The 144,179-nt window shown below is 40.2% G+C and overlaps 7 protein-coding genes and 1 non-coding gene across 13 annotated transcripts in view; 5 read left to right on the forward strand and 3 right to left on the reverse strand.

Moving 5' to 3' along the window:
• Positions 1-8,297: 8,297 nt before the first annotated feature.
• On the forward strand, positions 8,298-43,211 carry LOC143287652 (mitofusin-2-like). 3 transcript variants are annotated; one of them, XM_076595802.1, is made up of 19 exons: positions 8,328-8,379; positions 11,255-11,366; positions 11,943-12,154; positions 12,761-12,911; positions 13,515-13,677; positions 14,054-14,175; positions 14,816-14,924; positions 15,585-15,689; positions 16,114-16,267; positions 17,712-17,779; positions 20,541-20,662; positions 21,640-21,766; positions 23,086-23,190; positions 27,987-28,089; positions 30,973-31,193; positions 32,387-32,542; positions 33,451-33,647; positions 36,147-36,281; positions 37,980-43,211. In XM_076595802.1, exons 3-19 carry the CDS (start codon positions 11,959-11,961, stop codon positions 38,044-38,046), a joined length of 2,301 nt encoding a protein of 766 aa, XP_076451917.1. In that variant the 5' UTR covers positions 8,328-8,379; positions 11,255-11,366; positions 11,943-11,958; the 3' UTR covers positions 38,047-43,211. The 3 variants fall into 3 exon arrangements, with proteins under 3 accessions (XP_076451916.1, XP_076451917.1, XP_076451915.1); XM_076595800.1 differs by lacking the exon at positions 27,987-28,089 and adding an exon at positions 25,022-25,124 and having other exon boundaries at positions 8,329-8,379; XM_076595801.1 differs by lacking the exons at positions 11,255-11,366; positions 27,987-28,089 and adding an exon at positions 25,022-25,124 and having other exon boundaries at positions 8,298-8,379.
• Positions 9,474-9,914, reverse strand: LOC143287217 (uncharacterized). Its single transcript, XM_076595163.1, has one exon. It carries the CDS (start codon positions 9,912-9,914, stop codon positions 9,474-9,476), a length of 441 nt encoding a protein of 146 aa, XP_076451278.1.
• Positions 43,212-46,028: 2,817 nt separating the features above from the next.
• LOC143287653 (leucine-rich repeat-containing protein 34-like) lies at positions 46,029-62,532 on the forward strand. Of its 2 annotated transcripts, XM_076595803.1 has the most exons (11): positions 46,029-46,070; positions 46,550-46,679; positions 47,146-47,160; positions 49,702-49,891; positions 50,776-50,859; positions 52,848-52,985; positions 54,150-54,281; positions 55,336-55,454; positions 57,688-57,843; positions 60,667-60,793; positions 62,304-62,532. In XM_076595803.1, exons 2-11 carry the CDS (start codon positions 46,564-46,566, stop codon positions 62,529-62,531), a joined length of 1,305 nt encoding a protein of 434 aa, XP_076451918.1. In that variant the 5' UTR covers positions 46,029-46,070; positions 46,550-46,563; the 3' UTR covers position 62,532. The 2 variants fall into 2 exon arrangements, with proteins under 2 accessions (XP_076451918.1, XP_076451919.1); XM_076595804.1 differs by lacking the exon at positions 47,146-47,160.
• A 1,035-nt stretch (positions 62,533-63,567) lies between these two features.
• Positions 63,568-70,944, reverse strand: LOC143287657 (uncharacterized). Its single transcript, XM_076595808.1, has 4 exons — positions 70,923-70,944; positions 69,829-69,919; positions 68,485-68,619; positions 63,568-66,429 (listed from the first exon to the last, which is right to left on the reverse strand). The coding sequence occupies exons 2-4, from the start codon at positions 69,917-69,919 to the stop codon at positions 66,050-66,052; spliced, it is 606 nt and encodes a 201-aa protein (XP_076451923.1). The 5' UTR covers positions 70,923-70,944; the 3' UTR covers positions 63,568-66,049.
• Positions 70,945-71,352: 408 nt separating this feature from the next.
• LOC143287656 (vacuolar ATPase assembly protein VMA22-like) lies at positions 71,353-78,776 on the forward strand. 2 transcript variants are annotated; one of them, XM_076595806.1, is made up of 3 exons: positions 71,353-71,446; positions 74,324-74,860; positions 75,834-78,776. In XM_076595806.1, the coding sequence occupies exons 2-3, from the start codon at positions 74,806-74,808 to the stop codon at positions 76,514-76,516; spliced, it is 738 nt and encodes a 245-aa protein (XP_076451921.1). In that variant the 5' UTR covers positions 71,353-71,446; positions 74,324-74,805; the 3' UTR covers positions 76,517-78,776. The 2 variants fall into 2 exon arrangements, with proteins under 2 accessions (XP_076451921.1, XP_076451922.1); XM_076595807.1 differs by lacking the exons at positions 71,353-71,446; positions 74,324-74,860 and adding an exon at positions 75,050-75,314.
• A 3,886-nt stretch (positions 78,777-82,662) lies between these two features.
• Positions 82,663-82,734, reverse strand: Trnap-agg (transfer RNA proline (anticodon AGG)). The gene has a single exon. It is a non-coding gene; the product is annotated as a tRNA-Pro (tRNA).
• Positions 82,735-82,871: 137 nt separating this feature from the next.
• On the forward strand, positions 82,872-115,935 carry LOC143287654 (solute carrier family 35 member F6-like). Its single transcript, XM_076595805.1, has 10 exons — positions 82,872-83,072; positions 86,877-86,949; positions 87,404-87,653; positions 92,777-92,953; positions 95,288-95,458; positions 96,782-96,892; positions 101,802-101,957; positions 105,755-105,918; positions 109,575-109,710; positions 110,995-115,935. The coding sequence occupies exons 1-10, from the start codon at positions 82,993-82,995 to the stop codon at positions 111,081-111,083; spliced, it is 1,407 nt and encodes a 468-aa protein (XP_076451920.1). The 5' UTR covers positions 82,872-82,992; the 3' UTR covers positions 111,084-115,935.
• Positions 115,936-138,382: 22,447 nt separating this feature from the next.
• LOC143287364 (uncharacterized) overlaps positions 138,383-144,179 on the forward strand; it is a 23,990-nt gene continuing 18,193 nt past the window's right edge. The window contains exon 1 of one of the 2 annotated variants that reach the window (XM_076595330.1): positions 138,383-138,552. In XM_076595330.1, coding sequence (XP_076451445.1) covers positions 138,449-138,552 — 104 coding nt within the window. In that variant the 5' untranslated portion in view covers positions 138,383-138,448. Of the gene's footprint in view, positions 138,553-138,711; positions 138,760-144,179 lie in introns of those variants that run through there. The other variant, XM_076595331.1, reaches the window with a different exon arrangement.

Here is a 144,179-nt window from a genome sequence, read left to right on the forward strand (position 1 = left end):
AATTTGCTCAGCTTTGTGTTTGTGACCAGGTGTTCAGTGATAGATTTCTAAATGATTCCTGAACCGATTCACGTCGGATAGGTCGCAAAAGAAAGAGCTCAACGCTTACTTTCTAATGAGTATAAAAAGAAGTGATGGTTATTTACAATGAATTTATAATCTTAATTTAAGTCACCTGAAAAGGGTCAGTTTTATCGAGCTCGTCGCTGAAACTTACAAACTGCTTTAAAACAGTTTAACGTAGGCAAACATAAATGAAATAGATTTAAAGATGGAATTGCGACGATTCTGTCAGTATATAATACTTGTTGTTTACTGACCCGACAAAAGAGATATTAATTAAATACCTTGTGTCAGAAACACAGATTAGAGCTCACCCAATCGCGACATTGGTTATGGAGTCCTGTGGCGAGGACAAAATGACGTAAGCTTAGCGTCAATTGAAATCTTTACACTGACGAATGATTAAGCTGAAATCAACCATGCTTCTGACTGATTAAAGTGTGTGTGTAAGCACAACAAATATATTATTACAGTGAACGACACAGAGACTTGATATAATAGATGTTTAGAGAATAGGTTTAGAATGGGCTTTGCATTCAAACCGGGAATGGCGTCACACATTCTGCGCAAGTCGTTGTAGACCAGCAAGTCAGTTTGCGAAAACGGCGTCTGCAATAGATTAGCTTTCAGCTTGTGCTGTGAGTTGAGTAGCCAGTTGTATTGAGCACTTGGCTACACAAAAATAAACAGATCAAAACAAATGCATCCATTAAAACTTTTACAATGAAGCAGAAATAATAAGGCAGTCATATTTCTAATATCTGAATTCAAAACGCTGGATCTTAACCAAGGTTGATTCTAAAGACTTTGGCAGTATGATGTAATAAAACAGAAAACAAACAACAACAAGAAACCAAACACTGCAGACATTAAAACATTGATAATCGTGATAAACCAATAAAATGCTTGGACTTTTAAAAACTCAAAGACAAAGATCAAATCCAGCAAAGGAAGGACTGGAGAGAAATAAAAATGGAAAAAAAGAGTATCAAGGAGCAAAGCAAGGAATTAAGTCACAACTGGGTGCTCACTTTTCGTGAAATGAGACCAGTGTGACACGTGATTGAAGAGCAGTTACTACTTATTGTGGTGTCACTGACTTTGCTGAACAAAAGAAAGGCAAATCCGAAGAGGGAGAAGTCCAGATTAAGAATGGTGACTGACATCCTGAACTGAATACTCAGTCTCATCTCAGTCAGGTGACAGCCCTTTACTGGCGAGCGTACCTGTTAGCAGAAGTCAAGGGGTTAACACTGCTCCCAACAACCCCTCCACCCCCCACCCCCACCCCACCCCTTCTCCCCATGCCTTACAAAATGGGTCAAGTTGACCTACAAAAGAGAAAATCCACATGTAATCACAAAATATCAAAAATATATATCATCCAACAAACAAAATTAGAACATCTGTTTCTGGATTCTGTGGAATGTTTTGGATAATATGACTCACCACCTCGTAGGAAAAAAAATGGTATTTCAATTATACCTAAGGCATGTGAATAGAAGAACACATCAAATTAATAGCAAAATACAAAACAGACCACTGACTCAAACCAGTAACATACCAAGCAGATAAAAGATGATACTATGGAAAAGGAACGCAAGGAAATGGGAATGGTTCTCTTTTCGAGTTCCTATGTAAGATTCAACAGCACTGCAGACATAAAGTATCTCATTCCCAGTCTAATGCTAAAAGTCCACTGATATCTTCGTCCTCGCTGTTGGCACCAAACACAGCACGGAAGGGTGCCACGGTACCAGTGCACTGGGCTTTCAAGCCCAGAATCCGGGGTTCAAATCCCGGCTGCTGTCCGGTGGGTTAATGGGCAGAGAACCCTCCGATCTCCCCGGTCAACACACGAGCAGACCCGTCAGAGACCTGAGTGTACATATAGTTTAAATCATGTATCCGACTCAGTGTTACACTTACTGAATAAACGCAGGTTTAAGAAAGAAAGAAAAAACAACAAAAGCTGCACAAACGCAGGTTTTAAAACAAAGAAAGAAACAAACAACGAAACTTTGAGGCACGTTTTGAACAACTAACTGAAAAATAAAATAAATAAAAATAAAATTATCTGCAGCCTACCTTCTGTTTTCTGCCCTGTCAGAGCGTAGAAACCAGCTACACCCGCCACCAGGGTTGGACACAAACACGCCCAAACAGCCGGTGACACTGTCATCACTAGAACATAATCGTTATCACCAGCCGAAGTGACATCATGTGACTGCGTGCAGTTTTTAACTCGCTCTGGACGGCTAAAAACTGTCGATGGCCTTCCTCTTCTGAATGTCCCTCAGCCTGCAGATTTTGTCGTTAGAATTGAAGTGTTCTTTGTCTTCATCCACCTTTTTTTTTTTTTTTTTTTTTTTTTTTAAATATGAGCACCTTCCGCTTGTATTATTTTCAATGTCAGCAGCGGTGGAACGCTGTCATCATCGCCGCTTTTGTTGCTCGTACGACTGAAGAGAGTTAACTCTGTGTGTGGGTGTGCGGGTGTGTACGTGTGTGACAAACCAGATTGAATTATACAGGAAACGAATGGTGAGCGCCCAATGGCAGCTGTCAGTCTGCTCTACCCAGGCAGGCAGCATGTTATGCAAATGACTCAGCATCTGTAAAGCGCTCAGAGCTTCGTGTCCGACCGAACTGAGATAGGCGCTGTATAAGTAAACAATATCATCATCATCATCATCATCAACAACTGATTTGACACGGCACACGCAAAACAATACACTGTCTGTGTATTCGGGGTGAACTACTGCATATATTATTGAACGACTTTAAGTACACCCCAAAACAAAACGTAACGTATAACCTGGCATATACTTTTCCTAAACGGTTATGCATCTTAATTGTCCTGAACAATTTCACTTTGGGTGATAGGAATTTTTTTTTTTTTTTTATCTTTCTGTTTTCTTTTTCTTTTTTCTTTTTTTTTTCTTTTTAAACTGTCCCTTTACCCAGCATTTTTGTCAGTGTATACTTTTTCTGTCTCTCAGTCTCATTATCTTTCTCCGTCTCCCCTCTCTAAGTCCCTCCTCTCTCCCGCTGTCTACTCTGATCTCTCCCCTGTGTTTAGGTCCGTCTCGCTTTTTCAGGTTCTCCCGTCTCCACAGGCCTCTTGTGTGTTTCCTTTTCTTTCTTCCGTGTCAGTCTCTACAGTCTGTGTCAGCCTCTCGTTCACTTTGTTATAGTTTTCCCCTGATCGAGTTTCACCGTCTCTCTGTCTGTCTGTCTGTCTGTCTGAGAATGCCATTGTCTCAGTGTCCACGTCAGTTTCACCGTCTGTCTGTTTGTCTGTCTGTCTGTCTCAGAATGCCATTGTCTCAGTGTCCACGTCAGTTTCACCGTCTGTCTGTTTGTCTGTCTGTCTGTCTCAGAATGCCATTGTCTCAGTGTCCACGTCAGTTTCACCGTCTGTCTGTCTGTCTGTCTGTCTGTCTCAGAATGCCATTGTCTCAGTGTCCACGTCAGTTTCACCGTCTGTCTGTCTGTCTGTCTGTCTCAGAATGCCATTGTCTCAGTGTCCACGTCAGTTTCACCGTCTGTCTGTCTGTCTGTCTGTCTGTCTGTCTGTCTCAGAATGCCATTGTCTCAGTGTCCACGTCAGTATCGACCCTGTCTGTCTGTCTGTCTGTCTCAGAATCCCATTGTCTCAGTGTCCACGTCAGTTTCACCGTCTGTCTGTCTGTCTGTCTGTCTGTTTGTCTGTCTCAGAATGTCATTGGTCTCAGTGTCCACGTCAGTTTCACCGTCTGTCTGTCTGTCTGTCTGTCTGTCTGTCTCAGAATGCCATTGTCTCAGTGTCCACGTCAGTCTCACCGTCTGTCTGTCTGTCTGTCTGTCTGTCTTTCTGTCTGTCTGTCTGTCTGAGAATGCCATTGTCTCAGTGTCCACGTCAGTTTCACCGTCTGTCTGTCTGTCTGTCTGTCTCAGAATACCATTGTCTCAGTGTCCACGTCAGTTTCACCGTCTGTCTGTCTGTCTGTCTCAGAATGCCATTGTCTCAGTGTCCACGTCAGTCTCACCGTCTGTCTGTCTGCCTGTCTGTCTGTCTGTCTGTCTGTCTGTCTGTCTCAGAATGCCATTGTCTCAGTGTCCACGTCAGTCTCACCGTCTGTCTGTCTGTCTGTCTGCCTGTCTGTCTGTCTGTCTGTCTGTCTGTCTGTCTGTCTCAGAATGCATATTGTCTCAGTGTCCACGTCAGTGTCCACCCTGTCCGTCTCCCCATGCACGTTGTGTTTGGCCGTGTCCTCTGTCCTTGTCCCCCTTTGTCTCTGTCTTTCGCTGTGTCTTTCAGACTGTGGACGGCTTCCCCCTTTGTCTCTGTCTTTCGCTGTGTCTTTCAGACTGTGGACGGCTTCCTTGTCTCTGTTTCACATATCCCTTCTACAGTCCCCGAGGTCTCCGTCTCTGTGCTTTCATATCTGTGAAACTGCATGTTTGGTGCATATCTGTTATGTATGTGTGGGTGTATGTGTGAATGTGTGTCTTCATGTTTTACATTTATTTGCTTATTTATCATCATTGTTGTCTTATTTATTTATTTATTTATTTATTTATTACTACTACTACTACTACTACTACTACTACTACTACTACTACCTTTTTATATTATAATTATTATTTATTTACTTATCTATTTATTTACTTATTTATGTACGCTTATCTATTATTCATTCACCTTTTTTTTCTTTCTTTTTTTCTTTTTTCTCAAGGCCTGACTAAGCGCGTTGGGTTACGCTGCTGGTCAGGCATCTGCTTGGCAGTTGTGGTGCAGCGTATATGGATTTGTCCGAACGCAGTGACGCCTCCTTGAGCTACTGAAACTGAAACTGAAACTCCGTCTCTGTCGCACCTTACCTCCCAGTGATTCCCCAGTTCCCGGCGTCCGTGCCTTCAATGTCTTTGTTTCTTCCCCAGTCTTTGTCTGTCCTTGTCTCGCTCTTCCCTGTCTTTGTCAACCACCTCTTTTTCTCTCTTTATTCGCTTTTTCTTTTTTTCAGGTGTGCATGTGCATACTTTGCAGGAATTTTCCACGGGTTTTTTTTTGTGTTTGTTTGTTTGGTTGGTTGGTTGGTTTTTGTTTTTTTTTGTTTTTGTTTTTTTTTTTTTTGGGGGGGGGGTTTGGTTGTTGTTGTTGTTTTTAGGGGGGGGGGGGGGTTGCTTGTTTGTTTTGGGTTTTTTGTTTGTTGGTTGGTTGGTTGGTTTTTGTTGTTGTTGTTGTTGTTTTTGGGGGGAGGGGGTGTTCACATTCGAAAACTCTTAACGCAGTCCAAGAAAAGGCAGAAGACAATGAAAAGGGTGGCGTAAACGAGAAAGAAGAGAGAGGAGGATACAGACTTCTTCTTCTTCTTCTTCTTCTTCTTTTTTTCGTGGGCTGCAGCTCGCACGTTCACTCGTATGTACACGAGTGGGCTTTGACCGTTTTTAACCTCGCCATGTGGGCATCCATACTCCGTTTCCTGCGGGGATGTGCATGCTGGGTACGTTCTTGTTTCCATAACCCACCGAACGCTGACATGGATTGCGGGATCTTTAACGTGCGCATTTGATCTTCTGCTTGCGTATACACACGAAGGGGGTTCTGACACAAGTAGGTCTGCACATATGTTGACCTGGGAGATCGGAAAAAATCTCCATCCTTTACCCACCAGACGCCGTTACCGAGATTCGAACCAGGGACCCTCAGATTGAAAGCCCAACGCTTTAACCACTCGATCTGCTATTGCGCCCGTCATGGACAGAGACAAATGAGCAGAAGAAGAAGACGAAGAAAACAAGATGAACTTATGACAATGAGGAGCAGAAAGAAAAGAATGACTGATTGATAGACATATCTCGAGAGGGAGAAATAGGGGGTGGGGGATTAGGGGCGCGGGGGGTGGGAGTGTGTGTGGAGGGGGGGGTATGGGGGAGGGGCAGGGGGGGGTGTTAAACAAGTTAAAGAACGCTGAAAGAAAATTAATTGAACTGAGAGAAAGAAAAAGAAAAAAGATATCCGTGGTCATGGTGATTTATTTGAATGTAGCCATTCTCGCCGTCTCCTCCTCCAGACCTTTTTCAACAAAAGGGAGCAAACTAAGTTAGTGTCAACGTAGTTGTTTTTTGGTGTGTTTTGTTGTTGTTGTTGTTGTTGTTTGGGGGGGGGGGGGGGCGGTTGTTGTTGTTTTTTAATTTAATTTTTCTTCAGCCTTTTTATTTCGATAGCCTCCCCTGACGGGTGCAATAGCCGAGTGGTTAAAGCGTTGGACTTTCAATCTGAGGGTCCCGGGTTCGAATCACGGTGACGGCGCCTGGTGGGTAAAGGGTGGTGATTTTTACGATCTCCCAGGTCAACATATGTGCAGACCTGCTAGTGCCTGAACCCCCTTCGTGTGTATATGCAAGTAGAAGATCAAATACGCACGTTAAAGATCCTGTAATCCATGTCAGCGTTCGGTGGGTTATGGAAACAAGAACATTCCCAGCATGCACACCCCCGAAAGCGGAGTATGGCTGCCTATATGGCGGGGTAAAAACGGTCATACACGTAAAAGCCCACTCGTGTGTATACGAGTGTACGTGGGAGTTGCAGCCCACGAACGCAGAAGAAGAAGAAGATAGCCTCCCCTGTGTGCACGTCAGCTGGACCATCCATGCATTGATTCTCCCTCTCGATCTCTCTCCAAAACACACGCACACACACACACACACACACACACACACACACACACACACACACTGACACCAGGCGGTGGCACTCTGCACGCATTGGCACGCATGCTTTTGCACGCACGCACCGCGGCCGGACCGGGCGGGCGGGCACGCACGCACTCACAACACATATTCACACGCTCGCGCGCAGTGCGCCGTTTTCAAGATTCATGTTTCAAGATTTAATACCCCGCTTTCACTCCCATTGGAGCAGGTGGAGAACAATTACAAAATACTGAATTACTCCATGGCCAGAATCGATTTCCAAATGCACATCGCGATAGAAGTTGAGAAAGCACAAACGCCTAGACAGCATCTGCAAATCTACTAGAGACAGCTAAAATGACTTCTTCTTCTTCTTCCTCTTTTTCTTTCCTTTTTTCCTCCTGTTATCTTTTTTCTTCATTTTTTTTTCTTTTTTTTTTCATTTCTTTTCTTCAGTCTCAGTCTCTCTTTTCTTTTCCGCTTTTTTTTTTTTTTTTTTTTTTTTTTTTTTTTTTTTCCTTTGAGCAAAATTAATTACTGACAAAAATCAAAAACCGATTTCGAAAACAATTTTTTTTTTCCTGGCACATTACGTTTTCGCAATTGATCATACTTTATTTGGGGAATTCCATTATAAAAATGGATCATTTATCCCCAATCACAGACAAGTTAGTTTCAGTTTCAGTAGCTCAAGGAGGCGTCACTGCGTTCGGACAAATCCATATACGCTACACCACATCTGCCAAGCAGATGCCTGACCAGCAGTGTAACCCAATGCGTTTTGTCAGGCCTTGAGAAATAAATAGATAAATAAATAAATAAAAAATAAATATAAAAAATAAATAAATAATTTTTTTTAGATAAGATAAGATAAAATAAATAAATTAATATAAAAAATATATATAAAGTTAGTACCAAATCATGTTGGTAAGCGCCCGGTAAACTTGAAGAACCACCAGCAACAACTGAAAGGCTTTCGCCGCTGGCAAAATTCTGCAGAAACATTCACTTTGATAGCAGCTGAAACCAATACACTTGAGAGAGAGAGAGAGAGAGAGAGAGAGAGAGAGAGAGAGAGAGAGAGAGAGAGAGAGAGAGAGAGAGAGAGAGAGAGAAGGTAAATACCGCAGTACAATACGACACAATTCGATACATTTCAACAGTTACACAATATAACACAATGTGTATTTTCTTATCTTTCGCTTCTGTGTAACTGTTGTTGTTGTTGTTGTTGTTACATATATCTTCCACCAAAATATCCCATGCACTGGGCATTATATGGTGAAGTGTGGGATAATGTCTTTTTTGTTGTTTTGTTGTTGTTGTTTGTTTTTGCTGTTGTTTTGTAATGACAACCTGACGACCGATGGTGATGGTGATGTGTGCGAAACGCCAAGAAACTAATGACAGGATATTTGCTGTCTACTGTATTACTGATCTTGCTGATGCTGATGCTGTTGGATCAACCTCACGCAACATGTGACAATTTTCCGGAAAAGTGATTGTTCGCATATGGTTTATTCGCAAACATACCGATATTTCTCAAACAGATCGGTTGTAGACCTTACATCATGGCCGCTGTCATCTGAAAGTCACGACGAACATCAAGAAACGGCTGCAGCAGTGAAGGAGGTGGGCTTATTTTTGTTGCTGTAATGTTTCTGATAACTCGGAACTTTCATTTTGTAGCATTTTTTGTGTTTTTTTAATGTGGTGGTGTTCCGATGTTTCCTGCTTGGTTTGGCGTACTGAGCTCCACACTGCGGCGTGATGTGCAGCGAGTGGTGGTTTTAATTTTATTGCGTCAATCAACTAGTTGTCAAGCCGACATTCCATTGAATGCATCAAATATTTACAGCTCGTTTTCTAAGGAATTTTCTCATATGTATGTTGTTGACTGTTTCATTCCATTTCACGCGTGAGAGCGAATCTGGAAAGGCCATACTAACCATGAAGTGACTGAGCGAGCGACTGATACCAGTTGGTCAGTCAACAAGTCAACAAAATTTCGTCATACACCTGTCACGATAGAAAAATATCTCATTTGCTTCACATATAAGATATAATTAGATTGTGTTGTTATGTTGAAGAAATTTCTCATATTCATTTGCCCTTCCACTGTTCCAGAACCAATTTTCCCTTTATATTTTTTACCCTCTTCTTCTTCTTCCTTTATACGGCCAACATCATTTTACTGATGATTCTGCCCTAGTTTGGGGAGATGCCGAAGATTGCGCTGTTGTGAGGATTAAAGCAAAAATAATTTTTGTTTGGTGGCCTGGCCATCCAGTGCACGTTCAGCGTGCACCAACATGATGCCAAACCTCTGCAGCAGCCGTGGATGGGGGGACAGGAATAGAAAAGTAACTGGGAGGGGTGGCAGGGGGGGGATTGTAGAGAATGGTGGTCAGGAGGAGGGTAAGGGGGTGGGTTGGGGGTGATGGGGGGGGGGGGTATTTCAGGTTCTAGAGATGGGAGGCCAGCCTGGACTTAAGCAGTCCAGTGACTCAGCCGTCACAACCTCCTGAGGCAACTTGTTCCATTTTGGTATGGTCCTCGGGAAGAACATCATCTGCCTGTACCGTGTCGTGCAGGTGTGGATGTTGTAGCTCAGGTCGTTGTTTGTCCTGGAGTTCAGCCAGCTGTCAGATAGTTTGGGCAGGTACGTGGAGTTAATGGAGATGAGACCGTGGTGGAATTTGTAAAACATCTCCAAGCGGGTTTTCTTACGACACTGTTGCAGAGAAGGCCAGTTGAGAGTCAAGGATGGAGTCCATGTATGATGTTTGGCGGTGGTAATTGGAGACTAATTTTGCGGCTCTTCGTTGGATCTTCTCAAGTTCCTCAATCTCATTTGCAGTGTAGGGATCCCAGATGGTGGCTGCGTACTCAAGAAGCAGGCAAACAAGGGCTTTGTACACTGTTTCCTTGGTCTTCTTGTTGCCGATCTTGAGGTTGCGCCGGACGAAGCCTAGGGTCTTTCTGGCTTTCTTTGTGATGGAGTCAATGTGAGATTCCCACTGCACTTTGTCCTGGATGTTGACACCAAGGTACTTTGTGGTGTTGACATTTTCAAGGTTCTGTCCATGTAGTTCATACACAGGGGCAATCTTGTTCCGCTTCCAAGAGACTGTCAGCGTTGAGCACTTCTGCGGATGGAACTCCATGGACCACTTCTCCCAGGTGGCAAGGGAGTGTAGATCTTGCAGCACTCGCTTGTCTTTTTCTTCATGATGGACTTGCTGCACATGATGTCGTTGGCAAATAGGCGGATCTTCGACTTGATGCCATCAAGAAGGTCATTTATGTATAAGAGAAAAAGACTTGGCCATAGGACCGAGCCTTGAGGGACGGCGGATTCCACAGGAAGGAAGTCGGATCTTGTTCCCTCCACCACAACAGCTTGCTGTCTGTCCGCAAGGAAGTCCTTGATCCAGGCATTGGTGCGGCCTCTGATGCCGTAACGACGTAGTTTGTGGACAAGTAGGGTATGGTTAACTTTGTCGAATGCTTTTCCCAATATAGCCATTGTAATTTATAGGGATGATTTCTATTCGTATTACTGTAGTACATGTTTCACACATAACAGTAACACAGTGAGAATGGCAAGATTGATGGAAGGATAAAAGAATGAACAATTTCTGTTTGCAACATCAAGATTAAAGTACTTATAAATACATATTTTTTGGCAAAAGTGATGCAGAACAGAAGGCATGTGATGACAATGGGAGTCAGTGTGGCCCATATTAAAAAAAAAGATGTTATAGACCGCTGGAGAGTTCCGTGCTTACATGACATGTTATAGAGGTGCGTCATATGATCTGTGCTTTCAGAGTTGATTGGCTCTCCAACATTGCAAACAGCAAAGCTGATCAAGAGAGGCAGAACTTGCAAAACAGCAAGCCATTTCTCACTTTTTGCTTCTTTTTTGTTATGGTTCATATGATGCCACATCATCGCAGAGAGTTTGGTTGTAGCTATGGAGGCTATGAACTGAAGAAATGGTGGACAGTAGATATTTGCTGCTTTTGTCACTGTCAATCACCTTTGACATTGCTCACGATTTCAAGTAAAGGTTAGATGACCGTGTGCAAGATCCAAGATGGCTGGGAAACTCTCCAGCAGTCTGTTGTGCACTTTCCATTCCTGCAATGAGTGTGATAGCAATGCTACTGTGAGATAACCCATACACTCCAGGTTCAGATAAACTAAAAGAAGGCAAAGTGACAATAGTATTCATGGTGAAGCGTATAACAGATCACATTCTGCTCCCATCACCACACTGACTACATTGTCACCTGTAATGTTGTATTTCAGACTGTGCCAGAGGTTAAAGCGACACTTTCCAAGTTTGCTGTTTTACGGCTTTCTTATGGTATTGATAGGTGCCTCGCTGCATTACTGACTGGCAAAGTGACAGTAGTATTCATGGTGAAGCGTATAACAGATCACATTCTGCTCCCATCACCACACTGACTACATTGTCACCTGTAATGTTGTATTTCAGACTGTGCCAGAGGTTAAAGCGACACTTTCCAAGTTTGCTGTTTTACGGCTTTCCTATGGTATTGATAGGTGCCTCGCTGCATTACTGACTAGTGTCACTGCATCAGCCTCAGGTAAAAGGAAACAGTTGATGAGTGGTGTTTGTTATTGTGTTATATCTGACACGTTTGTCACACATTATGACACACATTGATACAATAATTGTTCATACAGGCTAAGGCAGTCACTAATTTTCATTTTATATTGTCTAAAGCTCTCTCTCTCTCTCTCTCTCTCTCTCTCTCTCTCTCTCTCTCTCTCTCTCTTTCTCTCTCTCTGGTGTTTCAGCACTAATCATTATCATGAATTCATACCCACAGAGAGAGTGAGTCAGAGACACAGAGAGAGGGAAAGACTTCCCTTAGACTATGATAAGGAGTAAAAGGTAGACTAAAAAAAATCTTGGTAAAGTCAACTTGCATGAGGTAAAAGAAGCAACATATTGAGCTTTCACAGCTTCTTTGATTTGTATTATAAGTGATTATTTAATATGCTGTAGCTTTCTATATTTGGGCTTTGTGTGTGTTTTGAATGCACACTACTTGTCACATTAAGCCCCTTTTTCAACACTGTGTTCACACTTGCCACATTAAGCCTCCTTTTCAACGCTGTGTTCACCAGTTCCATGTAATGCTGTGCCTTGTCTGCAGGGGAAAAGGAGGAGCAATGTCCGGATCAATCAACCAGACAGGCATGGAAAGTGGTGACCCGGGCCACTCTGGCCCATCGAGTATGCGTAATCTTGGCAACGGACATGGGCGAGAGTCGGCTTTGCAGCTGTTTGTGCAGGCGAAGAGGCGTATCAATGACATATTCAAAGACATTGGGGAATATGTTGTGGAAGCAGACAGCTTTGTTACAGGTGTGTGGGTGTCACTGTGTTTGTGTCTGTAAGACTAAGAGTTGGCTGTAATACAAGTGTGATTTTTAGAGTAAATTCTGTAATTTGAATCGATTAGTTAAAAGTCAGTGTGTATGCTTTTTTTGTTTTTGATGTGTCACATTGAAGTGTGCTAAGTCCCATTTTGAATTATGTAATGTATTGATTTGGATGGATGAGTGAGTCTGGAGTTATAGATATATATATATATATATATATATATATATATATATATATATATATATATATATACATACATATATGTGCAAGCACACCCCACACTTGAATAATGTTGTATGTGTTCAAGGGGCTTTTGTTGTTTTTAGGCCATACAGTTTAACTCCATAATTGTCAGGTCAGGGTACCTGGAGTTATTCTTTTGAGGTGATTCTGTTTTCTGGGAACAGAGACACTGTAAAAGTACTAAATCGTTTTTAGTAAAGCTGATAACTGAGCAGTAACAGGAAATCTATACAGTCTGACATTTTCAGACCTGCTGTTTCTTATTATGATTTATAATTGTTTTAAAAACAATTGTTTTATTAAAGGGCTAAGTCTGTTCTGTTCTGTATTTGCTCGGGTGTGCAGGCTTGGTGTCAACCAAAGCAGTGTTGGGGAAGGCAGAGTCGGACATCATCAGTCCAGACAATGCGGAAGTTGTGCAGGGCTTCAAGGAAAAGATTGATGGCATCAGGGAGGTCCTGGCACGAGACCACATGAAGGTGGTTTTTTTCGGAAGGTATGGAAAAGAAATGCAGTGCGTCTTTTGTTGCTTTTGTTGTGCTTTTTATTTTGAGGGTTTCTTCTTCTTCTTCTTTTTTCTTCTCTATCTATGCTGCTTCATTTTTACAGGAACAAACACAGACTTTGTGACTTTCTTTTCTTCTTCTTCTTCTTCTTCTTCTTCTTTCTTCTTCTTCTTCTTCTTCTTCTTCTTTTTTTTTTTTTTTGTGATGGTTGATCATCGTATGAATGATAAATTCAGTGCTGTTCAAGATTCTGTTTGAGCCTGTGGTACACTCAGCCCTGGCTATGACAAGGAGGCAGTAAGGACAGTGAATTGCTGTAGTAATCATTAAGAGGGGAAAAAGGAAAGATTTTTTATGTCTTCAGATTCTGTTGAAGAGAAGAAAAGTATATCTCCTGCAATTTAGTGTGCTGTGTCGATTCCAATGATAGTCACCAGTGCAGGTCTGCAACATCAGTCTTGCACTGGTAACAAATGTCAATCGTCAAGGGAATTACTAGTGTATATTATTATTATTCCAGATTTGGTGCGTGTGTGTGTGTGTACATAGATTCTTACCTCCATTTTACTTCCCCATTGTTTTTTTCTTCTCAGAACATCCAACGGGAAGAGCACAGTAATCAATGCCATGCTGCGAGAGAAGATTCTGCCTAGTGGCATTGGGCATACCACCAACTGTTTCATCCAGGTGGAGGGTTCCGACAATGATGAGGCCAGCGTGCTGACCGAAGACTCCAACCAACCCAAATCAATACAGGTGAGTGGATATATTATCTTTCTGGTGAGTTTGTCATCTACTGTATTGTGTTGTAAATTTGTATTACTTTTTGTCACAGCATATTTTTTCACGTGAATTTTGGGTTTCTTTCCAAGGGGAGAGTGCATCACCACAGTGCAGTGCCATCTTTTCTTCTTCTTTTTTTTGTTTTTGTTTTTTTTGTGTTTGCAAATGTATTTGTATTACTATCAAAGTTGGTTTTTCTACAGAATTTCAGCCTGGGACAGTCTCTGACCTCTCCTTTTTTGGTTGTTGTTTTCTCCGTTTTTTAAGGTGTGTGTAACATTTTCTTTACTTTTTTGCCATATTATGATTTATTGGTGTTATTGCAATTTTTTTTCTCCTTATTTTCCAGTCTATCAAAGAACTTGCCAGCGCGTTGAGTTCAGTGAAGCTGAAGGAGAATTCACTGATTCGTATTCTGTGGCCCAAGAATAAATGTCGTCTTCTGCGTGAAGATATCATCTTTTTGGACAGGTGAGTTGCTTGCTGTGTATAGTTCTGTATGTCTGGCAGTAGTGAAGGATTATGACATTGATTTGTTCACAGTTTTGAAACTTGAAGATTGAATGTGTGTCTGGCAGTAGTGAAGGATTATGGCACTGATTTGTCCACAGTTTTGAAACTTGAAGATTGAATCTTTAGACTGAACAATATGGCAGTGTTGAATGAACCTTGCGTTGTTTGTTTGTTGGTCATGGTGGTTCTCTGAATTATCTAGTTTAAGTGTTTGAGATGTGTCATGTTATTTGCAGGATTCAGTCTTTTGAAATTGTCTTTAATAAAGATGGTTAGGCTGAGGTTTTGATCACGCAGTTACATTTTGTCTGGAGTAACTTTATGGTTAAGATAAAAAGAATCTATAAAGATAATGAATCATTTGTATATTGTAAGCATAATCTTGTGTAATGCAGCTCAGTGCACTTAATGCAATTTATCATTTTCTTCTGTTTGGAATTTATGATTGATTTAATGTGGTTCATATAAAAAAAAAAAAAAATTAAAATTAAAAGAGGACATGCCAATTTATAAACATGGTTTCTTTGAAATTTGTAAATCGATTAACACAATGACTTTGTGTTATTAACTAATCAATAGTTATCTTGTATTCATCCAGCCCTGGCGTGGATGTGTCTCCTGATTTGGACCTTTGGATTGACAAGTTCTGTTTGGATGCCGATGTCTTTGTGCTGGTGGCAAACGCTGAATCAACTCTCATGCAGACAGTATGTAATATGCTCTGCCATTTCCGTACTGTTAAAAAAATGATGTGTGTGTGTAAGTATGTATGTGCTGTGTGTGTGTGTGTGTTATGTGTGTGTGTGTGAGAGAGTGCATGTGTACTCTGTGATTTGTCTCCAGTTTGACTCAGTGCAATGAGAATTTCACTCCACTTAACAATTACAGTCAATGTCTGTTGTGAAACTTCACAACAGTAAATCTTGTTCATAATCTAAATAAAGCAAGATATGCTTTCAATAACACTCAGTGAGCTGAAACCACAGGCAGAAATTATGTGATTGTTTGATTATCAGGTTGGTTCTGTGATCTTCCTGCCCCATAGCCATCCACGACATTCTCTGAGTTGCTTGTCACAAGACTTTCTCAAAACACATTTTTTAACTTTCACTTTTGTTCTGTTCAAGTGAAGAAGAAAAAAAATATGAGCATTTGACTTGCAGATGCCTTAAAGGGCTTTACACGTTAGTAACATCCCATGTTGTTTGAAGTGTGTATTTCTTCAGATTAAAACACTTGATGTTGCACTTTGAAACAGAAAAGATGACAAAAGTTGCACACGTTTGAAAGAAAAACTACGGAAAATGAAGCATTTATAAATGTTGACAGGTGTGCAGTTTATGTTCACTTTTGTACTTGTATTTCAGGAGAAGAAGTTCTTTCACAAGGTCAGCTCTCGTCTTTCCAAGCCAAACGTCTTTGTTCTGCAGAATCGCTGGGATGTGTCTGAAATGGAGGAAGACATTGACAAGGTGAGTGATTCTACAGCAGAATTCATACAGGTTTTAAAAGTTTCTAAATATTAGTTATGATGAAGTGAAATAAGATAAATTTAAAGGAGAAGCAAAAAAAAAAAAAAGGCAAAGCCTTCATGGCTCAATTATGATTTCGGTTGAAAAACAACTAAATGGAAAACACCAGTTGGGTTGGAGATGAGAGATGTTTGAAAGCACTATATAGACACTGACACTGATTTTATTGCCATCGGCAAAAATACCCTTTTGGCAAGGGGGTTACAATAAGCATTGGCTAAAATTGTTTGGCTGAAATAGAAAATGCATCCAAAAGCAAACAATCGACAATAAACCAAAATATGCTCATCAACACTCGCGTGTGCTGAAAGTGCTACATAGATATATTGAAAGTATAATTATAATTGTGTGTGTGTGTGTGCAGGTGAAGCAGCAGCACATTGACTACAACACCCAGTTCCTGGCCGAAGAGCTGCAGGTGGTGGACAAGCGCGAGGCCAAGGACCGTGTGTTCTTCGTCTCAGCCCGTGAGGCCCTGGTGTCACGGCTGCAGAACGACACCGGCATCCCCACCCCTGGTCAGTGTGTTTGTCACAGAGATGTCAACTGTTACAGTTTCGCCATAGTTTGTGTTACACTCGATCGCAATTTGTTCCAACGTTAAGTCAAGGTCAGAATTGTTAGGACGCGTTCATATTTGACTGCATAGCATGGTCACATGCTTTCCTGTTGTAACATTACCCAGGTGCTCAAGACCTATCAATCATGAGACCAGGTAAGTCACTGTTAGCTAATCACGTGCATGTTTACATTGAAACAGCATTGAGTGGACCAGTCAGCTTAACTGGACCCAATATGACAATAACAAACAGCCTACGGTAGTAGTTACACCATGTTGCAGGTTGGCCCAAGTGTATGTATGTATGCCTTATAGGTAAAATGTACATCTGCTGATGTGGCTCGGAGTCTGAGTGTTCTTACCAAATTCAAAATGTTCCAAGCAAATTTCTGATTGTTCTACAAATACTTGACAGGGGCTGGCATCTCTGCTGTCACATCACTGTGATGACCTGGTGGTAACACATCCAACCGCCTAGGAAGCGAGAGAATTTGAGCGCACTCACCACTATTTTCCCCCCTTCTACTTAGACCTTGAGTGGTGGTCTGGATGCTAGTCATTTGGATGAGACAATAAACTGGGGCCCCGTGTGTAGCATGCACTTAGTGCAAGTAAAAGAACCCACAGCATTTAAAGGGTTGCTCTTGCTAAAATTCTGTAGAAAAAATCCACTATGATAGGAAAACAGACACTGGTGGCACTTTGAATGTAACAACATGCTCTCCCTGGGGAAAGCAGCCTGAATGTCTCACAGAGAAATCTTGTGTGACAAATGAGTAATACAATACAATATAAAGCAATTGATATATGTAGCCACTTGTGGTCTGTTAGGGGAACATATTTGATAAAAACAATATAGTCTGTGTGTTGGCCATTGCTGGTGCATGTAAAGCAATTAAACATGTTGTCAGTTGCGTTGAATTGAATTGTATTACTTTACTTTTTTGTCACAACGCGTCTCAAATGAAAGACTAGCATACAGACCACAACTTAAGGTCAAGTGGAGTGGGAATAAATATCTTGGTCTCTATGTGAACAGGTATACCAGTGCATGTTTACTTGAGGTTTCATTCAGGTTCACCATACAGATGGAAGAAAATTTGGTGAGGGTAGCTGTCATGAAGTGTAAGTAAAAGAAATGTTTTTAAAGGCGTTTCCAGGAATGTTCAGGATTTAATGGTACTGCATGCCCTGAGAAAGAATGTGGTTCATTATGTGACTTACATGTGCTGAGAAAGAGGGTTGTGCTCATGAAACAAAATGAGCCACACTCTGACTTGAAAAATTCAATGTGTATTACATGTCAGTATCAACATTTTCTTTGTGTTTTGCATTCCAATAGGCATCCTTCTCTTCACAGCACAGCAGAAGGTGGACAGAACATTTTTAAATGTGTGTTTCAGACCGTGTGCTCATGCCAGGTTTTCAGGCCAGGATTTTCGAATTCGCCAACTTTGAAAATAAATTTGAGGTAAGGAGAGACCATCTTTTCAGACTGTTCTGGCCTGTGTGTGGATGTATGAAATAGACAGTGGAGGTGGAGGCTACAATTTCTACTCACTGAGCTTGCCATTTTTATCTGTATTTTGATGTTATGATTATTATTCATTCATTATCATTTTAACCCTTTCACTGCCAAGCCAATTTTGTGATCAGTGACAACTATTTGTGAAGGGAAGTTTTGGTCACGGAGGGAAATAATTATATGAAAAAAATTTAGCATGCTGACTACTAAAAGAAAATGTATATATGACCTATACCATCTGAAAGGAATATGAACGCACTATCCAATTGTGTTTATGTTTCATGTGAATTTAATGATTTTATGATAGGAAAATTAATACAGTGACACAAATGGAAATTTCAATCTTTGGACACTTTTTTTTGCACAACGGAAGGGGACGGAAATTTCCGTCAAAGGTACTCAAGGGGTTAAGGGTCTGCTTTTTCCTTCTTTTTTTTTTTTTAGATTACTTAAAACATTTTATCTGTCTTCTGTATTGACCACGTCTTGTTGTTCAGCGAAGACAGATGACCATGTTCAATTGATAAGAATTTTTAGGGGTGTAGGGAAGGGAAGAAATGGCTTTCATTGAGGTGTCATGTGATTTTATTGCTGCTAATCATACTGTCGTGTATTCTGTTGTTTTATTTTTTTCTTTCTTTTTTTTTTTCTTTTTTTTTTCGGCATGCAAACCTTAAAACCAACTTTTTCAGAGGATTGTATGTGTTTGTGTAATTTGTGTGCAAGTACAAATGCATTTATGAGTGTATGATTGTGTGATGTGTGCATAAAATTGATAAACAAAATGGTTTTCATTTGGATGATAAATTTGAAGGAAAAAAAATGGTATTCATTTAGATGACACTGTTAGGGTTGTCTTTTTCTTTCTTGGTTTTTTTGTTGTTGTTTTTTCATCAGACAAATGTGAGTTCAAGTACAGCCTTTCTTCAACCTTGGCACAGGCCTTTTTTGGGTTTTTTTATTTGATCATTTATTGTTATTACTTCTTGTTACATTTTTTCTTCTTTTTTTTTTCAGTTGTGCTGGTCAATATTTGATTTATGAAACCGGTTTTTGTTGCATTTTTATTTAATTTTGTTTGAAGAAAGAAAACAAAACATCTTTCTGCAGGGGTCAGAGTATTCCTCTATGACAAGGAATAGTGAACGGAGAGTGATTTTTTTTGTTTTGGTTTGGGTTTTGTTTTGTTTTTTTGCTAAAAGAAGATCCACAATTTGTTTATTTTCCCAAATTTTGCGGTTGTGAAGGCCTCAGTTTTGACCTTGATACCAATAGCAAAGTAACCATAATTATTGTTATTATTGTTACACAGCTTGATTAGAGTTTCATTAGGAACCTAAATGCTGGCTGTAGTTGGCAACTGTCAAAGATACCTGAGGTAAAAGTTGTCGGTGAGGGTGGCTGGGTTCTTTTTTCTTTTATTGTTTTTTTTTTTTATGTGGAAATGGTTTTTTTTCATAAACTTGAGTTTATCCTCCTTGCCTTAGCAGCTCTGACCCCTGTGATTTGCATGAACGCGATGTCAAATTGTCAGGTCTGAATGCCAGGCTGAAAACAGACAGGATTTTCTTGGCTTGAACTCATTGGTAGGCAGTGTTGGACTAGAGTCGTACTGGAAGAGAATGTGACTTAGAAGTGTTCTTCATTAATTTTTTGTTACTCCTTGGATTTACATGTTATTTTTTCGGAAAAATTGTATGTGTTGTTTCAAGTACAAGTTGTGTTTGCCTTGCCTTTTCTGCCTCCCATTTTATTGGCTAATGTTTTTCTTCAACTTTTACCAGTAGTGTGTGCATGTGTGAGTGTGTTTGTTCGCGCTTTTAATGCACATGCTTGTTCGTGTATGGTGTACTTGATGAATGCATGTTCATGTAAGCTCTTTTTTTTTTTTTTCTTTTTTCTTTTTTTTTATCAAGCAGAGGTGTAGGTGTTAGTCAACCTGCTTTTTTTTGCTTTTTTGTTTTAAGAAAAGGAGTAGAAAGGCTATGAAAGTTCACTTGGATTGCTGTGTTACAGATGTGTAAAAATAAAGGCAGTGTTACTTTTTGGTAGAAGGCAGTGCTAGTTTTGCTTTGGTGTCAGATGTGTTAGAACAAAGGCAATGTAATTTTGTTTTGGTGTGAGGTGTATTAGAACAAAGGCAATATTAGTTTTGTTTTGGTGTCTGGTGTGTTTGAACAAAGGCAATGTTAGAACAAAGACAGTGTTAGTTTTGTTTTTGTGTCAGGTGTGTTTTAAGAAAGGCAGTGTCAGTTTTGCTTTGGTGTAAGAGGTTTAATAAGAACAAAGGCAATGTTAGTTTTGTTTTGAAGTCATTGTGTAAGGTGTGTAAGAACAAATGCAGTGTTACTTTTGTTTTGGTGTCCGTGAGTAAGGTGTGTATGTGAGTCAGGTGTTTGTTGTCTGTGAGGCAGTGTTTTGTTTCGGTGGTTTTGTGTCAGGTGTACAAAAGCAGAGACATTTTTGTTCTGGTGGTAGTGTCTTGGGGGCCTGCGGGGGAGTGTAAAAACAAAGGCATTGTCGGTCTTGCTTTGGTGTGTGTGTGTGTCAGGCGTGTGAAAACAAAGGCGTCATCAGTTTTGTTTGGGGTTTTGTGTGTCTTAGGAATGTAAAAACAAAGGCATTGTCAGCTTTGCTATGGTATTTGTGTGTCAGGCATGTAAAAACAAAGGCAGTGTCAGTATTGTTTTGGGTGCCTGTGTGTCAGGTGTGCATCTCCAAGTCCGCGGTGAAGACCAAGTTTGAGCAGCACACAGATCGTGGCAAGAGCATCACCTGTGACCTGCGCTCCGTCATGGGCCAGGTGTTTGCCACCAGCAATCAGCTGCAGTGAGTAATGGTTGGTGGGTGGGGTGGAGGGGGTGGCTAGGTTGGTGGGTGGCTGGGTGGAAGTATGGATGGGTGGGTTGATGGATAGGTGGGTGGATGGGTGGAAGTACGGAGGGGTGTGTTAATGGATATGTGAGTGGCTGGCTGGAAGGATGGGTGGATGGGTGTGTTGGTGGAGAGGTCAGTAGCTGGGTGGAAGTATGGATGGGTGGGTTGATGGATGGAAGGATGGGTGGGTGTGTTGGTGGAGAGGTGAGTGGCTGGGTGGATGTATGGATGGGTGGGTTGATGGATAGGTGGATGGAAGGATGGGTGGGTGTGTTGGTGGAGAGGTGAGTGGCTGGGTGGATGTGTTGATGGATATGTGGGTGGCTGTGTGGTGGTATGGAGGGATGGGTTAATGGATACGTGGGTGGCTGGCTGGAAGGATGGGTGTGTTGGTGGAGAGGTGGCAGGGTGGGTTGATGGATATGTGGGTGGATGGGAAGCTTGGTGGAAGGGTGGGTGGGAGGCCTTGGGGATAGGAAGGTGGGTGCCTAGGTAGAAGGATTGGTGGGTGGATGGCTGGATGGGTTGATTCATTGTGCATGGCCGGACAGGGTTAGGGATGTGTGTTGTGTGTGCGCTTGTGTGTGTGTTTTTGTGTTCATGCATGCGCATTTGTGTGCACCCACATTTGTGTGTGTGCAGGAGTGCTTGCTTTGTGTGTGAGCTTGTTCTGTGCTATAAGGGTAACAAGAATAAGTGTGGGATTGTGAAACTTAAATTCGCACGTACAGACACCACACACACACACACACACACGCACACACACATTTGCATACATGTGCGTGCACACACACACACACACACACACTTAATGTTATTTTATACTCAATTGTGTGGATGGCTAAAGACAGGTATAGCCTGAAATTTTCCATGATAATGTTTGGAGGATTGCTTTGCATTCTTGAAGTGTTCCTGTTATTTTGTGACAGGGGGTCTCAGCAGCAACTTCGTCAGGAACGAGCAGATGAACTTGACTTTCTTATCAAACAGCTTGACCTATTGACCCGAGAGGTCAAGGAGAAAATCAGGGTCATGGTTGAAGATGTTGAAAGAAAGGTAAGGAAAACCCTTCCTTTTTTTTTTCTTTTTTTTTTTTTTTCTCCTACCTCTCAATTATTTCTGTATGTTTGCAGGAATGTTATACACAAACTTGTGACCATGTCTTATCAGACATGTCAAAAACTACATTATGAGCATAGCATGCTCCACTGAGCTTCAGAATTCTATGTTGTCTATGCTTACAATAGAATGCTTCGCTGAAGTAGCAAAAATCTCTAGAAAAAACAGTCAGTGGGTGTGGAGGTGCTGCACTTTCATCCAGTGAGAATTTTCATTTGACTTGTGATTGGCCTGAGCCAATTGTAGCTCAGTTTATGATTTTCCTCTTTTCGTGTTCTGACAAAAATAGACTGCTCTCTCCATCTATCATTCCTGTCCAGTGTTCACTTCATTCCAACTCTCCATCTAGTTAGAAAATGTCTGCAAAAAGAAAAGCCAGGGACGAAGTGACATTGACAACAACGACACACGCATCTGCACAGAGCCAGCACCAAGCTTAAAGCAAAGAATGTCCATGTATTCAACCTTCAAGTGAGAGAGAAACCACTATCTGTACTTCGTGTCACCTCCACTTCAAAGTGTCACCTGGTGGAGTGATCAAGGTTTTACAACACATTAAAACCTCAGGACACGTTAAATGGGACAAACAGCACCACCAGCTGTTTCTTTGGGGGGGGTTTTTGTTGTTGTTTTTTCATAATTCCAGTGGAATTTTGATTGAATGTTGGTGCTGCAGTTATCAGACGCTGGTTTGTTGTGCTCAAATAATGAAAATGCTACTCGCAAATCTTGTTAAGGGTTGACAGGTCTGTCTCATGAGCACACCTTATTTTTTTCTACATTTGTTCTAGCTTTCCATTTACATCTGTTTGTAAATGTTATCTTTTATTCCTCTGAATCAGAGGTGTGCATGTGTGCAAATGACTGGTGTGTAAGCGCTTTGTTTAGTTGTTTTTTTTCTCTGCACAGAATTCAGTGTTATATGAATAATTATTTATTATCATGTGTGGGATGAGCTGTGGTAGAATCAGGTAGGTGCTGGACTTCTGCTCCAGTGTTCACCAGTGATCAGGGTTCAAGGCCCTTTTTTCGGATTGTGTTGTGTCCTTTGGAAAGACACTTTACTCTGATTTTTCTCACTTCATCCACCCAGGTGTGAATGGGTACCTGGTTTCCGTTAGGGGGAGGTTAAAAATGGTGGAAGGAGGGGAATAGGATCTGCCTTCCTTTGCCAAGCCCTAGATACAGTTGATATAAATTCACTGCCCCTGATGGCGTTAAAAGGTTATTGTTTTTTATATTTGTAATCTAACCAGGTGGCGACTGCCCTGAATGACGAGATTCGCCGGCTGTCTCTGCTGGTAGAGGAGTTTGATCGACCCTTCCACCCTGACCAGATGCTGGTCACTGTCTACAAGAAGGTGAGTCCACCACCTTGATATTTTCTCTTTTTTTTCACCATTGAAACTGAACCAGTTTATTGCTTTTTTTTCTTTTCTTTTTTTTTTTTACACAAAAGCATACACATTTGTATCATGCATATAAGTCATATGTATGGCATGTGTTTTTGTTGGGTTTTTTTAAATTGATAGAAAACAAAAAGAAAAGGAGAAATTCACACCTATACACTTTCACATACATAGAAAAAAAAAAGGAGCAAGAAAAAAAAGGGAGGTGGGGGGGGGGTAGAGAGTATAAAAAACATGATTCATGAAAAGAGAGCAATGTTATTATGACTTTCCACTTTAAACATACAGAAAAAGGTTAACCACCTTTGCGTTTTATATATAACTTTTCTTTCAGTGGGTCTTGTATGTGGATGGAAACTTATGGCAGGTCTCCACATACATGCATTGACTTTTACAGCAGTGGTTTTGGTGCTAACAGGGCTTGTACAGGATTTAAAAGTTTTCAAGAATTTATTTTTTAAAATAGAATTAGATATTTTTTAAAGACATGTCATTTCTAATTCCTGTAAAGTTCATGAAAAATTTCAAGTATTTTTCTTTTCTGACTGTGATAAAGCAGAATTATGAAAATGTTCCATCTGAACATGAATCTGAAAAATGAAATAACAGTTTTTTTAGAATGCTGATAATGATAATAATTTTCAACTTTAACAAGAGATTTTTTGCGACTAAAATGCTGGCTCTCAAATTGTCATGCATTTTACCTGGGTTCTTGACCATTTGAATTTTTGCCCTTCGGTGTTGTAAGGGGATATAAAAAAGCTTTTAGATTTTGTGATAAAAAAACCCTCCTATGAACCCTGATTGAGTAATGGCAGAATTGCTGTTGATGTCTTTTTTAGGTGATGGCAGCTGTCCATTTTTAAGCACATGTATATTTCTGTCTGAATAATAACGTTGGGCTTATATCAGAGATTGACATAAGCTTACAGTCGGGCCAGCAGCAAAATAAGAGTTGATCAGTGGTTTCTCCACTGCAGTGGGAATTCATTTACAGCTTATTTGTTTGTGAAGGACTATAACTTTCAAACTAGGAGGCAACATTACAGTAACTCTTAGTGATGCAGCCTTGGCATCCTGTTGGCCTTCGAGGACCATCCCAGTGCTAACTGTTCTAAAGCCCTCTCGGCGGAGAGAGTGGGGAAGAATCTTTAGACAAGATTGTCTCCACTATAATCAAATTCTTGCCCAGATAGGACAGCAGTTTCCTCCTCTGCTGTTCTGATACCATAGTGGGGTATGACTGACAGTCATAAATATTTTCGAACTGACATGGTTCAGAAAAAAACATTCTTTTGCCCAGGAGGTGATATGTGATATTAAACTAGGTGGTGATTTCATGGCTGTTACTATTTATGTATGTGCAGACAACTGGTTTTCAGCTCGTTATTTTTCGTACTTGTGTGAATGGATGTTACTATTTGTGTATATGCAGACAACTGGTTTTCAGGTCATTATTTTTTGTACTTGTATAAAGGGATGTTAATATTTATGTATGTGCAGACAACCCAGTTTTCAGCTCAAGTTCATTGTTGTACCTATGTGAAAGAATGTTACTGTTTGTGTATGTGCAGACCACCCATTTTCAGTTCAAATTAATGATTCCACTTGTGTTAATGGAAGTACTGTTTGTGTATGTGCAGACAGCTCATTTTTATCGCAAGTCATGTTTTTTGTACTTGTGTGATAAATACTAGATGGAGGTTTAATTCATAAGATACTCAGCTGGACATGTTAATGTTGTTCTTCACCCTGTGCCCCCCTGTGTTTCTGACCCTACAAGGAGTTGCACTCCTTCCTGGAGACCATGATATGTCGTAACATGGTGGGTCGGTGCTCGGCCGACATTCAGCGCTGCCTGAACACCATGGAGATGTTTCTGGCAGGTGATGGGCCGGGCCGTCTTGTACTCTGTCTTTCTCCTTTTTTTTTAAAAAGATGTTTATTTCCCTTTGACACGGCTGGCAATTTGTGTGTGTGTGTGTGTGTGCATGATGTGCACTGGGCTTAGGTTTTATCTCTTTCAGCACTTTTTTTTTTTAAATTTTTGGCGCGTTTTTTGTTGTTGTTGTTGCTTGCTGATTGTTGTGCTGTGACCGTGATGTTGTTCCTGTGAAGGTGATTGTAAGATATGGATGGCTTGTACAGTGCGCTGATTAGAATGTGCCGGTGCAAACATCACTGCCTGTGTATTGTAGAAAGCTTAAGAAAACTTTGTAGCGAGTGACTTGATGCTCTTTCTTTTATTGAGCCAGGTTTGGAGGTAATTTGCCAGTATGTAGTTTTGTGAAAATTACCTTTGGTGTCATATACTGTACCATGTCAAACTGATGCAAACTAGGCCTATCGGTTTGCTCTGCTTGGCCAAATTTCACGCGGCTAACAGTGAAAAGACGAGCAGTCTTGGCCCAGTCTGCTCTCAGCCAATCAAACGCCTCTAAAAGCTATAAACGCTGAATCATTCCTTTGGCCAAGGCTCTCCATGCCATCTTGTCAGGTTTACGCTCTGTCTCGTCTTACGCTTTTTTTGGCTATTAAGTGTATTCATTTGGCCTTATTTTGCTGCATGCGGCTTGTCTGTATTGTATTCTTACATTCTGTGTACTCGATTCGACTCGGCACCCTCGATTCGTTCGTTTTTCTCTACCTCTAAGTCGATCCTGTCTTTCCTTTCTCTGTTGGGGGTCGGATTTTCGCTGGGTGCCTAAGCACGGGTTCCATGCCTCGTGTGCAATACCACGAAGGCAGGGATCATGATGCTGGGACTGAGACTCGGCAAGAGACTCTCCCAGGCCCAGAGCTGATGATTCCTCCCGATACAGACCGCGGCGATGCGTCTTCAGACGCTGATCGCGGAGGCGACTTTCGTACCAGTAAAATGGTCATGAAGGGGACCGGGGGGAAAGAGGTACGAGCGTCGCCTCCCAAGGTGTCCCAGCGCGAGGCAGGGAGAAGGGGGAGTGGCAAGTCCTCTCCTGGCGGTGGGGACTCGCAGCTAGGCGCGAACTCCCAAGGGGAGGCCGCGCCCAGCCGTTACCCGGGTCCCCACTCGGAGACGGCCCTCACGGGCCCCATTGTTGTTCCCCCTCCTCCCTTCTCTGTCGACCCCCCTCGGGGGGGGGGGGGGATCTCTACTTTGCCCACCCCGGGCCAAGCCACCCCAGTCTCCCCACGGGAAGGGATTCGGGGCGCGTGGCAACCTGCTCTGCAGGTCTTCCCGCTATCCGGCCGGTCTCCCCTGCTGGGGGAGGCCCACGCGTGTCAGGCGGTTCCAGGCAGTCAGCCCGCTCGTCTTCGGGCGGGACTGACACCCAAGTCGGACCTGACCTCCCTCCAACTTGGCCAGGTTTTTCCCTTCATGGAGGTCAAGGTACCAGTGACCCTTGGGGTTCGATGCTCTTTCTTTTATTGAGCCAGGTTTGGAGGTAATTTGCCAGTATGTAGTTTTGTGAAAATTACCATGTGGTGAGAAGTAATGTGTTTGACGAATGTCGAAGTGTTCTATGTAAATTGTAGGTAATTTGAATACAATAGTAATGACAATAAGTTCAGATTTTGTTTTGATTACTTGCAACAATCCTTGATCATTTCAGCCCATGTGCAGTCTTTCCTTCCCAACAGGTTTTGGCTTGCAGCATCAGTTCTTGGTTGATTTTCAAAGTTACACTTAGATTCCGTTGGTTGCTGACATACAGGTCTTGCTAGTATATTTCTCAGTGTTTAGGATAATTGTTCTTGGAAAGGAATCAGAATCACTGTGGGAATTGTGGAATAGTACATTTGATTGTTGATGAGTTGTGAGACACTACTTACTGGTCATTCATACTGGAAAACCGGGCCAAAAAAGTAATGACTTCGAAATGTACAAACTGTATTCACACTTCATCGATTTCTTACATGACCCTAAGCGCGTTGGGTTACGCTGCTGGTCAGGCATCTGCTTGGCAGATGTGGTGTAGCGTATATGGTTTTGTCCGAACGCAGTGACGCCTCCTTGAGCTACTGAAACTGAAACTGAAACTTACACTGACCTACAATGACCTATCCTAATATGTTTATGCACTGTTGAAAGGTTGAATAACCAAGACTGCTTGGCTCTGTACACTGTGGCATAAAGCACACAGTTTTAAGCAGTTTTGTTTTTGTTTTGTTTTTTTACATGTTCACTGAAACAAACATTCTGCATATTTGCAGAATGTGGCAGATCAGCTGTCTTGCTAAATGAATTAGTATACAGTGTTTTTACTGAACAATAGTCAGGTATCTTGGTAAATGAAAAAGTATACAGTCTTTTCAATTAAACGATAGTTCTCTGTTTGTGTGTTTGTTTTGTATGTCTGTGCATAGGTATCTTCATGCTGCAGTTACTGATTATTGTATTTCCCATTTCAGGCGTTTGCAGTGTGTTAATAATTACTGCACCCAGAAACTCTCCTCCGAATTCCTTCCTTTTTTTATCTGTGATCTGTGTCGGTTTCGTTGATTAATGTCCTCACCGGTTCTGTTTTTTTCTGTGTTGTTGTCTTGAACCTTTTAGTTTTCCAAAACATGTGCATGCTGTAAATCAGCAAATTGTATTAACTTTGGGTTCCATTTGTAACAATGTACAGTATTTCTTCTTTTTTCCCCCTGCATTTTAATGCTTGTCTCGTGCACTGTTGTTGTGTGTGTTTGTTTACCTTTACTCTGGTGCTTTTTGGTTTGATTGGTTGTCTGTAGCACTTTTGTTTCCCTGGGAATGCTTTCAGGAGTTACATGCCCATGTGGAACAAACGTTAGGCCGAAATCTGCAGAGTCGATGTTCCACCGCGTTGCTTCAGGGGGTGGAATCCACAGAAAAACAGATGACAGGTTGGGGCCAGATTCAGCTGCTCGTTTGGGGACAATTGCTGTGTCGCAGGACATGGCAAGAGAGTTTAAAGCGTTGTCAGGTTTTCAGTCTGTGTTGACAGTTGATAATTATGGTGTGTTTGGGTGGGTGGGTTGGTGGGTGTATGAAGTGAGTGTGTTTGTGGATGTGTGTTACTTGTATGCTTATGTTCCACTTCAGTATTGAGGTGATTAAGGTGTGTGAGGGTGAAATCTGCACATGTTGACCTTGATTCAGATATGAAGTGTTGCATTGTCCATGAAACATTTTTATTCTTCTTGACAACAATAATAAGGGAGATTTGATTCAAATACAGATTGTTCCATGGTCAGTTAAACAACAATCTTTAACTTGAGCTATAGTTGTCAGCAAGACTTCAGTATGTCATACAGATTGTAATTTTACATCGCAAAGAGATGAGGATGATCAGAATGGCTATAACCAGGACCTTAGGACTGCCACAAATATTCTAGCAAAAGAAATATTTTGATTCCTAATGAAGGAATATTTTTTAATGAAAACAATTAATTTGGCTCAGTATGAAAGTCACATTGGGGCCAGTCTGCTTCCAAGGTCTCTTCAAAGAATGAGAAATGAATCCTTCCAGTTCCTGTATCATGGGAAATGATATCTTCATTACTTTTGCTTGTAGCCAAAACATAAAACAGGGTTCATGCAATCAGGTAAAGTGGAGAGGTTTTGCTGTCGTGAAGAAATGTTTTCCAGTTCTTCAGACTTGGTCTTTTTTGAGCAGGATTTGGGAAAGTAAGTTTGTTTGTTTTTTCAAATCTGCACACAGAAATATTGTCAGAGCTGTTGAAAGTGTTCAAGTGACACTTGTTTCAAGAAAAATTGAAAGTTGTGGTGATAACAGATAAAACCTGAGGAAAACGTAAGTCTGATTTCATTGTTGAACAGCTGTATTTTCACTTTTGGTACGAAAACTTGCAGAAGTTGTGACAAAGTTCTGCTTTCAGTTTGACTTATTGCATGCATCCAGAGGTGCCAAGTTAAAAATTCAGTGATCATTATTAAAAGGTGATTGATTGTAAGTGGTGATAAGGTTTGTGAAAATGATCAGATTTGTTTGAAAAAAAAAAAAAAATGCTTTGGACACAGAAGTGAATATCCTGTGGTTTTTTTTTTTTTTTATTTTTTTTTTTTTTTTTTAAGTGCTTGCTTGCTGTTTTTTCTTTCTTTTCCTTTTTTTTTTCCATATGAGCTATGGAGTCCTTGACATTCTGCAGTCTTTGCCAGGTTTGATTGCTGAAGTTTTAATTCTTATATACATTATTATTATTATTATTAAGCAAAATCACTGTCCTTCACCCTCCTAGTTGTTCTATTTTGTTGTATATTATTTTTGCTTGGCTTGTGATACCTAACAGTGAGCACACTCATTTGTAATTTGGAAGTGTAGATTGCATCTATATGGTGAATTCTGATGGCGGTGTGGATATGTTTGAAAACGACCAAAGTTGAAATCAGTGTTAGTGTGATTGTGTGTATTTCTGGTCTTGTAATTAATTGTGTGAGTGAGAGAGAGAGTGTGTGTGTGTGTGTGATAGAGAGAGTGGAAGGGTTTGTGTGTATTTTAGAATTGCATACAGTAGATATCTGTGTCGTGTTCTTGTAATGAAAGTGTTTGTGTGTGAGAGAGAAAGATCGAGATAGGTTTTATAAATATTTCAGAATTGCATAAAGATCTCTGTGTATTGGTGCATGTTGTGAATGGGATGAGGCCTATGCATGCGTGTTATAGACAGGGAATGGAATGGCTGTATTTAGTGTGCTTTTGGGGGATAGGTGAGATCTGGTCTTTTGTTTGTTTTTTGTAATTAAAAAAAAATATTATAGTGTTGTTTTAATACTGTACGCAATCATTGGCATTTTACCCCCAGTGTCTGTAAGAAAATGACAGAATGAAGAACATAAAACTTAAGATTCGGCATGGAAGTATTTTACAGTCATTTTGCCACTTAATGTTCTGAATAATTTGAACAAAATTCCTATAAGTTTATGATGTGTGTAAACAAGAAGTAAAGGAAAAAGTTTGTGGTGATAATTTTGCAACAGTGACATTTATCTCCAGTGATATGCTGAAAATAAAATGCCTGCAAAACAAAATAATGTGCTGAACAGTTGTTTTTCTAAGTGGTAGTGTTGAAAAGAAATTGCCTTTTAGAAAAATGGTTTGCTGAAAAGTGCACATTATCACCACCCTTGTTTGGTGTTATTTTGAAAGTTTACATTATTACCACCTTCCTTTTTGTGGTGTAATGAATGTGAACAATATTGCTACCATCCTATCGTGTTATTTTAAAAGTGAACAATATTACATCCATCCTTTAGTGTTACTTGAAAGTGAACAATATTACTTCCATCGTTTGGTATTATTTTGAAAGTGAACAAAATTACTTCCATCCTTTAGTATTATTTTGAAAGTGAACACTGTTAGTTCCATCCTTCGGGATTTTGAAAGTGAACAAAATTACTTCCATCCTTTAGTATTATTTTGAAAGTGAACACTGTTAGTTCCATCCTTCGGGATTTTGAAAGTGAACAAAATTACTTCCATCCTTTGGTGTTATTTTAAAAGTGAACACTGTTAGTTCCATCCTTCGGTGTTATTTTAAAAGTGAACACTGTTAGTTCCATCCTTCAGTGTTATTTTGAAAAATGAACTCTTACTTTCATCCTTTGGCATCACTTTGAAAATGAACATTATTGCCACCATCCTTTAGTAATACTTTGAAAGTGAGCATAATTACCACTATCCTTTAGAGTTATTTTTAAACTAATAACAAGCAAAGAAAATGTATGACAGCACCATGTTCCTTCAGCTCCAGTGACTGATTGTGCAGATCGCCTGTCAGCCATTCTACCAGAGGACACACGTCAGCAGCTGTTTAACCTCCTCCCCAAGCGGGACTTTGAGATCGCATATCGTCTGGACTGCCGCAACCTGTGCGCCGATTTTCGGGAGGACATCGAGTTTCGGTTCTCTTTCGGGCCAACAGCACTGCTGCAGAAGTTATTGGGGTCAAAGGGCAGCGCTGGCTTACTGGCGGGCACAGCAGGCAGTGTGAGTGATGTGATAGGGCGCTGTGGTTTAGTTTGGGCTGACGGATGTGGTGGCAAAATGGTTAGAGCTCTGGATTCTCACCTGAGTTTCCTGAGTTTGATCCCCCCCCAGTTTGGGTGTGCCTGGTGGGTTAAGGGTGAAGATTTTTCTGATCTCAACATATGTGCAGATCTGCTAGTGCCTGAACCCCCTTCATGTGTATACAGATATACCATGCAGAAGATCAAATGTGCACATTAAGGGGATCTTGTAATCCATGTCAGCATTTGGTTGGTTATGGAAACAAGAACATTCCCAGGATGCATACGTCCCACAAAAATGGTGCATGGCTGCCACCGTGGTGGGTAAAAACAGTCTTACATGTAAAATCCTACTTGCACACACAAGTGAACATGGGAGTTGCATCCCTTGAACCAAGATGAAGAAGAAGAATTTGATTCGCTTTTTAGGGAAATTAGTAGAGTCCTAAGTTTTGATGGTGGTGGGGGTTTTCTTCTAAAGCATGCAAGACAAAGTAAATGTGTGTGCGTGTGTGTGTTTTCCAATTTCTGAAAATTATTACATAGAAAAATAAAGAAAATGTATGTTTTCATCCAAAAGCATTGCCAAAATTATTTCTATAGACAGTAGATTATTTCTTTCGTAAGTAGATGGAAGTTGAATTGATACTAAATATGTCAGGAATGTTTCTTGCATACGTGGTGCTCACATAAGTCGGTCATTAGTCCCACATCCCTGACCTGAAATCATTTCCGGTGTCCACCATTTCCAGCAGTCCATTGCTAATGTATGATTTTTACAAGTCTTTGTTGAACAGTCTGGTTGGTTAATTGTTGTACTTGTTAGTTACTCATCATGAGGATATTACATTGTCACTTAATGTTACTGCTTTTTTTCATCTGTTTTTTTGGTTTGTTTTTGTTTTTTTTGCTTTTTTTTTCATAATACAAATGTCTACCCACTTATTTTGGGAGGCTATTTGCTGTGGCTACTTTTGATTTCTCTCCATAGCAGACTAGTATTTTGGACAGGACAAGAATCCAGACCCCTGTTGGAGTCTGCACCATTGGGTTCACAATGAGTATGTTAGTTAAACTTAATTTTAGGAAACAAATTTCCTTTTACAAGCTAATACCAGACGTTATAACTGCATGTATGTGTTGACGTACGTATGCATGTGTGTGGCTGTGCAGATGGGTCAGCGACAGGGAGGGTCCAGCCCCGTGCTGTCCCAGTCAGGCCAGGTGGTGCAGGGTCTCCATGACAACGAGATCCTGACCACAGTGCTGACCACCTTTGCCTCCTTCACCTCCAGAACCACACTGGGCACCGTGGCCATTGCTGGCGTGGTGAGTGGGCTGTGCGGTGTGTGTGTGTGTGTGTGCGTGTGCGTGTGGACTCTTTCACTGCGTCAGTTTGTGTGGAAGGTACACATCACTGTATGGAGGAAGGTGGCAGAATGGTTAAACCTCTTACCCTCAGGTGACCCAGCACTAATCACCCATGAAATCCCATGCCAACAGGAATAACTCTTGTTGCGATTTCCAGTAGTAGGTAATGATAGAAATTTATTAAAAGTATAATTACCTTCTTTTGTTGCGCATTGTTATTTTTCCTGTGTTGTACACATAATAAAGTTGCAAAAGGATTTTTGTTTCCAGGCTCATGTTGCTTTGTACTCCTACATTAAAAAAAAATTTTTTTTTTTTTTACATTGAAAAAAATTTTTTTTTTTTTTTAAGCATCAAATTTGATGGTCAACTTCGAAAAAAATTTTTTTGTTTTTGTTTTAATTACACTATGTTTTTTTTTGGGATGTGTGTGGGGGGGGTTAGAGAAGTTTGTCTAGTGTGGTTGCAATGAACAGGGTCCTGTTCAGGTTGTTGTAAAATAACAGATTACGTTTTGAAATAAATCTTCACTTTTTTGTTTTTCTTCCCCTGCCCCCCCTACCTCCCCCTCTCCTCCCCCCGCACCCTCCCCCACAGCTGGCCAAGGCAGTAGGGTGGCGAGTGATAGTGGAGAGCGGGGCCCTGTATGGGTTGCCGTTAAGTAAGATTATGAACTAAATCTTCACTTTTCTTCTCTTTTTTTTTCCTCACCCCCCCCTCCACCACAGCTGGCCAAGACAGCAGGGTGGTCGGTGATAGCGATGAGCAAGGTTCTGTGTGGGTTACTGTAAAGTAACAGATTACTTTATGAAATAAATCTTCACTTTTTTTTTTCTTTTTTTTCACACACACACACATACACACAGCTGGCCAAGGCAGCAGGGTGGCGGGTGATAGCGGTGAGCGGGGCCCTGTACGGGTTGCTGTACCTTTACGAGCGGCTGACATGGACGACCCGGGCCAAGGAGCGCTGCTTCAAGCAGCAGTACGTGGAGTACGCCAGCAGCAAGCTGAGGCTGATCGTCGACCTGACCTCCAGCAACTGCAGTCACCAAGTGCAGCAGTAAGGCCGCAGTTTGCTTTTGATTGGATGTTTTTCTTCATGTTGTTGTTGTGCTGTGTAGTAACTCTGATCGTCGACCTGACCTCCAGCAACTGCAGTCACCAAGTGTGCAGTTACTAGTAAGGCCGCTGTTTGCTTTTCATTGGATGTTTTTCTTCATGTTGTTGTTGTTGTACTGTGTAGTAACTCTGATCATCGACCTGACCTCCAGCAACTGCAGTAACCAGCTGTGCAGCAGTAAGGCTGCTGTTTGCTTTTGATTGGATGTTTTTCTTCATGTTGTTGTTGTACTGTGTAGTAACTCTGATCGATGACCTGACCTCCAGCAACTGCAGTAACCAACTGTGCAGCAGTGAGGCCACTGTTTGCTTTTGATTGGATGTTTTTCTTCTTGTTGTTGTTGTGCTGTGTAGTAGCTCTGATCATCGACCTGACCTCCAGCAACTGCAGTAACCAACTGTGCAGCAGTAAGGCCGCTGTTTGCTTTTCATTGGATGTTTTTCTTTATGTTGTTGTTGTACTGTGTAGTAGCTCTGATCGTCGACCTGACCTCCAGGAACTGCAGTCACCAAGTGCAGCAGTGAGGCCACTGTTTGCTTTTGATTGGATGTTTTTCATCATGTTGTTGTTGTTGTGCTGTGTAGTAGCTCTGATCGTCTACCTTAACTCTAGCAACTGCACTCACCCAGTGCAGCAGTAAGGCCACTGTTTGCTTTTCATTGGATGTTTTTCTTCATGATGTTGTACTGTGTAGTAGCTCTGATCGTTGACCTGACCTCTAGCAACTGCAGTAACCAAGTGAGGCCACTGTTTGCTTTTGAATGGATGTTTTTCATCATGTTTTTTTGTTGTTGTGTTTGTTCTGTGTAAGTCTGCTGTTTGGTTTTGATTGGATATTTTTCATAATGTTTTTTTGTTGTTGTTGTTCTGTATAAGGCCACTGTTTGGTTTGATTGGATATTTTTCATCATGTTTTTGTTGTTGTACTGTTTAAGGCCATTGTTTTGCTTTGATTAAATATTTTTCGTCATGTAATTTCTGTTGTTGTTTTTTTTTTTGTTTGTTTGTTCTGTATAATGCCACTGTTTTGGTTTTGATTGGATATTTTTCTCCTTTTTTTTATTTATTTTTTTTATTTTTATAAGGCCACTGTTTGGTTTTGATCGGATATTTATCGTCACATATTTTTGTTGTTTTTTTTATGTTGTTGTTGTTCTGTGCAAGACGGCTGTTGGGCTTTGGTTGGATATTTTTCTTCATGTTTTTGTTGTTGTTCAGTGTGGAAGCTGTGGTGATGCACTGTTTGGTTTTGATTGGACATTTTTCTTCATGTTTTTTGTTGTTGTTGCTCTGTGTGGAAGCTGTGGTGACGTTGTATCTTATGTTTGACAGGGACAAGGCTGACAGACAGACAGTGACAGTGACAATGTTTATTGTCTGTTCATCAAACAAATACACGTACCTGCAAGCATATGTGAATGCGTATGCATGCACACACATACACACGCACACGCGTGCACGCACACACACACACAGCTTGCATATCTGTTCTGTCCTGTCGGTTTGTGTGTGTGTATGACTCGAGGAGCTGCAATCACCAACGGCAGCAGTGAGTCAGCCGGCTTGTGTTCTGTTCTGTTGTGTGTGTGTGTGTGTGTCAAGTCCAATATTTTTTTTGTAGATTTTTCATGTTCATTTGAGTTGTTCCTCTCCAGAAGCTGTGGTGACCAGCTGCAGAATCAGGTGTTTGTCTATGTTTTACTTTTTTTTTTTTTCTTTTTCTTTTGTTTTGTCCATCTATTAGAATATGTAAACATTGCTTGCTATTCTTGCTCATCTCACCTCCTCCTCCTCCTCTGCACACTAACCGGCCAGTCAGCAGGTTCGATGGACACTTGTGAGGGTTTTGTTTTTGTTTTTTTAATATAAATACAAAACATGTTTGTATGTCAGTGATATCCTTTTGCCATAGCTTTTTTTTTTTACCGTGGCCTCTGCCTACAAAACTGCTGACCCTCTTGCTCCTCTCATCCTCCATAAATTGTCTGGTGACCAATTTTCATGTTGGACATGTGTCTGTGTTTGTTTTTTGGGTGTTTTTTTTTGTTTTGTTTTGTTGTTTTTTGTTGTTGTTTTGTTTTTGTTTTTTTTGCAAAGTATATTTGTACATGAACGGTAGTCTCTTGCCTTAACATCTGCCCACAAGACTGCACATCCTCCTGCTTATTGTTTGTTCCTTGTCCTGTCTCTCACACCCCCTCTCTGCACGCTGCCTGGTTGTCAATCATCAGGCTTTTGGGGGGTGGTTGTTTTTTGTTGTTTTTACAGAGCATGTTTCTGTGTGAACAGTAATCTCTTGCCATAACCTCTGCCCACAAGACTGCACATCCTCCTGCTTATTGTTTTCCCTCATCCTGGCTCTCATCCCGTCTCTCTGCATGCTGCCTGGTGGCCAGTCAACAGGTTGGTCACTGGTGAGGTTGGTGCCTTTGTGTGCAGGGAGCTGTCGTCGACCTTTGCCCGCTTGTGTCACCATGCCGATGCTAGCAAGCAGCAGCTGCAGGAGGAGCTGCGACAGTTGGATGCCGAGGTGCAGCACCTGCAGGACGTGGCCTCTGCAGCTAAGACCTTGAGGTGGGTGGTCAGGGTTTCGAACATTCAGTTGTTGTTGTTTAGCATTGGATTCAGGGGGATCAAGAGGATATATCTGTGCGTGTGTCAAGTGGTATATGCTGGTATATCATCAGTGTTCGTGTGAAGAGAAGGAAGAAAAAAGAATCGAATCATTTCTCAAGAGGAATCTGTCTGTATTAATCAATATTCATGTGAAGAGAAGGAAGATAAGAATAGAATCTTTTCTTAAGAGGAATCTGTCTGTATTCATCAATATTTGAGTGAAGAATAGAATAAAAAGAAGTAAAGAGTTTGTTAACAATGCAAAATTTGCTTGTGCAAACCAGATGCTTGCATTATCCATCTTTCTGTTGACTTGGTGTCTCTATATTATGGCTAAGACATTTAGGTAAGAGGTTCGGATTTGAACAGCAGTTGTTGTATGGCGTGTATTTTATTGGAACTCTATAGCTTGTATTTTATTGGATCAGTTGGAATCTCTGTGTGTTTATCAGCATTTGTTTGAAGAGGAGAAATAAAAAATTAAAAAATAATAAAGAAAGTGTTCGTCAGCAATGCAGAATTTGCTTGCATGAACCGCATTATTGTGTTATCCATTTTTCTGTTGATGTGTCTGAGTATTGTGGCCAAGATGTTGAGATTAGGGGTATCGATTTGAACAGTTGTTTAGCATGTGTTTCATGGCGTCAAGAGGAATCTGCCTGTGTTTATCAGTATTTGTGTGTAGAGAAGGAAAAAATAAAGAATAACAGTGTTGGTCAGCAATGAGAAATATGTATTCATAAACCAGATTATTGTATTGTATTACTTTTTGTCACAACAGATTTCTTTGTGTGAAATATGCTACAGTGCAGCACCACCCATATTTGTTCTGCTTGCAAGTGTATTTGTTTTACTGTCAAAGTGGATTTTTCTACAGGATTTTTGCCAGGGACAACCGTTGTGTTGCCATGGGTTCTTTAACATGGGCTAAGTGCACACTGCACATGAGACCTCAGTTTATCGTCTCATCCGATTGACTGTTGCATTATCCATGTTTCTGTTAACTTAACTCCATTGGATATTGCTTTGGAGATAGTGCAAGAGATGGCCTTAGTGGCCAAGACATTGAGATGAGCAGTTTGGGTTTACCTGTTGTTTTGGTGGTTGTGGAACAGTCAGGGTGCGGTGGAACAGCTTGGATGGGGCTGGAGTCATTCAGATGAGACAATTAACTGAGTTCCCATTTGCAGCATGCACTTGGAGAATGTAAAAGGTCCACGGTAAAATTCTGTAGAAAAATCCACTGTGATAGGAAAACCCATATGTTTGCAGACAGAAAAAAATAAACATTGGTGGCACTGAGCTGTGATGGCATGCACTCCCCAAAGAGAGCAGCCCAGATTTCACACAGAGAAATCTGTTGTGTTAAAAAGGAATATAATACATGCTGTAGGTTGCAGGGGAGAGGGTCAGTTGTGGGAGAATGGTTTGAGGGAAGGACATGTGGGAAAGGAAAAAGTGTGTGTGTGTGTGTGTACTTTGAGAAAGTTTTGGTTTTGTTGGGATTGGGGTGGGGGGTGTTTTGATGGGAGGGCTTTGTTTCTTTGTTATTCTTTTGTTTGGTTGGTGGTTGTCATTTTGTTTTTTGTTTTTTTTATTTGTTGTTGTTGTTTTTTTTTGCTTGAAAATGATTCTGACTGTGCCTTATTTTTGCAGGAACAAGGCAGACTTCCTTGACAGTGAGCTGAACAGCTTCCGCAGCCAGTATCTTCAGGACTCTTAAAAACATGCACCGCGCACCACGCCCTGCCAACAGCTGTCTGCTACGCTCTCTCTCTCCAGACCTGAGCAGTTCCACCACTCTTTTGCCTTCCGCCACAAAGCAACGGCAAGACGACAGACTCCACTGCAGTGTTGTTGTTCTTCCAGTGTTTTGACAGTACAGATGCTGATTTCTGTTGGTGATCTTCAGGACTTCTTCTGCACAACAGGATGACACTTCTTTTGACTATTTTTGAGTGCAGCAGGATACTTGTTTTTTTCTTCTTCTTTTTTTCTTTTTTTTTTTCTTTTTTCGTTTTTCACATAGAGGTAAACAACGTTGCTTTTTCCAGTGTGTTTTTGTGAGTATGTGTTTTCTGTAGGAGTGCTCTGTAAAGAGATATTTGGGGACTGTTGGATTCACAATCTCATCAACTGCAACCCACCAACCATCTTGCCCTGCCATGCCCTACTGGGGACATTCCGGTGTGTCATGATGAGCTTGCCAGCTTTCTATGTGAGCTGCAGACCCTGAAACGCTGCCCGTTACAGACCTCCCTCTGATCATGTGCCATTGACAAGTATGCCACAGGTGTGTGGCCACAACTTTCTGTCCTTGAAGTAGTGATGTGACACTTGTCAGATGTGAAACAGTGATTGGGTGAGATTCCAACTTGTTGGTGAGAGGTGAGCCTCTGTGGAACAGACCTCATGGTCCACTGGTGGAAATGAGAAGCAGTCTTCAGTGAGAAACGTGTGGTCGTGGGCAGCAAGAGTGATGACTGTTGTGTGAACTGGGTCAGTGGTGAGAGAGCAGTGCTCTTCTTGCAGACAGTGAATGATAAGACATTGAATGGAATGACAGTGAATGGTGAGACAGGAGCATGGAGTGAACAGCGGGGATGTGGGACAAGGTGCTGAGGCACAGTAACAGTACAGGTGATGGGAGAGAATGTGTCCCATGGTAGACTTGTCTTTGGCTTTACCACAGTGCTGAACATAACAGCAGCATGGAAGCATCTACACAAACTGGCATTTTAAACCCTTTGCGTTCACTCCAACCACAACCGTAACATTTTGAAGACTTTCTCTCTGTGAAATAAGTGAATGCCAGAGGGTACAAAATAAATGTTGGGCCTTTTGGTGACAACAGGTTCACCCTGCACTGCTTCTCAATCATTGCCCGTAAAAAGCCAGTTTGTGCTTGCCTTGAGAGTAGATCTCGGGAACTTGGAAAGGCTGTTGCTGTCTGCACAATACAGCTGAATGGCTCAGAAATAGACATGTTGAAGGGTATGATTTGTTACTCAGTGATTCAATAATTGCTGTGTTGAGGAGTTCAGTGTTTGTAGTTTCAGTAGTGGCTGTGTTGAACAGGGAGACTTCACTTGTTGTCCACTTGGTATGTGAAATCATCAGTGGACCATGAGTGTAAGAAATGTTTGGCTGCAGATCCATGGTGTGTGTAATTCAGTACGTTTTGGTTGTAGATGGATTCTCGTTGTATGTGGGTGTGCAGTTCTCATGGTGTTAAACACAGCCCACCACCCCTGTAGTGTTTTTTTTGGGGTGGTGGGGGGGGGGGGGAGGTTTCCTGTAGTTTTCTGATCACATTAACTTACAGGAGTACATGAGTTGCTTTGGTACTGATGAAATGCGTTTATCACTTTTTGTGTATGTTTGGTCATCAAGGCTTGTGAAGCTGAACGGTAGGGTGGAGTGAACAAACGTGCATTATTTATAACATATTCAAAAGCGATTCTGACAACATGACAGGTTTTGTGTCCTCATTTTTCACCCTGTGATGCTACAGTGTTCCATGTTTTGATTTTCACTAGATAAAACCCTACTAAAGTTCTTAATGTCTGGGGTGGTTTTCATTGAGATTTCAAAAGATACAGATTTATAATGTATAATTTGTGGATACAGGTAGGCGCTTTGCTCAGTTATAATGTCATTTGTATTTGTATGCTCATTTAATAGTGTGTATACACATTTATATATGCGTTTTGTCCCGCCATTTGATATGAATTTTGGTTGTGGCTTCTTTGTCTGTTTTTATCTCTTCAGGTAAACGGTGATTTTTGGAAGATGAAATACATAGAGAAGTATAAGTAAATCAATGATGAATAACGATATGAAATTTTTTATATAAAAACTGCATAGAGATTGGGAAAGAATTTTTTTTGAAAGCTCATTTCAGATTAATGTAAAAGGGAATAGCATAATTGAAACACATAATCTGATACTTCAGAAAAAAGGTCATTTATCATTGCAAAGATTTAGAGGAAAGGTCAAATAAACAGTGGCAGAGAACTTTTTGGTTGTGATTGCTCATGGTTTTGTTACTCCTCACAAATCAGTCTTGCAAGTGTACAGAGCTGCAACAGGGGTTTTACCTTTTTTCTTTTCTGTTTTTTTAGTTTATCCTTTCGTCTTTCTCCAGTATAATCTGCATGAGTATCTTTTCTTTCTTTCTTTCCTTTTTTTTTTTTTTTTTTTTTTTATTATTATTATTGATACATGAACAACTCCACAATTGCTGTGATTCTTTGTTCTCTGTACATGCAAGCAGAACACTGAACTTTGGTTTACTGTTTTACTGTCTGTTCCAAAAAGTCTAGGAAAAGGGAAGGCCTACGAGCGACACATCTACCAAAACTGCCAAACTATCTTGGAGACCCCATGGACTCTTTTAGCTTTATCATTATCCTAGGGGGTCCCAGACTATCTTCAGAGGGTCACTCTAATGCTGCACATTATATTTCTAATCAAATCTGCATTGCTATACACATGTATACAAATGCACACAAAGTCTTCAGGTCAAAATTGTCATGGTTTCTTGGCCCAGAAAGTGCGAAGAGAAATAATGCTTCTTCATAGTAGATGATCACAGACTGAGTTGCTGTTCCAAATATAGTCACGTTCAGGTAGTCTTGTAAGTTGAGACATGTTGGTACATCATCCTGTGTGTTGAGACATGTTAAACATAGTCTTGCAGATTCAGACAGGTTTAGATACCATCCTGCAGGTTTAGCTGTCATGATCATGATGCTGAAGAGCAGTTGGAATACAATCACCACATCTGGAAAACAACAGCACAGGATGTTAGATTGTTTGATTCTTCTGTTGAAAACAGACCTTTTCTTCTGATTCTTACTCAGTTCCTGGTTTATGATTACCATGCTTGGAAATGATAGGGTGCATTGCAAGCCTCTGGAAAGAAGCAGCTCTTTTAATCAAAGTTTGCATCATAATAAAATAGGGCAGGCTTGATGGTGAATTTTGGAAGGTAGGAACTAAGGTTGAATAGTGGAATACAGTGTAGCTTGATTTTTTTGTTAACAGATGTTTGATCTCTCGTTATGTGTGTTTGAGATGTTGCTTTTATTGGGTCATTTGTTAGTTGTGGACTTTGTAATTTGTATAGATTTTGCTCCTTTTTTTTTATATATACCTTATAGATTGTACCCTTTGAGCTTGGTCCTGTTAGTACCATTAATAGTCAAATGAAGTGCTTGATTTAAAGAGCAACTTGACATGATTATATTTAAACATACTGCCTAAACGTAATATTTTTCAGTGATTTTTAGATATTGGAATATTTTGGTATTTAGATAGCATTTTTTGATAATCAGTGTTTGTTGCCTCCCACTTCTTTCTGTCTCTTCATAACCGTGTACTGTATGCACTTTCACGTGTATTTGGCAAAATCATGGTCAGATATGGAGGATATTATGTTGTAAACAAGAAATTGTTTGTGCATATCAATGGTTATGGTGTCTATTCTGTATTCATTCATTGATGGATTATAAATGACTTGCATACATCAGAGATATTCCTTTTCTTTCAGTTGATGGTAGGTTGTTCAGTTTCAATGCAAGTGTTCCTTAGTTTAATGACCATTGAAGCAAGTTCGTTAGTGTATGCCACATCCGTCTGGCAGTTATGGCAGTTTGTTCATTAGATCAAAGAACTGATGTAATGTTGAAGTAAGTTTATTGTAGAAAGATAGAAATGAATTTTAAAAGGAAAGAAAAGAAGTCCAATAAATGTTAATAAGTTGATTCAAATTTGTATGAAAAATCGCTGTGGCACTTATTTATCCTTGCAACATTTCTGTCAGTTGGAGTAAACCATTGTGGGTTAATGAGCTTTGGATCCATGCCATCCCTTACATGGATTGGCCCTCTCCTATTATTATCTTAACAGTTGTTTCTTCCCAACATTACTCAGATATAAATTGCTTCAGATGACATAAAAAACAAAAAAAAAATTGGAAATTTGTAAAATGTGGCTGCTAAAAAAAAGGGGGGGGGGGCGTGGTGGGGGGAGCTTCAATCAGGATAGTAGAAGGGTGTGTAGAAGCGTGTATTTTATTCTGAATTTTCTTCAAAATACCTGAGCGTGGCTTGCCATTATATCCTGGGGCGCCTTGCCATTTCTGAATGATTGATTGGTGTGAATGGAAATATCAGGTGAATACATGTGCAAAGGATCTGTGGATGTTTTTGTGCTAGGACAGTTTGTGGTGCCTTAGATTGAGTTCCTCAAAGTCAAAGGACACGACCACTTGGCCACTGAAACCTTTCACCTTGATCAAACTGTATGGAAGAAGTGTGAGGTGTTGGTTTTGTTGTGGCATCCTTTAATATCTGGAAAGACAAAAGAGGGAATTTCATTAGTTCCCTCAAAAATCTGAAGTTATCATTTGTAGTATATATGCAGAACTGTTTAATGCCTGTCTACGGTGTTCCAGTTTCCATTGTTTAATGATACACGCAACAGTTTGGTAGAAGGAGTTTGATAGACATTAAATAAATAATATTATATCATTATATTTATGAAATATCAGAAGAAATTTATTTCATTTATTGTTGCATGTTGAATCATAAAGTTTCAACAGCTGTTTGTGAAAGTTTTTGTGTTCATTTCCTTTTAGAAATAGACAGACAGAAAGGAAGAAAATGTATTGCAAATAATACGAAACTAGAGGGATGGTAGAATGAAATTTACATTGTTGCCAGACATCATTAACCCATTACATTGAATGATAAACTCCTGGCATAATTAGAAGAAAAAAAACAACTGAAATGACTCATTTGAAGGCGTTTTTGTTTGTTTTTTTCTTTGATAATCTGGAAGAAAAAAAAAGGCAAAATAAAATGATCAAGCTAATTCTCCCTGCATGCGTCTGTGTACTGTGTGTGTGTGTGTGTGTGTAGTGAACTAATGTTTGAATTGTTTCATTAGTTTCAATGTCTTTTTGTGAATATTGACTCAAATCATGGCATGTTATTGATGTGGCCTTTTCATCCAGCCCTACTACAATGACTGCACAAACACTGTACATGCTAGGTTGACCACAATTTCATAATAAAAGCACATCCACCACTGTTCAATAAATCAGAATTTTCTCATCAACATGAACTCTAAAAGGTACGGTATACTGTTCAATTTCATGCAAGATATTTTTTTTGTCAATTTCAACAATGATAATCCAAATTAATGTGAATATCAGTTTTACTGAACATCTGCTGGGAGCCTTTGAAAAGATATATAAAATGAGAAGAAATGTTTACTTTCTGCTCCATGGGAAGTCATGATTTAATCCAGAACTCACAAAAAAAAGAGTTATTCTATTTCTTTTCTTTTTTTTTTAAGATGAAGAATACACACTTCACCTCTCCATTTTCATCATGAATGAAAAACAAATCAAAATGATTTGATTTCCTTAGTGACGGGCACAATAGCCAAGTGGTTAAAGTGTTGGACTTTCAATCTGAGGGTCCGGGGTTTGAATCTCAGTAACGGTGCCTGGTTGGTAAAGAGTGGAGATTTTTCTGATCTCCCAGGTCAATATATGTGCAGACCTGCTTGTGTCTGAACCCCCTTTGAGTGTATATGCAAGCAGAAGATCAAATATGCTCGTTAAAGATCCTGTAATCCATGTCAGCATTCGATGGTTTATGGAAACAAGAACATACCCAGCATGCACACCCCCAAAAACAGAGTATGGCTGCCTACATGGCAGGGTAAAAAAAAAAAAAAAGCCAAACACGTAAAAGCCCACTCATGTACATGAGTGAATGTGGGAGTTGCAGCCCACGAACGATGAAGCAGAAGGAGAAGATTTCCTCAGTCACAACTGAATACTTGCACTGTACCAGAAACCAGGTCATATGTTGCCATAGATATTTATCACATTGCTATTACTTTCTATCACAACAGATTTTTCTCTCAGTATCTGTTGTTGTCTTGTTCATCATTTATCAGATGGATTCCCCTATCTCCTCGACAAAGGTGGTAGTACATCGCAGGTCCTCCAGTCCTCTGTAGAGTTTCCGGGCGGCTGGGATTGGGTCAGTCCAGGTTTTCTCTCGGAGCACTTGGTGGAGCAGGCAGGACTGCAGCAGATGTTCTGTTGTCTGGCTGCCAGTTCTGCAGGGGCACTGCTCTGTGTCGCTGATACTGAGTTTCGTGTATAGGTGGTGTTTCAGGCGGTTGTGGCCTGTCCTGAGCCTGAAAATGGCTACCTGCCCTCGACAAGTCAGCAGGTAGTACGGGTCTGCTCTGTTGTGGCATGGATGCTGCTGCTTCCACTTGTGTGAAATTCAAGCTGTTCTTCACAGGGAGAGCGCACTGTCACAGTGCAGGACCACACATAGATTTTTTTTTTTCTGTGAGTGTATTTTGTTTACTATCAAACGGGTTTTTATACAGAATTTTGCGAAGGACAACCCTTTTGTTGCTTTGGGTTCTTTTACTGCTGTCAAATCACTTCAGTGGTGTTCAGTGCTGTCTTCATTCTCCAAACTCAGAATGTGCAAGAAACCACCTGCACAGTACCTTATTTATGACAGTTACTATAAAGTCATAAAGCACCAAAGCTTATACACCAAAGCATGTGCACACACACACACACACACACACACACCTCCAACAACAGCACCCTTTACTGTGCTGTTATTGAAGATCTTTGCAGAGAAATGAAACCAGAAGGCTGCTGAAACTGCAGTCATATGGTCATCATACACTCAACTCCATGTATTGGAGCTGAAATCTTCCAGATGGGTGTGTGTACTTGCATCTATGTATGTGTGCATATAAATGCCAATGTGTGTGTGTGTGTGTGTGTGCACTTGAACATACACTTCTATGATCGAAAGCAATCACATATTGGCACAGAAATCGCAGATGACAAATTAATTTACATACAGGTTCATTTGATCTGTCATTAAACTTGTTCCAGGGAGTAATGATAATAATGGCGATGGTAAGAATAGGGGCATGTGTGCATATACAAATGGGGAATATGTACTGATCGTTTAATTTTTTTTAAGCTTTTAACTCATTGAATTGTGGAATGTAAATAATCACAAAAACAAACAAACCATAAAATGAAATGAAAATAATTTCCTTTTAACTGATCATTTTATTTATTTTCTTTTGAATTAAAAAATGGATTGGGGAGGGAGAATCAGCTTGGCAATCATAACAGTCAGGTTTGAATTGCCTATTTCCAAAAAAAAAGGAACAGAAGTAACACACACACACACACACACACACACACACACACATTGTAAGAGGGGGCCAGCATACATAAAAATAAGTTGATAATAGCAATGATATTAGGAACAAAGAAAGCACATGTAATCTATGTATAAAAAGGAAACGACAGCAACAACGAAGTAAAAACGGTAGCTTTTGTTCATGCTGTTGTCTTTTGGGTTTTTTTAATGTCACGGGGGGCATCATAAAGGCAGGGCATCAGAGTTATCCTTTCATGGATCACCCGACATTTTCCGACAAATGTTCGTCTTACAGGTTTAAGTCAACTTTTTGTAACTGCACACAATACATATGCAGACTCAATTGAATTATCCGTTTAAGTTCCATTCAATCAACGGCTCTAATTTCTTCCGTGGAAAGACGGAACGCGCCAGCGAGTGTGGTTAAGGGTAATCACTCTCTCGTTTTGATTGCCATAGAAACAACCGGAAGTGTATACGGGACTTAGTTTTCATTTGTCGTTTGGTGTGGGGAGTGAGTGAAAAGCTTCATTGAACCTTTATTTTTGCGAAAATATTGTGGATTTCGACTTTTTGTATTCATTCACCAAGGGATGCTAACAGTGTTTCTTCACAGCAGACTTCTTCTTTTCATTGGTTTTCACTTATCTGAAAAGCTAAGTGTAAAAATGTTGGGGGGTCTTGATTGCAGAGCAGAAATCTCCCACAAAATATGCGATCTCTCAAACAAAAACTTTAAAAGACCGATTATGAAATTGTTATGCTGTGGAAAAAATACTCCACATAATAGCAATATGCAAAGATGTTGAAATTACTCTCTTTTTTTATTTCTTAAATTATTAGTTAGAGTTAGTTTTTTCTACCCAGTAAATGGGATGTCATGTCATTTTACAACTGAAGTGTGTGTGTGTGTGTGTGTGTGTGTGTGTGTGTGTGTGTGTGTGTGTGTGTGTGCACTTACATATATGTGTGTGCATATTTACTTGTGAACAGAACACAAGGCCATCATGTCTGACATACTGACGGCCCTGTTTCACTTTGAAACCATCTGCAATGAGATGGGCGTGGAACCTAATCCCTACATTGCAAAGATGCTGGACAGAGAAAAAGAGGCCAGTGCTCTGTGAGTCATATTTCATTGTATTGTATGTAACTGTTTGGGGTTGTCGCATGTGTTGGTGCAATGCATGGCAGAAAGGTGGAGGTAACCACAAAGTGAACATGTCACACACACACACACACACACACACACACATACTTGCATGCATGCATGCATACTTATATGCACATATATATCCACACATACTCACATACAGACACTCATGCATATGCACACACACATACAGATGTTCAGTTTCACCAGACTGTTGGGGTTTGTGTTTTGCATGTGCAAAGATGTTTTTGTGTATTCATACATGTTTGTGCACCAGTTTGTTGAAATCAGTTTTCAGCGTGATGTGACTTAATTACTTCAGTGATATTTTAACTGTTTAACATACCAAGTTTGAGTAATGTTTGAGAGTGTGTGGCAAACATTATTTTTGCACATGTATTGATTGCTTTTGTTTGAAATTTGATCCCAATGACAGTGCTCAAAAGAATGGGTGAGTATGTAAATTGGTTTGATGATGTACATCCTGATGATCTGTAGCTTGTTACTGGATTTTTTCCTTCCCTGCTTTACTTCTCGGGACATTCCCCGACATGTTGTCTCTGGTCACCTTTGTTTTTGAATAAACTGGGCTGTGATTCAGTTATTTCATCCCTGTTTTGTTTTATAATTGTTTTTGTTTTGTTTTGTTTTGTTTTTATTATTCCCTGTGTGCACTATTATCCCTTTGTATGGATTATGTTTATTTTGGAAATTATTCTCTCTTTTTTTTTGTTTTTCTTTTTTGGTAGTTTGGTGTTCTTTCTTCCCTTGTAATTTCCCAGCATATTATTTTGTTTGTTTGTTTGGTTTGGTTTGGATCATTTATATATTTTGGTTTTGTTTGTTTATTCTTTGAAGACAAGCATGAACATTCTGATTTTTTTTTCCACTTTGACCCTACAGTCAGCCTTAACAATTTTTCAACATGGTAATTTGACCCATTTTTCATGTAAACATTTGTGGTGTGTCTTGGTGTGTCTAATTTTTGTAAGCAGGATTTTTTTCCATGGCCACTGCCCATACAGACCACGATTTCAGCTGCTCTCAGTCTCTTAGATGTGATTTTTTTTTTAATGCTAATGCAAACACACTGCAGCAAGTTCAACAGAAATTGGTGATCAGTGGTCTCAAGACTGGCACAGAGAGCTTAAAGTCTGGACTTACAGCAGCCACAGATTGTTGAAGACAGGACTCAAAACTGTCTCAGGCATTTGGAGTCACTGGAAAGCATACCAGTGTCAACATGCATTTTTAGTCCACCCATTTTCAAAATAGATGAAGAGGACCTCAACCAGTTTACTTTAACAAAAAGATCAGACACAGCACCAACATTCTTATGTTTGTTCAGATTCAGGTTGCAATGTTGTGTTTTGTGTAAAAACTCCCATTGCTGAACTTTGTTTTAACATGTGTGCATGATATAAATATGTATGTACTAAGGTATATTAACAAAACCTGTACTAATTTTGATGCATCTGCATGCATTTTAAAGCATTATATCAATGCTGAAGCCTTTTGCACTGCATGCTGTGTGTTTTTAGGCAAAGCACTTGCTTTTATTTCTTTTATTTTGCATGCATGCGTTCAGTTTTAAAGTGGCAGTGCAACTACAGTCTGTGTCCATCCTGTGCATGTGGGTAGAATAAAATCAATCTTATCATCAGTTATTTAACCATGAGATAAAAATTATACACATATATCAGTTTGGGTCAGTGTTTTGTTTACAACAGCTTCTAAGAAAACGATATGAAGTTAAGAGGAACATCTCACACTCACAGCAGAAGTGCAGCAGAGGGGTTAATCAAAATTCAAATTATATGTTTGAGTCTAACAATGACAGCAACAGTCTTTATTTATGCAAGCTAGATGTCAAACCGGGGCAAATCACTTGAAAGGCGTTTGTGTATATTCTGAGCAAATAAAACAAAATAGTCTGGTTAGAAACAAAACAATTATGATTTGATTTTGGAATTAGCAGTGACGTGGGTACCAAAATTAACCACTACTGCTCAAGCTTTATTTGTTTGCTTCAGAAAGTTTTCTGCAATCAGTTATGTAATGTTTAACTTTACTGTGAAAATATTCTCATTTTACAGAGTGTCCATTTTAACATGGAACTGAGTTTACCTTCTAGAAGTGGAAGTGAAACTGAAGGGGCACAGTGGGTTTTAAAAGGAGTAGAGTAGGGAAGTAACTGAAATGAGCTCTTCATATTTTTTGCCATGCTGTAATACATGAAAATATAACTATTTTTAACGCTCTTTGGAGCAAGTGTGTACATAATCTTAATTCTTTATCTCGGCAACTTTACATCAGCAATATTTTGATGAATGTTTATATTAAGGTTGTGGTATGCTACAGTCACAATCATGAATATGATCATTAAAGATTTTAAAGGCACTGTTGATGAAGGCACATTCAACCATACACTACTTGTCATCATTTGCACTAGGCTTGTTATTCTACTTCAGTGTGTCTTTGTGTGTGTGTGTGTTTGTGTGTGTGTGTGTATGTGTGTGTGTGTGTGTGTGTGTTGTCAGTAACAGTCTACGTAAGGCCACTCTGAATATATACAAAGAAAAAGAAAAACACCTGTGTGTACATTGTGTATAGCATGTCCACTGTCAAGTGTATGATTTTGCAGTCTTGACATTCTTCACATGTTGTGCACTTTAAAATGAAAGAAGCAACTAAGTCCCATCAGCCCTCACCACCACCATCACCATAATCCTTGCACTGCAAACACATGCTGCAGATAGGTTTTGTTTTTCCATTCTGAATCTCAGTAAATAAATTATTTGATTGTTCTAATATATATATATATATATATATAGAGAGAGAGAGAGAGAGAGAGAGTTGATACTGGTATTTGGTTGTTATTTGTTTCTTTGTTGTCGTTTTTGTTGTTGCTTTTCCCTGACTGAATTTTTTTTTAAAGATTTTTGCCTTTTTTTATGTTTTTTCTTCTTTTTTTCTTCCCCCATTATGACAGAGAGTTCAAGTCTAGCATGCATCTGTACCTGGCTGGAAACAATCATTTGCTGTGCGAGACACGTATGACAGATGCCGACTGCCCTCTGCTGGCCAGATTCCTGGATAAGAACAGTTTTGTCATCTCTGTTGATCTCCGCTATAACAACATCACCGATCAGGGAGCCACCATCTTGGCAAACATGCTTGCGGTGAACAATTGTTTGACTTTTTTTTCCTGAGTTTTGTATTGTAGTTTGGACAAGGAAAATCAGTAGGGATGGGTGCGTGTGTGTGTGTGTGTGTGTGTGTGAGTGTGTGTGTTTGTTTGATTTTTCTTTTCTTTTGAGAAGTGTGTGTGTGTGTGTGTGTGTGTGTAAGTATGTCCTGGTATATTTGTGCACAAAGAAGACAAGTCTACAGATATGGTGTGTGTGTGTGTGTGTTTGTGTGTGTGTGTGTGTGTGTAAGACGCTTTGACACTTTGATGTTTTACTGTCATTGACTGTACAGTCCTTGTGACAGGGGGGAACAATACATTATCAGGAAACATAAGATCAAACAAAGAAACATAATAAAAAATCAACATTCTCATCACACATACAAATAATGTATATACCGAAAATGGGACAAACATAAATCAGCTGATCACTTCGGTCAGCTCGACCATCCAAAATGAATAAATATTTTTGTATACACATGCAGTGTGTGTGTAAGAGTGAGAGAGAGAATGAGAGAGACAGAGTACATCTGTGTGTGTTTGTGTCCTTGGAGGTTGGGAAAACCAGAAAATAGATGACAAGGATTCAGATAAGGATTTAAATATAAAGATATTGTACTCATATGAAGGCCGTTTCCCCTCATGAAGGGGTGCACGCACAAATGAGCACAGGAACTGCAGAAAATGACCAAGATTAGAAATGCATTGCGTGTACGGTACATTTAACATACAACTTTATCACGCTTTGTTTTTCAGATGCCAGAAGCATGCACTGGCACACATGCTTACGCAGACACTCCCAGACATACACATGCAGGCACACATGCGCACGCACACGCTCTTCATTTCATGTTGGGTAGATGCTGACTGTTGCAGGAGAACAACACACTTCAGGAGCTGAACTTGATGTGCAATGACATCGGCCCTCCTGGCGCGGAGGCCTTGGCGAAAGCTCTCCATGTGAGTGGTTCAGTCTGAGAACATTTGGGGAGAATGTAGGTATAGATACACACACACACACACACACACACACACACACACACACACACACACACAAACACACACACACACACCCATACACATACACACACACACACACACACACACACACACACACACACACACACACACACACACACACACACACACACACACACACTCACACACTCATGCACGCATGCACACATACACGCATGCATGCATGGCAAACACACAAACACACACACACACACACATACACACACACACACACACACACATATGCACACACATGCGCGCACACACACAAATGCATACACACACAAAACACACGTTTGTGTATGCACATTTTCTTAGATAAGGTACTCACTTCATGAATAACCAAGAACAAAACAATTTCTCTGGAATTAAAGATACCATGAAACAGAAAAGATGGGGGGTCCTTTGTCTGTGTTCATGGCCTGCTACACCCTCATTTACTTCCATGCACAAGTTGGCTTTTACATGTATGATAGTTTTTGCCTTACCATGTTGGCAGCCACACTCAGGGTGTGCATTCTGAGTATGTTCTTGTTCCCATAACCCACTGAAAACTTGCATTGATTCCGGGATCTTTAACATGCGCATTTGATCTTCATCATCATCCCGTCCGAATGGCTTGTGTCCAAACCACCACTCAAGGTCTAGTAGAGGGGTAGAAAATTCCAGCAAGCGTGGGATTCAGTCCCGCAAGCTCACACTCTCTCACTTTCTAGGCGGACGCGTTACCACTTCGCCACGACTCCAGCATTTTACAATAAATTTGGCTTCTTTTTTTCCTTCACTGAAAGATTTCTCTGTGCGAAATTCAGGCTGCTCTCCCCAAGGAGAGCGCATCTTTACACTGAGAGCGCCACCCTTTTTTCTTTTTTTCTTTTTCTGCCTGCAGTTTTGTTTGTTTTTCAATCAAAGTGGATTTTTCTACAGAAATTTGCCAGGGACAAACCCTTTTGTTGCTATGGGTTCTTTTACGTGCTAAGTGCATGCTGCACATGGAATCTCGGTTTATTGTCTCATCTGAGTGACTAGCATCTGGACCACCACTCGAGGTCTAGTGGAGGGGGAAAAAAATACTGAAGCCTATGGGATTCGAACCAGTGCACTCAGATTCTATCACTTCCTTGGTGGAATTGTTACCCCTTGGCCACCACTCCAGCATTTTACAAAGAATTTTGCTTCTTCTTTTTACTGTCACTGAATTGAAGACTTAACCAAGACAGTATCACTGTATGTGTTGTGTACACAGCATGCAGCCATGTTATGTGTATCTTACAAATGTGCAGACGAAGGAAAGACTGAGGATGCTGAGACTGAACGACTCACACAGCAAGCAGCCGTGTTATGTGTATCTTACAAATGTGCAGACGAACGAAACGCTGCAGTTGCTGCGACTAAACGGCACACACAGCAAGCAGCCGTGTTATGTGCATCTCACAAATGTGCAGACGAACGAAACGCTGCGGTTGCTGCGGCTGAACGGCACACACAGCAAGCAGCCGTGTTATGTGTATCTCACAAATGTGCAGACGAACGAAACGCTGCGGTTGCTGCGGCTGAACGGCACACACAGCAAGCAGCCGTGTTATGTGCATCTCACAAATGTGCAGACGAACGAAACGCTGCGGTTGCTGCGGCTGAACGGCACACACAGCAAGCAGCCGTGTTATGTGTATCTCACAAATGTGCAGACGAACGAAACGCTGCGGTTGCTGCGGCTGAACGGCACACACAGCAAGCAGCCGTGTTATGTGTATCTCACAAATGTGCAGACGAACGAAACGCTGCGGTTGCTGCGGCTGAACGGCACACACAGCAAGCAGCCGTGTTATGTGTATCTCACAAATGTGCAGACGAACGAAACGCTGCGGTTGCTGCGGCTGAACGGCACACACAGCAAGCAGCCGTGTTATGTGTATCTCACAAATGTGCAGACGAACGAAACGCTGCGGTTGCTGCGGCTGAACGGCAACAAGCTGGAGACCAAGGAGCAGAAAGGGGGGATGTACTTTGCCCAGGCTCTGCAGGTCAACACCACTCTGGAACATCTAGACCTGGGCGACACCGACCTGGTCAGTGACAGTCAGACCGAACGCTCAAAGGCTGAGTGCTTGCTGGTTATGTGTAGCATCAGATTTATAGTTATGTACCTATGATGACCAGTTGTGTCCAACTTTGACCATCAGAACAGCAGAAGAGACAACTGCTGTCCCAGCTATCTGTAGTGTTCTGGTTCTGTCTGTGAAGTTTGGCCACCACAGCGATGGCAGCAGCCCTGAAAATAACTCTGGCACTACAGGCAAGGAATGTAAACCACCCCTTTCCCCAGGCTGATGAGCACCACCCCACTCTCTTTGTCTCTCTGCCCCTTTGCTTGTATTGCATGCAGTGGAACTTCCATCCTGACTCTGTGTGTGTGTGTATAGACCTCTCTGTACTGCAGTATGTAGTTGAATAGAACAATGTGTTTCAAAGTCAAGCCAGTGGTCTCTCTGGATGTGGTGAATGAACCTTGAAACAACATTATTATTATTATTGTTGTTGTTATTATTATTATTATTGTTGTTGTTACGATGATGATGATGATGATCATCATCATCATCATCATCATTTTTGTTGTTGTTTTTATTATTATTAATATCATCATCATCATCGACGGGCGCCATAGCCGAATGGTTAAAGCGTTGGACTTTCGATCTGAGGGTCCCGAGTTCGAATCACGGTGACGGCGCCTGGTGGGTAAAGGGTGGATATTTTTACGATCTCCCAGGTCAACATATGTGCAGACCTGCCAGTGCCTGAACCCCCTTCGTGTGTATACGCAAGCATAAGATCAAATACGCACGTTAAAGATCCTGTAATCCATGTCAGCGTTCGGTGGGTTATGGAAACAAGAACATACCCAGCATGCACACCCCTGAAAGCGGAGTATGGCTGCCTACATGGCGGGGGTAAAAACGGTCATACACGTAAAAAGCCCACTCGCGTATATATGAGTGAACGTGGGAGTTGAAGCCCACGAACGCAGAAGAAGAAGAAGAAGAAGATCATCATCATCATCATCATCACATATCATTATCATCATCATCATCATCATTATTATTATTATCATCATCATCGTTATTATTATTATCATCATCATTATTATTATATTATCATCATCATCATCATCATTATTATTACTATCACAGCAAATGAGTTCAGTTTTGCATGGTGACTCGCGATGTGGCGTGCAGAGAACAGAAAGCCTGATCGCCCTTGGAACAGTTCTACTTCACAACTCCTCCCTGAAGAGCGTTAACGTCAGTCGCCCGATTCTGTTCACACACATGGAGGAGCCGACCGTTCACTTTGCGAACATGCTCAAGGTCAGTTTCCCGGACCAAGGAAAAAATATGGATTATATGATTATAGCTTCCGACCTGTCAGTGTCAGGCGCTACACAAGCTGCAAAAACCTAGTCGGAGGAAAATTTGATGATGATGACAATGATGGTACAGATAGTGGATACTTTTTCTGCAACTTTTTCAGAAAACTGCTCTAGGTGCTTTACAAAAGACATGATGTAATACGAAACGCATTACATCAAAGTTGTATCACAAAATGTATCTAGCAAACAATACTAACACATTAATGAATGCATACATATACAAGCATACTTTCAAGCATGTATACATAACCCCCTCCCCACACATGCACACACACACACACACACACACACACACACACATATTTGTACATACATGCATAAATATGTACACATACCACATGTACACATGAATACTTACTGTTTGGATGGACTTAACTCAATAAAACATATTGCTGAGAGAAGAGATATAAGTTTTGTGGCCAGATTTTAAAGAGGTGAGAGAGTCAACAGATATAAGCCTCCAGTTGTCCAGAAAGTCGCAGAACCACATTTGTGGCCTTGTTGTTGTTGTTTTGTGGTAGTGACATAATCTCCCTCACAATCAACTTTTGCCACATGGGCTGAAAAATACAGTATTATGTATTACGTATGGTTGCCAAAGCTTTGGGGCAGGGGAAGGGAGGAGAGGGGGCATGGTGGTGGGTTAGTTTGTGATCTGATTTAGTTTTGAAAGGAACGGTAAAGTATGTCATTGTGTTTTGCTCTGTGAATATTATCAACGTTACAGCTTATTAGTTTTCACTGATACTCATACCTTGTGTGAAACATGATTCACGAATTTGCAGGAGGATAATTTAATGTTAGATCTTATGGGTTATTATCTGTTTATTATTTATGTCAACAACAACAACAACGAAAGTACAATGCTGAACTTGGAAGAAAATCATAACATTGTTCTTTAAATGACCATAAACCCTATTTCATATAATATTCATAATGCACTTTCTGATCTTTCGGCTTTCCGTACGACTAATGACGCATGTGGATGGCAGGTCAACACATCGCTGCAAGAAATTCACTTCCAAAAGTACGACATGCGTGACTTTGGAGCTTTTCGACTGGCTGAGAACCTCATGCACAACTTTACACTCACCTATCTTGACCTCAGCAGGTGAGGGACCAGGTGAACAAGGAGTTCATTGAACAGGAAAAACGGCAGAGCGTGTTCCATTCATTTTCCTGCAATGAAACGTGTGTGCTATTTTTGACTTTTTTTCTCTGTGTGTGTGTGTGTGTGTGTGTGTGTGTGTGTGTGTGTGTTTTAACTGCTGGTGACACATAGCTCTGGGAGGCAAAGAGTTAACTACTGATGACAAATAGTTCTGGGATTCAAAAGGTTAAATGCTGATGACACTTTTGGGTCTTTTGTGTGTGTGTGTGTGTGTGTGTGTGTGAGGTTGGTGACTATTTTGGTTTAAAAAAAAAAAAAAAAAAAAAAGCAAAAAAGACAAATAGTTCCAGGAGTCAAAGGGTTAACAGCGGATGCTAAATGTGAAGTGTTACAACCCTACAACTAAACCTACATGCAAGTGCCTATGCTCAGCAGGTTCTAGACTTACCCAGCATCCCTCAAACTGACGGGCCTTGTCAGGAAAAGAAGGCTGTAGCAGAAAGAGCACCACATAGGAACAGCCTTCCTCCCTCCTTACATGCATCAGAACGCTAACCAGATTCCCTGTGCATGCGAAGCCTCATCAGTGTATCAGATGACATGAGTTGAGTGTTTGCCAGTTTGAATGTGAACATACAAAAAAAAAAAAAAGTTGACATGGTCTGTAGTAACTTTATCACTTGTGACAGGGTCAGAGGCTTAACTGCTGATGGCACACAGTTCTGGAAGTCAAAAGAGTTAAGCACTGACATATTATGTGGTGTGCAGTAACTGGATTACATGTGACAGAGGGTTAACCGCTGATGGTATATGTGCTGCAACTGGTTCTTGTGTGATGGAATGAAAGGGTTAAGTGCTGATGACACACAGTTCTGGCAGTCGTAGCGTTAAGTGCTGATGACACACAGTTCTGGCAGTCATAGCGTTAAGTGCTGATGACACACAGTTCTGGGAGTCATAGGGTTAAGTGCTGAAGACTCACAGTTCTGGGAGTCAAAAGGTTAACTACTGATGGTGTATTATGTGGGGTGCAGTAACCGGATCACGCATGACGGGGTCAGAGGGTTAACACACAGGTCTGGGAGTGAAAGGGTTAACTGATGATGACACACAGTTCTGGGAGTCAAAGGGTGTATCATATGGTGTGCAGTAGTCGCATCACAGGGTTAGAGGGTTAACTGCTGTTGGTTTAGTATGTGATGTGCAGTAACTGCATCACAGGGTTTGAGAGTTAACTGCTGATGGTGTATGATGTGGTGTGCAGTAACCGCATCACAGGGTTAGAGGGTTAACTGCTGTTGGTGTATCATGTGGTGTGCAGTAACCACATCATGGGGTTTGAGGGTTAACTGCTGTTGGTGTATCATGTGGTGTGCAGTAACCACATCACAGGGTTAGAGGGTTAACTGCTGTTGGTGTATCATGTGGTGTGCAGTAACCACATCATGGGGTTTGAGGGTTAACTGCTGACGGTGTATCATGTGGTGTGCAGTAGCCGCATCACCGGGTTAGAGGGTCAACCGCTGTTGGTGTATTATGTGATGTGCAGTAACCGCATCATGGGGTTTGAGGGTTAACTGCTGATGGTGTATCATGTGGTGTGCAGTAACCACATCACCAGGTTAGAGGGTTAACTGCTGACGGTGTATCATGTGGTGTGCAGTAACCACATCACCGGGTTAGAGGGTTAACTGCTGATGGTGTATCATGTGGTGTGCACTAACCACATCACTGGGTTAGAGGGTTAACTGCTGACGGTGTATCATGTGGTGTGCAGTAACCGTATCTCAGGGTTAGAGGGTTAACTGCTGTTGGTGTATCATGTGGTGTGCAGTAACCACATCATAGGGTTTGAGGGTTAACTGCTGATGGTGTATGATGTGGTGTGCACTAACCACATCACTGGGTTAGAGGGTTAACTGCTGATGGTGTATCATGTGGTGTGCAGTAACCACATCACTGGGTTAGAGGGTTAACTGCTGACGGTGTATCATGTGGTGTGCAGTAACCACATCACAGGGTTAGAGGGTTAACTGCTGCTGGTGTATTATGTGATGTGCAGTAACCACATCATGGGGTTTGAGGGTTAACTGCTGATGGTGTATGATGTGGTGTGCACTAACCACATCACCAGGTTAGAGGGTTAACTGCTGATGGTGTATGATGTGGTGTGCACTAACCACATCACCGGGTTAGAGGGTTAACTGCTGTTGGTGTATCATGTGGTGTGCAGTAACCGCATCACGCGTGACGGGGTGAAGGAGCTGGCCAAGGTGCTGAAGCAGGACACGGCCCTGGAGACGCTGGACCTCAGCAACAACCGGCTGGAGGATGACGGGGCAATGCACATCGCAGACGCTCTGGCCTCCATCAACAAAAACCTCAAGTGGTCAGTCCCTCTCCGTTTTGATAAATGATGAATGATATGGATACTTATATATATATGCCTGACGGGCGCAATAGCCGTGTGGTTAAAGTGTTGGACTTTCAATCTGAGGGTCCCAGGTTCAAATCCCAGTAACGGCGCCTGGTGAGTAAAGGGTGGTGATTTTTCCAATCTCAAAGGTCAACATATGTGCAGACCTGCTCGTGCCTGAGCCTCCTTCGTGTGTTTATGTAAGTTTGTGCCTGCCTATGTGTGTGTATGTGTTAGGGTAGCTGTTAGATACACATGTATTGTTAAAACGTATGTATGCAGTGTGTGTGTGTGTGTGTGTGTAGTCACATTTTGGTGTGTGTATGTAACATAGATGTAATGTTTTATGTTAACAAAGCGTTTTTGTAAAGCACCTAGAGCAGATTTCTGGATAGTGTGCTATATAAGTATCCAATATTAGTAGTATTATTATATGCAAGCAGAAGATCGAATATGCATGCTTTAGATCCTGTAATCCATGTCCATGTTTGGTGGGTTATGGAAACAAAAGTATACCCAGCATGCATGCCCCCGAAAATGGAGTATGGCTGCCTATATGGTGGGGTAAAAACAGTCATGCACATAAAAGGCCACTTGTGTACATAGCGTGAACGTGGGAGTTGCAGCCCATGAACGCAGAAGAAGAATATAAGGCTATCCTCGGTCGGAGACCATGCTCTGAGCGCTTTACAAACATGGGGTCATTTTCTTCACATCAGGCTGCCTGCCTACCTGGGTAGAGCCAACTGATGGCTGTCATCTGGGCACTCACCATTCGTTTTCTGTGTCATTCACTCAGGTTTAAGTCGCGCATGCAAACACACTTAGACATTTAACATTATAGGTGTATGAGCGTTTGCATATCTGCCCCGCCATGTAGGCAGCCATACTCCATTTTCAGGGGTGTGCATGCTGGGTATGTTTTTGTTTCCATAACCCACTGAATGCTGACATGGATTATATTTCTTGAATGTTCGTTCATATACACATGAAGGAGGTTCAGGCACTAGCAGGTCTGCACATGCGTTGACCTGGGAGATCGGAAAAATCTCCACCCTTTACCCACTAGGTGCTGTTACTGAGATTCGAACCCGGAACCCTCAGACTGAAAGTCCAACACTTTCATGATTTGGCTGTTGCACCCCTTTTCAGTGATCAGGGTTCGAGGTCCCATTTCGGCATGCTGTTGTGTCCTCGGGGAAAGGCAGTTTGGTAACTCAGATTTTCATCACTCCATTCCAAGTGTGAATGGGTTCCTGATTTTGGTTGGGGAAGGTTAAAAAACAGCGGGAATGAGAAGGCTGGGTCCTTCCTTCCTATGCCCAGCCCTAGACACAGTGGGTCTAAATTCTCTGCCTTGATGGCTGTAAAAAGCTATGGGAACTGTAACTTCTTTTTTTTATATAATCTTTTTTACTTTCAAGAGACATGTGAACTGATCTACATATACATTGCACCATAGCTGTGCAGCTATGCTGTTCAAACTGACAGAGTTGATGCATCATGGATAAGTTGGTAGAGATTATTCAGGGACCATTTCTAAAATTATTCTTTTTGGCATCTGCTGTGGTGCCCTGAATAATCTCTACCAACTGTTCTGTGACGTATCAACTCTTAGTTCAGAACAGCATTGCTGCTCCATACCCTGTTTAACAAAAATGACACTTAATGCTGTATAAATCAGTATTGTGAAACTGGGCAGCGGTAAAACAAAAATGTTTCTTTAGTGGGTGATTTACTTGCATAAATATATACTGAGCTAGTTACTTTAGTGGGTGATTTTATTTACATAAATATGTACTGAACTAGTTACTTTAATGGGTGATTTATTTACATGAAGATACACACAAAGATAATTACTGCAGTTGTGTGTTGTTTGGCACAATGTGATTTAGTGACATAGATATATGCTGAGCTGGGTACTGCAGTGAGTTGTTCATTCACACAAATAGATGCTAAGATACAGGAGGCACCAGGACAAAACTGGTTAGGCGTTGGATTTCTGATGCAGTGCTCACCAGTGACCAGAGTTCAAGGCCTCAGTCCTGAATGCTGTTGGGTCCTTGGGGAAAGGCACTGCACACCTGTTTGACTCACTACACCCAGGCATGAATCGGTACCTTTGTTCAGGAAAGGATCTTCTTCTTCTTCTTCTTCGTTCGTGGGCTGCAACTCCCACGCTCACTTGCATGTACACGAGTGGGCTTTTACGTGCATGACCGTTTTTACCCCGCCATGTAGGCAGCCATACTCCGCTTTGGGGGATGTGCATGCTGGGTATGTTCTTGTTTCCATAACCCACCGAACGCTGACATGGATTACAGGATCTTGAACGTGCGTATTAAATCTTCTGCATGCGTTTACACACGAAGGGGGTTCAGGCACTAAGCAGGCCTGCACATATGTTGACCTGGGAGATCGTAAAAATATCCACCCTTTACCCACCAGGCGCCGTCACTGTGATTCGAACCCGGGACCCTCAGACTGAAACTCCAACGCTTTAACCACTCGGCTATTGCGCCTGTCCAGGAAAGGATCAAACGGCAGGAGAGCATTAGGCCCCACCTTCTTAAGCCAAGCCCTGGGAACAGCAGATATGAATTCACTGCCCAGATGACTGTAAAAGACTCACAGGACCTTTACCCTTGTTAACTTCACACTATGCTCAAGAGAGAGAGAGGGAGAGAGTTGAAATTGTTTTTCTTTTTTACCTATTAAACGATGAAAAAAAAAAAAAATTTCACACTATTCTAGTTGCTGTGGTGGTGAGTTGTCTGAGGTGTGTTTGTGTCGCAGCCTGGTGGTGACTCACAACAACATCAAGAGTACCGGACTCTGCGCCATCGCCGACGCCATGAAAACCAACACCACCCTGACCAACGTCTACATCTGGGGGAACAAGCTGGAAGAGCCTGCCTGCATTGTAAGCATCTTTTCTTCTCTCTTTCCTTTGTATTTTTTATTGTTGTAGTGTAACTAAAATGTGTGTGAAGTGGCGGCCTAGTTGTAACGCATCTGCCTAGGAAGTGAGAGATTCTGAGCATGCGAGATCCAATTCCCAACACTATGCCAGAATATTCTCCCCTTCTACTAGACCATGAGTGGTGGTCTGCATGCTAGTCTTTCAGGTGAGGCAACAAATGGAGTTTGTCTGTACAGCACGCACTTAAAAGCATGTAAATAACCCACGGCAATAAGAGAGTTGTCCATGCCAAAATTCTGCAGAAAAATCCATTTGATAGTAAAATAAATGTCTGCAGATGGTAGACAGGAAAAAAAAATTATAAAAAGGTGGCACTGCATTGTGGCGACCTTCTCCCCCGGGTAGAGCAACCCGAATGTCACACAGAGAAATGTTTTGACAAAAAAGCAACGGTACAATACAAATACAATAATTGATTAATGTGTCATTTAAGTGATTATGGAAGAGCCCACCTGCACTGTAAGGATCTTTTCTTTCTGATCTATATTCAAGTCTTATGTTTGTGTAATTAACTGATTTAGCTAAATCTAACTGATTGATGAGTCATTTTACTGGTTAAAATCAAGTGATAAGCCATTGTGTGAACGGGTTGTGTGTAAAGGTTTAGTTGTAACCGGTTTCAATTATTCTGACTGGTGAGTCATTGTACTGGTGAAAAGAAAGTGATGAGCCACTGTATGTATGAGAGTCAAAGAATAAGTTTTCCCATTATTTAATTTCCACTCAAGGTGTCGTAATGTTTCATTTTTGTGTGTGAGACGATTCAGTTCCAGTATCAGGAAATGAATCATTGATCAGACGGATCAGAATCATAACACTGGTCAGTCTGTCAGTTCTTTGTTTCACAACATGCATGTGTGTATATTACATTAAGAGAGAATCATTCTGTGTATCAATTAACCCTTTTCTTACAAAATTATCAGCATTGCTGGCTCAGATTTGCAGTACTTCTTCACATTTACTTGTCTGTGTAGTCACTGTAAGGTGGTTCAGATTTGTGCATTCATTTGGTTCAGCACACGCTTTCCTGCATACACAATGGGTGAGGAGGCAGATATGAGATGGTGGGAGTCTGCTTGTCTGCCTGATCATCCGTGTGTGGTGGGGGTGGGGTTTGATTGCAGTGGGACTTCATATTTTAGGCTGTGGTGTTTGCCTGCTCTTCTGTTCTTTCTCTGATGTGGGTTCTTTTGCTTTTTTTATTTTTTTTTAGCAGAAAGGCAGTGGTTGTAGTGATTATGTGTTTTCATTGTGTTTTGATCTGGTTTTCTTCTTTTGTTTTCAGTCTGCTTCTTTTGTTTAGAACCTGTTCAGGGTGAGGGCTGGACGTAAAAAAAAAAATAAAAAAAAGAATAAAAATTTTAAAAAGCATGTTTCTTGCTTATTTAGTTACCCTCACAAATAAAGAATTTGACTTCACTCAGCCTGACCCCATTCTCTTACCTTTCAGGCTTTTGACAACCTGATCAAGTCAGACCGTCTGGACCTGCACAATACAGACGTGCAGCCATACGTTGTGGATGGGGTGACGTACCTGGGCGAGCTCAACAACGGCATCCGCCGACACTACTATTACGCTGGTGTCTACGGTGGCGACGTTCCAAAGTGGCAGCCGAGGGGAGAGAACCCACGCAGCGGCAAGAAGCTGGACAGCGATGTTTTCTCAATGTTTGATTGATTCAACGGGATAACAAAAAAATGTCAGCAGGTTATCTCCTCTCCAGAGAAATTTGATGAGTTCAGCTGCGCAGCTTCAACTCTCCAGGACTGTGATTAAAAAAAATAATGATAAAAACTGTTCAGAAGCACCAAGACTTATTGTGTGGCGGAGAACACTCTTCAAACAGTACAGTGCTGTGTCATACAAGTTACAACACAACTACACCACCATTCTGTAGGTGTCTTTTTTTAACCCCCCTCCCACAGTAGTTTGACTGCCAAGTTCAGAAATTACATGATACTGAATTAAGCATCAGGTGTAACACTGACACTGCAGAAGGAACGATAGGGGTTGTGAGGGTGGTGGGGATAGGTTGGGGGGTGGGTGTGGGGGGTGGGGATATTTTATTATTGCTAGGGAGGACTGTTGTTTTAAGGCATATATATTTCTTCATTTTTAATTATTTACCTTATTCAAAGTCTTGCAAATGAGTACGGCTTGCTGGAAGGGTTTTGTTTACAAAATATCTAACACCTTTCAGGTTTACATTTCAACTGACAGTGTAGTGATTATCTATATGGTTTTAAGCAAACACAATGAGAAAAAGAAGAGGACACATTTGAACACACTGATTGTGACTTATTTTGTGTAATGTGTGGGCAGGGATAAATGATTCTCATTGTACAGTTCACTGTAAATAAATGTATGGAAGTGACAGAATCATTGTGTGTGTGTGTGTGTGAGTGTGTGTATCTTCACACACCTTGTGTGTGTGTGTGTGTGTGTGTGTGTGTGTTGTGTATGTGTGTACACACACCGTTTGTGTGTGTGTGTGGGTGTATGTGTATACACACAATGTGTATATGTGTGCACACGATGTGTGTGTGTGTGTGTGTGTGTGTGTGTGTGAGAGACAGAGAGAGAGAAAGTCAAGTACATGAGGACAGATGACAGAAACTGAATGAGAAATAAACCATACCTCATGTACATAATTAAAACTAGGGGAAAAGCTTAGAAATCAACCAAACGTGGTTTGGGTGTGTGTTGTTTTTTTTAAATACTTTATCCAAAAACGTCTCTTTTCCATCATGAAACATGACACAGTAAAGACACCAACTGTTATTACTACTCTTTTTAATTGCTGGGTAATAACTTGAAAAATTATCAGAAATGAATAAGGGCTCACACATGTGTCCCTATATCATGCATATGCTTAACATTAGCACTGTTGCTACTATATCAGCTGAGTCCAAATCAGTGTTGAAAAATTGAAAACACTGATCCCAAAGAATCTGATGATTTTTTTTTTCTTCCGAACTGGAAAGGAAAATTAGGCATAAGTACAGTCACATTCATGCACACAAACCGAAGACATGCCTCTGACTGACCATTCCATCAATTTTTTTGCCAGAGAATTAACTAGAATATAATTATATGTAATACTAATACACAAAATAACTGGTTAAGAGGTTACTGAGTCCATGTAAGATGTAAGAGAATCTGTAGTTACAGGACTAAGTCTGACACTCACCAGAATTTTCTCCCCCTCTGCAAGATGGTGTCTGGACACTAGTTACTAATCATTCGGACGAGATGATAAACTGAGGTCCTGTCTGCAGCATGTGCTTTGTGCACATAAAAGAACCCACAGCAACAAAAGGGTTGTCCCTGGCAGAATTGTGGAGAAAAACTGATTCTGATAGTAAAACAAATAAACTTGCATGCAGAAAAAAGAGGAGAAGCGCTGTAAAGTGGAAAACATTTTCCCTTTGGACAGCAGCCTGAATTTCACACAGAGAAATCTGTTGTGACAAAAAAGGTAATGTAATCCAATACAATACAAATGATATAAAATAACAGGAACACAAAACCAACAGGCACCTCTTGTCTTAGGCACACAAAAAAAACAACAACCAGGAAAACCTAGTAAGAGCGCCTAATCAGGAAGTCCTGAAAAAAAAATTAATATTCAAGGCTTTCAATAAATATATCTGTAGGTAAATGGACCAGCAGATTTTTGTGATTTTTTTTTTTTTTTTTTTTTTAACTTTAGAAGGTAATGACAGAAAGATAAGGAAAAAGTCAGAGACAAAGAAAGTGTAAGAAAAGAGGAAAATTCTGACGCGTGATTTCCAGGTGGGGATTCGATGTATACTGAAAGAGCCCCCAGAAGGGCATCCCAACAGGGACACTGCATGTGTTTCAAGCAGTACAAGTCACACAAGACATTCCTGAAGAGGGTCCTAGAATCAACTGCATCTAAAACCCTTGGAATGCAGGGTGCAATTTTTCTGTGTTTGGTTCAGAAGAGAACGTCTGTGTTTACTCTGATGTTGAGACCCTCTACAATTATAACATGAGGTCCCACAACCTAAAAAAAAGAATTTAACTCATTCTACTCCAGGTACGAGTTCACTCACACCATAATTACTTCCCCTGTGTACCAGGTTTCAGTATTTTTGTACCAACACACTATTCTAATTTAGTTTATTCTTGCTTGGTACAGTTGATATACTAAGATTAATCATTTACAGATTATAGATACATGAAACGATGCTTTATTCAGTCACTCACATCAACAACTGTCCATCAACTTCCCACGTTTTAGTGAACCACCCTAATTTTTACTGTAATGGTCTCATGAAGTGCTGGTCCAGGGGAGTAGTAGTAGGCATGTAGTTGTGGGGTAAAATGAGCTATGTTAAGGTTCTGAAACTCCGGAGAGAAAATATGCTTGGAATCCTGTAGACAATTTTTTTAAATATTTTTTTTGCATGAAAAAAAAGTTCTTAAACATAAAAATGGATGTTTGTTTGTTCCTGTCAATAGACATTGATCAGTCCACACCTTTGAAACTGAAACTCTTGTTCATGATAATAATAATAATTATAATAATAATTAGTATTCGTATAGTGCTGAATCTTGTGCAGAGACCAATCAAAGCATGTTCACACCAGTCATTCACAAGCATGCACAACTGTTATACTCTTGTTCATGACCAAAAGTGAAGCAGGAAGCCTTGAATAACTGCTGCGCTGAAAAACACAACAAAATATAGCTTGCCTTCCATTAACATTTTACTTGTTTCAGATTCAACATATAGAATGCACAATCATACACAGCCTTCTTCCACCCCTTCTATGCTTCTCCCCCCCCCCCTTCTCCATAACCACACACACATACACACACAAGACACAAAAACCCACTGACAATCACACACAAATGTGACACACACAACCAGGCAAAATGTTACATGACTGAATAAGAAGCTCTTCTTTTCTTGCATTCATAGCGTTTTTTCTTCATTTTTTTCATATCCTTGAGCTCTTTACAACTTTTCAAATGGCTATAACTAAGAATGAGTGAAAACTATTTTTTTTAAAATCTTTAATAAAAAAACAGGCACCATCATTTTTCATCCAAAACAACTCTCTTAAAATACCTGCAGATTCTCCACTCAAAACAGAAAACAACAGCAGAACCAGCCAGTATTTTCCATTCTTACACATCAACAAACCATGGTCCACATTTTACACCTACTCATGTTCGTCCAACGTGAAGTTGAAGCGAAACTCTTCATTGGACGGCTTTATCACAAAATAATTCTGATGAACCCCTGTACCACTGGAAGCCTGGGCTTCAGCATCTGGTCCACATTCACTGCTGTCAAAATCGAACTTAAAGTTGCCCTCTGACGAAGCACTGTCCCCTGCTGGGTTACATTCCGTTGGACACACCGCTTGAGCGTCGGTCCGTGTCTCTGTCTTGTTGACGGACAGCTGGTTCAGGCTGTCAGCGGCGGAAGAGACGGACTTCTCGGACACTTCGTGTGCTGCCTGGGCTCCTGCAGCGCGCCGAAAGAACTTGGAGTCGGTGGGCGGTTCTGCCACGGCCACCAGCTTGGACTTCTTCATGGCTGGGAACACAGGCACAGCGTGGTTGTATTGTGTGGTGTTGTACTGTGCTGTGCTGTGCTGTACTGTATTGTGTTGTACTGTGCTGTATTGTACTATATTGTATTGTATTGTGTATTGTACTGTATCATGTTGTATTTTACTGTATAGTGTTGTACTGTGCTGTATTGTGTTGTATTGTACTACACTGTATTGTACTGTATTGTAGATTGTACTGGGTTATGTTGCATTGTACTGTGTTGGGTTGTACTATACTGTATTGTATTGTACTGTATTGCATATTGTACTGTATTATGTTGTATTGTTCTGTATTGGGTTGCACTGTACTGTGTTGTGTTGTACTGTTCTGTGCTGTATTGTACTATATTCGGCTCACTCGGCTTATATCACAGATTGGCATAAGTTTTACATTTGGGCCAACAGCAAAGTGAGAGCTTTATTATCAATGGTTTCTCCAGTCAATAGGAAATCATTTACAGCTTAGTCTTTTGTGAAGGACTATGACTTTCAAACTAGGAGGCAAAATTGCACTGGCTCTTAGTGCTGCAGCCTTGTGGGCTAGTTGGTCTTTGGGAACCATCCAAACGCCGACTGTCCTAAAACCCTCTTGGCCGAGAGAGTGGCGATGTAACTTGGGCAAGACACTCTCCACTATAATCAAATTCTAGCCCAAGTAGTCGGAACAGCAGTTGCCTCCTCTGCTGTTCTGATGGTCATAGTCAGACACACATATATATATATATATGTTGCACTGTGTTGTGTTGTATTCTTGTATATCAGTGTATTGTATTTCATTGTGTTGTACTGAACTATACTGTATTGTATTGAATTACATATTGTACTGTATTGTGTTGTGTTGTGCTGTGCTGTATTATGTTGTGCTGTACTGTACTGTACTTTACTATATTGTATTACTCTTTGTCACAACAGATTTATCGGTGTGAAATTCAGCCTGCTCTCCCCAGGGAGAGTGTTTTGCTACAGTGCAGTATCACCCCTACCGACCTTTTTCTTGTCTGAAAGAGTATTTGTTTTCCTGTCGTAGTGGACATTTCTGCAGGATATTGCCAGAATATTTTTTTTTCCTAAAATTACGTTTATCTAACATACTCACCATGACCCACTAGTCCAGACTCTGGCAGGGAGTCCGATTCCTGTCCTGTGCAAACTACTATCCGCCTATGTGGAGAAAACTAAAGTAGCTACGGCCGATAACCTCCCGGAAGTAGGTTACCTCCCCTCTGTATCCCTGACTAGCTTACCATGTTGTCGTGGGTTCATTTATATGCACTATGTGCTTGTTTACAACCCATGGGACCTCGATCTGAATAAACAGTTTCCAGACCACCACTCAAGGTCTAATGGAGGGAGAGAAGATACTAGTGAGTGTGGGATCTGATCCTGCACCCTCAGATTCTCTCCCTTCACAGACCAATGCATTATCACTATGTCATCATTCTTTCATATGTTGACACATCTGACCAGGAAATGTGCAACAACAACAACAAAAAAGAAAAAAAGGAAAAAAAAGGATGCACGCTCCTGTACTTTCCTCTATTTTTGTTTCCTGAACAAGAATACAAACACCAGAACTTTTATCCACTTTACTTTTGTCCAGTCCAGAATATAAATGCACCAATTATTTTATCAACTTACTGCAGTATAATCTGAAAGAAATGCAAGCTATGTCTGGTTTTCTTCAACTGTGTAATACATGAGAAACCCACCTTTTATTACTTTTAAAAAATGAATAAAAAGTGAAATGCCCAATGCATGTCCAAAACAACAGTCATACTAGGAAGCAGTGGAAGAACAGGGAGTTGTGCACACGTCTTTAGTTTACTATCGCTATAATTTAAATCCTGAGCTTCCCTCACACTTAACTGTAAACACACATGCACATGCTTAATTGGCGAAAACATCATACACATAAACATTTATGTGTGCACGCACACACACACACACAGAGGCATACATACACACACATATACATTTGTTTAATATCACCCTCAGTGAAAGGATATACAATCAATTAACAGCACATACGCTAAACTCACCTGCTAAACTCTTCTTTTCCATGGCCTTCATTTTTGCCCTGTAGTCTCCAAACATGTTGCGCATCGCCTGGCGCTTCTTTATCACTGGCGCTTTGCTGCTCTTCAAAATCCTATGAACCTTGGCTGCTTCTTGTGCTGCAAGCGTAAATGTGAAAAGTATGTGATTAATAAACACAGGACAATAATTCTTATTTCATGGTTGTGAACTATCCACCAAGATGATTATGACCGGAACTTCGAAGGTATGCCTGCCATTGTGTGAGTGTAGCATTAGCAATGCACAATTGATTAGACTGTGCATCAATAGAGTGACTCTCTGAAGGTACTCTGGAAACACCTAGAAATATCATAAAAGACACTCGTCTACCAGTATAGTGTGAAGTGAAGGTCTGGGTTCGATTTCCGCTCTAGCCCTTTCTCCCAAGTCTGAGTGAAATATCAAACTGTGCGTCTGGTCATTCGGATGAGATGATGAACCTAGGTCCTGTGTGCAGCATGTACTTAGCGCCCTGATAAAGAACCCATGGCAACGTAAGTGCTGTCCTCTGGCAAAATTCTGTTGAACTAGAAGAAATCGATTCTGATAGGTGCACAATATTCATTCACTCAAGGCCTGACTAAGCGCGTTGGGTTATGCTAATGGTCTGGCATCTGGTCAGATGTGGTGTAACATAATGGATGTGTCTGAACGCAGTGACACCTCCTTGAAAAACAGAAACTGAAAACTAGAAAAGTCCCTGGGACCTGCAAGATTTCTAACAAATCAGAAAACCAGATGACACAGTTACAAATGCTCATTGTAACCTTTCTCTTTACACACACTCACAGTGTCTATATCATAATAAAATTATATACATATATATATATATATATATATGAAGGATATTGATACAGATATATATATATATTATGCACACACATACACACACACACAGTGACATGTGCATGCCTGAACATCAGTTTCAGTTTCACTTTCAAGGTGTTAAAGCATATGCATTGATCTATATATATATATGTGTGTGTGGAGTGATGGCCTAGAGGTAACGCGTCCACCTAGGAAGCGAGAGAATCTGAGTGCGCTGGTTCGAATCACAGCTCAGCCACCGATATTTTCTCCCCCTCCACTAGACCTTGAGTGGTGGAAATTTTTTTTTTTTAAATGGGTGGCGCTGTAGTGTAGTGACGGGCTCTCCCTGGTAAGAGCAGCCCGAATTTCAGAGAAATCTGTTGTGATAAAAAGCAATACAAATACAAATATATATATATATATATAATCTACACATCTGCTGTTTCAAAAACAAAACAAAAAACAAAACAAAAACTACAACAGAAAATAGTTGTGACCTGGTCGACTGTAAGGATCCATGCCAGCCAGTTTCTCCTCCACTCTGGCCAGACACCAGTCTACTTCCATCTGCATTTGTTCGTCTTCCATCTGTGACAAAACACCAAACAGGAGATTATTCAAACTTTTCACAAGAAATATTATGTTCCCATGAATCCAAAGTCTGAAATGACACTGTCATGCATAATTTTTTTTTCTCCTTTTTTCATATTAATTTCAATATCATTTTAGTTTATATCAAATTTATGGTGATTGCATTCCTCTAGCACATCTACTTTCTTGAGTTTCTTCTGCCTAAGACAGTTTGACCCCACCCAAACTGAATTACACCTGTACTTTGATTATTGATAGTAAATGATACCGAGTTCATGATTCTGTGTGTATGTCTTCAAATCTTCAAATTGGAAGGTCAGCCATCATTACTATTAATGACCTGTGGCCTATGGCAAAACAGAAAGGTGAGGAGGCAGAATGGACAGGCCTGAGGCTGAGTGCCACCCCGAGAGAGACTAGGAACAGAGAGAAGTGGAGAGAACTGATTCAAAATTCTGTCCACAGTCCATAGATCAGCTGAATTTGACAAGCACCAAGGCACATGCATGTCGCACAGGTCTGTCTACCCAGTGTTTTTTTTCCTGAAAACAACTCGAAATGTCTTTGTCTCTATGGCGCAGCGGTCAGCAATAGTACTGAACAGCAGCTTGGGCTGTTTTAATTCCAGTCAGATAGTTTGGGGACCTTGAGGTATGCTTGTAGTTTCAATTACATGTGTGTATATTCCTACAGGTCCCTGAATTTTGGGCGCTTCTTTTTCTTCTTCGTTCATGTGCTGCAACTCCCACGTTCACTCGTACGTACGTAGACGAGTGGGCTTTGACGTGTATGACCGTTTTTACTCCACCATGTAGGGAGCCATACTCCGCATTCAAGGTTTTTAGGGCACTAAAATAGGACTTTACCTTACTTCATTGGCCACGGTTTGATTTATTATTTTTCTATCAGTTTCAGTTTCAGTAGTGACTATCACTAGTATCAGTCAGTGTAACTGGAGATTGTCAGTCCATGTGTACCAAGGGAGAGAAAAAAAAAATACCGGGAAAGTCAATCTATTGTGATAGAGTGCCTTTCGTAATTCAGCACCAAGAGCCAGCAGAATGTGTACTGATAATTTAAATTAACATCACAGTCGAAACCTTAGCATTAAGCGAAACTGAAGAGATCAACACTAATGGAAGTCATTTTACTTAAAACAGCACTTGCCACTTTCCCACCTTCTGTCAGCGTGCAACAGCTTCCGGGGTCATGTGAACCGAAATGGCCAACCTGGGTTTAAAAAGAAAATACTTTGCTTTCAGATATATTTCAGTGCAGAAAAATACCACTTTTGCTTGTTTTTTGTTGAGAAAAAGAAATTTACGTGAAATAGAAGGTATGGGAATAAAGACACCTTGATATGCTTTGGACTATTTTTGTTTCTGCGTACTGATTTTGGTACCAGTGTTTAAAAAGGTTAAAAGGCCTAGCAGACGACACGGATTTGTATTTATCATTGTTTACATTTTTTATTTTGTCTGTAAACAACGACTGCAACATCATGTTACACGTGAATCAACGCTGGTATGTTGTTGTCTCGTTCGTCATTTATTAGATGGATTCCCCCGTCTCCTCGACAAAGGCGGCAGTACGTTGCAGGTCCTCCAGTCCTCCGTAGAGCTTCCGGGTCGCTGGGATCGGGTCGGGCCAGGTTTTCTCTCGGAGCGCTTGGTTCAGCGTGCAGGACTGCAGCAGATGTTCTGTTTTCTGGCTGCCTGTTCTGCAGGGGCACTGCTCTGTGTCGCCGATACGGAGTGGTGTTTCAGGCGGCTGTGGCCTGTCCTGAGCCTGAAAATGGCTACCCGCTCTCGACGAGTCAGCAGGTAGTACGGGTCTGCTCTGTTGTGGCATGGATGCTGCTGCTTCCACTTGTTCTGCAGATTGGCCTTGATGATGGTCCTGGATTCAGAGTAGTTGGTAGACCTGTCCATCTGCTCTTTCGTAGTGCCTTCCTTTGCCAGGGAGTCAGCAGTCTCGTTGCCAAGCACGTTGCAGTGGGAGGGAATCCACTGCAGGGTGACCGTGTGTGACTTGTGCAGAGGCCGAGGCGAGAGAGGAGGACAGATCGTTGAGTTCTGGATCTCTGTTGGACCAAAGGGCCTGCAAAATGGACAGGGCGTCGGTCAGGAAGACAACTTGACGTTGTGGCTGGCGTAGGGGCTGACCTCGATGTGGGCTGCTGCTGTTTTCAAGGCTTCTGCTTCGGCTCTGTAATTGGTGGAGTACAGGCCAGTAGCGAGGCAGATCTTTTCTTCTCTGCCTCCTGGATATTGAACATAGACTCCTGCCCTCCATTCCGAATGGCATCTGTCGCAGAGCCGTCAGTGTAGATATGAGTCCAGAACTCTTTGACCGGGAACTGGGTGTGGAGGTGTTCAAAGGTGAGGGACTTTCAGGGCCGCTTTGGGAATCTTTGGGACCAACACCAGGGATGCTGCACTGGATGAGGGGAGGGGTTCCCTCGCTCCAGGCAGGGACGGCAAGACCGACACCGGGGTATCACTTTGGGGGCATGGTCAGGGATATCCTGGTGTTGCCGTTCTAGGATCCTGCTCTGGTACATGAAACTCCCTCTCTTCAGCCGTCCTTTTGTTGGCTGGGACAGTCTGTCCTTCATGGGGTGGCCTTGCAACCTCTTGAACTTGGCAGCCTGGGTCAGGAGTTTGGCGTCTCTGCGTTCCTCAAGGGGGTGGAGCTCTGTGATGGTTTCAAGCTCCTGAATTGGCGTACACCTCATGGCCCCTGTGATGATACAGGTAGCTTGATTCTGAACCTTGCTGATCCGTTCAAAGTTGGACTTGGCCGTAGTGCCCCATGCAGTCACTAGTGCCATCGTCCAGCACTGGCCTGACTCTACCAGTGTACAGCCTCCTGAGGGTCGTGTTGTCTGCACCCCATGTTGTTCCTGCCAGCTTCTTCATGAGGGCAAGTCATACTTTTGATCTTGATTCTGCTTTCTCTGCTTGGTTCTTCCACGTCAAGCGTTTGTCAAAAGTAACTCCCAGATACGTGGGGTCGTTCTCAGCAAGCAGAGTTTGTCCATTGATGCGCAGGTTGGCCTTCTGTTCTTTGGGTGAGAGGCTGAAAACAGTGTAATTAATCTTTTTGGCATTAATTGTCACCAGCCACTGTTTTGTCCAGCTTTTGAGAACATTCAGCACCCGGCTGCTGTAGTCTGTAGTTGGCAGTTGTGTGGTGTTCTTCCGAGTACCATAGGACAAGATCGTCTGCATAGATGGCTCCCTGGACTTTGCGTGGCATATCTTTGACGATGTCGTTGATAAAGACGAGGAATAGTGTTGGTTGGGCTGAGGACACCTCCCTGAGGAACTCCTTCTCTCAGTGTCTTCTTTCGACTGTATGCTCCATTGACATGGACTCGGGCCTTCCTATTGTTCAGGGTACTGCGAGATCCACTGGTACATACAGCCAGTCACACCACTCTTCTGGAGCTTCCTCCGGAGGCCATCCTTCCAGACTTTGTCAGTCGTATGCCTTTTCCATGTCTGTCCACACCGTCAGTGTATGCTGTTTGTCCTGGAAGCCATCCTCGATCTTCTGGGCTATGTAGGTCACTTGGTCCTCAGTGGAATGATGTTGGCGGAAGCCTGCCTGCTCTGGAGTAATGATGTTTTTCTTCTCCAGGTGCCAAACTAGGCGCGAGTTGATCATACGCTCTAGGAGCTTGCCCACGCCGCTGGTGAGGCTGATGGGGCGATATCTATCAGCCCTGGCTGTGTCTTTGCCCTTCTTGTGGATGGGCACCATGTCAGCTTCTCGCCAGCTCTGTGGAACATGCCCCGTCTTCCAACTGTTGTTGAAGAGAGCAAGAAGTTTGGTCTTTGTTTTGGTGCCAAGGTGTTTTAGCATTTCGTTGGTGATTTTGTCAGGACCTGGAGATGTTTTGTCCTGCAAAGACTTTACAACTTCTTCAAACTCCTTCAGTTTGAAAGGCCTGTCCATATATTCAGGTCAGTTGGTCTTGGTCATCCTGATGATTCTTTATTTCATCATGGACTGGTTGTTTTCTGTCCTCTGACACAGTGATGTTGCTGATCTGCTCATAGCTGTCTATGAAGCAGTTTGCTGCATCTCTCCCTGTCACCATCTCCTGGTCTTTTTGAAGCACGACAGGCGCTGACCTTGTCTCTTCGTTGTTCATGGCTTTGGTGAGTTTCCAGAGTTTGTTGCCATCTCTGTCAAGGTTCAGCTTTACTGTTTTCTCCATCCAGCTTGTTCTTGCAGCTTGGATGTAGGCCTTTAACGCTGGTGTGAGTTGGGGCTTCTTTAAAAAAAAATATAATTCATCACCCATTAGTCGGTGTTGCGGCAAAGCAGCTCTGAGCGAAAGTTTGTCACATCATACTGCCCCCACCCCCATCACCCCATCTACTCCCACAGTACACAGTCAGCTTCTGAGACCATGTCGCCGCGCTTGCGTAACCTTCGCATGTTTTTGCCTTGCGACTCTTTGTAAGGCGCTCTCCGTGACACGGGCTGAACTAGTAATAAAAAAAATAAAAAAATAAAAATCTAATTATCTTTCCGCCCCCAATAGTGGTAAACTTTATATCAGTGTGATCAACATGGTTTATTCTATTTAATCGTAAAACGAACGGCAGTTTTGTTGCTCAGTCACATTTGGACCTGACGCAAATTTTAATCTATACATATTCCCTAGCCTAATATATTCACTGCAAACGATGAGCTTCGGTGGCTTGCTCGAATCGACCCAGTGTGATTGGGCTGGTTGTGATCTGCTAAATCATTTCATCTGGATTTGGCTCTCACACTCATCGATACAATTTTTATACATTTAACTTTTTGGCTCGCGCTTCTTCATTGCTTCAACTGTGGATTGTGGCCAAGATTTCGATTTCGACATGAGAGTTGTCTTCTCTTCTTGTTGCTTCGTCAGCCTCAACGCAAATCTTTGGTGTAAGTTTGTGTGTGTGTGTGTGTGTGTGTGTGTGTGTGTGTGATTTCATTCGTTAATTGGAATTTTAAAGTAGAATATTTGTATTGATCATTCCAGCTTTTGGGTAATGTTCAACTTTAGAATACTAAACTCAGGGGGGCTGTTTAGACGAAAAACAAAGGGTGTCTTAGGCTCACCTCGATGCGCTAAGTTGAATGGAACCCTCAGCTAAGCTGTACGACCACTACTTTCCCATGAAACTGCGACAATTTTATACACAGTAAGCTCAGCCGATCACAGCCAGAGCAACCACCTGCAAGCCATTTTGACTGCCGTTCACCCACGTGATCAGCAGTCAAAATGGCGTGCAGGTGGGGAACGAGTACTCAGCTTACTGTGTATTTGTCGCAGTTTCATGGGAAAGGAGTGGTCCTAGAGCTTAGCTGATGGTTCCATTCAACTCAGCGCATCGAGGTGAGCCTAAAACACCCTTTGTTTTTCGTCTAAACAGCCCCCCTGAGTTTAGTATTCTAAAGTTGAACATTACCCACACTGATAGTGATACCCATTCGTCCCATGACAGTAGCATCACAGCAACGTTTCTGTTAAAACGTATAATTAAATATGTTACTGGATAAATGTGTAGACGTGTAAATAACACTTCTCTCTTCGTCTGATTTCATAACTAAAAGACCAAAACAAAATGAACTGGTGACCTGACAACGATTCTTGTTTCTTCACTCATGCTCCCAAAGTATACGCCCTGACAAGCGCATTGGGTTTATCATATTATGCATTGGCGAGGCATCTACCGCCTTTCATTTTTTCAGCAGATGCTGTGTAGTGTACATTGATCAGTCTGCATGCTTTGACGCCTCCTTGAAAGTGAATGAAACTTACAAGAGGTTTTTATTACTATATTAGCAATATACATATAACCAGAACACAGGATGTTTATAGCTGGTTTTCATTTGCAGTCTGTTTGTTTTCCAGATATTTCGACAGCAATGGAATCCAGTAGCGACCTTACAAGCGTTTGTCAATCCCTGGACCAAGTGACATTGGAGTTTTTTGACACACTTGAATCCCTCTACCAGAGTCAGGCCCGATTAGAGGCTCTCATGCGCAGTGGGTTTCTCAGCATGTCACGGGCACGCTACTCCATGGGGGGGACTCGCAATGTTGGGGCGCTGCAGTTTGCCAAAAATGAAATGGAGATGGAAGCTGCTTCAGTTGTGGATGTGACTACAGGTGAAGATAAATGCAGTGATGATGCAGGTGATGGCCCTTCCTGGACCAGCATAGACATTAGTCTGGTACAGAAACAGACTGGTGCAACAAAGAACATAGACAACCAGAAAACCAAGCAATCTGACCACCTTCGTCAGCGTAAAGGTCAGAATGAGAAGGATCAAAAGAAAGTGGAAACTGTGGGCATGCAAAAAATTGCAGATGAGAACAAAGATGGTGCAATCTCCAGAGAGCCTCGCCGCTTACAAGATCCATTGACTCTGTTTGGTGTTTTGGTGTCTCCTCATTTACGACAGTGCCAGTCTTTCTTTAAACAGTCAGTTGAGATTGTTGTTGAAATTGCAAATCTCAAGAACAGATTGCAAGGGCTTCAGGCCAAGTTTCAGCAGCTCATGGCACAGAAGAAAACCCTTGTGGCAACATGATACTATTTGTGTGAAAAAAGATGTGTGATGGTGGAAAATGTCTTGATAAAGTAACTGTGCTGATCAAACAGCTTATAGAAAACAGTTGTATTCCCATGTTGCGTTTGTGATTCACATTGATCAGATTTATTTATGCCAATTTTCACAACTAAAAAAATAATATACACATAGTTCCTTCACACACACACACACACACACACACACAGAGAAACAGACACATGCACACCATTGTAACAGATGCACACTTGCCAGGTTTCTCCTGAGAATGAAGATGACAATGTAATGTGGCATCATCAGTGTACATGCATGTGGCTTCATTGCCCAAAGTCTGAAGCATACATATGGTAGCAGGTTATTGACTGACTTTTTTTTTTCTTTTTTTTTTTTGTTGTTGTTGTCTCTATCTGACTTCAGAGAGCATTGTCCTGGATGAATACCATTTTTCTGACATACAACTGCAGTAATCAGTTGTTTCGGTAAAGTGGAGGAGAATGCATGAACGAAACAGTGTGTTTGTGTGGATATTTGGATGTGTGTGTTAGTGTGTGTGTGCTTGCTTTTTTGTTGTTTTTGATGAAATGAACATGTTTTGGTGTTTTTTTTGTTGGTGGTGTTATTATGCTGACTTTTCATTATTACATAGACAAATCAAAGCGCTTTCGCACCAGTCATTCACACGCATGCATAACTCTGAAACTGGAGAAACTGAAGACAAGGAAGAGGCAGGGAAGGGAGGCTATTTTGGGAAGAGGTAGCTTTTAAGGCCAGACTTGAAAGAGGTGAGTGTGGAGACTTGACGAAGCGAAAGAGGAAGTTCATTCCAATTGCAAGGTCCAGAGACAGAGAAATAACAATTGTAGTGAGCAAGATGGAGTGGAGAGGTGAAGGCAGCCACAGAGATAGGAAGGGGCTGATTTGTGAACACATTTATGACATAGAGTGCTGATCTTGTACTTTATTTTGTGTAAGCCAGTGGAGATGTTGCAAAAGAGGAGTGATGTGCTCAGATCTGTTTTAATAAAATGTTGGCCTTTGAAATGATAATGTTATGTGGTTTTAGAGCTTCCAATAGCCTGTGACCAGCTCACCTGTTTTGAAGTGCATTGAGAAACAATTTAAAAATCTTTTCTTTGTTTATGTTGTTATAGTGTGCCAGCAGTGTCACCCCCCACCACCCACACTCTGTCCCCCTTCCCTCCCCATCCCTTCGCGCCCCCGCGAAGAGAGTTGTATTGTCCTGTCTCCCCAATCTCTTTGTGACGTAAACGGGTGAACTTGTCGTCATAGAATATGTCTAGACAAGTGGGTTGAATTGTAGCAAATCAGATCAATCTGTTGAATTAGATGAATTGGGATTAAGCAGTGAATCTGTCAGTCATTCACATAGCGTCACTAGGACAAGAAAAGATTGGTTATTTCAGTTCAACTAGTTGGGGAGTGTGTGTTGTAGCTTGCATTAGTATGCACAGTATGTTGTGGGAAGAGATAAGACCAGTCAGCACAGCCAGTTCTTAGCTGTCTCCCAGAAAAACTGTCTGACACAGGGTGACTGATTGATCAGTGGTGTGAGGAGCAAGGAAATCCCTGTTGGGCTGTGTGCTGCTTGTAGGTGCTGCTTGTAGATCCTGCTTGTAGGTGCTGCTTTAGGTGCAGGGTGAACTTTTTACTGTGTGCTGCTTGTAGGAAGTAGGCAGTGTGTGCTGCCTTAGTGTGTGTTGCTTTTGCTAAGTAGGGTGAACTGCTTAGTGTGTGTGCTGTATTGTAAAGTAAACACTCTATAAAAACCACTCCATGGGGCCCTGCTATTGATGTGAGGAGAGAGTGAGTGAGTGCATCATTAGTTGATCCTATATCCCCCTGTCTGCTCGCCTCTCTCTTGGAATAGAAACCAACCCCTCTCTCAAACAGTTTTTACAATGTATTTTCAGATTAAAAAAAAAAGTTCATTTGAAATATATATATATATGTATGTGTGTGTTTTAAGAACTCTAAAGTCTTTGAAAATTTATATATGGGTGATTATTTGCAATGAGATGCAAAGAATTGGAGGAACTGTGAAATGGAAGTGAAGCCCACAGTGTAAAGGATATTATTATTGTCATAAGCTTTGATTTGATTTGATTACATACTAGTTACTACACAAATACTGAACCTCATTTGGTGGCAGTCAACTTTTGTTGTGAACTTTCTTTTTTTGTCATGTATGATTTGATTAATTTGTATCGATACATAAGTAAATAAAACATGTTTGCATTGTGAATCATTATCTGGTTGATTTGTCAGTGCAAAAGAATGTTTCTGTCATTTTACATGTTGCCTGTTTTCTTCTGGATTAATTTGCGGTGTTTTCAAAGTGTGTTTGTTTCTGTGTTGCCCGTGTGTGTGTATATATATATATATCTGTCCATCTATCTATCTCTCTCTCTCTCTATATATATATATATATGTGTGTATATATATATATATATATATATATATATATGTTTTCCATAAATACATACAAGGCTTTTTGACTAACCGTTCAAAAGTTTTAAAATATTTGGATGACACATGGCATATATAACAATATTTGGATGACACATATATATATATGCCATGTGTCATCCAAATATTTTTATATATGCCATGTGTCATCCAAATATTTTTATATATGCTATGTGTCATCCAAATATTTTTATATATGCTATGTGTCATCCAAATATTTTTAAACTTTTGAACAGTTAGTCACAGAGCCTTATATTTATTTATTGAAAACATAGATTACTAGGAAAAAACAAGACGTAATGAAGGTAAAGAAAGCCTGTCAAAGCGAAAACTTAACTTTATATATATATATATATATATATATATATATATATATATATATATATATATATATGTACACACACACACACACACACATATATATATATATATATATATATATATACACACACACATATATATATATAAGTATTTCTGTGAGTACGCATGTACATTAATATTTGCAAATATATGATGATCTGGGGAGTGTAGTCATGTGTGAAGGAAGAGGAAGTTTAAAGTGTAGAAGTTTTCTGATTAAAAAAGAAAAAGCAAGAGCAGCTGGTTATTTAGTAATGCCAGCTCAAGTTTGTCATCAGTATGTTGGGTAATGATTCCCAGCGAGAAACTTTTCACTTCATACGAAATGTAATTGATTGATGTGTTCTATATAAGCCCTTGAAATGAACATTTTGTTTATTCAATAATTTTTTTTTTCTTATCCTTGTCCTTCTCTGTCTCTGTCTCTCTCTGTGTCTCTGTCTGTCTGTCTGTCTCTCTCCACCCTCACCCCACTGATCTCACCCCCACCCCACCCCTTTCAACAAATGTGGCACATGAAAGGGGTGTGATATGGCCCTTCTGTTCAAAATCACCTGTCCTCATGAACACTTACAGAGGATGGTTTTTTGTTGTTTTTTTTGGGGGGGGCAGGGGGGGGGGGGATTTAGGCCTTATGAATATCACCCTCCTTCAGCACACAAACATAAACGTGGGGATGGTGAGGGGTTTTGTCCATTCACCCTATGTAAATATACAAAACACAATGACAGAGAGTGATTTTAGCCTTTATGTCTGAGCTCACCATCGCTCATAACATTCCAAACGAAAGCGTCGGAAATGGGAGAGGTCAGTTTTGTCCCTCCACCAAAACTAAGTGTTTAAAACACTGTTGTGGGAGTGATTTTTGCCCTGTGCTGAAACTGACACCCCCCTTCACTCACTCTGCCTCCCCTCAGTACCCCCACCTCAATATTCGCTTCTATATCATATTGTATGCTACATTGTCTATTATATAGGTCTTGGGGTGGTTTGGGTCTTTTGCCTAAACTGGCCCCACCCCTCTCAATATGTTTTTATGAATATCAATACCGATGACGTGGTATGATTTTGGTCATATGCCAGGCACCACACCTTATCTCAAGCGAATACACATAGCTTAAGACTGACTTCAAGACTCCAATGACTTCAAATAGCATATGCAACTGAGCCGGGCTATTATTGTATTAAATTGACAATCATCAGCCATTCCACATCTAAAAATCACAAAAACAATGGCAGCTCATGCATACTTTCTCATTCCCCCCCACACCCCACACCCCCCACCACCCTCATGCATGCACACACACACATGCACACACACACATAGCTTCCACATAAAATGATTATAAAACACAATATCAAGATCACAGCAGATCTGCAAGCTAGTGCACTCACCTCAGTCTGTGTATCTGATACTCACAGGGAGAGAAAGGCGACAATAAAATATTGATAATAAGAACTAATGTATCAGGCGTCGGCCAGAAGTTCATTGGCTGGTCAGATGTAGTGTAGCGTATATGGATTGGTCTGAACGCTGAGACTCATCCTTGAGGAACTGAACTGAACTGAACGCGTGAGTGGTCACAGTATTGAGCCGGCTGTATACTGTAGACACTGATGATGATAACAATAATGATAAGAATGATGATGATAATAGTAATTATTGCACAACACCAAATGAAATGAATTCAGATCCAATCACTTTACAATAGAATAGTTCCAGTACAAATTAAGTTAGAATACGTTACACTATACATAGAAACATGCTGTAAGTCCAGCGAAGTGAGAAACCTTTCAAACATTGACAAGACAACTGATGCATCAAAAGTACACACTTTGTACAATGTGCACAGCAAACTATAATTTATGTATACATACAAACATAATATGCATGCAAACACATATACATCACAGCAGACCACAGTCACCGCTGATAACACTCTGTCCCACATGGGGGAAATCAGCCAAAGAAATGTCTTCACTTGATGCGACCAGTGGGGGATATGGGCGTATGTGTGTGTGTGCTTGTACAAGTAAGTGTTCATCTGTGTGTGTGTGTGTGTGTGTGTGTGCCGTGGAAGCTGTGATACGTAGCCTAGAAATGAGTGTGTGGAGGAGGGGGATAGAGGAGGTGCAGGGTAATGTGTGTATGTGTGTGTTGGGGCTCATGTACGTGTATTTGACTGTGTTTTCATATCTGTGAAACTGCGTGTTTGGTGCATATCTGTTATGCATATGTGGGTGTATGTGTGAATGTGTGTCTCCATTTTTACATTTATTTGCTTATTTATCATCATTGTTGTCTTATTTATTTATTTATTTATTACTACTACTACTACTACTACTACTACTTTTTAATTTTATTATTATTATTATTATTTTATTTATGTACGCTTATAGCTGACTTCATAAAGTTTTTGTGCCTTACACATATTATTAGTAGTGGTAGTAGTCATTTTTTTATGTATTTATCTTTTTTTTTCTCAAGGCCTGACTAAGCGCGTTGGGTTACGTTGCTAGTCAGGTATCTGCTTGGCAGATGTGGTGTAGCGAATATGGATTTGTCCGAACGCAGTGACGCCTCCTTGAGCTACTGAAACTGAAACTGCACACAATGCCAGACAGATTAACAGAAAAAAACGAAGGAAAAAAAAGGAAGAAGAAGAAGAAGATTTTTTTTTTTTTTTTTTTAATCAGTTTTAGTTGCCAGTCTACCACACTTCACTCCTAACCCAAATGCAGAACACCTGAGCTAGTACCGATCTGCATCGCATCATCTACAATGACACTGAACTGAGCCATAGCTCGCTTGCTCATCAATCCCCGCTCACCCCTATTGGCTGTGATGCTGTTCAGTCTATTTGCCAAGTTGTTTTATTTATTATTATTATTATTATTATTGTATTTATTTATTATTATTATTTTTTTTTTTATTTTTTTTTTTTACAGATTTTTTATTTTACTGCATCGTCAATGTGCTGCTTAAAAGTTGTTGTTTTTTCATCCACATCCAAAATCTTTTTTTCTTCTTTTTTTTCCCCTTTTTTTTAACACGCGTTCAGAAAAAGAGATTATTTATTTTAAAAATGCTAACATCTGGGAGGCCCACATGAACAGCTTGTTAATGAAGTTTGGAGTCTCAGATTGCGGCAGACGCCACGCTTGCCTATTGCTATTGTTATTAATATTATTATTATGATCATTATTATTAATTCTTAAACCTTTAATTCGTAGCAAATCTTAAGGTCTTAAACTGCTGATTCAATTGCAGTCATGGCCTTTCACGGAGGAAAAAAAAAATTGGGCTCGTCCGGGATTTGAACCCGGGACCTCTCGCACCCTAAGCGAGAATCATACCCCTAGACCAACGAGCCAACTGATGTGAAGAGGAAATCCAAAATTACATATAGCTTGCATATGGATGGAGACGGGGAAAGGGAGATTCCCCCCCCCTCCCCCATTTTTTTTTCTTGCTCGCTTACCCGGAAGTTTTAAATTTGGCAGGGTTTTGCCCGACGACAGCACAAGCAAACAGCCGCAAACCAATGCACAGGGAAGGAAGTTGTTTCAGACAGTGACATCTCTTGGCGTACTTTCTGACTTTCTGGTCGTTCTACCAAGTCTTCACCAACATGCCGAGGATTCCTGTTGAAGATATAATTCTCAGCTTTATCTATGTCGGTTCAAGCACAGTCTACACTATCACGCCGCAGTAAGTTTTGATGCTTTGTGTGCTGATGAATGGAATGATTGCTTGCGTTCTTTGTGTGTCAGTTTCTTTCCCTCAAGATCAGTCATTCAGTCTGTGGAAACTTGTTTGCTTGAGTTATCAATATCAATATTTTTTACGTTGCTTTCACGATCCATGCAGTGATAGCAAGAATTAAGATGGGGACTCTCCTTTTCTTCCCCACTTCAAGCGGGCAAAAGGCCTTATCAGGCCTACACGCTGATAAAACATGTTGATATATAAGGAGAGGACAAGTAATACAATATTAGAATAGACACATATTAACACAATGAATAATGAATGTGTGTGTGTGTGTGTGTGTGTGTGTGGGTGGAGAGAGAGAGAGAGAGAGAGAGAGAGAGAGAGAGAATTACAAGGATAAGAATAATGATATTGAAACACTATTTTAGAAGCGATGAAGAGTTAGAGACGGGCCGAGAGAGAGAGAGAGAGATAACACAGGCTAACAATAACTATTTTATTCAGACATTCTGTGATAAAGACAAAAAAGGAACTCCTTACAGACCATTAAGTTGTGTGACTGGCTTGGTTACTGTCTAAAGATGTTTGCACACCTTGTAATCCAGATTTTTCTTACTGAATGTGTTTACTGATGTTTAAGAATACTGATATTTAAAAAAAAAAAAATTGTCAGATAGATTAGGTTTATACTTTTATTTTACAGGGTATGCTATATTTTCATATTGTTTTTTAAACAAACTTTATAAAAATTAAAAAATAATAATAAAATGGTACGAAAATTGGTTAAGAAAAACATTTAGTATTGTTTATACTGACTGATCTGAAGTTTACAAATAAACTTGCTTCCAAATTAATTTATTTTCATGCATTTGATCTGACAGAAAACACATGCACATGGATGCATAGTACTGTATATGCCCATGTGCACACATGCGTGCACATACACACACACACACACACACACACACACACACACACACATTTAGTGACCCAGACATGCATCAACATTATCCCTGTACAAGTTCAAACACAGAAAGTGGTTCATAAACACATCCACAAACAATATTACAGTGTATTCATGACAGACACTTGTTGCGTATAACACACACACACACACACACACACACACACACACATAGTGATGAAGACATGCATCAACATTATCCCTGTTCAAACTCATAAAGTGGTTCATAAACACATCCACACACAATATCATAGTGTATTCATGACAGACACTTGCCTATATCACACACACACACACACACACACACACACACACACACACACACACACACACACACACATTTAGTGATGAAGACATGCATCAACATTACCCCTGTTCAAACACATGAAGTGGTTCATAAACACATCCACACACAATATCATAGTGTATTCATGATAAGCTCTTGTGTATAACACACACACACACACACACACACACACACACACACACACACACACACACACACACACACACACACACACATTATTCCTGTTCAAACTCATAAAGTGGTTCATAAACACATCCACACACAATATCATAGTGTATTCATGACAAGCTCTTGTGTATAACACACACACACACACACACACACACACACACACACACACACACACACACACACACACACACACACACACACACACACACACATTATCCCTGTTCAAACTGATAAAGTGGTTCATAAACACATCCACACACATTATCATAGTGTACCATCTTTTTCCTTCTTCCCTGGGTGACTAAAAGTCAACGCCCAGACTTCCTTCTAGAAAGGAAAACCACAAGGGAGACGACAATGGTCATGTGGTCTTGCATGTGTACAGACATGTCATGTCTTGCTAATCTACTTCCTTGTCCACACTGTGTGTGAAATTTTCTTTGAAATTTTTTCCCCTTTTCAAATATATAACATATTGGTTATTTTATTTTATTTTATTTTATTTTTTTACACAAAACATATCATGAATATGACATTCAACAGTATTCATCCCGATCAAGAAATCTTATAGAACATTGAAAAAAACAACAACAACAGTTTCAGTTTCAGTTTCAGTAGCTCAAGGAGGCATCACTGCTTTCGGACATATCCATATACGCTACACCACATCTGCCAAGCAGATGCCTGACCAGCAGTGTAACCCAATGCGCTTAGTCAGGCCTTGAGGAAAAAAAAAAAGAAAACAAAAAAAAAGGTGAATAAATAATAGATAAGCTTACACAAATAAATAAATAAATAAATGATAACTATAATGTTAAAAAAACAACAACAACAACAACAGAAAACCAAAAACAAACTGCAGCTACTACACTACTGATAATGATAATAGTAATAACGATAATAATAGTATCGGGTGCAGTGTGTTTTTATTATACACTCTGCCTCCATCTCACAGGGGCCCAGAGCATGAACAATTAACATCGATGTGGAGTGATGGCTTCGAGGTAATGCGCCCACCTGGGAAGCGAGAGAATCTGAGCACGCTGGTTCGAATCATGGCTCAGTCGCCGGTATTTTCTCCCCCTCCACTAGACCTTGAGTGGTGGTCTGGACGCTAGTCATTTGGATGAGACGATAACCCGAGGTCCCGGGTGCACCATGCACTTAGTGCACGTAAAAGAACCCATGACAACAAAAAGGGTTGTCCCTCTCAAAATTATGTAGAAAAATCCACTTCAATTGGAAAAAACAAACAAAACTGCATGCAGGGGGAAAAAAAAAGGGTGGTACTTGCAGTGTGCCCAAATTTCACACAGAGAAATCTGTTGTGATAAAAAAAAGAGAAATACAATGTACAAATACAAATAGTGGGAAATAGGTAACAGAAATTAACAACTCAGGGCAATAAGAATAAGTTGTGTGACTGGTTTGATTACTGACTAAAGACTGCTGCACACCTTGTGGTCCAGGTTGTTCTTGCTGAATGTGTTTACTGATGTTTTAGAATACTTATTATTTTTTTCATTGTTGTTGTCAACTAAATTTGGTTTATACTCAGAACTTACAAACAAGACCGATGGAATGTGTCAATGACAACACACACACACACACACACACACACACACACTCACACACACACACACTCACACACACACACATGCACACGTGTGCACACACACACATATAGACACTCACACACACACACGCACACACACACACTCTCTCTCTCTCGTGTAGTGGTCAAAAGTCTGACAAGTCTTCACAAGGCTCAGGCATGAAACCACCCCCCCCCCCACCCACAATTTGAGCACTTTTGCATTGTGGTCAACAGTGGTCAGCAGTGGCCATAGACATGATGGAATATAGACATGGGAAAACATAGATCCCGAAAATGTTATCTCAAGAAAAAACACAGACCTGGGGGAAGGCACACCTAGCTGAAAGTAAATTGATTTTGGGGGAATAATAGACCTTGAGGAACATGGGTATGACCTCTCACACCATCTATCAACTCCATATTAGCAGTTTCAGTTTCAGTAGCTCAAGGAGGCGTCACTGCATTCGGACAAATCCATATACGCTACACCACATCTGCCAAGCAGATGCCTGACCAGCGGCGTAGCCCAACGCGCTTAGCAGTTTTCAACTAGCTTAAACCAAGGAGTGAAAGTGAAAAGATACTGTGATAGGAATGAGTTAATAAAGAGAGAGAGAGAGAGAGAGAGATAAAGGAGTGGAGATTTAAACAAAATAAGTGCCCCGTTCTTATTTTTCCTTGAGATCAACTATATTTTCCCCCATAAAAGAAAAAAATATTTATTTGTTTTTAGGATTAAATTTAAAAAAAATTTTTTTTTTACAGAATTGCCAAACACCACAATGCTACAGGAGTGAGCCATTGGAGAGAGCATCCCTTTGAGCATCCATTTCTTCTGGTAAGTATATACACGCAGCAGCCATTCTCTGAGTATACTATATGTACAGAAGCCTTTCTGATGTCACTGCAGTGGCTGTATGGGTATGGGAGGGGGTGAACAATAGGGAAGAATTGATTGATGGGAGTGGAGAGGGGAGTGAGAAGGAAAGACAGTCCTTGAAGTGTTGACTGGCTTAAAGAGAAAAAAAAAGTCTCTCATTGGCATACAGATGTGTGTGTGTGTGTGTGTGTGTGTGTGTGTGTGTGTGTGTGTGTGTGTGTGTGATTCATTCAGCATCTGTTCACCAAAGTGAATTTAGGTGTGTTTGTGTGTGTGTGTGTGTGTGTGTGTGTGTGTGTGTGTGTGTGTATGTGCCTGTGAACTCAGTAATGTTACACATGTGGAAAAACAGCATTAAAAGAAAAACCAACAACAACAAAAACAACAACAACAACAAAAAACCGCATTGCAGATGGCATTTGAGTTTCTGGCACAAGCGTTGTGCCTCTTGCTGTGGTACATCATCACGGGCGGAGTGACCCCGCGTCGCAATCCCCACATCTACGGACCTAACCGCATCGAGGCCAGGGATCAGGCCTATGCCCAGCCACAGCCTGTAGATGGTGAGGATGACCAGCCTTTGCTGGCGGAAGGAGAAGAGAATATTCAAGATGGCAATGATGTTCGCATGCTTAATCCTGGCGCTGATGAGCAAGAGAATGGTGAGCAGGATGGTGGCCCTTTGTGGTCATTGCCTTGTGCTTATGTGTATTTGATTTGAGCATGCGTGTGAACATCTGGAGAATGTATGTGCACATGTTGGATTTGTTGGATTTAAAAAAAAATTATTTCTCTTTTTTTTTTGTGCATGTGTGTGTGAATGAATTGCATGAATTGAGTGCTGTTTTTTTCATTGTTATTTTTGTGTGTGTGTTTTTTTTTGTGTGTGTTCTTTTTGTGTGTGTGTGTGTTTCATGTTTGCACTTAAGTGGATTGCAGAAGACTTTGAAAGAGAGAAACACACATATGTAGGCATGGATGCACTCCACACACACACACACACACACACACACACACACACACACACACACACACACATATATACTTACACACACACACATACACACAAACACACACACACACTCACACACTCACACATGCACATAAACACATGTACACACATACATGTACACACGCGCGTGCACGCGCACACACGCGCGCACGTGTGCACACACACACACACACACACACACACGGCACAGAGTTTGACACACAATTGTTCAAACACATTCTGGGTAAAAGCAAACACTTGTATACATTTGTATACTTAAGATAAGATAAGATAAGATAAGAATAACTTTATTATCTCCACCTGGAGAAATTTGGTCAGGTGCATTATCACAACATAGACAAGTAAACAACATGGGGACCATAACTGTAAAAGCCAACAACAGCCCCAACAAATATTACGAAGATACAAATGTAAAAAATATCACATACATCGTTTCATACATACATCCACACACTGCAGGTAATAACTAGTATTCTTAATGTAAAAACAGAAAGAATTAAGAAACATTATTTGAATATAATTATAAACATAGCCTACTATACTGCACATTGATTATAATAGACAGATAAGATAAGAATAAAGATGAATTGCGGAAAACCACAACCAGATAATCAGCACACACCCGCACCGCACCCCCCATCCCCCACCCCCACCCCACCCCACACACGCAGATAACTTGATCAAACAAGAGTAATAAACATATGTTCTCAAATAAAAGCATTTCACATATTCGCTTTTAAAAACATTGCAATTAATTATTACATCGTAATTATTAAACAGAAATATATTTAGAATATGGACGTTAGCATTAGACATATTCATTGTACATTCATCCTGCATATTGCACATTATTCTTCCTACATATTGCACATTCATTATAACCAATTGTCACGTTTTAAGCTCAGTAAACACACACACACACACACACACACACACACACACACACACACACACACACACACAAACAAACACACCACAACTAGAACAAGGTACAGCCTATCATGCACGGACTTTCACACGTCTCACATGAGAGTGCGCGCGCGCACACACACACACAGAGTTCTCAAGAATTTAAAAGGTGGATTGAACGTGGAATAAAAGTCTTCAGAGCTCTGGATTTCAACTTAAAAGTTCTGTAGCGTCGTCCTGATGGCAATAGCTCATAATACTTTGCTAAAATATGGGTGTCGTCAGTTGCTATCTGCCTGCTTTTTTTAACCACTCGACTTTCATACAGCTCTTGCATACTAGCTTGTTTCACTCCCACAATTTTACTGCATACACTCATGACATCGTTCAAAACACGCTTACTCCTCACTCCAAAACTTCCATACCAGCACATAAATGAAACTGTAAGCACAGACTCGATACAACATCGATAATAACTTTGAAGAATATTTGAATTTATACCAACATTTCTAAGCTTCTGTAAACAAAAAATTCTAGATCGACATTTCTTATGAATGGAATCAACATTTCTGTCAAAAGTCAGCTTATTGTCTAAGATGGTCCCTAAATATCTATATTCATTGACCCTCTCCACTGTTTGACCATCAATAACAAGGTCAGCTACAGGCAAGGGGTCTTTCCGAAAATCTATTAACATTTCTTTTGTTTTCAATACGTTGAGATCCAGATAGTTTTTCTCACACCAGGAACAGAACTTTTTAATTTCACTGAAATAAATAGCATCAGAGTTGGACAGATCTTCAATTGCTGAATCATCAGAATATTTTATGACAGGAGTTTCCTCCGTGCCTCTGCAGTCATTTGTGTACAGTGTAAAAAGAACAGGGGACAGCACTGTACCTTGGGGTGCACCAGTAGAAGTAGATTTTAGAGAAGAGTGGGCAGAATGAAAGCGGACGGACTGAGTTCTATTGACAAGAAAACTTATTATCCAAAGAGTAAGCTTCGGATCAACATCCATGCCTAGCAGTTTGAGGGCAAGGAGATGAGGTTGTATTGTGTTAAAAGCAGAAGAGAAGTCAACAAAAAGGATACGAACGAAAGATCCCGTGTTATTCAAATGAAGGAAAGCATTATGAAGGAGAGTTAGGATAGCATCGTCAGTACTTCTGTGTGCTTTATAAGCAAACTGAAGAGAGTCAAGCTGCTGTTCAGTGAAAGAAAGAAGATGTCGGAGAATAATTTTTTCAAAGCATTTCATCACTACTGAAGTCAGGGCAACAGGACGGTAATCATTTGATATAGTTGTGCTAACACTTAGCTTCACCTCTCTGCAACATCTTCATTCTTCTCTTTATATCAGCCACGCTTAGCAGTCAGGAACAGATGGATACTGAATTGTGCGAGTCCTGTATCGAATTGTATTGTATTGCATTATTTTCCTTGTGTCACAACAGGTTTGGGTTTGAGCTTCCTCTTTCGCTTCACCAAATCTGCACTTAGCTCTTTCAAGTCTGGCCTTAAAGCCTTCCTCTTTCCAAAATTAGCACTGCCTCTCCTTCCCTGCCTGCCTTTCACTGGTCTACAGGTTCTGTAGCTTTCTCTTTACATGCGTTTATCTTCTTTTTCACCTCTCTGAATCTGAGTTATGTATGCGTGTGAATGGCTTGTGTGTAAGCGCTTTGATTTGTCTGTGCACAAGATTTAGTGCTACGTCAATACTTTCCTTTTATCTTCTTCTTTCTCCTCCTTCTTCTTTGTTCTTGTTCTTCTCCTTCTTCTTCTGATTTAGGTGAATAACAGCTATGGCATGGATTATAGGATCTTTAAAGTGCGTATTTGATCTTCTGCTTGCGTTTTCACGCGAAGGGGGCTCAGGCACTAGCAGGTCTGCACATATGTTGACCTGGGAGATCGGAAAAATCTTTACCCACCAGGCACCGTCACCGAGATTCGAACCCGGGACCCTCAGATTGAAAGTCCAACGCTTAAACCACTTGGCTATTGTGCCCATCGTCACCAGTACAATCAAAGCAAGCACTCTGTGTTGAAAATGAGATAAATTTGAATGAAGTCCTATTACCATGGAAGAAGAGGTGTGATTCAAAGAGGAAAGAATCTATTTTGTGTGAACAACATTTTGAAGTTCAGGCAGCAGTAGGGTGTTTACAACAACCTGATCAAGGAGTTTGGTTTTGATGGAGATCTCTTCAAGAAGTACATGTGGCTAACAAAGAGCAATTTGCTATAGTCATGGACCTGGTAATGGGGGATCTTATCAAACACTTTCTCAACAAAGAGCAATTTGCTATAGTCATGGACCTGGTAATGGGGGATCTTATCAAACACTTTCTCAACAAAGAGCAATTTGCTATAGTCATGGACCTGGTAATGGGGGATCTTATCAAACACTTTCTCAACAAAGAGCAATTTGCTATAGTCATGGACCTGGTAATGGGGGATCTTATCAAACACTTTCTCAACAAAGAAGTGATCTGCCCCAGTCAAACGTTTTACTCCCTTGCACGAAAGAAGTTTCGCAGCATGGTTTGTGTGAAGTTCATGTGAAATTCAGGTCTATGAATTTATGCATTGACCAAAAAGATTGATGAGATTTTTGTTCTTTCAGTTCACATGTCATTTCCACATCAGTTTTTGGCGGGTTGCTGGATTTCACCTTAAATCATCCACAGAAAAATGAATGAATTATTCTGCAGAAAGATTGATTTATCAATTTTATGAAGGCTTGAGCCAGAGCTAGTACTCTCATACTGGTGCACAAATGCACAACAGCTACATTCTGTAGGGTGTAACTGTGACAAGCTGATAGTTTTATATCACTTTGAGAACATGAGATATTGTCTCAGCTTTTTATAAGCCCTCTGTGTAAGGTTAGGTGGACAACATTCACTGATTAATTTGTCTGTCTGTCCATCTTTTGCTGTTTTTTTTGTTTTTTTGTTTTTATTAATTGTTTTGACTCAGGCAATATTGTGTGCATGTGTGTGTGTGTGTGTGTGTGTGTGTGTGTGTGTGTGTGTTGGTGTCAGTGTGTGAAGGTGATGCTGCATTTGTGAAGTTAGTGCAGGATTTTGTTTTCTTATTTAATTATCTGTTTTCATTTTTTCTGTGTCTCAGGCAGGAAATGTTTATGGAAAATATCTGTCATGTTTTCACTCTCACATAATACATAGAAACTATATGCCTTAAAGGCAGATTGATTTGTGACATGTTTTTTTCTGTGACATACTTAGTATTGATTCTTTATTTCACAGTCCAGCTCACAAAGATGATATATGATCAAAGTTGTGTGCATCAAGGAGACATAAGCAGCAGTTGTCCATGTGTGCTGCAGTAGAACTGATTTCCATTCACTTATTGACAGCAGAAAGAAACATTTTCAGGATTTTGAACATTTCAGCATTGCATTGTATTACTTTTTTTTTCTTACAACAGATTTCTCTGTGTGAAATTCAGGCAGCCCTCACCAGGGAGAGCATGTTGTTACAGTGCAGCACCACCCTTTTTTCATGTCTGCAAGTGTATTTGTTTTATTATCATAGCAGATTTTTTTTTACAGAATTTTGTCAGGAACACCCCTTTTGTTGGCCTGGGTTCTTTTACATGTGTTTAATGCACGCTGCACACAGGATCTAAGTTTATTGTCTCATCCAAATGAGTTGTGTCCAGACCACCACTCAAGGTCTAGCAGAGGGGGAGAAAATTCTGACGAGTGGGAAATTTGACCCTGCATGCTCAGATTATCTCGCTTCCTTGCAGACGCATTGCACTAGGCCTCCATTCCACTCCATCAGTTCAGTAACTGACATCTTGGTTTTTTTTTCCAAATACGTTTTGTTTCAGCTGGGCAGGATGAGCAGCCGATCTATGGAAATCCGGCCTGGAATCAGGCGCCTGTGGACCAAACCAAGTTCAATATGTTCCTCTTTCTGGTGCCTGCTTTCTTCGACCTCAGTCGCTATGGGCTGCTGTATGTCGCTATCAATCTGACCTTCACGTCCAGTTACATTCTGTCTAGGTGTAAGTATACTTCTTCTGCATTTGTGGGATGCAACTCCCATGTTCAATTGTATGTACGAGTGGGTTTTTATGTGTTTGACCGTTTTTACCCTGCCATGTAGGCAGCCATACTCCATTTTGGGTGTGTGTGCATGTTCTTGTTTCCATAACCCACATAAAGCTATTTTATATCAGGGTCTTTAACATGTGTTATTTGATCTTCTGCATTTGTATACACTTGAAGGGGGTTCAGATAGTGGCAGGTCTGTACATCTGTTTACCTGGGAAATTGGAACAATATGGGTCTGCACATCTGTTTACCTGGGAAATGGGAACAATCTCCACCATTAACCCACCAGGTGTGCTGTCTTGATTGGTGAGATTAGGTTTGGGCCCTTCAATGTGGAGATGTGATTTGTCATTTGCGGTGGCGTTCAGGAGTGCCTGTTCTGTTTCAGCATAAGTAGGACATCACCTACTAAGCCCCTGGTACCTGTGACTGTGATCATTTTGTTTCATGTTGTAGAGGGGTATTTGTGGAGTATACAGGCGATTCATATTTAGAGCTGTATTGTATTCTATGCGGACATAACCACATTGTATTATTCTTTTTGTCACAACAGATTTCTCTGTGTGAAACTTGGGCGGCTCTCCCCAGGGAGAGCGCGTCGCTACGCTGAGAGCGCCACCCATTTTGTGTGTTTTTTCCTGCCTCAGTTTTTTTTTTAATTTGTTTTCCTATCAAAGTGGATTTTTCTATAGAATTTTGTAGAGATAACTTTTTTGTTGCCATGGGTTGTTTTACGTGAGCTAAGTGCATGCTGCACATGGGACCTCGGTTTATGGTCTCATCCGAATGACTAGCGTCCAGACCACCACTCAAGGTCTAGTGGAGGGGGAGAAAATACTGGCAACTGTGCCATGATTCGAACTGGTGTGCTCAGATTCTCTGGCTTCCAAGGCAAACACGTTACCTCTCGGCTATCACTCCACATCAGAATCTTACTTGCATATGTCTGCTTTGGCCTGTTTACAGCAGTTAGAAAATGCCAGTCACTGGCTGCGGGAAAATATATTCTAGGCATCTGAGCAGTGCAGTATTATCCGCATCAGACTATATCGTGAGATATTCTGAGTGTGATTTGGCTCAGTTTGGTTGTGTGCAGGCCGGAGTATAGTGTAAACATGGGAATTCACTTCAGACCCAAATTATTTGCCTCATGTAAACTGTATACTATTAAGTTATTCTTATCTTGATTAATGTGCAGTATAATACATGCAATGTTAGCCTTGGTGTATTTCAATGTGTTTACAATAATGGCTAATTACAACATTTTAATTAAGTGAATGTATATACAATAGTTGTTGTTGTTTTTTTATATATGAATGTCTTATATGTTATTGATTCTTTTTAATTAAGTCATATTTATGTTTTTGTGTTAATTGTCTACGTTCGTTATGCCACGCCTGATGTAATTTCTCTTAATGAGATGATAAGTTATTCTTATCTTATCTTATTTTATTGAAATGTTGTTGTTTTTTTTCCACAGCCGATTTCTCTGTGTGAAAAAAATCAGGGCTGCTCTCCCTTGGGAGAGTGCTTTGGAAAAAGTTGACCCTTTTCCTTTTTTTTTTGTCTTCTCAGCATTGTCTGCAAGTGTATTTGTTCTTCCCATCAAAGCAGATTTTTCTACAGAAATTTGCCTGGGGCAACCTTTTTTGTCGACATGGGTTCGTTTATATGCACTATAACTGCATGCTGTGTACAAGACTTCGGTTAATTGTCTCATCTGAATGATTAGCGTCCAGACGTCCTGGTCAGCAGTAGGAACACAAATACACCTACAGGCACTGCGCTGTTATGACGTGCTCTCCCTGAATGACTCACAGAGAAATCTGTTTGACAAAAAATGATACAATACAATACAATACAGTACGATGCAATACAATACAATACAGTACAATACAGTACAATGCAATACAATACTATGATTCACAGAGAAATCTGTTTGACAAAAAATGATACAATACAATACAATACAGTACAATACAGTACAATGCAATACAATACAGTGATACACAGAGAAATCTGTTTGACAAAAAGTGATACAATACAATAGAATACAATAGAATACAATACAATACAATGCAATACAAGGCCACCACGCCTGAATGGCGTACTCTGTGTGTTTCAGTTTCATATTCAGTTTCAGTTTCTCAAGGAAGCATCACTGGGTTCGTACAAATTCCACTAAAATTATACACTACACAACATCTACAAGGCAGCAACACAACCCAATGCACAAACTCATGTACGTGTACTGTGTGTGTGTTTGCGTGCGTGTGTGTGTGCAGGTGCTGCAGTGCTGTTCACGGTGCTGCTGCGCGTGGCGTTCCTGTCCAAGCACATGGCCAAGTACATGTGGGTCTCCATCGGCATGGTCATCGTGGGCCTGGGCCTGTTCGGCATGACCGACTTTGTGCACAAGATGTCATCCCGCTACGACAAGTACGGCCTGGCTGCAGGTAGGTCTGCTGGGTTGGTGCCTTGGTCGGGTTTCTCTTTCTTCCTTTCTGTGTTCATGGGGGGGGGGGGGGGGGGGCTGTGATGCTGGTAGGTCCGCCTTGGTGCCTTGGTCAGGTTTTCCTTCCTTTCCTTTCTGCGTTCGTGGGGGGCTGTGATGCTGGTAGGTCCGCCTTGGTGCCTTGGTCAGGTTTTCCTTCCTTTCCTTTCTGCGTTCGTGGGGGGCTGTGATGCTGGTAGGTCCGCCTTGGTGCCTTGGTCAGGTTTTCCTTCCTTTCCTTTCTGCGTTCGTGGGGCTGTGAGTGTGACTTGCGTGTTCACTCACTCTGAACGTGTGTCAGCGAGCTTTTATTTTATGTATGCGACTGTGTTTTTTTTTTTTTTTTTTTTTTTACGAACAGAAAGAGTTTTGAATATTTCTCCAAGCAAAAACTGAAGGGTTTATGCATTTCTCAAAGGTTTTCTTTCTTCCCCTCAGTGTTTGTGGGGCCGTGACTTTCATGTTCACTCGCATGCTTATTTTATGTGTGTGACTGTTGTTGTTGTTTTTTTTTACGAATAGAAGAATTCTGAATATTTCTCCAAGCAAAAACTGAAGAATTTACACATTTCTCAAAGCAAAAAATTGAAAAGTTTACATATTTCTCAAAGTATGTACTAAAGAGTTCTTAGTTCATACTGAAGAGTTGACTTATTTCTCGAAGTACATACTGAAGAGTTTATGCATTCCTCATAGCAAAAACTGAAACGTTTAATATTTCTCAAAGCAAAAACTGAAGAGTTTACATATTTCTCTCAGTACACACTGAAGAGTTGACTTATTTCTCAAAGTACATAAGAGTTTTTTCACAGCAAAAACTGAAGGGTTTACGCATTTCTCAAAGTAAAAACTGAAGAGTTTACCTATTTCTCAAAGTACATACTATAAAGAGTTCTCAACTCAAACTGAAGAGAAAACTTTTTTCTCAAAGTACATACTGAAGAGTTTACACATTTCTCAAAATACATACTGACGAGTTTACATATTTATCAAATTACATATTGAAGAGTTTTTACATTTTTCAAATGGCATATTGAACAGTTGAGATATTTCACACACATCAAAGAGTTTACATATTTTTCAAAGTACTTACTTAAGAATTTATATATTTCTCATAGTATGTTCTGCAGAGTTTATGTATTTCTCAAAGCACATGCTGACACCAAAGAGTTTACATATTTTTTCAAAGTACATAGTAAAGAATTTATATATTTCTCATAGTATGTTCTGAAGAGTTTACATAATTCTCAAAGAACATGCTGAAGTGTGTGCTGTTTGGTTTCAGGGTGCCTGTTGATGGTGATGGCACAGATCATGATCGCCATGCAGATTGTCTATGAGGAGAAATTCATGGACAAGCACTCTATTCATCCCCTGAGAGTGATTGGACTTGAAGGTGAAGGTCATTTTTAGCCTCCTCCCCCCCCCCCCCCCCCCCCCCCCCGACCCCTCCTTTTCCTTTTGGAAGGATTAGGGAAGTGTCTTTTTTTTCTTTGTTTTTCTTTTTTTTGCAAGAGACACTCATTTTGGCTTTGCGTAAACATTTAAAAAAAAAAAAAAAAAAAAAAAAAAATCATGCCCCTGTAAAATCTTTGACAGTGGATGATTTTTATATACCATTTTCAAATTCTGTGAAAACTCATGGTGTTGTTGTCGTTAATAATCTTTCATTTGACCCACAAATATTTCAGGTTCTTTTACTCACATGTCAGATCGCTGTCTGAGACTCACCCATACCTAGCGCACGAAGCAGCTGTCTCTATGGCTCTCTCTCTCATTTCTGTCAGAGCTAGATCCTTTGAACCGTCCTCATGCAGGAGTCCCCAGGGTTCAAATGAAATGTCTTCAGTCAGTGCAAAATGCTGCAGCAAGGCTTGTTGTGAAAGTTTGAACGCATCAGACCTGTTTGATTAAACTGCCTTGGCTTCCTGGCTTGTTGTGAAAGTTTGAACGCATCAGACCTGTTTGATGAAACTGCCTTGGCTTCCTGGCTTGTTGTGAAAGTTTGAACGCATCAGACCTGTTTGATTAAACTGCCTTGGCTTTCTGGCTTGTTGTGAAAGTTTGAACGCATCAGACCTGTTTGAGTTTCAGTTTCAGTAGCTCAAGGAGGCGCCACTGCGTTCAGATAAATCCATATACGCTACACCACATCTGCCAAGCAGATGCCTGACCAGCAACGTAACCCAACGTGCTTATTCAGGCCTTGAAAGTTTGAACGCCTCAGACCTGTTTGATAAAACTGCATTGGCTTCCTGGCTTGTTGAGAAAGTTTGAACGCATCAGACCTGTTTGATAAAACTGCGTTGGCTTTCTGCTTTGTTGAGAAAGTTTGAACGCATCAGACCTGTTTGATAAAACTGCGTTGGCTTTCTGGTTTGTTGAGAAAGTTTGAACGCATCAGACCTGTTTGATAAAACTGCGTTGGCTTCCTGGCTTGTTGAGAAAGTTTGAACGCATCAGACCTGTTTGAGTTTCAGTTTCAGTAGCTCAAGGAGGCGCCACTGCGTTCAGATAAATCCATATACGCTACACCACATCTGCCAAGCAGATGCCTGACCAGCAACGTAACCCAACGTGCTTATTCAGGCCTTGAAAGTTTGAACGCATCAGACCTGTTTGATAAAACTGCGTTGGCTTTCTGGTTTGTTGAGAAAGTTCGAACGCATCAGACCTGTTTGATAAAACTGCATTGGCTTCCTGCCCAGGAATAAATCCGTCACAGACTGCTCTCTGTTATGTGTTCAAACCCAAAACAGAGAATCTAGCTCTGTATGTATCTGTACTTCTTCACTTCCTAAGCCCGCCCTTACCACCCACTGAGATCAGCTTCAGGCAGTGTGGAAATTCTGTTGTTAGCATTTTTGACTCACTTGTGTAAACAAAGTGAGTCTATGTTTTAACCCGGTGTTCGGTTGTCTGTGTGTGTGTGTGTGTGTGTGTCTGTGTGTCCATGGTAAACTTTAACATTTTCTCTGCAAATACTTTGTCAGTTGACACCAAATTTGGCATAAAAATAGGAAAAATACAGTTCTTTCCAGTCATCTTGTTTAAAACAATATTGCACCTCTGGGATGGGCACAAAAAAAAAGAAAAAAAAGAATGAAGCCTAATTATATGCAAACTGCATTTACTGTTATATTTATATTTTTTGTATTCTCTAAACTTGGCACTTTGATCTGATATTCTGACCCAACAACTAGAGCAGTCATTATTATCATTTTTTGTTCAAACAGGAACTTCTTTTGCTAAGCATGGAAGTTTTATTTATTTTGCAAACGTTTTGGTGCAGATAGTAAAAAAGGGAAATTACTCTGTAATTAATGGTAGGGGAGTTAATTTACTTTAAACTGATCTTTCTCATCTTAAACATTACATTTTGAAATTATACTCAATACATAAAAAGCTTGGATTTTTTTTTTTAAGTGTATCACAAGTGAGTCTTGAAGGCCTTGCCTCTCTTGTTGTTTTTGCTTGACTGTCTTGTGTGTGTGTGATTATGTTGTGATTTAAATTTTTTTAAAATTGTTTCCATGATGTGTGTTTTTTCTTTTTTTCTTTTCTTTTTTTTCTTTCCCTATTTCTAGTATTAGTGCACACGTTATGATATATTCAAATGAGGCATTTTGAGAGACATGGATATCTTGTCTCACATTTGATGATGTATAAACATGATATATATCTATCTATATGTACACTTATTCACATTTGTATTGCTTGGAATACTTTACATGTGTCATTATATTTTGCTTTCATCGTGTTTTCGTCCGTTTTGTCATTTCCCCCCTTTCTTTTACACTTATTTGTGCCAGTTGTCTATGTTATAAAAATGGAAATGAAAAACATGTTTAAGAAAAAAAAGAAGAAAAAAAAAGTGTGGAAATTCTTATGTGCCCTATGCAAATCAAGTTCATTCAGTTGTAGTAGTGGTGTTGTATTGTATTGTAATATATTGTATTGTAATGTATTGTATTGTATAGTATTGTCTTGTCTTGTATGGTATTGTAATGTATTGTAGTATTGTCACAACAGATTTTTCTTGAAAAATCTGGGCTGCTGTCCCCAGGGAGAGTGTGTCACTGCAGTGAGAGCGCCACCCATTGTTTTTATTTGGTTCTGCCTGCAAGGGTATTTGTTTTCCTGTCAAAGTAGATTTTTGTAAAGAATTTTTCTAGGGGCAACCCTTTTGTTGTCATGGGTTCTTGTGTATGCTTGCTGCAGATGAGACCTCGGTTTATCATCTCATCCAAATGACTATTTTTTTTTTTTTTTTTTTTTTTTGCTGCCCCATCATCTGCACCGTTTCAGTGGCATTACTCCCACGCCGCTCATTTAGATTCCCCCATACACAGCCACACCTGGGTTCGTCCGTCGCAGTTCCAGCGTCGGCAGTCCACAGGGAACCATCGATGTTAGGTCGCCAGGAGGCCACTCACCAGAGGAGACCCTGCACTGCTGCTGAGTCACTTCGGTGGTGTTCAGTGGTGCCTGTTCTGTTTTTTTAACATACTTAGGACACCACCTACTAAGCCCCCTACTAACGACAATAATGGCTTAGTCGCGGAGCCAGACTGAGTGAGCGTCCCCCCCAGAGTTGAGACCGCCACCACGTCCCTCAAACAACAGCCCCCCATGAATCTGCCGACACTGACGACATTGACAGGACTCACCCAAAGCACGGAAGTGGAGCTGAGGGGCATCAAAACTGAGGTCACCATGAGAGCAGAGCATGAAAGGCCACAGACTTTGAGACTATTTTGTTTATATTGATGACGATGAAGGAGCAGGAGGATGACGATGATGATGACGATGTTGCTATAGAGGTCCATTTTGGTTTGGGACTGCGTGACAAGGTTGTACTCTACGCTTCCTGTCATAATGATATCCCGGCGTTAACCAGGCCCGAGAGATACATACACTTGCAGTGTTGGTCAGGTAATTAGAGCAACACACCCAAAGACGCATCCTTGAAGCGGATGACACTCGACTGTGTGGTCCCAGTCTCCCCATTTAAGCCCACAGCACACTCAACTCTGGGTAGGAGCCGGCCACGGGCCGAAAAACCCACCTCCGCTGGGATTCGAACCCGCGTCCTCCCAGCCGTCAGTCCGCGACGCTAACCACTTCGCCACGGCGGCTGGTAAAAATTTTTTGTTGTTGTATTTTTGTATTTCTTTTCATCACAACAGATTTCTCTGTCTAAAATTCGGGCTGCTCTCCCTCAGGGAGAGTGCGTCGCTACACTACAGCGCCACCCATTTTTTTGTACTTTTTCCTGCATGCAGTTTTATTTGTTTTTCCTATCGAAGTGGATTTTTTTCTACAGAATTTTGCCAGGAGCAACCCTTTTGTTGCCATGGGTTCTTTTACATGTGCTAAGTGCATGCTGCACACAGGACCTTGGTTTATCGTCTCATCCGAATGACCAGCGTCCAGACCACCACTCAAGGTCTAGTGGAGGGGGAGAAAATATCGGCAGCTGAGCCGTGATTCGAACCAGTGTGCTCAGATTCTCTTGCTTCCTAGGCGGACATGTTACCTCTAGGCCATCACATGGTAGCTGTACGTGTTATCTGTTACTGTTTAGCTTTGTGTATGTTTAGCGTTACCTCTAGGCCAACACTTAATATGGTAGCTGTACTTGTTTACTGTTACTGTTTAGCTTTTTGTATGTTTAGCGTTACCTCTAGGCCAACACTTCACATGGTAGCTGTACGTGTTATCTGTTACTGTTTAGCTTTTTGTTTGTTTAGCGTTACCTCTAGGCCAACACTTCACATGGTAGCTGTACGTGTTATCTGTTACTGTTTAGCTTTTTGTATGTTTAGCATTACCTCTAGGCCAACACTTCATATGGTAGCTGTACTTGTTTACTGTTACTGTTTAGCTTTTTGTATGTTTAGCGTTACCTTTATGCCAACACTTCACATGGTAGCTGTACGTGTTTACTGTTACTGTTTAGCTTTTTGTACGTTCGTGACGGTGACGGCGCCTGGTGGGTAAAGGGCGCCGTCACCGTCACGAACGTACAAAAAGCTAAATAGAACAGTATGTGTGTATATGCAAGCAGAAGATCAAATACGCACGTTAAAGATCCTGTAATCCATGTCAGCATTCGGTGGGTTATGGAAACAAGAACATACCCAGCATGCACACCCCCGAAAACAGAGTATGGCTGCCTACATGGCGGGGTAAAAACGGTCATACACGTAAAAGCCCACTCGTGTGCATACGAGTGAACGCAGAAGAAGAAGAAGAAGAAATACGTTCGTGACAAAAGTGACTTCTTCTGCTTCCTGGTCCAGGGTGTTTTGGCAGTGTGGTCGCCGTCATCCTGCTCCTGCCGTTCTCCTTCATCAAAGCAGGACCATTCAGCGGCCTGTACCAGTCCCATCTGGTCGACATCAAGGATGCCTTTCTGCAGATGAAGAGCAGCTACGTTCTGGCCCTGTGTTTTCTGGGTAAGCCAGCCGCATGTCGTGTTGCATAGAGTTGTGTTGTGTTGTGCTGTGTTGTGTTGTGTCGTGCTGCATTACGTTGTGTTGTGTTGTGTTGTATTGTATTGTATTGTGTTGAGTTGTATTGTATTGTATTATTGTATTGTATTGTATTGTGTAGTATTGTATTGTATTGTAATGTATTGTGTTGTATTCTATGGTATTACACATATGTTCCATTATTGTATTACAGATATGTGACATTTTGTTTGTTCTTGATTTTGTGGTTGTATTGTATTGTATTTTATTGTGTTGTATTCTATGATATTTCACATACGTTACATTATTGTATTACACAGATGTAGCCAAGTGCTTAACTGGCTACAAATAACCTTAGTACTTAATTGGCTACAAATAACCTTTGTTCAATTCACAGTGCAAGCCGAAAGCTGAGCTGTAGCAGACGCCATTTTTGTAGTCACAGCGCACCTGCTGTCTTTCAATGACTCAGGCATAAAGCACAACGCCATTCCAAATTTGAATAAACCATGCCCATTCTACACTGCTCCGAACATGTATTGATTTTAGTGTAGGTATCGTTTACTGTAATGTTATATTTGTTGTGCTTACACACACCCTTAAAGCAGAAGCGTGTTTGATTTCAGTTAATCGTTCGTCAGTCTAAAGATTTCAGCTGACGCTAAGCTTACGTCATTCTGTCCTTCTCGCCACACACTCGCTGTTCGACCAGTGTCACGGCACGTCATTGGCTGAGCGGAAACTTGTGTTTCTGCTTCACCGTAATTAATTAATACCTCTTTTATCAGATCAGTAAACTACAAGTATTATATACAGGCAGAATCGTCGCAATTCCATCTTTAAGTCTATTCCATTTATGTTTGCCTACGTTAAACTGATTTAATGCAGTTTGTAATTTTCAGCGACGAGCTCGTTAAAACTGACCCTGTTCAGGTGACTTAAATTAAGATTATAAATTTAGCGTAAATAATCAACACTTCATTTTATACTCATTAGAAAGTAGGCGTTGAGCTCTTTCTTTTGCAACTTGATGCAACGGATAACTTATGTAAGTTCATTCACCACTTAATGGTTAAGCCATGATGGTGTTTCACTTACTATCTGGTCTGTCAGCTTGCCAGTATTATATCTAAGCCACTGATTCTCCATCTTGTTTACTATTCAGGTATTATCTTACATGCTGATATCAGTTGTACTGCTACAGAGTGCTCAGTACTCTAAGATGTGTGTAGTATTCTGTTAAGGTGATTACAAGATAGTGTTTTGTTAGTTGGTTAAACCACAGTTATTGGTTAAAACCACCTGATATGTATTTGTCTGTTAATTGTAAGTTAGTTATCATGTTCTCTCCTATATGGCTTACTCCAGTATAGTGCTACATGATAAACTGATTCATTTGAGTCACTTTGACACAGTATGAGCTTTACTTAATTTATACTGTCAGTGTACCTTAGGTAAATCAGCTTAGCCCCAACCACTGTAACTGCACTGTTTAAATGTATTAGAAAAGTCTTTGGCTGTCAGTGTTTGGTTTTCACACGTATGCATTATTTTTATGCTTTTGCTTAGTCCAGACCAAGTAATAGTCTTTCCATAAAAATTCAGTTATTATGCTTTCTCCTATACGGCTTACTCCGGTATAGTGCCACATGATGATTGATTCATTTGAGTCGCTTTAAATTTAATACAGCTGAAATAGTTTTTCATGAATTAGGTTGTTTGGGTACTTTACTAATTAAGCATAACCCTAGCCCCTTTAGTTGCATGGTCTTGGGGACCTGGTGAAGGATAACAGACATGTTAATTTTCTGAGTTTACTGTGTATGTGTACTTGATAGTGATTATATTTTATAAGTTATATGTTAGATATTTTACGTACTGAGTTTGAGGTTTGATTTCCCATTTGGAGTTGGTAGGATGCGTTTGTTGTATTTTGATAATTATGTTGTTATTATTTACTATAAGGTATGATAGTATTAATGGTACTTGACTAAGGGAGTTGCATAATATGAGTTTTATAGGGGTACTAGGTAAGATATTAGTGTATTATGTGTTAAGATTATATTTTGACATAGTGTAAGTTACACATAGTTTTATAGTTGGCAGAGTATTTGTAGTATATTATATCGTTTTAGTTAGGTTATGATTTTAGTTGCCCTAGTTGTTGTTATTGTAGTTTTGAGAATTTAATACCTAGATTTTAGATAAGTAGTTGAGTTGTTTTGGGCAAATACCAAACCCAGAGGTAGGCACAGCACTGTGTATGCTCCTTGCTACCCACATCCATGAATGACTGACTTCCCACTTATGGTGCATCTGGTGTTCATGTATTGTAGAATATGGTTTTTGTGTTTCGGTTTGGTTTTGGTTCCCTCCTTTATACTTTGTTGATGCGGGTACTCTACCAGTCTTGGTCTTTGCCTCATGTATGCTCATTGTTATACGTACATGCAACATTGACATTGTATTTATGGCTTTTATTTGTTTGTGTCTTGCAGGCACTGTTTTCCTGTTATAACTGTAGTGAATAAACCATTGAAAGGGCGTCCGCTTTCATATGCTTCTGCCTGCACGGGAACCTGCTGTCTTCTACTACTCCTAATCCCTCATTCCATTCCTACACCCTTACCCCCTATTCTACCTATCTCCACTCCACTCCAACCTTACCTTACCCCAACACCATCACACATACATGACAGTTTTGTTTGTTCTGAATTTTGTGGTTATGATGAGCTTTAAAAAAAAAAAAAGAAGACAAATCATTTGCTGTTCTCTTTCGTGTTTGTTTGTTTGTTAATTGTTTATTTGTGTTCATCTTTTACCTTTTATAATATATTATAATATCTGATTATCTTGAACTTTCAGGGGTTTGTTTGTGGTTTGTTAGGTCTTGATTTTGTGGTTATGATGATCTGTTGTTCTTCTCTATGTGATGTTCTCTTTTTTGTTTGCTTGTTTGTTAATTGTTTTTGTGTTTTTTTTTTTCTTTTGCTTGTTATAATAATCTGATTACCTTGAACTTTCAGAGGTTGTTGTTGATAGTTTATTTTTGTCGTTCTTTTGCTTAACAATCTTACTGTTATCTGATTACCTTGAACTTTCGGGGTTTTTTGCTAATCATTTATTTTTGTTAATCCTTTCCTTGTCATGATGATCTTATTTCATGAACTTTCAGGGATTGCTGTTAATTACTTATTTTTGTTGATCTTTTGCTTGTTATCATATAATAATCTGATTACCTTTATCTTTCATGGGTTTGTTAATCATTTATTTTTGTTGGTCTTTTGCTTGTTATCATATAATAATCTGATTACCTTTAACTTTCATGGGTTTGTTAATCATTTATTTTTTTGGTCTTTTGCTTGTTATCATATAATAATATGATTACCTTTAACTTTCATGGGTTTGTTAATCATTTATTTTTGATTATCTTTTGCTTGTTATCTTATAATGTTCAAATTATCTTGAACTTTCAGAGGCTGATTTTGATAATTTATTTTTGTTGATCTTTTTCTTGTTATCATATGATAATCTGATTATCTTTAACTTTCATGGGTTTGTTAATAATTTATTTTTGATTCTCTTTTGCTTGTTATCTTATGATAATTAAATAATCTTGAACTTTCAGAGGCTGTTGTTAAACGTTTGTTTTTGTTGCTCTTTTGCTTTTATATTATCATAATCAGGTTACCTTGAACTTTCATGGGGCTGTTATGAATCTTTGATTTTTGTTGTTCTTGTGCTTGTTATCATGATATAATCGGATGACCTCGGACTTTCAGGGAGGATCGTGAGCAAGACCGTCAGCTACTACACAGGGCTGCGCTTTGTGGCCAATCAGCGTGACGCCGCCAAACGTATCACCATCGACGTTCACCACGACCTCATCATTTGGTTCTTTGCGCTGGTGCTGCACTGGAAGGACTACACTTACTTTTACCCCCAGGTACGGGAAGCTTCAGTTTCAATTTTCAGGTTCTCTAGGAGCAGGTTCATGAGAATGTATGTTTTCATGTTTTCACAGTTACAAAATGCATGGGAAAGGGGGAACTCGATGTTTCAGTTCTTCAGTTTCAGTTTCTCAAGGAGGCTTCATTGTATTCAGACAGATCCACCTAAGCAACACCACATCTCCTAGACAGATGCCTGACCAGCAGCACAAGCCAGCGCACTTAAGCCTTGAGAGCATGCATATGTAGTTGTTTACCTATCAGAGGGGATTTCTTCTACAGAATTTTGCCAGAGGACAGAACTTTTGTTGTCATGGGTTCTTTTTCAATTTGCCAAGTGCGTGCTGAACATGGGACCTTGGTTTGTCATCTCGTCTGAATGACTAGACACTCAGTTTGATTTTCCAGTCAAACTTGGGAGAAAGGGTGAGACTGGGTTTTCTTCTTCTTCTTCTTCTTCGTTCGTGGGCTGCAACTCCCACGTTCACTCGTATGCACACGAGTGGGCTTTTACGTGTATGACCGTTTTTACCCCGCCATATAGGCAGCCATACTCCGCTTTCGGGGGTGTGCATGCTGGGAATGTTCTTGTTTCCATAACCCACCAAACGCTGACATGGATTACAGGATCTTTAACGTGCGTATTAGATCTTCTGCATGCGTTTACACACGAAGAGGGTTCAGACACTAAGCAGGTCTGCACATATGTTGACCTGGGAGATAGTAAAAATCTCCACCCTTTACCCGCCAGGTGCCGTCACCGTGATTCGAACCCGGGACCCTCGGATTGAAAGTCCAATGCTTTAACCACTCGGCTATTGCACCCGTCGAGACTGGGTTTCGAATCCAGACCCTCGTGGACAATGTATTTGCACATCAACATCTTAACCATTCTGCCACCTTCCTCACACGACAAGGAGATGGACTTGGAATAACTTGTCTTTTGGATAAGTGTCAAAGAGATTTCAACTTAGCACTATGAGAGATACTGTGGCAGAGTCAGTTAAGTGTTAGGTTTCTGATTGTATTTGTATTTCTCTTTTTTTATCACAATAGATTACACTGTGTGAAATTCGGGCTGCTCTCCCCCGGGGAGAGCGCGTCGCTACACTGAGAGCGCCGCCCATTTCTTTGTATTTTTTCCTGCGTGCAGTTTTATTTGTTTTTCCACTTGAAGTGGAATTTTCTACTGAATTTCGCCAGGGGAAACCCTTTTGTTTCCGTGGGTTCTTTTACATGCACTAAGTGCATGCTGTACATAGGACCTCAGTTTATCGTCTCATCCGAATGACTAGTGTCCAGACCACCACTCAAGGTCTAGTGGAGGGGGAGAAAATATTGGTGACTGAGCCGTGATTCGATCCAGTGCTCTCAGATTCTCTCACTTCCTAGGCAGATGCGTTACCTCTCGGCCATCACCCTACCCAGGTGTGAACGGCTACCTGACATCAGTTGGGGAAGGTTAGACTGGTGGGAGAATAATATTAATAATAATAATAATAATAATGGTATTTATATTGCGCTGAATCTTGTGCATAGACAAATCTAAGCGCTTTCGCACCAGTCATTCTCACGCACGCATAACTCTAAAACTGTAGAAACTAAAGGCAAGGAAGAGGCAGGGAAGGGAGGCTATTTTGGGAAGAGGTGGGTTTTAAGGCCAGACTTGAAAGAGCTGAGTGTGGAGACTTGACGAAGCGAAAGAGGAAGTTCATTCCAATTGCAAAGTCCAGAGACAGAGAAAGAACGGCGGCCAACAGTCGAGAGATTGAATCTGGGTATGCGTAAGTGGAGTGGATCCGAAGCTGATCGTAGTGAGCGAGATGGAGTGTAGAGGTGAAGGCAGCCACAGAGATAGGAAGGGGCTGATTTGTGAATACATTTGTAGCATAGAGAGGAATGGAGCCCGAGCCCGAGCCCGAGCCCTAGACAAAGCTGACAGGAATTCGCTGCTCCACTGGCTGTACAAGGCTCTGGGACCTTTAACCCACTTGGCCAAAAGCCAGTGTGTGATGTGGTTAGTGTCACAAAGTGATGACTGTCTGCCCACAGGGAAGTACTCCTTATTTGGGATTATAAGTATCGAAACACGCAGGCACACACACGCTTGCACGTGCGTGCGCGCACACAAAACGATGCATGCACGTGCACGGGCACACACGCAACACACACACAGTTGTTACACTCTGAATGTAATAGTATCTTACCCACATGTTTTTCTTTTTACATAATAATAGATGTGTACATGGTGATAAGTGAAGGGTGTGTCAGGTTTTTTTTTGGTTTTTTTGTTTGTTTTTTTTTGCTGACGGGCATTTTATTTTAAGTGAGCCTAAAGAAAATTTTCTGTTTTTGGTTGAAGCAGATAATTAAGTATTTTGAATTGAAAAAAACCCCAACAACAACAACAACAACAACAACAACAAAAACCCCTGAAAACCCCTGACTCTTGTTTTCTTATCTATTCTGGATACTTGTTTTATTTAACTAAAAGAATCAGCGTCCAACAGCTAATATGTATTTGCACTGTTGTTTCAGGATAACTTGACACAATTAGCTAACAGATGGATTCTGACTACAATTATTAGATCACCTTCACCATGTATCAACTTACTAGCAGTGGGGCTGTTGTGGCCCTCTGAGATCAGCTGTGATCTGTCATCTGACTGTCAAATGTGTAAAGCCAGTTGGGAATCGAGGTGTCATAGTATAAGTGATAATCCCTTTTTTTTTCTTTCTTTTTTTTTTTTCTTTTTGAATTAATGTTTTTTTGTTTGTTTTGTTTTGCTTTGTTTTGTTTTTTTGGTGAAAATACCCTTGCTAACTATTACCATGCTTGTGTAATATGTAATTTGTTACATGAAAATGTCATGTTGATGATGAAGAGAAAATATAACCTTCATTGCATAGAAAAAACAAAACAAAACAGACATCACCCCCCCAAAAAAAAAAACAACAACAAACAAACCTACCCCCAAAATAATATAATATAAAACAATACAATACTTAAAAAAAGGAGGTTAAAGAGAGGGCAGCTAATCCATGGTGGAGTGGTTACCATCACAAAATAATGACTGTAAGGGTGTGAGTTCAGACCTCATCAGACCTGCATCGTGTTTTTTGGGCTGTGGCTTCTATTTGTGAAGAATTTAGCATGCTGTAGGCTGAAGTGGGAAAAACAGGCATGGCATTGTAAAATGGCACCACATGATGCATCTTTGTAAAATGAAATAAAAAATGCTTGAGTTTCTTGACCAGCACCGTGGGTGGCTCTGGTCCAGTTCACACAGAATATGTTATGAAAGGAAGCACATGTGAAAGGAAGCGTACATGTTGTTTAGTCAACAGATTATTGACTGTCTGTCAGAATATGTTGAGTGAGTTGTTTTGTCAACAGATTAGTGACTGTGTGTGTCAGAATATGTTGAGTGAGTTGCTTTGTCAACAGATTAGTGACTGTGTGTGTCAGAATATGTTGAAGGAGTTGTTTTATCGAGAGATTATTGATGATGTCTGTCAGAATATGTTGAGTGAGTTGTTTTGTCAACAGATTATTGACTGTGTCTGTAAGAATATGTTGAACAAGTTGTTTTGTCAACAGACTATTGACCGTGCCTATCTGAATATGTTGAACGTGTTGTGTTCCCAACAGATTATTGGCTTCATCTTCGTGCCTATCGGAATGCTGGTGTACTGTGATGTCATCCCTCTCCCTGCCGTCTGCCGCCCCCATCCCATTCCCCCTCCTAACCAATGTGCCCTGGACCCAGACCTGCTTCAGCTTGATGGTAAATATGATTGACCGATCGATTGATAGGGATAACCCTGAACAGGGGTATGGCTGCCTACATGGCGGGGTAAAAACGATCATACACGTAAAAGCCCACTGGTGTACATACGAGTGAACGTGGGAGTTGCAGCCCACGAAGGAAGAAGAAGGTTGATACGGATGCTTACATAGCATCTGTACCGGGTCAGAGGCCATTTCTTGATATGGATATTTATATACCGCCTATACTCAGTCAGTTTCAGTTCCTCAAAGAAGCTTCACTGTGTTTGGGCAAATCCATATATACACTACACCACATCTTCCTAGGCAGATGCCTGACCAGTAGCCTAACCCAACGTAATAATTAGTCAGGCATTGGGGTTTGAAATACTTTGTAAATGCATATGATTTTGGGACGTCCCCATGTTACACACACGTCCCCTCACCACTACATTTTCCTAACACATACATGCACGCAGGCATACACACACACACACGCACACACGCACACACACACAGTTTGACTTTGATTTTGTGCAATTTACGGTATACAAAGTATGTTGCTGTGGTATTTACTATTACTGTTATGGTACCTATATTTCAATGTACTTGTGTCACACCCCTTCAGTAAGGGGCTATGGCCTTTATTTGAATAAAACATTTTCGTTTCCAAAAAAAAAAAAAAGTCTTGGCAGTGTGCACACATATTTGTGTGCTTTTCAGAGTGGATTTTGACGGGTGCAATAGCCGAGTGGTTAAAGCGTTGGACTTTCAATCCGAGGGTCCCAGGTTCGAATCACAGTGACGGCGCGTGGTGGGTAAAGGGTGGAGATTTTTTACGATCTCCCAGGTCAACATATGTGCAGACCTGCCAGTGCCTGAACCCCCTTTGCGTGTATACGCAAGCAGAAGATCAAATACGCACATTAAAGATCCTGTAATCCATGTCAGCGTGTTCATGTAAGGGTATGCTTTATTTTCTCTGTCACATTTTATTAAGTTTTTAAATACAAACAAAACAAAGAAAACACACACACATGAATTTTTTCTTTTTTAGATCGGACCAACAAAAAAAAAAGCCACCAACAACAAAAAAACTTTATTTGAATTGCAAGTCTGTCTCTCCCTTCCAAACCCCCACACCCTTCACTACACACACAAAGTTACACTTTTGCATGGCAAACATCAGTTTGTTGATGGCCATATTTTGCGCATGTATACACATAAATCATATATGTTATACATCAGTTTAATTTCCAACCACTTTTCTGAACTCAAGCGATACAATGCCTTGTATTTTCAGAGCAAGATGCTGAAGCAAGAAACAGAGAGATGGAGGAAAGAGGTGAAGGTGAGGCAAATGGTGGGGGCCATGACGCCATCGCTCAGTGAAGCGGAAAAGGGGTTTTGCTCCAAAAGTATCATCCGCACAGAGGAAGCTGCTTTGGTTGTATCAGGACTGCTGGTTCTGGACCACTTTTGGACTGCAGGCATTGCCATTGGAATGTCTGTTCCTGCCAAAAAATGTTCAAGGATCACTCAGTTGTGTTCCAAGCATCTGTGGATTTTTTTTTTTTTATACAAAAACCATACAAATTTAAAGAAATATTCAAAGGAATATTTGAAGAGGGAAAGATTAATTTGTTTAGAATAGCTATAGTAAAGGTATCAAGGTATTAGCAGAAGAAGTGGTTATGCATCTTTATGAACATTAAGCAACAACACACACAAAAAAACTGAATCAATGTCCACGAAATGCAAATGAAAAGATCATAAAATGTGTATAGCTTGGGATCACTTTGAACCCTAATTTGCTGAGGGTTCCAAGTAGAATGAATAATGCTGAAGCAATCAAGTAGTATCATGACTGCTGTGAACTGGATCACTTTGGACTCGGGCCCCTAATTTGACTGAGGCCGGTGAGCTGCACTCGTGCTCATATCACCTGTGTCTGTTACCCTGCTTGGGACATAGGCCATCAGCAAGCGCTCTCCAGCAATTCCTGTGCTGTGCCATTCGCTCCACCTGTCCTCAGGTGCGGTCTGTCCTCTTCATACCTGCCTCCAGGTCACAGCACCTTGTATTTCTTGGACATTTTTGACTCACTTGTGTAAACAAAGTGAGTCTATGTTTTAACCTGGTGTTCGGTTGTCTGTGTGTGTGTGTGTGTCCGTTGTGTGTGTGTGTGTGTGTGTGTGTCCGTTGTGTGTGTGTGTGTGTGTGTGTGTGTGTGTGTCCGTGGTAAACTTTAACATTGACATTTTCTCTGCAAATACTTTGTCAGTTGACACCAAATTTGGCATAAAAATAGGAAAAATTCAGTTCTTTCCAGTCATCTTGTTTAAAAGAATATTGCACCTCTGGGATGGGCACAAAAAATATAAAAAGAAGCCTAATTATATGCAAACTCCATTTACTGTTATATTTATATTTTTTGTATTCTCTAAACTTGGCACTTTGACCTCTTATTCTGACACAACAACAAGAGGAGTCATTATTATCATTTTTTGTTCAAACAGGAACTTCTTTTGCTAAGCATGGAATTTTTATTTATTTTGCAAACGTTTTGGTGCAGATAGTAAAAAAGGGAAATTACTCTGTAATTAATGCTAGGGGACTTAATTTATCACAAGTGAGTCTTGAAGGCCTTGCCTCTCTTGTCTTTTCTTCTTCCCCTGTGGGTTCCAGACAAGGGCTCGCCTTGTAATGCTGGATGCAGGCTTGCAGAGCCTGTGGCTGTTCCATCTCCAGTGTCTTTGGAGGACCTCTTCTTCAGCAGACTTGCCACTCTTGTTTGCTCCCACAGTTCTTCATTTCGTATTTTCTTTGGCCAGCAAAATCCGAGGAATCGGAATCTTTCTGTGCTCATCGGCTGAAGGCAAATTTGCGGTCAAAGTCCAAAAGCGGTCTTGGGATGTTGGAGAAGATGCTGTCACATTATTGGACTATTTTTGAATAATCATGTAAATGGAATGAGCAGAATGTTTTGTTTTTGTTTTGTTTTGTTTCTTCTTTTCTTATGATCAGAGGTGGTGATCTGAAAGTGTGCAAGCAGATAATGCGTTTGCATTCATATTATCATGGATACATATTCAGAAACCAGCCTTGCCTTCACAGACTCGTACTTTAAAGAATGTTTGGTTGTTGTTTTTTTAAAGAAAGCATTCTGGTTAAAATTTGAAGAAATGTTGTGTGATTGAATTCGTATTCAAATGTTTTTAAGATTTGATTCAACCCACAAATGCATATTCTGTCTGTCTGTCTCCTCTAACAATTGCTAATGCACCTGTAAATATGGTTTGTGAAGAGTTATTACATCTGTTACTGACTGTGATTCATGTTTCAAATTGATGATTGTACGTATAAAACACTGACGGAAATATGCAAGTGATGATGGATACGTCTGTCCCAAAGCAGTCTGCATTTAATCTATTTGGTATTGTTGTTTCACATCTGTATATGAGATATTTTTTTTATGAATGTTTGATACTTAATTTTTTTTTTTTTTTTTACTGGAAAAAGAAAGCTATTTTAGAGACCTGTTGGAATTTTGAAATGTTTTTTCTGTAAAATTGTTGCTTTATTGTCACTGATCTGTTCAGCATGTATAAGAAGAGTACCTTCACCTCCTACCCCCCCCCCTCCATCCCCCCTTATTCATCTATTCTTTTTTGAAAATGTGCTGTCAGAATTTGAAAGGGTACACCCCTGAAAACGGAATATGGCTGACTACACCACAGGGTAAAAAATGGTCATGCATGTAAAAGCTTACCTGCTCATACCAGCAGCCCATAAATGCAGAAGAAGAAAAAGAAGATGAAGAATATGTTCATTTTTCACAATGATGAAAAGCAGAATGCCTTGACCACATCTGGTAAATAATTTGATCTTGCAACAGAATCTTTAGAGAAAGCTGTTAAATCTCCTGACCTTTACCAGAAAACTTAAACACTTACAATAACATTATTGTTATAATCTGATCCTGGCCAAGAGTTGATGTCAGACTGCCTATGTTGTGGGGTAAAATCGGTAATTCACATTAAAGTCCACTTGTACATATGGTAAATATGGGAGTTGCAACCCACGAATGCAGAGCAAGAAAAAGACAAGTGGCTCAATGCAGATTGCTGGCACTGTGTAGACAAGCAGCAATTTATTTCCCTTCTTTGTATTGCTGTGGTGGACTTGTCTCAAATGAATAGATATTTCTCGGGTTTTGTGTGGGGGTGTAGGTTTGAAAACCCACACAGCTCTGACATGCATTACGATTTTTTTTAACATCCAGATTTGATATTTTGCACACATTCTCTCATGGAAGGGTTGAATGTATATAAGTGTATGTTTAATAACATTGACATGTTTTACACAGGCTTGTAAGCCCTTTTCATCTGTGTTTTATTTACCAAACCATTTGCATATTTGCAAAAATTGGTTTTATGCACATTTTGTGTTTATTTTTTCTTGACAGCATTAATATCTCTTATCACTATCTCTTTTAGTGTCTTTATGAGTAATAGTGATCTGATATGAAGCAATGATTTGAAGAGTGTTATTTCATACAGTTTTGAAGTGGAAGAACAAATCTTTACCTTTGTGCAGATTTTTATACAAAATTTATTTTTTACATTCCATGTCTTATCTATTCTCTTCAACTTGTATTTTTCTGTTTGAACCTTTTACATCACAGAGGAAGAGATCTTACAATCGACAGAGGAAGAGATCTTACAATCGCATACTGAACATTGTGCACATTAATAGTTTGATATATGCGTATGGTGGAGAAGTGGCCTAGTGGCAGATCCCCAGAATAGGAGGCGAGTGTCCACAGGTTCGATTCCCATGTATGAACCAGGACTTTTACTCCCCTCTCCACAAGACCCCAAGTGACAATCTGGAGCTAGTCATTTCGATGAGACAATGAACTGAGGTCCTGTGTGCAGCATGCACTTAGGAAACATAAAAGATTCCATGGCAATAAAAGGATTGTCCATGGCAGAATTTTGTGGAAAAATCCACTTTGATAGTAAAACGAATGCAATTACAGACAGAAAAAAAGGATGGTGGCACACTGTGAAGACACACTCCTCCATGGGAGAACAGCCCAAATTTCATAGAGGAATCTGTTGTGATAAAAAGTGATACAGTACAATACAGCAGAACACAATAGAATAAAATAGAGAACACAGTGTAAATTGTGCAGTGATGCGCCTTATTCTCCTTCATACTTGGCACATTCACAAACTGTAGTGTTTGACTTTAAGTATTTCAGATTGAAAATCCCTACTGAATCAAAATATTAAAATCAAAACATAAGATTGATTAAAAAAAAATTGACATGATTTAAAAGTTCTACTGAACTAAAATATTAAAATTAAAACATGATTGAATTTTTTTTTTTTTAAGTTGTATTCATGATTTAAGCTCTGAGCTGCAAACATTATTGAGTTCTTTTTTTTTAACTGAAGTGTACAAAACGCAATCAGTGCTTATTATTATGATAAAAAACATGAGTTCCAAACCAGATAATTAGAAGTTCTGACCTATTGTGTTGAAGCAATACATTTATGAACGAGATGATTCAAAGGCATAACATGAAAGTAAACAAAATTAAGAGAAAAAAAAAGAGAAGTAATTCCACTAAGAACTAAAAACGTAAGATAAGCTTATGCTGTATATTTTCTGATATTGTTTTTGTTTTGATAAAGATTTATTATCATTATCATTATTTTCTTTATTATTATTTTTTGTCACAACAGATTTCTTCGTCTGAAATTCGGGCGGATTTCCCAATGGAGTGTGTCGCCACAGTGACAACACCACCCATTTTTTTTGTATTTTTTCTTGCCTTCAATTTTATTTGTTTTCCAATCGAAGTGGATTTTCCTACAGAATTTTGCCAGTGACAACACTTTTGTTGCCGTGGGTTCTTTTATGTGTGCTAAATGCATGTTACAAATGGGACCTCAGTTTATCGTCTCATCCGAATGACTGGCGTCCAGACCACAACTCAAGGTCTAGTGGAGTGGGAGAAACTACTAGCGACTGCTGGTGTGATTCTCTTGCTTCCTAGGCGGATGCATTACTTCTAGGCCAACACTCCATGTGAATTGATCTGCCCGAGCTGTATCTTATCTCATTTTTGTTGCAGCAATAAAGTTTCCTTCAATCCTTGTGAATTCATCTGTCTTAAATTTTGTGAAAATGAAAAAAAGCTTTCATTGAAAAATAAAATTTGCAGAAAATTTGTCAGTGTTTCATATGGCTGTATTGTGTGGATGACTCTGTGACAACAGATGTTTCTTTGTTAAATCTAGGCAGTCCCCCCTTCCCCCCCTCCCTCCCACATCCCCTGAGGGAAAGTTTCCACTGTTAAGTATTACAATTTTCTTCTGAGCAATTGAAAAACAAAGGGAAAAAAAGGGGGGGGCAAAGATTGTTTTTTTTATGTGAAGTTCAACGTAAATCACGATAATTCTTTTGTTGCCATGAGTTCTGTAACATAAGTGGAAGCAGTTCATTATGTTATGCAAATGATTTTCTGTTTCAGTGGTAGGCTGTTGCCAAGAAGTAGACTGTTAACTGGATGTGTCAATCAGCATGTCAGGCAGTGATGAAGATTTCATTATTTTTCAATACGTGTAGACAGTAATGTGGCCTTTAAGGCTGATCTTTTAAAGAAATAAATGATACAGGGTTCACAAAAAAGTAGTTAAGGACCACTTCATAAAAGCAAGTATGTTTTCATAAAATGTTTAAAAAAAAATTATTAAAAAAACTGAGACATGATTTAAATTATGCAGGGGACATAATTATGATCCAACATCGACACAAACGGTTGTCTCACACATACACTCTGGAAAAAGTGTTTGAAAATTGATGTTTCAGCAGCAGCAACAATTAAAAACAACAGCAAAAAGTACAACTACTTAATGGTTTATTAACGATAGCTGTGGTTTTACATGGTTAAAAAAACAAACCTGAATAAGAAAGAAGTGCACATGCAAGAAAGTCCTTCTGATTATGAGTGATGCCGATTATTTTGGCTGCATCTACAGCTGCTTGCCGAACTCCAGCATCATTTCAACATTCACATGAAAAGAAAACTATGTGAGTTGCAGAGTAGTCCCTAATGTTTTGCGAAACCTATAAGAGGGAAGGTTGCCATAGTTCACGTATGATTCCTGCCAATCTTAAATGAACATGAACAAAAGCAAAAACGCCAGGGAGAGAGCGTGCAGGATGGTGGGAAAGGGGATTAAGGAGGGAGCGGTTAACAATGACTGAAATATCAACCCAAGTCACATTTTCACTCACCATATGCATGGAGTATATATATACAAACTAATGTCCTATTTAGAATCCAGAATCGGCCTCTTTCCCATATGACACACACCGACAGATAAGCCTGCCTGCCTACTCATCCGTCGGACTGACGAGAGCCTCCATCATCAATGTCCTATTTTAACTTCCTGAATTATTGCGCCTACTGGTTACATTTTCATGGTTTGTCATTTTGTGCGACCAAAAAAACAGAAAAAAGCAAGATGGTGGCATGTCAGTTCAGTGACTGAATCCGCATCAAAATTTGGTAAAACAACATACAAAGTATGATTCAAAATTCACTGAAACTAAAACTAGTGAAAGGACAGAAAATGTACCATTGCTAATTTTGAGCTTGTATGTGTTGATTAGGTTGACATCCGTCAGTGTCAGGAGACTGCTCTGGGTGGTGACTGATACAGTGTCAGGGAGATACAGTAATTCCCACACTCACGGACATAAGTAGGTAAGGTGTGTGTGCAAGAATGTGACTGTACAGTGTACAAGTTGTGCTTAATTTTCCTTTTTTTAAAGGTCTGTGTTATCAATATTAGTTTTTCAGCCTCAATATAGCCCTATGTGGTCAGCTGGACAAAAAAGCAGCAGCACCACATACAAATATCTGCAAATATATATCTAGATCTGTGTGTGTGTGTATCTGTAGGAGCAGAATGGCTGGTGCCTTCAGCAGTCTTATTTGTCCTATGGAGGTTAGTGGTGTGGTTAGTGATCTTATGTCATAGTTATTTTATGTGTACCATAACTTTTTTGTTGCCACCCTCCACCCGTCATCATTTCCTTTAACAAATTTTGCTGTGTTCCATTTTTTCCCCTGGTAAAGTATGTGTGTGTGTGTATGGCCGTTTCGGTACTTTTCTGGTTTTGAAAAAGTATGGCAGGCCTGGTTGTTTTGCATAGCAGTTACAACTTTACAAATACAAAAACAAACACACACAGATAAAAAATCAAAACAAAAACAAACACACATAAGTTTTTAAAAAATGTATTTTATTTCTTGCAGCTTGGATAAATTCCAAATGAATTTTCCCACTAACAAAAAAAAAAAAAAAAAAAAAAAAAAAAAAAAAAAAATCTGGGACTGTATGGAGGAGGGGGAAGAAAGAGAATGGTAGTGACAGACTGGTAACATTATCATCAACATCATCATCCATGTAGTCAAACATCCATCACTGCATCAGAAAAAAAAAGAAAAAAAAGGAAGCATCATTCTGTCGAAGTCCACTCGAGTGATCTTGAACCAGTGGTAGAACACACATGATTAATTTCCATGGCATAAAAAAAACACAAAAAAAACAAACAAAACAAAGCAAAAAAAAAAAAAAAAAAAACCTAACCAAAAACAAAACAAACAAATCTATGCAGGTTCGGAACAACAGAATCAAATCACACGGGTATAGAACATTGTCACAGGCGAGTGGGGCTGGGGGTGGGTGGGGATGGTTTGGGGGGCGCAAGCAGCAATGTTTTTTGGGTTTTTTTATTTTATTTCACATTCACAACCCATCTCTCTCACCACTCGTTCGGTTCATGAATAAATTAAAACCATGCACACAAGGCAAATCACTCTTCAGGTTTATGCGGGGTGGGTCACTGTGACGATGACGATGAATGTGCATACAACGACGATGATGATAAAACGTGTACACGGCGCTGATAATGATGAATGTGTACACGTTTAATGGATACATAGAATGGATGAGCTGCATGTCATGTGACCAACAGTGTTCGGACTGGTTGTGGGCACCAGTCTGTATCCAATACAGCTGAATAATAATCACCACTGTCGCCATCAATATCAAAAGTCTGGTGAGTTTCTGGCAGAGACACACTACACACACAGTTAGTACATTGAATCAGATATTCAACCATGCTGTACAGTGCAACTGAAGTCTCAGATCAACACAACGGCAACAGTCTCCAGCATTTCAACACGGATCACAGACATTTCAACATTGCCGACACACCAAAGTCACTTTTAATTTTCATTCATCTCTTGTGTTCCCTAACCCTCCCCAACTCTTGGAGTCTTGCTTTTTTCTTTCCACCTTTCTCTGTATGTATACCTGTATCACTCACATTCAATGCCCAGATGCTGCTTGATTATGGAGTCAGCCAGTGAATGCCAAGATGACCCATATTTTATCTCTTTTTTTTTTATTTAAATTTTTTCTTTTATTACTGTCACCTCCTACCCCTGAAGACTAGTCCCACTCCTCTAAAAAAAAAAAAAAAAAAATTTCACACAAGACGTAGTACACACACAGGAGTTGGTAACCGATGCACACATACAATAATCTCCCCTCACCTACCCTCCAAGCCTCAACCCCCCCCCCTCCCTCTCTCTCTCTCTCTCCAAGAAATTGTGCTGATATATCTCCAGTATCATCACTGTTGCTGCTATTCGGATGATGATCATCATCATCATGTTTAATGAGCAGCACTCACATTATGTAAAAAATATATCAAATCATATTATTGTAATTCAAGACAGAACATTGCTTTCTGCTGTATTAAAAAACAACAAACAAACAAACAAAAAAAACAACCCCCCACCCCCACCCCCCACCCCTCTTATATCATGCATTTCACACAATGGTGATGGGGAGTGGGGTTGGTTTCAGATGAAAAATTGGGACTTATAAACATTACAATCAACAGGACTGGGTTGCTGTTGGTGATTTTTCTTTTCTTCGTCTTCTTTGTTTTTGGCCACAACCATAAATTCATCACTGTTGTTAATATCAAATGCAGGAATAAATAAGTCAGCACCTTCAGAGAACGAACCTTTTCTTGCTAAAATTTCAAAGTTCATATACAATAACTGTTCATAAAAAAGGAGAAGAAATTCAACATGGTGGTGTTTGTTTTCTGATGACAGCAATGTTGAACATTACACAGATTTGAAAGCAACAACGATGCTATTTGAGCAGCCATGCTTTTTTTTTTCTTCTCCTCCCTCTAAATAAAGGTTCAGATATAACTGTAAATGAAAAAAAAAAGAAAAAAAAAGAAAAAAAAAAAAAAAGAAAAAAAGAAGGAAAGAAAAAGAAAAAAAAAAGGACATCAAGCTGGTTAAGTACTCCAAGGACCATGCGACATATGTAATAGCCTCCACACCATAAGCGGAGGAATTCATATCCATGCGCACACACACTTACAGTTACACACGCCGACTATCAAAAACTCACAAAACTTCAACACCAAGGGTAAAAGTGGCAAACACAACAACATGCCTTGCATAATGTGATGGTGTCATCTTCGTAACACGGAAGCAGAGCAGAATTGGTATCAAAACACAAGTGTGCACCATTATTTATAGACAACTCTCACTCACATACACGCATTTTTGTGTCAAACAAAACTGGTTTGCGTGGTAAAAGAATTCACATGCTGGATTTATGACTGTCCTAATAATAAAATTCAAAACTATCGTATGTCAAATTTCACTGTCAAAACAAACGAACAAACCAATGCACAACCCAGTTTAAAAAAAAAACAAATAACAAATCAAATGAAAATTATGCAAAATGGGTGGATTTATCTTCTGACAAAACTCAAGCTGATAAAAAACCTAGCAAAGTACAAAAGGCATCAAGGCTATAAATATTCACACCAATCAAAATGATGATGATAATTTTCAGGATCTTTTTTGTTTGTTTTTTGTTTAAATACAAACGTAATGACAATGAGGATGAATTTTCATGCAAATCAATGGAGGAATCATTGAAAATGGCAAAACATTGTCTGCTTGAAAATGACATTTAAAACCCCCCCAAAAAAACCACCCTGAAAGCCAGTGAGGGATATTTGTGTCCTCTCTCTCCTTCCTTCCCTCCCTCCGTTGTGTGTTCCTGATGTACCCCTTCTCTCTCTTCTTTTACACTCAAACAATTCCAAAATCTAAGGTGCTAAAAAACAACAACAAAACCCCCCCAAAAAAACCAAAAAAAACCCAACAACTTGCAATAGAACTGTTGAACTGTCTGTAGTTTTGTTATATTTATCTATTCATTTATTTTTACATTGACCTATCATGCACGTGTGTGTGTGTGTGTGTGTGTGTGTGTGTGTGTGTGTGTCTGTGTGTGTGTGTGTCTGTGTGTGTGTAAAACCTATTACCATTCAGATTTTCTTTTTAATCATTCAACACCATTCACCATACAAAAAAAAAAAAAAAGTGTCATTGCTTGAGACGGGATCAAATATATTTATCAAAAATTAATAATGGGGAGATGCGGATGTACACTTTCAGAAATAAAACTTCCACTGAGTAAGTACAATAAGCGTTAAAATGGCTTTCACAAAGGTGTAATTAGGTTCTAACAGTAGCTGGTCTTCTTTTTTTTTCACATGCTGCATATGCATGCAACAGAAAATTACTCACGTCATCCATTTGAATCCTTTGATATCCAAACTGACACTGCATCGCTAGTTATGAAAACATTAAACACTAGCATGGTATAAAAACATATATATATATATATCTATCTATAAATACACAACCCAATATTTGTTCACAATCTGTCATTAAATCATTGACCATGATAAACCATTTAAACCCAGAACTACACACAGACAATTCTGTGAAACTTTTTGGCTCCCTTATTCAAGTAAAACACCAAAGAAAAGAAATTATCAATCCAATCAGCATAATTTCCAAAACAAATTGAAAAAAACAAACAAAAAACCAAAAACAACAACAATAAAAAAAACAACAAGACCTACAACTACCAACAACCCAACAAGGTCAGATATGAAAAAAAAAGAAAAAAAAAGAAAAAAAAAAAAAAAGAGGAAAAAAAAGAAAAAGAAAAGAAACACATCAGAAAGGAAGCGAAGGAAATGCCCTTTATCATAAACAACAACAACAACAAAAACAGAAACATAGCAGAAACACCTTTTTGCCAGATTTCCACCAAGGCCTGCCATCAACTCTCAGTCACTTCACAAAACAAGAACTCTTGAGAGCCAAATAAACAAGTGAATAAACATGCATGGACGGTGGCATGGAGCAATCAACTGGAAAAAGGTCACTGACATTTCTTGAACATGTATTTAACGATTTGGACAGAAACTCAAACAAACTAAAAAGGTCAAGCCATAGATGTATGTGCATCTTTTCTTACGCCCCGCTTACAGCTGTCTAAGAATGTCAACCCAAACAAATCTAATGACTATATACTTCAGTCAATCGATTTATTTCATTGAACTCTGAATGGCCATACCCAACTTATGTGACAATACTTCTTCATTAAACGCACCACCACCCACCTTTTAATATTTGGAAATGCATGAAAAAAAAAAAAAAAAAATCAAGAGGGAAAAACTGGCACATATCAACAAATTTCCTTATTAAAAAAAAAGAAAAAAGAAAGAAGTGAACTAATAAGAAAAGTGAAAATAAAACATACACACCATACAGTCTCTAGTCATTTGATAAACCCCCCATCCATCCCCCCCAAAAAAAGAAAGAAAAAAAAAGTGGGTTTAGTCTGGAAACAGTGGAATCAAAGCACACAAAATGAACTCAGAAGTCAACAAGTTAAAAATAGAAAAAGAAAAAAAAAAGAAGGAAAATGTGAACATGTGCACAATACACACGCTCACACGCAGACAACAAAACTCATGCTTGGTTGCACACACAAATATCATATGCACCCTGAAACCTTTCCCCCCTTCCCTGTCATAAACAATGTGTGCATCATATATGCACTTAGTCACACACAGCGATAAATACCATAAACTGGCAAAATGGATGCATTGTGTGTTTGAAAACACAGGAATCATAAATGAAAAAATGTGTGTATCATGCATGCATGAATATGCTCTTACACATGGAGTGACAGACATTATCAAACAAACATTATGTGCTTGTAAATGCTGGTATTATTCATAAAAGAACTTGTGTATTATGTACGTATGAATGTGCCCTTGCACAGTGTCAGAGCGATAAAATGCCTTAATGCAATCATTGTGTGTTCATTCCCAATTTACCCACTCCATCATCCCCTTTCCTCAAAGACACTGACATATAAAACTTGAAAAAACCTGACAAAAAACAAAAAACCAACAAAAAAACAACCACCCCAAAACATCATTTATTCATTAAAAAAAAAAAAAAAAATCAAATCGAAGCTATGTGTTTTTCCCTAAACATTTTCACACACACACAAATCTCAACAATCACACAATTCAATGCTTGAGACCTTGCAAACTGTTGTACATCTTGTCCGATTTCTAATGAGTGAGAAAGACAAAATAAACCATATAGTAATAATGATAATATATTAATAATAATGATGATGACGATGATGCTGGTAATACTACTACTACTAAATTATACTATTTTCTTCTACCCATTCCAACTTGCAGGTAAAGGAGAGAAATATGCTGAGACAATTTATCATCGTTGCCTATAGCCTAAGCCAGGATATCACACACGGCCATACTTGGGTTCAAAACAAACACCGAGTCACAGATGCTGGGAACAGACAGTCTTCATCCCTCAGAAACTTTAGAAGTTGATGACAATCACAGATGCTGGGAACAATCATCTCTCAGAAACTTTAGAAGTTGATGACAGTCTTTCATTTCCCTTTCAACTGTTGATGGACACAAAATCAACCAACCCAAAACATGAAAATAGACTTTAAATAATGCCATACCTCCCAAAAACAACCCCCCCCCCCAAAAAAAAAAAAAAAAAAAAAAAAAAAATCCCAGACAAATTTGAAACAAATCAAAAGTTAAACTCAGGGTTCCAGCCTTCAAGACACAGGAAGGCGGGACCCAATCCTCTCCCTCTGCTGCTTCTACCTTCCCCAAACTGGTATTCATTCAGACCCAGGTGGAGTGTGCAAAGGACACAACACCATGCCGAAATCTGGGCCTAGAAGTTGAACTCTGATCACCAGATCTGAAGTCCAATGGCTACACTATTCCGTCATGGTGCCTCCTGTTTAATATTGCTAGGGAGAGTGGGGGGGGGGGGGGGGGGGGGGGGGACAACAAAAAAAAAAAACCCAATTCAGAAGAACCCTGATGACTGTATCAGTGTATGATGGTTGTGTCCGACTATGATCATCTGAACAGCATAGGAGGCAACTGCTGTCCAAACTATCTGGGCTACAATCTGATCACAGTGGGGAGTGTATTGCCCAAGTTTCATCCTCACTGTCTCGGCCAAAAGGGCTTCAGGACAGTTGGTGTTGGGATGGCTCCCGATGGCCAACTAGCCCCCAAGGCTGTAGCACCAAGAACTAGTGCAATCTTGTTTGAGAGCCGTTGTCCTTGTCAAAAGACTTAAGCTGTAAATGAATTTCCATTGCAGTGGAGAAACCATTGGTCATACAGCTCTCACTCTGCTGTGGAAGTAACTGTAAGCTGCTGTCAATCCTTGATACAAGCTGAGCATTGAGGCCCAGTGACTCAACACACATAAACTACTAAAAAATAATCTTGCAGGCAAAACAATATATCCTTCTGAACAATGCATCTTGAAAAATTAAGGCAGTTAAAGCTTTGTCCAAATTAAGTGAAACCACAAACTTCTTCACATAAACTTGATCAAGAGATTATGTTCATTGTTTATGATTCCAACCCCCACCACAACCAAATACTTACCAAGAAACACACACTCATACACTTCACTGGCCCCATGCATACCAGTTTGTGTAACTCGGTGAGGGGAGGGTGGAGGAGGGTGGGGGGAGAGGGGGGAGGAAGGAGACAGAAGGAAGCACCAGGAGTATTAAAACAGATTTCCACCGGTTAAAACAGTCCCTTTTTATGATGAAGAGACCATTTTTATTTTCTTTGTATGCCCTATAGTATACGTAGTAGTAGACTCCTTGGTAGTCATTACAATTTTGGAAAATGACCCTGCACATCAAGGAAAATGTTCATTTGGCAAGGGCAAGGTAATGTGGAAATGTAATGCGTTCCAACAATGCCTTTTACAAAACAAAACAAAACAAAAAAACATTGTGTTATTGCAGATAGTTTTTTCTTTTTATTGTTAAAAAAATTGTCAAAAACAACTACAAAAAAAAAACAACACACACACATACAAAACCCCAACAACCCCAAGATAAGAATGCATTTTCTGGAACACAACAATACTGATAACAAAAATACACACACACAAAAACCCCAACAACCCCAAGATAAGAATGCATTTTCTGGAACACAACAGTACTGATAACAACATGTGTAGATTTGTTTTTCTGGTCAAAATGTAAGGTTTACGAGGGCTAAGTATTACGGTAAAAATGACTGGCCAGAGATTTATGCCTGTTTTTCACTCTGTCAGTAACTGACCCTTGGTGATTCACCCTGCACTCACTCTGGCTTAAATACGAATCATTGAACACAGTAACTTGTAACTGACCTGTTTGCATTTTAATGCAGATCCATTTTTTGAATGTTTGAAATACGCCCATCCAAGTACTTAATGAATGATCATGATAAATTAGCAATCAATAGTTTTGTGTTATATCTCCAATGACAATGAGGGAAAAAATGAGGAAAAAACGAGGAAAAAAAAAAAAAAAATCTTGTCTGTGAAGTGCTTCACCTTGTCATGTTGTAATGACCAGTCTGATTCACTTCCCTCCTCTGCTTATCCCTTACACATGTATCCGTCAGAAAGGAAGACCCAAGCATTTTTTCCTCAACTTTTTTTTTTTTTTTTTTTCAGATGCAGACAAACATGTACATGTGCATGCAATACCCCCACATGCCCATCTTTTAAAACAGCAATAACCCAATATGGCACATCTCATCAACAACCACTTTTCACATGCGTTACACAGTAACTGGGTCTTCTTTTTTCTTTTGCTAATATGTCATCAATCAATAAATACAATGGGTTTAGCTCCCAGGGTCATGACATTATCATCATCAAATTCCACCCTCCATTTGGCAACATCACATCTTCAATCATAACAGGGCAACAAGACTTCAACAAGTTCAATTTCAAAGGTACATGATTTCAAACGACAGATTCTGAAATGCACATTATACAAACAAAAACACACTGTGCATGTCACAAAAACTGAAAGAAAGTGATTCACGCTTACAGTCATAGAAGACAATTTGATCAACTTCCTTACTTATAGCAGCACCTTTCAACGCCAAGCTGCTGTGACTACATGCAATGCCTCGCTTCGGAGGCACATGTTAACCCAGTTTTTTTTTTTAGTTTTGTATTGTTACCTTTTGTTACAAAAGAGTTCAGGCTGCTTTCCCTGCCAAGAGCATGTTGCTACAGTGCAGCACTCCCCCCCCCCCCCAAATCCAATTTCATTTGATATGCTCAAATTCTCTCACTTCCCAGGCGGACATGTTACCACTACACCTCCTCTCCACATGCAAAGGTTTCGGGTTCATACAAGGTTTTGTTTATAAAATAAAAAACAACAACAAACTTTTAAAACCTCAAAGGCCCTAAATTAAAAGTGTTGAAGTGTTGTGGCAGGAACCTGGGCAAAGGTCACTGTGTTCTGAGTGTTGGCTTTCGCCCCTTGAATGAATCATCGTCTGCTACAAAGATGAGAACTGGAATTTCTTTTAGAAAAATCCTTTTGGGATCTTTCTCAAAAGATAAAAAAAACAAAAACGACAAAAATAATTTTTCTTTTAAATATGGAATCAGGTGAAACATTTTTCAGCAGCAGGTTTATTAACTGCTGACAGATACATGCATGGTTTTTCTTTTTACTCGTACAGAGAGCCTGGATCATTTTTAAAGGACCCTCAAGGACCTAAAAAAAGGCATGTCAGTTTTCACAAATTCTTAAAATCTTTCTTTTTTTAAAAACTGTATGAACCGTGGGGTCTATGCTATACAGGTAAAATACAGGCCAATTTGCTTCTGGCTCCACCGCTTGTCAGGATCCCAGCAATGAACAACTCTGTTCTTAATGGACTTCGCTATTACATTATGAAACTCAACTCTACTACTCTGCTTCAAACATCAGCCATGGTCATGGTCCCTGGTCATCAAATCAAGGCTAGCTTTCATAATGTGTGAACTATTTTATACTAAGTTGTATCTGTAAAGAATCTTAAGTTACTCGGCAGCCCTTTTGAACATGTTGTGCCAAGAGATCATAAGGCTTGAAGAAATTTTTGGGACTGATGTGAGGGAACATGATATCCAGACAACCAACCAGACCAAGGAATCCAAACTGGTCATGTGAGCAGTTCTTCCTCTCCCCTATCTCTGTGGAGAGTTACTGGGGGCACCACATAGAAGACCTGTTCACAGGATTTCCTCCACCTTTGTCATGTCAGTTGTGTGCCAAACAAAGCAAATGGCTTACCCCTCCATTATGCAATTTTCTTAAGTCTTAGGCCTCAGAATAGGAAAGCAGGGCCCAATCCTCTTCTTCCACCATTTCAACCTTTTCCTACCGAATTCAGGTACCCATTCACACCTGGGTGGGGTGAGAAAATGGAAAAAGAGTGCCAAGGACACAACATAATGACCAAACAGGGCCTCGAACCCTGATCACTGGTGAACACGGGATGAAAAGTCCAGTGCCTAACCTACATTCCCTCTGTGGACAGTTACTCATCTTAGTGATGCCAAAAAATTTTTTTCCTTGATTTTGTGACCACAAACCATGACGAGCTGACATTATCAACATGCCTGACCATATTCAACAGATATTCAAGTTATACCCACTGCTTCAGTCTACATCAAAAACTGGTCCAGGACAAAAAACAAAACAAACTACAAGCACAAAAAATCCCACAACCATCTTCTAACTGATCCTCAGACACACTCATTTGCCATTTAAAAAAACCCAAACAAACAAAAAAACAACAACATCCCAATGGCAGTTCAGACAATAACACAAAAGAAAAAAAAATCAAAAAGGCACAGATTGTATACATGTTTCATCTCTCATGGAAAGGAGAACAGGAAGTATTGAATCATTTATCAAAGAAAAAAACCCAATATCGAATCATTTATCAAAGAAAAAAAACAACAAATCAACATTTTTTACAAATCATGCAGTTAGTTAGCAAACACAAAATAAGAAGAAAAAACAAACAAACAAAAAACACTGGGAAAAAAGAGAAAAATTGAATGGATAAAAAAACCCCAAACAGGAATGAATGTTTTGGCAATCTCCATTCTCAACATACAAAATGAAATGAGATGAATATCTGAGAGTCGGAACCATTTCATCTGAGATTATACTTCGCATGTGTCAAAAAAGTTATGCTTCTATGCTTCAAACAATGCTTCGTCTTTGCTCACAGTCACAAACTCTACAACTAATAAATGGATTGTACATGTAATGGTTTCAGTCAACAAGCCTTTCACATTTCAATTAATGTTTCAGTCAACAAGCCTTTCACATTTCAATCAATACGAACTGGAACAGACAAAAACCATCATCTATGTACTTACACTGCATAAAACACACACAGATGCTCATCAACCATGCACACCACATGTGTACACTGTTAACTGGCGAGTCACTATCACTGTATCAAGACATCTTTTCCCCCTCAGGGACTTACTGACAAACCACCTCAAACAAAAACTACCCGACAGAAAAGAAAATACAGAACAACTCTAACCAAAAAATACCCGTAAAGGCAAACAAAACGTAAAAAGGATTGGCAAAAGATCCAAAGATTCGCAAAACATCCTCACTTGAAAATGAAACAGAAACATGCAGAACACTACTGTTACTGTGTGTTTCATAATACAACCACACATTCTGTATAGCCAATCAATGAAAAGCAAAATAAGCAAACTGCCTGTTTTGTGAGACTCAACATCTCCATCATTAAAGGAAAATGACTGAAAAAAGAAAACAAAAGAAAAAGATAAGCAGGTAAACTGATTAAAAAAAAAAAAAAAAAAAAAAAAAAAAGTATCAAAAATTTTGCTCTTGGTAGGATGAAAAATGGCTGGAAAATGGTTTTGAGTCACATGATACAAATGATGAATTTGATTTTAGCTTTAGCTGGAGTACTCAGGACTTTTAAGACTGGAGAATGGGAAGAGAGATGGAACGACTCTGGGGGTGAGAAGAAATTTCACTTTACACTAGAATAGCCAGGGACAACCCTTTTGTTACTGTGGGTTCTTTTTGCAATGTGCTAAACGCATGCTGCACGCAACACCTTAGTTTATCATCCCATCACTCAATGTCTAGCTGAGGGGAAGAAAATTCTTGTGAGTGTGGATTTCAGTCCTGTGCCTCCAGAACAAAAAAAAAGGAGAGAGATGGGGTGATAGACAAGGACACTATCACTCTGTAGACAATCACTCTCCCTTGGAACACCAGACAGAACTCCCACCCAGACAGACATCCAGGACTCCACCTCCTCGAGCAATAAAGCCCTAACAAGACCCAAGCCCTCAACAACCTGACCTTAACCCTTTATCAGTTTATGCCTTCACTCCTGAAACAGACAGACTCTTGGAAAGTTTCTCCATGAAATGTGAATGCAAAAGTTTAAGCCAACAGATCATTAAACAATTACAAGTGACAATAGCAGCTCTTGAATGCAGTAGACATTGCAATGATGGGGGTATCAACCTGTGTTAAGGAGGAAATGAAACCCAGTCATGTTGCCTATAGCTCAGTCGATCACAAAGTGGCTATTTCAAGGCTGATAAACTACCTGATAAACTGTCAGCTCTTAAAACCAGTGTTCTAAGGAAGGGAGTCATAATGAAGTGTTTAATCTGAGTGTCAGAGTTCAAACTCCTAGAATCAGCCTCTCCTTGTATCAAAGGTAGCTGACAAATTTCCAATGTAACTATTACAAAAATGATTACTTATATATAAGCTTATCTAAACAAAAAGCAACCATCATAAAAACCTAGACATTCACAAATACCGTTTTTGTGTTCATAATGTAAATGGCTCAAACTCAAAGAAATTGCTTAATTAAGTAATGTGACATACATATATGCTTAAGTTAAAACATTTTTTAAATGAAATGCTTATTTTCTTGAAGTAAAAGTTCAAAAAAAAGTTTTAGTGTCATCAATGTAATATTACATGGGATTATATTTAAAAACCACACACAAAAAAGGACTTTGATGCTTTGAATCTGATCATCTTGCAAGCAAATTAAAAAACATTGTGCAATTTAATGACTGATACCATATCATAAAGTGCATGCATTTCCATTTTTTTTTCCCCTCTCTCTCTCTCTAACATACCATACACACATTTACTAACACACGGTCCAACTCAGAGCATCAAGTTTTCAATCTAAAACAGTATGAGCTATACGCGTGTACACAAGAATTTCAATAATAAATATGCCAACGGTCATTATGATCAAACATTACAGTACAGATGAAAGAAACCTATATATTCTTTAAGATTTCACTCAGACAGGAAGGCGGGGCACAGGAAGGTGGCAGAATGGTTAACTCTCTCCATACGAACGGCGAAAGAGACGACATTAACAGCGTTTCACCCCAATTACCACCATCAAAATATTACAAGCGGAAGGCTCTTACACTGAAGGGGTGAACGTTGCCAAAGAATACCACAATTCTGACGACGGAAGCTAAAGGTTGGGTCACTGAGACACCCACTGGACATCCGAGGGGTCTGTGTAGAGGAGAAGAGAGGACTGGCCGTACTGAGTGAGTTAAGACGCTCAGCTGCCAATACAGTGAGTCCATGAGGGTGTTGGTTCAAATACCGCTCTCACCCTTTCTCCCAAGTTTGACTGGAAAATCAAACTGAGTGTCTAGTCTTTTGGATGAGACAATACTGAGGTCCCGTGTGCAGCATGCACTTGGCGCACTGAAAAAGAACTCATGGCAACGAAAGTGTTGTCCTCTGGCAAAATTATGTAAAAAGAAATCCACTCTGTTAGGTACACGAATATATAACCATGCACTCAAGGCCTGACAAGCGTATTGGGTTATGCTGCTGTCAGGCATCTGCCTAGCAGGTGTGGTGTAGCATATATGGATTTGTCTGAACGCAGTTACGCCTCCTTGAGAACCTGAAAACTGAAACTGAAACTGGGGCACAACGCAGGAAGCTGAGGCTGTATCTCCCCTGCCATATTCACCTCCCCCAAAGAAGTCATGTACCAATTCATAGCTGGGTGGAGTGAAGAAAATAGCAGTAAAGTGCCTTCCCAAAGGACACAATACCAAGTCGAAATGCAGCCTCAAATTCTGATCACTGGTGATGACTGGATCTGAAGTCCAACGCCTAACCAGTTCTGCAACAGCACTCCCATAATAATTGAAATAAACAAGAATTTTTGCAACACAACATACCAATCAGAAAACATAACATGAAACTACTTAACAATTGTACAAACACACAGTTTATAAATCAAAACCACTAAGGCATATGACAGGGCATAAGAATGCAATGAACCTATCAGAAAGAACTAAACAGCAGGACTAATCACGAAATAATGAAACACATCAAACTGATTATCATAATCCACAAGCACCTGTTCATGACTTTAGAAAGACTGCTCACTATTCAGCGTAGCCGGCCCATACACATTTTGTTATTAATTCAATCAATGACAATATTATCAATCAAATATGTGGCATAAAAACATAACCATTTTGACACCAAATTAAATCGTACACAGTGATACACATCATTATGTGATCTGGCTGGCTTTCTTACAGCACCATTTTTTTTGTCTGTTTTCAATATTCATAATTTGTATAGTATATATGCATACACATATTAAATTAAAGCAGACACAAACTTGTGTAGACACCCAGGTAGGAGAAAGAAATTTAAAAAAAGGGGGAGAGGGGGACCTGGAGGTGGAGTGGGAGAGAGGCTAAACCTTTCTCTCTCTCACACTGGTTTTGACTTCTAAGTGTCAGTCACTCATTACACAAAAGAAATACCATGGTATTGATGATCACGTGATCATTATATGATTAATCACACAAAGTAACAGATTTGTTTCTAAAACATAGAACCACAGTCATAACACGAAAAAAAGCAAGAACAAAATATCTCAACATTGGCTGACTGAATTTCTCTCCGCATGAATAAGTTTTCTTCTTTTCTTTTAATGCGTGTGTGCATGTGTGTGTGTGTGTGTGTGTGTGTGTGTGTGTGAGTGTGAAAGAGACAGAGAGAGAGAGAGAGAGAGAGAGAGAGAGTGTATGAATTTGTATAAGTGTATTATCTGGAAAACTTAATTACAATGAGTATGACTATGAGTTTATCTTATGACTATCAGAAACTGAGAAATGATTTGATTTTCCAAGTATTCAAATCTTTGAAAGTTCACCCCACCATTAATGAATTTCCCAAATTATCTCAGCATTAGAGTAACACATGTAGTATACACACACCAGGGATCAGGTTCGACATCGGTCATTGACGCATTTAATTTTGAAATGACCTATTGTTTTTCAAGTTGCCAGGTCACATGACTTATTGTTTTTATGACCAGTCGGTCATCCAAAGTAACCATCTCTCTCTCTCTTTAACGATCGCGATCGCTTTGTCGTCTGCTCTACAGGAAATGACTATAAATTGGTTTATTAAAATACGGATCCATGACGAAACGAAATCCGAAACGAATCTTTATCGCTGCCTTTCGCGAGCTTCGGCGAGAAGAATTGGTGTTCCCACTTTTGCATTAAGATGCCCTCGGTGCATGGAAGGCTGCAAAACCAAGGGTTGTCCTTGCGTCATCTTCCCGCAAGGCATAATCACCTGACAGCAGTAAATGAGCCAGTCGTATATGTTTTCTAGCCAACGCAGAAGACCAGAACATTGCATTTTCTTGTCAGAAATCAATGACATTCGTAACTTCTTTTTTTTTTCTAGTCAATGAATGACCAGAATGGCCAGTGTATTACATTTTCCTTTGTGCATTATTAAAGTTTGAAAAAGCCCGGGACGGGTGATATTTGACCTATTGATTTTCAAAATGACCTATTGATTTTATGTTCTTCCGGTCATATGACCTATTGTCTATTGAACCCAACCTGATCTCTGCACACACACACATAACCATGGATACCTAAAAAAATGTGTAAAATCAAAACTGAAAAGTATTTCGGGGTAATGTCAACAGAACCAAGATAACCAGTAATCATTTCAACTGTGGCTGGATCATTATTAAGCGCCAATGTCATGTCAAAGAGATCCAAAGCCTGAATCTTATTCTAATTCCCATTTTGAACTCTACTGCCTATAAAAAGAAAAAAAAAAAAAATTATCTATTCAGCCAGTGTCAGTCCAGAAAAAAAATGCTGCTATTAAATCTACATCTTCAATAATAAGTTAAAACAACAACAACAAAAACAAAACAAAAAAACCTGTCCAATCCAATAAGAAAAAAAAAAAGAAAAGATTTATCAATAATTGACTCACAGTCACATTGTCATAGTGACAGTCTGGCACTCTGGAAACCGGCACTGATAATTCAAACAAAGTGTGACTGGATTTCATGACTGTGTGCACTGCATTCACAATATCTTGCAATTTCAATAAGAATCCCACAACAAAGTAACTGAAAATACTTCACGAATTTCAGTAAAACCATTACATGTTAATTAAAAACAAAAACAACCCCCCACCCCTCAAAAAGAACAAAAACAACAACAAAATGAATAAAATCTGATAAATTTTTGGTAAAGAAAACACAGGCATCAGAAGTTTGGTTGGGGAGGAGGGGAAGCGGCAGTGACAAAATGAAACCAAACATCTCAAACTAGTCCAAGCATGGGGCCAGAGAGCCTAAGTCATTCAAACAACACAAATCAGCTAATTAAGGGACAACATAAACCAAGAAAAGATGAGAAAAGACAAACATGATCTCATTAACTAAGAGAAATTGCATCATCATATGTGCACAGTCGGCTTGCAGACAAAATAGGGGAATGCGCATATAGAAAAATGAAACATGAGGGCATACCATCAGATCTGACTCCCTGTTACACACACAACTAGAAGACACATGCACATTCTCTCTGACTGTCGGAGTCTTCTACATACATACATGAACCGAGACGCACCCAGAACAAGCCTCTTGAGTTGTAAGAAAGCCCTCATACAAAGACACACCGGAGCAAAAATAAGTATGTATTGTAGACATAGACGCATACTTCTTCGGTTTTTCTCAGGAACATTTTCATTATTTCATCATTCACGTTTGACTGCATTTCTTATTCTTCAACAGTTAAGGAAGCAATCATGTATATGGTAAGTTAAAAGATATCAACACAAAGTGACTAGACAGGTTAATGAAAAAACAAATTACAGTTCAAATCATCAATGTCAGATGTCAAATATTTTAACAACCACCCCCCTCCATCTAAACATGTATCAAAACAAAATCATCAAATTTCATATCTTCCCCTCCCCCAGACTAACGACATTTTTTCTTAGAAGTTGGCAAACTATAATATTACCCCATGCCGTTTGCCCACACAGAGTGCGACTGGCCATGTGGGAAGGTAATCCCAGCTGGCCGCATGCGTAGGCTCTGATAACCTGTTGCCGTCTGGGCTGCAGCGAATGGGATGTTCACAGGTTGATACACGTTCATGTTACGAGTGTGATTCTGGTGGCGCAGAGCTACAGGAGGGATCTTGGCAGGGTTCATCATCACCTGACCTGCATTGGCTGGAGGCATGTGAACGTGTGCAGGGCGCACTCCAACAAACGACTGGCCTTGGGTGTTCATTGATGGGTATGCTGGCCAAGGAGCTACCTGGTTGTACTGGATGCGGGGAACTGGGGGCACAGTGGAAGCTGGGGCGAAGATGAAGCCTGTAGCAGGTCTCTGTGGCGCAATGGACTGGCCAACAGCAGGGCCCAGGAAGACAAAACCGTTCATGCCTCCGACCTGCTGAGGTAGAGTCATGGTTGATGGGCCTGCAACAGGCATGTGCGTAGCGTGCACAACCGGTTTGGCTGGCACATGGTTGGTCACTTGTGGTGGTGAGGTATGCGTGCGCGGGGGTGTCGAGTTGGTAGATACCCTACCAGATCTTCCATTCTGGACTGAAGACCACCCTTCTGAGACGGCTCCTGAATTCGTACTTGCAACCCCGTAGCGTTCGTGATACGGCTTATTGTACTGTTCGATGAGGAACGCTCTGCGCTCCTCTTTCTTTTGAGCGATACTGACGTACAACGGTTTGGAGCCAAACCCCATTTTCCCATTCAGTTCATCCTTGGCAGCCCCAGCTTCTTCGACGGTTGAAAAGCACACAAAGCCGAAACCTTTAGAAGCACCTCCTTCATGCCTCATGATTTTAGCACTGGTAATAGTGCCATATCTGCCAAATATTCTTTTAAGCCATTCGTCATCCATTGTATCGTCTAAGTGTTTCACGTATAGGTTCGTTCCTGGAACAACTTCAAATGGCTGTTCGCCTTCAATGGCTCCACCATGCTGATGTTGATCTTGATAAGTATTTGATTCCGCCATCCTAACTCACCAAATAGTGACTCTGGCGTTACAAAGAGCGATTCCAATGTTCAAGAGACTCGACTCCAATGAGTGCGAACAGTTCCGGAAGTGTCCACAGCGCACTTTCCGGAAGTGACCAATAAGCAACATTCGCAATAACTTTGACTCGGAAAATAATCGAAATAAGTAATTTTTATTTATTTAAAAAATTTAAAAAAAAATTATCCAATTAATTACTATTGTGCATTTAAATTCCCGAGAGATAAGAAAATTTTATGATGTGTGTTTTAACATCAAAACATCACTTGGAAATATCATTTGTTAAGTCACATGGCATGCTGGGCATATATGCACAGAAAAAAAAGTTATAAAAAATAAGGGGGGGACGGGGGGGGGAGAAAAAAGAAAATAAATCGAAAACAAACTGTCACATGAATGTAGAGATAACCCTAAAGGTTTCCGGAGATATGCACAATCAAGAACTAAAATGAAAACAGGACTGAGTCCTTATATAACCAAAGATAGAGACACAGCAGAAGCCGACAGGAAAAGCGGGTATTTTGAATTCATTTTTTCCCAGTGTTTTTATAAAAAAAGAAAAAGTTCTGTATCTACTCTAAAGTGCAGCTTCAAAGTCAAATGGTAAGATTTTGGATAGTGTAGATGTTTCGGTTGAAGCTATAAAAAAAGAAACTTCAAACTCTGAATCCAAACAAAGCTTGTGATCCTGATGCCATTCCTTAAAAAATACTGAAAGAGCTGAGTGAGGAGATTGCAGTCCCCTTTTTCATACTCTTTAACAAATCAATTGAGGAGAAGACTGCGCCCATGGACTGGAAAACAGCAACAGTTATACCAGTTTTCAAAAAGGGAACAAGGACAGACCCAGGGAATTACAGGCCAGTTAGCTTAACATGTATCATATGTAAAATATTAGAATAATTCATGAGAGAGGCTATTCTTAGGCACATGACTGATAATAAATTGAATGCTGAGTGCCAACATGGATTCCGCAAAAACAGGTAATGTGTGACTCAACTTCTGGAAGTGATGGAGAACTTTACAAAAGAGACAAATAAGAGGGAAAACATAGATGTTAGTGTTATACTTAGACTTCAAAAAAGCATTTAACTCGGTACCACATGAAAGACTAAAAACTGGAATCTTATGGAATAACAGGAAACACACTTGGGTGGATAAGGACTTTCTAACAAAAAGAACTCAAAGGGTTAGGATTGGTAGTTCTTTCTCCGGTAAACTTAGCAGATGTTATAAGTGGCATACCACAAGGTAGTATATTAGGACCTATGGTATTTACTTTATTCATAAATGATCTCCCTTGTGAACTAAAGAGTACATGTAAAATTTTTGCAGATGACACAAAATTATACAACTCTCCAAAATTCTATCAGGATTTACAAAAAGATATTGAAACATTAGTAAAATGGTTAGACACATGGAATCTATATTTTAATGCTAAAAAAATGTAAAGTATTTCATATTGGGAAATCAAACCCAGAGAAAGAATACATAATGAAAATCGGAGTCAAAGAAATAAAAATATCAAAATGTGATGAGGAAAAGACTTAGATGTCACATTTGACAAAAAATTATCATTTGACAAACATATAACAGATAGTATAAACAAAGTGAACAGAATGATTGGAATAATAAAAAGAGCATTTAGATTTATAGATAATGTTACTTTCTTACAATTATATAAAACATTAGTTAGACCTATCCTAGAATATGGAAACACTGTATGGTACCCAACGCAAATAAAGCAGTCACAAGCCATAGACCCGGCTCAAAGAAGAGCAACAAAGCTGGTCTATAGCATAAAAGATTATTCATATCAAGAAAGATTAAAGTACTTACACTACCATCACTTAAAGCAAGAAGAGTTAGAAGGGACTTGATACAGACGTACAAAATATTTAACTTCTTTGACGATGTAAACAAAGCATGCATTTTTGTACTCCAAAGGTAGACACTACAAGAAACAGTACAGACAAAATATTCAAACAATATTCCAGAACAAATCTCAAATTTACATTTAGTAACAGAGTAACAAATTATTGGAACAAATTAACAAACAATATCAAATGTGCACCTAGGTTTAATACTTTTAAGAACCTCATAGATAAACATGAGTTATTGACAAAAACGAAATACGACTGATGGATAAAATGACTGAGCTAGTCAACGACCTGACCAACAATAAAAAGGAGTAAATCTGAAGGGGCATAAAAAGCCCCAAATGGCTAAGTTGTATATAACAATGCCCCAAATCCTGATCCTGAAAAACAACAGAACAGAATGTAGGATCCCCCCCCCACCCCCCGACCCCCCAACCCCTCTTTTTTTTCTTTTTCACCCCCACCCCACCCCCTGTTACAAAGGCCTGACAATATGTAGTGGTCTGTTAAAGTACAGAATGATGCGTCATTGCACATTTTGTCCCAGGGAATCATATCTTAACACAAAGTTTGCAACTCACTGCTATAGAATCCAAACAAAACATATCTGCTGTTTATTTAGTGTCCTCAAATTTTACAAACGTTTCATTTTATCTTGTTCTATTTTGAAGAGAAGCTCAGTCAGACAGAACACACACACACACACAAACACACACACAAAACAACAACAACAAAAAAAAACACGAAAGTTCGCGCGCGCACACACACACACACACACACCATGCAGATTCGAATACCTTTTTTTCTATTGCATACATTTTTTCGTTTGTTTTGAATACGTTTAAGGCCTTCGCCTGTTTTCACTCTGTGGTGTGTGTGTTTGTTTTTCTCAGTTTTTACAAAATTTGTAATTCAAATTTCATTTGTCGATTCGTATGACAAACGCTGAATGGATAATCCTTTCCCCTTTCATGTACAATACGTGTACGCGTGCGCTGAAAGACACGTCAACTTCCGGTAGAAGTGAAAATTTCAGCCAAACACGGACACCAATACTTTTTGACATGGCAGTTTCGAATGTTTAACAGCGGTTTTATTAACGACACAGTCTGTCTAGTGTTGTTGACGCCAGTGAAAAATTCTGTACACGACAAGCGCGTCTCTGTGGTCACGGCATTCAGGTACCAATGTGTGATACTGAAACTGTTGGAGGAGTTCTGTCATTGTTCTAGTTTCGTTTTTGCTCTCTCTCTCTCTCTCTCTCTCTCTCTCTCTCTCTCTCTGCTTTGACATAAATACATTATATATTATCAATGTGTAGTGTATACACTGTTTCAGGGCGGGGACTGGACTGTAAGCGCGCCAATGCCTATCTGTTATCCTCGAAAGTAAAGAATTTCGTCTTGTTTTGTCTTGCCTTCTCTCTCTCTCTCTGTATGTGTGTGTGTGTGTGTGTGTGTGTGTGTGTGTGTGTGTGTGTGTGTGTGTGTGTGTGAAATTAGTAATAAACTTCTGTTTACTGATTGGGGTAGCTCTTCTCCCCCTCCACCTTGTTTTTCTTCTGTTGATGGTCGACAATCAATATTTTGATTATTCTGGCATCTAACAGAGTGCGTTTGCTGTATATTCTTTTTGTGAAAAAAAATGGACTTTTTCATTGTTGTTCTTGCAGCCAGTAATTAAAGATGGTGATGGACAGGGGTATCGGGTGGTCACAGCTTGTCAGGTTTGAACTAGCTGGTCAAGTTTGGATTTCTGATTAATGTGCTTCTCAGGCTTCTGCTGGTTGTGTGTGGGCCAGTACAGGTTGGTTTGTGTGTATGTGTGCAGTCTCTGATATGTGTATGATGTACTTGATGAATGCATTTTCATGCATTATTGTTAGAACTATGACCTCCCTGCCCCAGAGGTACGTGTGGTGTCATTCTGCATTAGTGCTAGAGTATTGTGGCCTGCAATGACACAGTGATTGCAGGCAAGGCTAGAGAACTATAGACTGTTGTGGATTTTTTAAAAGAATTCAACATTGGGAACCAGGTGTTTAGCCATTGACTTTCACATGTTGGCTAAGCCCAGTGTTTCCAGCATGTTGCTGATGCTTGATGTGTTTCTGTACCAGTTGGTGTGGCATACTCGCCCTGCTGTGATCTGCACACCCCACACTTTCCCCCTCACCTAAGCAACACACTGTGTGCAGCAGCATCTACACACACACACACACACACACACACACACACACCCCACCACTCCCAGGTTCTTCCTTGTTCTACCTGTGCTACGTGTATGAATGCAGTTCTTGTTTAACTCATTAGAAGTGTTAAATCAACAAATGCCTGGTGCAGTTTGAATGTGTGATGCCATCACACAATACTGAATACAGGTGGGGCACAAAGCAGTGCTAATTGTCTTTACACTTTCTCTACTTTGTCAGTGTTCTTCTGAGTACAAGGGTTCCAGACTGAAGTTCCTTGTTACAGCTGTGAGCACACAGAGGCTTTCTAAGCTTACTGCTTGATGCTTGGGTTAATGATCTTGAGCTGTAATGTGAGAAACCCCAGAGTTCAGAGTTTAGCACATTTGTTGCTGAAGTGGTAAATATAGTGATATAAACCGTAACACCCATGTTGCAAGAACTAGGATGTGAATCCCTCGAATCATGGTGGAACAGACAAAGGCTGACCCTAATGTATAAAATGGTCAATGGCATTGTAGACATCCCTCCAGACACATTTCTCAAGAAAGGATCCAGCAAATCAAGATCAAATCATCGACACAAATTTGTCCATCTTAGCTCCTCCTCTGACCCTTATAAATACAGTTTTTTCCCATCAACCATCCCCGTCTGGAACTCCCTGCCTGCAACAGCAGCAGAGGCTCCCTCCTTGGTAGCTTTCAAGAGGGAGCTGAACAAGATCACAGTTTAGTCTCCCCCCCCCCCCCCCCCCTTTTTTTTTTTTTTTTTTTCCTCCGGAGGGACGCTGCGAGTGACGGTGGGAGGGAATATCTATACATGTTCTTTCTCATTGTCACCCCCTTGCTTCCAGCTGCCATTGGCTCTAATGGGTACACACACACACACACACACACACACACACACACACACACACACACACACACACACACACACACACACACACACACACATACACACACACACACACACATACACACACACACACACACACTCACACACACACACACACACACACACACATACATATCTATCTATCTGTATGTATATCTTTATATCTATCACCATATATATTCTTAAAGAGATTTTTAAGACTATTGTTTTGTTTAAACTTGTTTTTCCTCATGTTAGCTTTTGAGATATATATTTTTAGTAGAATATAGGTCCTTGCTGAATTATGGAAAGTTGCACTTTTTTTTTTTTTTTTTTATTTTTTTTTAAACCCCTTGAATGACCAAGGATGGAATCATCGTAGGAATTTTCTTTCACAAAATCAAGAAGTTCATGTGAAATTGCCATTACTGGTTAGTGTGTTCATTTTCCTTTCGGAGAAGTATGCTTTCTTCTCATAGTTAACATGATAGATCTTTTTTCTTTTTTTTTTCTTCTTTTTTTTTAACAACCCTACATGACCTAAACTTTCCATGGCAAACAGATAGAGTTGAAGGTTAGACACATGATAGAGGTGAAGGTTAAACCTGTTTGGAGGAACAACAACAACAACAAATCTCACATGTGGAGTTCTAAACTCACGCACCCTCCCATATTACCCCTATGCCTACCACCAGCACATATCAGTGTTTAAGTTCAGATATAAACCAAGAACTATATTTTATTGCTTCTTCCTCTTCCTCATGGAGAGTGTGTGAAAACGAAGACATAGGGCCAAGATTTTGTCATTGACTCTCTCTCTCTCTCTCTCTCTCTCATAAAATATCTGTGTGTTTGTGATCACACACAGACACATACACACACCAACCACACACACACACACCACACACACACACACACACACGCACACACACACACCCACACACACACACACACACACACACACACACACACACACACACACACACACAACCTTCTGAGAAAGGTCAGAAGATGACAGACAGGTCACAGCTTGCTGCCATGAAAAAAACCCCAACAAAACCCAGCAGTTTATCCGGGGCGTATAGAATGTCAGTGTCCCTAGGATTCACGCTTAAGAATAGAATATCCGGTGCCACCTACCTTTGCTACCCACAGCTGCTGTCTGCCTGCGCAAAGATATCAATGAAAATGTCAGGCACAAAAACAAGGACAGAGGTGATGAATAGTCATCATGCACACACACACACACACACACACACACACACACACACACACACACACACACACACATCTATAGATACATATATCTATATATGTGTGTGTGTGTGTGTGTGTGTGTGTGTGTGTGTATGCAGAGAGAGAGAGAGAACAGACGTTTGATGATACGTCATGTTTGACTTTGGCCATCAGAACAGCAGAGGAGGAAACCTCTGTCCCCACTACCCAGGCTAGTATTTTATTGTCGTGGAGAGTGTCTTGCCCAAGTCACATCCCCACTCTTGGTCAAGAAGACAGAAGGAATTATTATATGCATATAATCATAAACTACCAGCTGTGGAGTAAGTTCAACCAACCTCAGTACTTGTCTGTTCAAAACTGCCTTTGATTGATTGTTATGGATGTATGAGCATGCATGTATGTTTGTATGTGTACATGTATATATATGGTTTCCTACGTGTTATGTACTGTACTTTATGATGCATAGTCTTGTCTGAAATGGATGGTGTAAAGTATTGTGATGTATTCTCATTGTGCGTGTACGTTTGATGCATTGTCTTGTCATAGTTTTGGATGTTTCTCACATAGCCGAAATGGATGGTGTAAAGTATTGTAATGTGTTCTCATTGCAACTGTTGTATAGTGGAGAAATTTTAGCAAAATGTATCTGAATAGGTGTTATATGAATAAACCTCTCCACCTTCTTCTCCTTCCCTTTCTCCTTCTCCTCCTTTTGCAACTGCTACTCCTCCTCTTCTTCTGAGCAGGTTTGGTTTTATAACAAAAAACAAAAACAAAAACAACAGAAAAAAAAGAGAAAAAAAAGAAAGAAAGAAAAGTTTAGTTGACCAGTTCTCATGGGATGTGTCTTTTCAGTTTTATTGTTTAAAAAAAAAAATCAGTTGTCTTACATTGTGTCTTTTTAGTTTTATTGATGTTGGTGAATTTTTGACATTTCTTTGTTATTAAACCACTGGCTTTTTTTTTTGTTGGTTCAGGATATATTAAGGTAACCAAATGTGTCTCTGTGTGTGTGTGTGTGTGTGTGTGTGTGTGTGTGTGTTAAAATTGAAAGTGCTGGAAAAATGCATTGTACTGTCTATCATTATTGTGATAATTATTTTTAATGGAGATTGAAACTCAACATATACAGTTGTGTATGACTATATGAAGTATGCAGATTGTGTTTAGTTTCAGTTTGTGTTTTTCTCAAGATAGCAAACGTATTATTCACGTTGAATAACCAGTTGCATACATCTCCACACTCACACACACACACACACACACACACACACACACACACACACACAGTTTCAGTTTCAGTTTCAGTAGCTCAAGGAGGCGTCACTGCGTTCGGACAAATCCATATACGCTACACCACATCTGCCAAGCAGATGCCTGACCAGCAGCGTAACCCAACGCGCTTAGTCAGGCCTTGAGAAAAAAAAAAAAAAAAATTATATATATATATATATATATATATATATATGTATATATATCTTACATAAATAAATAAATAAATAATAATTATGATATAAAAAAAAGAAGAAAGGTAGTTGTAATGAAAATAATGATAATAATAATAATAATAATAATAATAATAAATAAATAATTAAATAAATAAGACAACAATGATGATAAATAAGCAAATAAATATAAAACATGAAGACACACATTCACACATACACCCACACATGCATAACAGATATGCCCCAAAAACGCAGTTTCACAGATGTGAAAGCACAGTCAAATACATATAAATGTACATGAGCTCCAACACACACACACACACACACACACACACACACATACATACACCACAAATTACCCTGCACCTCCTCTACCCCCTCCTCCACACACTCATTTCTAGTCTATGTATCGCAGCTTCCCCGGCACACACACACACACACACACACACACACACACACACACACACACACACACACACACACACACACACACAAACACACACACGCACACACACACACACACACACACACACACAGATGAACGCTTACTTGTACAAGCACACACACACGCCCATATCTCCCACCCCCAACCCCACACACATATATACAAAGATATATATATATATAATATATATGTTCCAATATCCTGTTGCTCCCACAGCGTAGGCATGCATACACTCACATACCTCATCCTCTACCTCACCTCCCTGCACCCCCACCTCCCCCTCACACACACACACACACAACACACACACACACACACACACATGCACAGAACTCTCCTGACACTTGTGTACACTTACACTCTCACGCATGCACAAACGCACTCAAAAACACAGACCCACACATACACACAAACACACACATACACACACGCACAGAGGCTGCCACTGATTGGCCGCAAGAGGGATGGGAAAAGATCTCTGATGCCAAGAACGTGGCGTCTAGTGTGTTGCTCAGTCTATTGTATTTGGAAAAGCCCACAGAGACTCTGTTCCGTTTTGAAGAAATTTGCGCAATGTTGGTTTGGAAATGATGCCGATATTTGTTTGATTTG

This window comes from Babylonia areolata, chromosome 11 (genome assembly GCF_041734735.1).
Source record: "Babylonia areolata isolate BAREFJ2019XMU chromosome 11, ASM4173473v1, whole genome shotgun sequence".
Taxonomy (NCBI): domain Eukaryota; kingdom Metazoa; phylum Mollusca; class Gastropoda; order Neogastropoda; family Buccinidae; genus Babylonia; species Babylonia areolata.

Excerpts from the sequence above, each read along its gene's own strand:
- LOC143287217 (XM_076595163.1), bottom strand. The coding sequence starts at position 9,914 with ATGGAGTTCCATCCGCAGAAGTGCTCAACGCTGACAGTCTCTTGGAAG.
- LOC143287652 (XM_076595801.1), top strand. The coding sequence starts at position 11,959 with ATGTCCGGATCAATCAACCAGACAGGCATGGAAAGTGGTGACCCGGGC. Across the intron at positions 12,912-13,514 it reads AAGGTGGTTTTTTTCGGAAG|AACATCCAACGGGAAGAGCA; the intron begins GTATGGAAAAGA and ends TTTTCTTCTCAG. Across the intron at positions 14,925-15,584 it reads AATCAACTCTCATGCAGACA|GAGAAGAAGTTCTTTCACAA; the intron begins GTATGTAATATG and ends CTTGTATTTCAG.
- LOC143287653 (XM_076595803.1), top strand. The coding sequence starts at position 46,564 with ATGTCTGACATACTGACGGCCCTGTTTCACTTTGAAACCATCTGCAAT. Across the intron at positions 50,860-52,847 it reads CCTTGGCGAAAGCTCTCCAT|ACGAACGAAACGCTGCGGTT; the intron begins GTGAGTGGTTCA and ends ACAAATGTGCAG. Across the intron at positions 54,282-55,335 it reads ACTTTGCGAACATGCTCAAG|GTCAACACATCGCTGCAAGA; the intron begins GTCAGTTTCCCG and ends TGTGGATGGCAG.
- LOC143287657 (XM_076595808.1), bottom strand. The coding sequence starts at position 69,919 with ATGGAAGACGAACAAATGCAGATGGAAGTAGACTGGTGTCTGGCCAGA. Across the intron at positions 68,620-69,828 it reads GGATCCTTACAGTCGACCAG|CACAAGAAGCAGCCAAGGTT; the intron begins GTCACAACTATT and ends TTACGCTTGCAG. Across the intron at positions 66,430-68,484 it reads GGAAAAGAAGAGTTTAGCAG|CCATGAAGAAGTCCAAGCTG; the intron begins GTGAGTTTAGCG and ends CTGTGTTCCCAG.
- LOC143287656 (XM_076595806.1), top strand. The coding sequence starts at position 74,806 with ATGAGAGTTGTCTTCTCTTCTTGTTGCTTCGTCAGCCTCAACGCAAAT. Across the intron at positions 74,861-75,833 it reads CCTCAACGCAAATCTTTGGT|ATATTTCGACAGCAATGGAA; the intron begins GTAAGTTTGTGT and ends TTTGTTTTCCAG.
- LOC143287654 (XM_076595805.1), top strand. The coding sequence starts at position 82,993 with ATGCCGAGGATTCCTGTTGAAGATATAATTCTCAGCTTTATCTATGTC. Across the intron at positions 83,073-86,876 it reads GTCTACACTATCACGCCGCA|AATTGCCAAACACCACAATG; the intron begins GTAAGTTTTGAT and ends TTTTTTTTACAG. Across the intron at positions 101,958-105,754 it reads TCTGGCCCTGTGTTTTCTGG|GGAGGATCGTGAGCAAGACC; the intron begins GTAAGCCAGCCG and ends TCGGACTTTCAG.